This window comes from Tenrec ecaudatus, chromosome 18, assembly GCF_050624435.1.
Source record: "Tenrec ecaudatus isolate mTenEca1 chromosome 18, mTenEca1.hap1, whole genome shotgun sequence".
Taxonomy (NCBI): domain Eukaryota; kingdom Metazoa; phylum Chordata; class Mammalia; order Afrosoricida; family Tenrecidae; genus Tenrec; species Tenrec ecaudatus.
Genome location: NC_134547.1, coordinates 17408400 through 17552578, shown reverse-complemented (window position 1 = coordinate 17552578; position 144179 = coordinate 17408400). Strand labels below are relative to the sequence as shown.

The 144179-nt window shown below is 45.7% G+C and overlaps 1 protein-coding gene and 1 long non-coding RNA gene across 2 annotated transcripts; both read right to left on the bottom strand.

The window, feature by feature from the left end:
• Nucleotides 1-72543: 72543 nt before the first annotated feature.
• On the bottom strand, nt 72544-93869 carry LOC142431387 (cytochrome P450 2B4-like). Its single transcript, XM_075536290.1, has 9 exons — nt 93697-93869; nt 88721-88883; nt 88262-88411; nt 85669-85829; nt 82413-82589; nt 81906-82047; nt 80594-80781; nt 80306-80447; nt 72544-73653 (listed from the first exon to the last, which is right to left on the bottom strand). The coding sequence occupies exons 1-9, from the start codon at nt 93865-93867 to the stop codon at nt 73472-73474; spliced, it is 1476 nt and encodes a 491-aa protein (XP_075392405.1). The 5' UTR covers nt 93868-93869; the 3' UTR covers nt 72544-73471.
• An 11601-nt stretch (nt 93870-105470) lies between these two features.
• LOC142432739 (uncharacterized) lies at nt 105471-140396 on the bottom strand. Its single transcript, XR_012780909.1, has 3 exons — nt 140223-140396; nt 138175-138281; nt 105471-105502 (listed from the first exon to the last, which is right to left on the bottom strand). It is a non-coding gene; the product is annotated as an uncharacterized LOC142432739 (long non-coding RNA).
• Nucleotides 140397-144179: the final 3783 nt, after the last annotated feature.

The window sequence follows — 144179 nt, the reverse complement described above, 5'->3', positions numbered from 1 at the left end:
TCCAGGATCTGGGGGAAAGCTGTGTTCTTCATCGGTACTACCTCACACCCTAATTAACCCATCTCCTCTCCTAAACCCCTCTATGAGGGGATCTCCATTGGCCGACACTTGGGCCTTGGGTCTCCACTCTGCACGTCCCCCTTCATTTAATATGGTATAAATATATATATATACATATACACATATATACACATACATACACACACTTATATCGTTGTTGTTTTTTTGCATGATGCCTTATACCTGGTCCCTTGGCACCTCGTGATCGCACTGGCCAGTGTGCTTCTTCCATGTGGGCTTTTTTACTTCTGAGCTAGATGACCGCTTGTTCACCTTCAAGCCTTTAAGACCCCAGACACTATCTCTTTTGATAGCCGGGCACCATCAGCTTTCTTCACCACATTTGCTTATGCACCCATTTGTCTTCAGCGATCCTATCATGGAGGTGTGCAGTCAATGATATGATTTTTTATTCTTTGATGCCTGGTAACTGATCCCTTTGGGACCACTCGATCATACAGGCTGGTGTGTTCTTCCATGTGGACTTTGTTGCTTCTGAGCTAGATGGCCGCTTGTTTATCTTCAAGCACCAAGTCAATATTTGTCAAGTGTGAGTCTAGCCCACCCAACACCCCTAGACCTCCTCATAACCCAGCATCGAAAGGGTCAATACTTAGGGGTAGAAGGATACAGATAATAGATGTCTAGTCTGATTGTCCAGGTATTAAACAATTGTAATATCAACCCGGCTTAGAGCCATATTTTGATAGTCCTGGAAGGAGGTGTAATTTGCAGCTTAAACTATGGTCAAGTTCACCCAGCAAAGGTATCTTGAAAAGGGCCTAGGGCCTCTTGACAGTACACATTCCTGGGTCCAGGCAAATAAACACCATAGGCAACAAACCCTTAATCTCCTCAGGAATTCCTCTAGAGCCAGGACCTGAGGTCTTTTGATGGGCCCCACCTTCTCTTCAACAGTACTTGGGGCCTGGTGGTCTCTCAAGAGCCCTCTTGGCACAATAGATTAAGTATTAGCCTGCTCACTGAACAGTCAATAGTTCAAACCCACCATCCACTGGGAGAGAGAAAGATGAAGACAAGGATTTATTTACAACCTGAGCAACCCTATGAAAGCATCTATCAGTTCCTGCCAAGGAGGGGAGGGGCCTAGCTTCCAGAAGCTTCCACTAGTCCAGGCTTAGCAATTATTCAGGAGGGTGGCCCCTCAAACTATGTTGCTGTTTTGGGCAAATAGGTGGAGGCCACGGAGCATCGTTTGAGGCGCCACCATCCAGAACAAAACGTTGTAGGTTCAGAACTACCCAGTGGTATTATGGAGTGGTGATGGTGGAAATGGGCTGGTAATTGCCTTCTGAAATAAACAGCCATTGACAGCTGAAGGAACCCTTCTCCACCTGTGAAGGACTCTGTGAATGTCAACTGTCATTCTGTGCGTCTAAGGAACTCTGTCTTAGTCTGTGCGTCTAAGGAACTCTGATGGCTCAGTGGTTACACATGTTGTGGGATAGGATAAACAGACTTTCCCCAGCTTTTTCTCCCCCAAAGTTATGCCAAACATTACAGGCTGTTGGCAAGGACAAGGTGGGAGGTCAGATGCTTAGAGATATTCTTTATGAGGGCATTCAGCCATCAGACTACTGTGTGGTCCATGTAGGTGGGGTTCACTCCCTACTGATAAGCATAGTAATTGTTTCCATGGATAGCCAGAGAAGGGGGTCACACCTGTTCAGTAACACCCAAAGTTAAGCTGCCATCCTGAATCTAGGATCTGTCCATCATGTCACATGTGTACCCCTAATCCCTCCCTTCCTGTTGTGTGTATACTCCTAGAGCGTCCTCCTCTCATTAGGGTATTACTTATAATCGAACCCCACCTGTGACGTATGTCTTTACTGTAATGATGGGGCTTGCACACCCCCAAAAGATATTTAAGCCTTGGTTAGTAATAAATTGCTCTCTCTCCCATTCCCTCGCCCCCAGTTACTCTCTCCCCTCTCCCCTTTCCCCTCTCCCCCTGTCCTCCTTCCCCGCTCCCTCTCCCCTGCCATTCCCACCTTCCATATCCCCACGTGGACCACGTGGGGCTGAGGTGAGCATGCTACCATGAAATGTGACTGACTCCTTCATTTTACCTTCTCTCTTCTATCTCTCTTATCCTCTATGACTTTACTGTAATCTTTACATATATTCGCTGTGCAATTGCACTTGCTGGACCTGTGATGATTTGTTAGAGACTGACTCCCCTGACAATTTGGTTTCAATGAATAGTTTGTATCTCAAATGTAGAGACTCTTGGGACTCCTGACTTTCAGACTGCCATGTAAAGAGATTGAAAAGAGTTCCTCCCTTCCACAGGAAGCTATTTGATCTAATAGCTGGGCACCATCAGATTTCTTCACCACATTTCAATATAGCACCAGTCTCCTCTGTGTTCCCTTCCTGAGGGTGAGTATCGAGCAGGGACATGATGTGAAAACTAATTTTCCTTAAGTTGGAGCTAAGATTTAGTGTAAGCCCAACATCTATTCCTGGACCTATGGAATTTTGTTGTTGTTGTTGTTGTTCTTTAAATTTATTAACACAATGTCATGTCACTGCATCGCTTGATCACATCAAACAGCATTATACCTTCGATTCCATAATCAGTTTCCAAGCATACTATTTCTTCCTGTGTTCCTTGGCACCATCTCCTTTTACTCCTGCCCCCCTGCTGCCACTATATTCAATGAGTAAGGAAGACCACAGTGAATCGGTGCATTTGCATGATGGTGTTGGTGGAGACTATTCAAAGCAGCAGGGCCTGTCAGAAGAATGAACAAATCTGTTTTGAGAGAAGTACAGCCAGGATGCTCCTGAGAAGTGAAGGTGGTGAGACTCCATACTTGGGATATGTTTTCAGGAGCAACCAGACCCCGGAAAAGGACCTCGTGCTTGGTAGAGAGTGAATGGGGATGGGATGTGGGGGAGTGTGAAAATAAAGAATCCCAAGAGATGGAGCAACACAGTGGCTGCAAGAGGGACTCAGGCATAACAGCAATGGTGAGGCTGGCACAGGATCAGACAGAGTTGTATTTGGTGGTACACAGTGTCGTTATGAGTTGGGACCAATTTGATGGCAACTAATAACAACAACATGCCTTCTGGGTTTCCTAACTCTCTGAAGGGGGCAAAGAATATCCAGCACAGGGGCACAGGCTCACTGAAGCCTAACCATAGCAACATAAAAATGGTTTCCTTCTTCCCATGCTTTGTGTAAAAATGGTGCAGAGGCAGCATCAGACCTTCTTTGACTTCACAAGGGGAAAAGAGAATGGAACCGAACATACATCCAAGGCAAGCACCTCCGAGTCAGACGTCAGACATTCCTCCCTGCTGGCCTTCTTGACAAGTTCAGTCACAAATCCATCCTCCCAAGGCATGCTCTACATTTCTGCTGGATCTGGTCATTCATTGCAATGGCCACACTGCAATAACTCACATGTTCACGCTTAGGGAGCTAGATTTCAGGACCAGATGTGTGGTCTCCCCAGTGCCCGCAAGGCCCAATGCCTGGAAAGAAACCAGGAAGCCTGTGGACACCCATGAGGAGAGTCAACTGAGCATGCACAGACGAGGACCCTAAGGCCCAATACCTTGGGCACATCCATCTTAGCTACATCACACAGGTGGGCCTGAACTCAGCCAATAAGGTCAGCCAATACCTTCAACCACGCCTTCCCCATGCAGCGGGTGGGATAGAATAAAGGATGGAAGCACAGTCCTGCACACTGTCTGGACGTCTGCTCTTGGCCTGTTGCCCTCGTTTAACTCTGTCCTTGCTCAGGAGCATGCTGTAAGGAGGGCTCCTAGCCTGCCCCTCAGGGTCCGCTCCAAGACTACTTGGGGCCCACATGCACTTGGGCTCTTAGGCTCCTGCTCAGTTGCTCTCTTGACCTCTTCATCACCGACCTTCCCTAGTTCTGCATGGGTGGGTGTTCTTTTCTTCTTTTAAATGTGGGTGATCTTTCCCTCATGGTTTATGGTGCCCATTTGTGAGCCCCAGACCTGCTTTTCAGAAATAGTGTATACCCCTTGGGACTGCAAACCCTGAAATTGTCCTATCCTTCATGAATCACACGTGCTTTCAGATTATGATGCAAAGACCCTAGGAATTCCCCACTCCAGATCCTAACACAATTATGGGCTTTATTAAACAGTTAACAGATCATAATTCAAGTTCTGAAAAGCTCAGGATACAGTTCGGTGGTCAGGACAAACTCTCTCATTATCGCCTGCAGGGACACCTTTTTCGGGTCCTTAATCTCTCAGCCATGCAGCCCCTTGACCTCTGCCCTACTCCACTGAGGTTACAAAGTTCTGATAAATACTCAAATGGCACTCCACCCTGGCAGGGAGCCTCAATCCAAAGGCAATTAACTCTAAATCCATGGATTGACAAACCTAGCTCCCCCAGGCAAATGCCCAAGAGACACCCTGCTCTGCCAGAATTCCTCTTGCCCAAAGGCACTCAGCTTTGTCGATCTCTGGGACAGAAAGCCCACCATTGTCTCATGTTCTTGGCACTACTGTTTCTGATACCACCTCTTCTCTGGGGTCACAGCTCATGGTCTCCTGGATCACGGACCCTTAGCCCACCAGGATCTCAGCATCCAAAGACCAGCTCCACTCTGAGCTCCTCTTTCTTGATTGTAGTGACATTTTCCCTTTCCACTTCTGAGATAGCTAACTTAACCTAGTAGGATAATACTGACCAATGTGCCCATTAAGGTTCCATATACCCAATTTTCATATTCCTACCCCATAAGGGTGCCTCTACCTTCCTTATATTATTGGCAAGCAATCCAATCCCTTTGTAGGTAGGACACAAACACCTCACATGTACATGGTCCTATACAGTCATTCATGAATCCCTAATGACTTAGTGGGTTGCTCAGAGGGCAGCCAATCCAAAGATCAGAGGTTCAAAAGCTCCAGGCACTCCAAGGGAGAAAGGTGAGACTTTCTACTTCAGTAAACATTTACAGTCTCAAAAACTCACAGGGGAAGTTCTACTCCATCCAACAGAGTCTCTGTGAGTTGGAATTGACTCAGGATTGTTGTTTGTAATCCAGTCTTTCAGTCGGAATTACAAGGGCCATTTCTAGAAGGGTCATATCAAGTAACTCACTGTGTCACTTATCATTATCTTCGTGGGAAGGGCAGAGATGGGGGTGGGGTTGAGCAAGACCAGGGAATTACAAAAGGTAAGAAATGCAAAGTTCAGATCAAAATCTGGAGGAAAACCGAAGCTCACAGAGGAGGAAATGTTAACCTCTGACACAAGAAGAGCAAGGAGTCAACACAGCATGACTCCAGCATCAACCCTCAACCCAGTGCCTTTTATCTCAGTTGCTTCCCCGATACATCATGTTAGACTTTCAACAAAACATGTAAGGCATGCCAAAAGGCCAAAAAGATCCACCGCCACCTCCACCCCCGACAGGCAGAAATACACAGTGTGATGAGAGAGGGCAAGCAGCAGAACCAGACGCAGAGATGGCAGAGATTTGGAAATCATCAGACCAGGAACTTTTCATTCAAGACTCTTGGAAACATGGGTGCTCAAAAGCATGGTTGTTATCTACAGAACCCTTTTGGAGCCAGCCATGCACGGAGCCATTTACACCTGCCATCTTATTGATTACTCTCCCGTGGCCCTTTTCCCAGAGGAGGAAGCCAAAGTGCAGAGCGGGATGTGGTCCCCAGCCAACCTGAGAATGTGGCAAGAGATTTGATTCTAGACATTCCTGACTCCATTCCCTTCCTAGAACTAACCTGAACACCTTTGGCGACAGCATGTGTCACAATATGTCACGCTCCCATGACAGAGCACGCTATGGCTCAGAACTGAGTGTCTCGGCATGTGACACATTGTTTTGCTTGGCCCTTGTTTTCTTAGGCTCAGGGAGTCTACGCCACTTGTCCAAGGCCGCTCAATAAGTAGGTGAGAAGCCTCTCTTTCTCCAAAGTCTATCTTGGAAATGTGGGAACGTCCACCTCACCTACACGGATATTTAGAGATGGAGGAGCTGTGTGTCCGAGAAGGAAAGATATCCTTCCACGCACACGAGCCACGACCAAGGAAAAAGGTAGATGGCTTGCTCACCTTGTGTTTGTGAACATTCCCATGTGTAGTCAGTCCTCTCAAGAAGGACACAAGCTTGGTGCACAAAGCAAGCACCGCACTCAATCTCCTGAGGAATTCTCCTGGGACTGTGCTCCAATAACTCCTCCCCATTCCACCCCCTTTTCTTGCCCAAATATGTACCATCACCTGGGCAGCCCCACAAAACTCAGGTTTTCTTGTTGTTGTTTTTCAATAGTTTCCTCAATTTTAATGTTTTAAAGAAGTACAACTGTAATCATTAATACGGCTATAGTTATATGTATGTGTGTATATATATTTTTTAAGTTCCAAGTCTATATATGATGATCAAGCAATACCAGTACACTATCAAAATATTCCAGCAAATGAAATTAGGTTGCCTTTCTGAGAGGAGAAAGAAAAGACGGTGCACGTTACAGATAAAGACAACTGACATTGTTAGCAACAAGGCACAAATAATTTGTGAAAAACAATTATCTTCCCAAATTAGTGCACATTAGTGAGTTAATGTTATTCTCCCCTCTGGTTCATGATCAATAAAAATACACAGGGTTGCTGTGAGTCGAGACTGAGTCAACACAAACCATGGTCTTTAACCAGATTTAAACTTGTCTGCAAGAGTTCAAGAAGAAAGAAAATGTATCGAAAACGATGATGCCCGCAAGTGTACAATTATGCTTTATCTAATGGAACTTTGGATTGTAGTAACACAGGTAAGAGCCCCTAATAAAATGTTTACTACATAAATAAATAAAAACTTGCCTTAGAGTCCCTGCAGGGTGCAAAGGATGAATGTACTCAGCTGCTACCCAGAAGATGGGAGGTCCCAGTCCACACAGAGGTGGCCTGCTGAGAAAGAAAGGCCCGTGGAGGCATTTGATAAAGGCAGCACCTTGTCTGATAAACACTCTCAGTGTGCCTCTTGCGATCTCAACACATTCACAAGTTCCAGGATTAGAGTGCGTGTTAGGCCAGGTTGACTACAGAAACAAATCCAATGATACTCATATATATATATGTGTGTGTGTAAGAAAAAGTTTTATATCAAGAAATAATTATGGATCTACATATAACCCCCTCCCTGGGGGACAGACAATAGAAAAGTGGGTGAAGTGAGATATCAGACAGTGTAAGATATGCCAAAATAATAATAATTTATAAATTATCAAGTGTTCATGAGGGAGGGGTAGTGGGGAGGGAAGGGGGGAAGTGACGAGCTGATATTAAGGGCTCAAGTAGAAAGCAAATGTTTTGAGAATGATGATGGAAACAAATGTACAAAGGTGCTTGACACAATGGATGGATGTATGTATTGTGATAAGAATTGTACAAGCCCCCAATAAAATGATTTTTTAAAAAAAGTAATTACATATCAAGCAAATATCCCAGCCCGGTCCAGATAAAGTCCATAAATCCAATGGTAGTCCACAAGTCCCTCTTCAGACTCACACAGCCACCTGCAATCATGCAGAATTCAGGAACATCGCTGGCCAGTGGGTGCAAAGTCTTGTGGATTCCGTGGCCAAGCGACATCACGGGGCTCTGGCAGATCCCAGTGTGGCTCTTCAACAGGAAAGTGAAGGGAGAAAGAGAGAGAGAGAGAGAGAGGAAGGCCACGCCTATCATGAAGCACCATCAGGCTGTGATCAGATTGACAGGCTAGACGCAACCTCTACACTTTTCTCTTCAGGATACACACAATTATGTAACTACCACAGAGTGTATATTTAGGGTCCCCCTTTTAGAATTCTACCTACCAGGGTGCTCAATAGCTGTTTAAGAGCATTTTAAAATATTAGAAAGCCATAAAAAAGAACCGTGATTTTCTTCTGACAACACGTCCTTGCCGCTGAGAAGCATTCTGACTCTACTTCTTCTGAGACGGGTGTCTTGGGTCTTTTGGAAGTCCACGGTATTTGCATTATTCTTCACCAGCACCATCATTTAAACACATCCGTTCTTTGGTCTTCTTTCTTCCATGTCCAATTTTCACATGCTTGTGAGATGATTGAAAATACCATGGCCCGGATCAGGCTCGGGTCCTCACAGTAACCTCCTTGCTTTTCAACATTTTTAAAAGGTCTATGTAGCAGATGCATCGCTTGATCTCTTGTCTGCTGCATCATAAGCACTGATTGTGGCTCAAGCAACATGAACTCCTTGATAACGTCGATCTTTGATCATTTCTCATCGTGTTAGGTATTGGTCCAATTGTGAGTATTTTGGTCTTCTTTACATTTGACACGGCACATACTAGATGATCTTAAGTCCACCACGCGTCTGCCAGTCTGTCATATTGTGGGGGCTTGTGTGTGGCTGTGCTGCTGGAAGCCAAGCTGCTGGCATCTCAACTACCAGCAGGATCACCCATAAGGACAGGCTTGGGAGGGGCTTCCAGACCAAGATGGACTAGAAAGACTTCAGTATGCAAAAGAATCACTTATAAATCTTGCTTAATCAGATGAAAGGGGAGGAGGAGAGAGTGGAGCACAGCCTGGCCCACCATGCCGTGAGGATGATGTTCCTGATTGGAGCAGCCAGTCCACAGAGAGGACAACATGGCTGGCCCCACAATGAGAAATGATGCCCCTCAGTGACCCATGGTACTACAGGGAACAGCACCGGAGACACAGTGTGGGAATTGCGCCTGACTTGATCCCACCACACCGAGGCAAATCACTGGGGGCGTGCAGCAGAACAGCAAGGGAATGGAGCAGCAAGGTCCCCAGGGAATGCTGAAAGTGGACATTGGAGCCAGGGCATGGTGCCCCAACAGACTGGACTGGAGAACACTCCTAAAGGCCAACAAGCGATCCTTGAACTAATTACAAGCTTTTCTTTCTTGATGTCTTTTGGTTTGTTCTTTGTCAGTGGTTTGTTGTTGATTTGTTGTACATTGTTGCTTTGTTTTCCTCTGTCTTGTTTCTGTGCATGTTATTATCTCCACAGGTCTGTCTAAATAAGATAGGCTGGATGAACTACCTGGAGGAAAAACAACAGGACCGACAGTTCCGGGGGGACTTGGGATAGAGGGAGGTTGGGGGTAAGAAAGTGGTGCTAACTAACCCAGGGACAAGGGAACAATAAGGGATCCAAATTGGTAGGGAATGATAAAGGGTAAGGCAACGAAGAGGTATATCTGTAACCCAGGTGGAGATGGAGCATGATAGTGGAGCAGGAGGAAAGTCAAGGGAAGTAGAGGAAAGAACTAGGAGGCAAAGGGCATTTATAGAGGTCTACATATGCAAATACATATATGAGGATGGGAAATTGATCTATGTGCCTATATTTATAGGTTTAGTATTAAGGTGGAGGAAGGACCTTGGGCCTCTACTCAAGCATTCCCTCAATGCATGAATACTCTCCTCTATTAAAATGTCATTCTAGGATGCTCACCCTCCCGACACAACCGCTGAAGCCAAAGCAGGTGAACAAGCAAATGTGGTGAAGAAAGTTGATGGGGTACCCAGCTATCAAAAGAGATAGCGTCCGGGGTCTTAATGGCTTGAAGATAAACAAGCAGCCATCTAGCTCAGAAGCAACAAAGCCCACATAGAAGAACACACCAGCCTGTGTGATCACAAGGTTCCAAAGGGATCAGTTATCAGGCATCAAAGAACAAGAAATCATATCATCGTGTGCACACCTCCATGATATGATCGCTGAGGACAGATGGGTGCATAATCAAAAGTGGAAAAGAACGCTGATGGTGCTCAGCTATCAAAAGAGATACTTTCTGGGGTCTTAAAGGCTTGAAGGTGAACTAGCGGCCATCTAGCTCAGAAGCAACAAAGCCCACATGGAAGAAGCACACCAGCCTGTGCGATCATGAGGTGTCGAAGGGATCAGGTATAAGGCATCATCAGAGGGAAAAAAATCTTACCATAGTGAATGAAGGGGGAAGTGCAGAGTGGAGACCCAAAGCCCATTTGTCGGCCACTGGAGATGCCCTCACAGAGGGGTCTAGGGGAGAAGATGAGTCAGTTAGGGACCGATGTAGCACCGATGAAGAATACAGCTTTCCTCCAGTTCCTAAATGCTTCCTCTCCCTCTAACTACCGTGATCCGAATTACACGTTGCAAGTCTGAATAGAGCAGAGGATGTACACCGGTGCCGATAGGAGCTGGAGGCACAGGTAATCCAGGGCGGATGATACCTTCAGGACCAGGGTTGTGAGGGGCAATACGGGGAGGGTAGAGGGTGAGTGGGTTGGAAAGGGAACCAATTGCAAGGATCTACATGCGACCTCCGCCCTGGGGGATGAAAAACAGAAAAGGGGGTGAAGGGAGACACCGGACAGGCCAAGATATGACAAAATAATTATTTATAAATTATCAATGGCTGATGAGGGAGGGGGGAGGGGGGAGGGAGGGGAAAACAGAGGACTTGATGCAAAGGGCTTAAGTGGAGAGCAAATGCTTTGAAAATGATGAGGGCAAAGAATGTACAGATGTGCTTTACAAAATTGATGTATGTATGGATTGTGATAAGAGTTGTATGAGTCCCTAATAAAACGTTTTTTAAAAAAGAAATCTGGCTCAAATATAGAGCACCATTTCATGATTGGGCTGCTAATCACAAGGTCAGAGGTTCAAACCCAACATCCACTCCTGTAATGATTTACAACCTCAAAAACCTGATACAAGGTGATTATGAGTCAGAATCAACTCCATGGCAGTAGGTTGAATTTGGGGTGGAGCTGGAGCGTGGGCAAATCCAGGTAGGATTTCTGGGGCCACCCATGCACTACACATGACTATCAAGGCTGTAGCCCCTTCAACAAATTATATTGATCCATAAACCAGGGGCAACAGGCAATGAGAATGCCGGAATCTAAGAAAATGAACGAGTTTTTTTTGTTTGTGTTTTGTTGTTGTTGTTGCTGTGGCTATTTTTGTAACAGTTCTATTGGCATGTAATTCACCAACTGTACACATCAGTAGTTTGATCACATTCAGAAGAGTTGTATATTCATTACCACCATCAACTACAGAACACTTTCTTCATTCCCAGTGGGAACTCATAACTATAGTGTCTATACTACGTAATAGATATTATAAAATAGATATCCCTTATTTTGTTGGCCTAAAAAAAATTAATCCACCATTTTCAGCCACCTTCCAGTCTGCCTCTGATTCATGGTGACCCCAAACACCATGGCAGAAAACACTGCCTGGCCTTAGGCCATCCCATGATCAGCCTCAGACTGGTAGATTGTTGTTAGGGTCTCGACCAGCGAGACCCTCACGTGGTGACCTGGAGGGGCAATGAACCTGGATGAAAAAAAGACACAGGGACGTGGGGCAAGACAAGTGCTGATCAAGCCCGTTTATTTTACCAAAACTCGGGGTATATATATTACAACAGAGAAGGAAGTGGGAGGCACATATTCCAATGAAGCACACTGTGTAACAACCACACACTGTACAACAACCAATCCGCCACATGTTCCTAATAAGGTACAAAGGGTGCGCAACAGTACTCAAAGACGTCTGTGGTGACGTCTGCATGCAAATTAAGGCTTACCGGGTGAACTTATCACTAGGTTCCTAATATGGTATATCTGCACTTCAATGGGTGCTCAGTACTTTGACTAATGGCAACAAGGTCAGTTATCGCAACTGCCCATGCTACTGAGCACGTAGCTTGAAATGTGGGGGCGAAGTTGGGCAGGAAACAAAGCCTTGCTGTTAGAAAGCGGCCAAGTTTCTGTTACATGTCTGAGGCCAAGGTCTTAATGGCTATTGGCTCCCTACAGATTGTTATGCACAGAGTTTTCAGGGTCTGGTTTTCCAAAGAAGATCAGAAGACCTGTCTTCCCAAATTTTTATCGTCTGGAACCAGAAGAACAAACTCACTTGCCATTGAGTCCGTCCCTTGTAGGACAGAGCAGTACTGTCCCCTGTGGGTTTCCAAGACTTTACATCTTGATAGGAGTAGACAGCTTTCTCTATCTCCCAGAGAGCAGCTGGTGGGTTCGAACCCGTGACCTTGTTATTTGCCGCTCAATGTGTAGCCCAGGACACCACTAGAGCAACGTGAATCCTAATCTGGGGCAGAGGGAACTCACTGACATCAAGTTGATCCTGACTCATAGCAACCCTATAAGAGAGGCTACACTGCCCCTGTGTGTACACTATCCCCCCTAAAGTATAATTAGACCCTTTTAATGAGATAAATGCTTCCTGCCCCTCAAATAGAATCCCCAGACATGGAGTTGGCCACATGGGAAGCAGCACAATCATAAATCAATGCCTAAGTCTGAGTCACTGCTCTGGCATCCTGTCCAGTTGTCTAACCACAGCCTCTGACTAGGTGCACTGCCTCATGCGATGAGCAGCCACACGGAACTTCCGTGGAGCTTACTCATCGACTCATCAGAGGAGCCAAGGATAGGTTTGATAAATCCCTAAGTGGAGAAATGGTAGCCAAGAGAGATAAGCCTGAGCTGAAGACTGAGCTAAAGAAGGAGAGAGATAGAGAGAGAAAGATCTGGAAATAAGAGCACACAGAGTCTGAGCACACAGTCCAGCATGAAACCCAGAAGTTCGATTCTGTGTGCTTGTGTCTGTCCTAAGAATTAGTATGGTGGACATTTGCATATGTCCACAACTGGGTAATCATCATCTGTATTCAGATCTAGAATATAGCTCAGGAAGTGATTCGGGGACACCCTTGGCTGCTAACCAGGACTTTGGAGGTTCTGGTCCACCCAGAGGTGCTTGGATAAAAGCACTGGTCATCTACTTTGGAAAGATCAGTCATGGAAACCCCTCTTGGGTACTGTTGTACTGATACACACAGTGGGGTGCTAGGTCTTAGAATCAGCATGAAGACAACTGGAACATTCCCCCCAGAGCATTCTCTTAAGCCTCTTCCCAATTAATGCCTGCCTGTGGAGATAACCACTCCCTTGGCTTTGAACTCCGTCAATAAGCTTTGCTGATTCGTTCATTATTAGTGGATTCATACTGTATGAACTCTTAGATGTCTTGATCCTTTCACTAAATGGAATGTCTGAGATTCACCCATGCTGTTCTATAAATGTACGGACCTACACAAGGAGCCCTGGAGGAGTTGTGGGTCAGGCACAGGAATCAGCACGATAGCAAACAGATTTGGTTTGTTGGTGTTATGGACATAATCAAAGGGGCTTCAAAGAGTTTACTTTTTAATGCCTCTACCTCTTAATTCCACTTATCCAAGAACTTTTAAAAATACTTGTGATATTGCTGCATAATAATGAATACTCTATATAGTTTATTAATCTATTCTCCTCTTAGGGACTCTCTAAACTAGAAAACATAAATACCACCCGTCTTTATTTATTGTCTTTATTAAAAGATCATTTTCCCAGGGGCTCTTGCAGATCTTATAACAATCCATACATCAGCTTTATCAAGTATGTTGCCATCATTATTTTGTAAATATTAACTTTCTATAGAGCGCTTGGAATCAGCTCCTCTTTTGACACCTCCCTCCCCCCACCCTCGTGACCCCTTGATAAATTATGATTATTTTCATATCTTACACCTACCACTGTTTCCCTTCCCCCGTGGTTTCTGTTGTTCGTTTCCCTGGGGATGGGGTAGGGAGGTTAATGTGGTTACCTGTCAGTCGTGGCAATCGGTTACCACTCATCTTCTAAAAACCTTTCCATTGTCTCCTAGTTTGACTAGACTATAATATCCCAGAAACGAGGGACGAATATTTCTTTCTCCAATGTTGAATTCCTCATTCACTCACTCACTGTCATCAAGTCTATTTCAATTCATGATGAGCCTATAAGACAAAGTAGAACTTCCCCGGGGGGTTGCAGACCCTGTAATTCTTTATGGGAGTGGAAGGCCTTAGCTTTCTCCCAAAGAGCAGCTGGTGGTTTTGAACTGCTGATCTTGAAGATTTCAGCCTAGTGCTTAGCCCCATTGAATTCCTAGTATTAGTTTCCTAACTAGTTCATAACAACTTCAAAAGATATATTTTGATTAGTGGATGAAATAATTTATTCAAAGAAACTATTGAACAAGAGAAGAGCAAAGTAAGACTCATACTCCTAATTTTAAGGCATTTTACACCGCGACAGTAATCAAAACAACCTGGCACTGGTCAATAGACACTAGGCAGTGGAAGAGAGCTGAGAATCCAGAAAAAAATCCTACATCTATAGTCAGTTGATTTTTTTTTTTTTGTCAGTTGACTTTTGACAAAAATTCTAAGTTTTTTGATAAATTGTGTTGGGAACATTGAATTTCCACATGTAGGGAAAAAACAAAACACTCACTTCACTCACACCATACAGAGTAACAAATTTAAAATAAATTTAGAAATTAGGTGTGCAGACTGTTACCACAAAATTCTTAGACCAACCAGGGGCAATGCTGTCAGACTTAGCTTTCAACAGTGGATCTTCTAATATAAAAGCAAAAGTGCACACACACATATACACACACGAAGACTAAATAAATAAATTGGAGACCACATAAAAACGTCACACTTTCATTCACCAAAAGAGTTCAAAGACAATATCTTCAGAAACAATATACCTGACTAGAATCCAAAAATGCATATATGTATATAAAACTTTGTTGACAACAACAAAAAACAATCCAATCTTAAAATGGAAAAAGTACTTGAATTAACATGTCACCAAAAGATTATGTTCAAATGGCCACCAAATAAGTGGATGGAAGTCCAATGCCATTAGTGTCAGAGAAATGCAAATTAAAAGCATAGTGAGCTTCTATGCACATGCACTAGGCTGACTGATCAAAAGAAAGACAGAAAAGAAAAATCCACATAATAAGAAGTGTGTTGACAAAGACATAAGGTCACTGGAACCCTTCTCCAATGCCGGCGGGAATGGCATAGATGTGGAAAACCCTGTGCCAGTTCATCAAGAGACTAAACACAGAACTACCCTCTGACCCACCAGCCCCATGCTAAGCATCTGCCCCCAAGTCTTGAAAGTAGAGATTCAACCACGATGCCTGTCGCTGGTGCTCACTTCAGCACCGTCAGAACAACCAACAGGAGGAAACACCTTAAATACCCATCAATGGACACTAGACAACAGCAGGTGGTATGGACCCAGGCATTGCTGATAACATGCTCTAATATGAACGACGCTTAAAGACTTAATGCTGAGTGAAATAAATCAACCACAAAAGGACAAATACTGGGGGACTTCCGGGAAGATGGCGACGGAGTGACACACACCAGAGGGACTCCGCAGAATCCAGCCCAGGAGAGTTGCTCAGAGTGAAATTCAACGCCACTGGATCGCAGGAGGTGCATCATAAAGATAAGTAGGCACAGATCCACGGGGTTTTGAGGGGTTGGGGGCTTTTGGCTTACCTCAGTGGAAGCCGGCTGGGGCTCGACCCTAGTCCAGTTGCCGGATCTGCCCAAGCCGGGACCATTTGGAGCCTGTAGCAGGGCTTGGTCTCAGCACAGCCACAGTTTTTCCCTATCTGCCTCAGGGCAGGAACAGGACTCTTGCAGCTCCACCGGCAGGGATGGGGTTCATCTACATTGTTACTTCTGTTTGTGTCTCTGCTTTATATTCCCACACAGCCTTGGAGGGCTGCGCAGGGGCTTTTTCAAGGCGCAGCCGCAGCCGCGCCGCGTGGTCTGAGCAGGGAATAAACCCAAACCCCCACAGCTCCATAGGCAGGGATCAAGCTTCAGCTACACGGTGGCGTCTGTTAACATCTCTGCTCTCTGTCCCCCCATTTCTCTGGGGGCGGCTCAGCAGTTTTCTTGCGACCCTTCTTGGGGCTCAGCTGCGAACTACCGCTGGGGCTTAGGGCAGGGAGTAAGCCCTTGTAGATCCACAGGCAGGGAGTGGGACTCAGCTACATAGTTTCTTTTGCTTCCCTCACTTCCCTGTACCCCTGCACAGTCTAGTCTCACTTTTTGATTTTTCTCACCCCCCCTTGTTCCTGCCCTGCTCTCTCACACTCCATTGCGGACTTACGGGGCACTCCCATTGCCCTAGGGCATTTGCGCCTGGGTCACACCCAGCTAGGTGAGCTCCACCCTGCATAGATAGCCCAAGGCTAGGGTAAGGCCTGCTTGCTCTCCAGGGGATACTCCTCAGACTTCTCACCAGGGAGTTCCTGCCTGTGTACCTGGGGACATAAGGCAGCTCAGCCAACACTTATCAATATTCAAACCAATAGCGGGAACTTCAGCCCAGCCTCTGCAACACTGGTGCAGGCAGTCGATCTGCCATCTGGGGCACTCCCCTAATAGGGAAGCCACAGGAAGATAAAGTGGTAGGTTAATCCCATAGCAAAATCAGCTGTAGGCAGATCGAAGAAGAATTCCTATAAGTCTTCCAGAGAGAGACTAGAAAATGGCACCTGGGCCCTCAAAAACAACTCAACGCAAACAGCCATCACCCCCAACCACCTCAACGAAAAAACAGGAGAAACAAAAGGCAAAGGAAGAAGATGTCCTGAACATAACAACATACATAGAAGAAGCAGACATTGAGATGCCATACAAAGAAGCTCTCAGAATGGTGCTTGGAGCGATGCAGAATATGAGGGAAACACTACAGAAAAAGGATGAAATGATAGAGGAGATAAAAGACATATACCAAAGGAAAATACAGGAGCTTGAGAAGCAGGTAACGAAAAACAATAGCAGAATCATGTTCCTGGAGAATCGATTGGAGGAATCAGAGAACCGCATCAGTGGCGTGGAGGACAGCCAAGCAGACTTTAATAAACGTGAACAAAAATCTAATAAGAGCATCAGAGAAGCCGAAGAAAACCTAAGAGCTATGTCTGATGCTATGAAGCGGAACAACATTAGAATTATTGGCCTACCGGAGGAAGACACAACAAAGAAGTCATCTGCAACAATAGCGAGAGAATTCTTGGAGGAAAACTTCCCCAGCCTAATGAATGAAAACCAAGCAACCATCCAGGAGGCTGAAAGAACACCAGCACGACGGGACCCCAAGAAGAAATCACCAAGGCACATAATAGTTAAACTTTCAAACTTTGAGGAAAAGGAGAAAATCATGAGAGCAGCTAGGGAAAAGCAAGCAATCACATATAAAGGTTCCCACATAAGGATATGCTCAGACCTATCAGCAGAAACTATAAAAAAAAGGAGAGAGTGGAGTAACATATTCCAAAAATTGAAAGAAAACAACTCAAATCCAAGAATACTCTACCCAGCCAAATTATCGATCAAGATCGATGGAGAAGTAAAAGTCTTCCCAGACAAGGAAAAACTCAAAAAATACGTTACAACAAACCCAGCATTACAAAAGATCCTCGCCGACTCAGTATGGGCAGAAGAACAACACTCACCAAGCACAAATAAGACACCAGCACATAGAACAACCTCACCCAGAGCACAACAAAGAGAAAACAGACCCCAAGATAGCAATGACTTAAGGATGGAAAGAAGTCAAGAATGATACACACACTAATGAGAAAGGAAAGTAGGAAAACTCCCAACACAAAAAGTATAAAATGGCATCACAGAGTCCGCACATGGAGATAATAACCCTGAATATCAATGGCCTGAACTCAGGCATTAAAAGACTGAGACTAGCAGAATGGCTTAGAAAACACAACCCATCAATTTGCTGCCTACAGGAGACACACCTCAAGGCTACAGACAAAAATAGGCTGAGAATCAAAGGCTGGAGAAGGACCTACCAAGCAAACAGCAACACAAAAAAAGCAGGGGTTGCAATCCTTATCTCGGATAAAATTGACGTCAAAGTGCAAACCATAAAAAGAGATAAGGAGGGACACTATATAATGCTCAAGGGAATGATAGACAATGAACCACTAAGCATTGTAAACATATATTCCCCGAATGAGAGACCAGCTCAATATGTGAACCAAACACTCCAAAAGATTAAGAAAGAAATCACAGACTCGACAATTATAGTGGGTGACTTCAACACACCACTCACTGAGAAAGATAGATCACAGGGAAAGAAACTCAACAAGGAGACTAGAGAGCTAAACTCCACAATTAGACAATTTGACCTAATAGATATTTACAGAGCTTTTCATCCAAATACAAAAAATTTCACATTCTTTTCAAGTCCTCATGGCACATATTCGAAGATAGACCACATGCTGGGGCATAAGGCAAATCTACATAAATTTAAGCACATTGAAATAATACAGACCCCTCTCTCTGACCACTGTGCCATAAGACTAGAAATCAACAAAAGGAAGACAAAGAAAATAAGAGCAAATAATTGGAGGATGAATAACTCTCTACTGCAAAAGGAGTGCATACTGGTGCAGATCCGAGACGAAATCAGGAAATTTCTCAAAACCAACGAAAATGAGCACACGACGTACCAAAACTTATGGGACACAGCAAAGGCAGTCATCAGAGGAAGGTTCATAGCAATACAAGCACACCTGAGAAAGGAAGAAAGACTCATGATGGATACGCTGACACAAAATTTACAAAAACTAGAGCTGAGTCAGCAGGACAACCCTACTAATAGCAAAAGAAAAGAAATTATAAAAATCAGGGCTGAGATTCAGGAGAGGGAAAATAAAAAAACTATGGAAAAAATTAATATCGCTAAAAGTTGGTTCTTTGAAAAGATAAACAGGATCGATAGACCATTGGCAAACCTAACCAAAGAAAGGAGGGAACAAATCTCAATAGCAAGAATAAGGGATGAAAGAGGGGTCATTACAACAGACCCTAATGAAATCAAAAGGATAGTTACACAATACTATGAAGGATTGTACTCCAATGAATTCAACAATTTGGAAGACATGGACAAATTCCTGGAAAACCAATCCCTCCCTAGACTATCCTCGGTGGACATCAAGAATCTCAACAGACCCATCGCAATAGAAGAAATAGAAAAGGTTATCAAGGGATTACCAACAAAAAAATCCCCTGGACCAGATGGATACACTGGAGAATTCTACCAAGCATTCAGGGAAGAACTAATACCAATCCTACACAAACTTTTCCAGAACATAGAAAAAGATGGCAAACTCCCAAACTCCTTCTATGAAGCTAGTATAACTCTGATACCCAAACCGGGCAAGGATCCCACAAGAATTGAGAACTACAGACCGATATCCCTAATGAACATTGATGCAAAAATCCTTAACAAAATACTAGCCAACAGAATACAAAAGTATATAAAACAAATAATTCACCATGACCAAGTGGGATTCATACCAGGGATGCAGGGATGGTTCAACATACGAAAGACCATTAGTATTATTCGTCACATTGACATGAAAAAGTATAAGAATCACATGATAATATCAATAGACGCAGAAAAAGCATTCGACAACATCCAACACCAATTCCTGTTTAAGACACTAGCGAAAATAGGAATGGAAGGAAAGTTCCTCAAGACAATACAAGCTCTATATGAAAAACCAACAGCCAAAGTCATAGTCAATGGAGAAAAGACTAACACAATCCCACTGAAAAAGGGAACCAGACAAGGATGGCCCTTGTCTCCACTCCTATTTAATATCGTGCTGGAGGTTTTAGCTAACAGCATAAGGCAAAGAAGTGACATCAAAGGTATTCGTCTGGGGAAGGAAGAGGTGAAACTATCGTTATTTGCAGATGATATGATTTTATATATGGAAAATCCCAAAAGTTCCACAAGGGGAGTACTAGAAGCAATAGAAGAGTTTGGCAGAGTGGCAGGATACAAGATCAACAAACAGAAGTCCACATCAGATAAGACACATCAGATAAGACCACAGAAGAAGAGATCAAAAAGGTGGTACCCTTCACAATAGCCAAACACAAACTGAAATATCTAGGGATACACTTGACTGAAAAAACAAAAGATCTTTATAGGGAAAACTATAGAACACTATTACAAGAAACCAAGAGTGACCTCAACAAATGGAAGAATATTCCATGCTCTTGGATTGGGAGACTTAATATAGTTAAGATGTCAGTTCTGCCAAAGGCACTATATAAGTTTAATGCTATCCCGATACAATTACCATCATCTTTCTTCAAAGAAATGGAAAAACTGATTACCAACTTCATATGGAGAGGGAAAAAGCCCAGAATTAGCAGAGAACTCCTCAAGAAGAAGGACACCGTGGGAGGGCTTGCTTTACCTGACTTTGGCACATACTATACAGCCACAGTTCTCAAAACTGCATGGTATTGGTACAATGACAGATACTCAGACCAATGGAAAAGAACTGAAAACCCAGAAATAAAAGCATCAGCATACACACAGCTGATCTTTGACAAGGGCCCCAAAAAGATCAAATGGGAAGCAGATGCCCTCTTTAACAAGTGGTGCTGGAAAAAATGGATATCAACATGCAGAAAAATGAAGCAAGACCCTTATCTCACTCCATGCACAAGAATAAACTCAAGGTGGATCACAGACCTTGAAGTTAAACCCCAAACTATTAGGGCCATCAATGAGGGAATTGGGACCAACTTGAGAACTTTGGCGCAGGGAATACACAGGCTATCAGAAATAGGAAAGGACACAAACACAGAGGAGGCACAAATCGACAAATGGGATATACTGAAGATAAAACACTTGTGTACATCTAAAGAATTCACCAGGAGAGTAATAAGAGAGTCCACAGACTGGGAAAACATCTTTAGCAATGACACATCAGACAAAGGCCTTATTACTAAAATCTACAGTACTCTGCTAGCTTCCAAAAAGAAAAAAACCAATAGCCCACTTGAAAGGTGGGCAAAGGACTTAAACAGAAGTTTCACAGGGGCAGAAATCCGAATGGCCAACAAACATATGAGAAAATGTTCCCGATCTTTAGCCATAAGAGAAATGCAAATTAAAACAACAATGAGGTACCACCTGACACCCTCAAAGGTAGCCCAATTCAAAAAATCAGAAAGCAACAAGTGTTGGAGGGGCTGTGGGGAGACAGGAACTCTCATCCACTGCTGGTGGGACTGTAAGTATGTACAGCCACTATGGAAATCAATCTGGCGATACCTAAAACAGATGGAAATAGAGTTACCATATGACCCAGCAATCCCCCTACTGGGCATATACCCAGAAGAGGCAAGAAACAAACCAAGACCAGACATCTGTGCTTCAATGTTCATTGCGGCACAGTTCACAATTGCAAGGAGTTGGAAGCAACCCAAATTTCCATCAACTGACGATTGGATTAAAAAACTGTGGTATATACATACAATGGAATACTACACATCACTAAAAAGCAGTGATGAACGTATGAGGCACATAGCTGCATGGGAAGAACTGGAGGAAATCATGCTAAGCGAAGTAAGTCAGGCACAAAAGGACAAGTACAACATGAGTCCGCTGAGGTAAGAATTTTTAAAAAAATTTTTTTAAAAAAGCAAAAGTGGCATAGGGAAAAAAGCTACTGTATACAAACATTTTAGGGGTGAAGACGGTGTAGTATGGAAGAGACCAGTCCAAAACCAGGGATGTACATGGTAGACAATGGTGGAGGAGGTGGGGAAAGGAAAACAAAAGGATGAATACAAGGAAGAAAAGGGTAGTGGGGTCATGGGACATTAATCCACCCAAGGGGAGGGTTTGTTTATATCTCCACAGGGAAAGTGGGACCAGACTCCAACCCAGTGTCACAAGGTGTGAATGCAATATCCCGGCATGGAGGAGGGAACCGGTGGAGAGGTCTGGGAGGCTGGCCCCAGCACGATAAATTAAGTGGATTCCTGCCCCTCCCCCGAAAAGAATTTGTTCCAAAGGGCGACATTGACTCTGCAGCTCCGGAGATGGACATATTTGATCAGAGCACACGGGAGCAGATGAAGGGGCAGGAGGAGAGAGTGGAGCACAGCCTGGCCCACCAGGCCGTGATGATGATGTTCCTGAGTAGAGCAGCCAGTCCACAGAGAGAACAACATGGCTGGCCCCACTATGAGACATGATGCCCCTCAGTGACTAAGGGCGATACAGGGGACAGCACCGGACACACAGTGTGGGAATTGCACCTGACCTGATCCCACCACACCGAGGCAAATCACTGGGGGATTGCAGCGGAACAGCAAGGGAATGGAGTGGCAAGGTCCCCAGGGAATGCGGAAAGTGGACTTTGGGGCCAGGGCGTGGTGCCCCAACAGACTGGACTGGGAAACGCTCCTAAGGGCCAGCAAACGATCCCTGAACTAACTACAAGCTTTTCTCTTGTGAACTGTTTTGTTCTGTTCTTTGTCAGTGGTTTGTTTTTGTTGTTTTGTTGTCTGGTTGTACACTGTTGCTTTGTTTTCCTCTGTCTAGTTTTCGTGCATGTTAGTGACTCCACAGGTCTGTCTGAATAGGACAGGCTGGATGAACTATCTGGAGGAAAAACAACGGGACCGACAGTTCTGGGGGACTTGGGGTGGGGGTAGGGGGGGTAAGGAAGAGGTGTTAACAAACCCAGGGACAAGGGAAAAACATGGGACCCCAAATGGTAGAGAAGGGGGAGTGACAGGCCTGGTGGGAAATGATCAAGGGTAAGGTTGCTTAGAGAAGAGGTATACTCTAGCCCAGGTGGCGATGAAGCATGGTAGTAGGGCAGGAGGAAAGTCAAGAGAGATGGAGGAAAGAGCTAGGAGTCAAAGGGCATTCATGGAGGTCTAGATAAAGACATGTACATGCAAATATATATAGGAGGATGGAGAAATAGATCTACGTGTCTATATTTATAGGTCAAGTATTAAGGTGGCGGAAGGACCTTGGGCCTCTACTCAAACACTCCCTCAATGCATGAATACCTTCTTTTATTAAATTGGAACTCGATGATGCTCACTCTCCCGACACAACGGCTGGAGCCAAAGTGGGTGAACAAGTAAATGTGGTGAAGAAAGCTGATGGTGCCCGGCTATCAAAAGAGATAGTGACTGGGGTCTTAAAGGCTTGAAGATAAACAAGTGGCCATCTAGCTCAGAAGCAACAAAGTCCACATGGAAGAACACACCAGCCTGTGTGATCGAGTGGTCCCAAAGGGATCAGTTACCAGGCATCAAAGAACAAAAAATCATATCATTGACTGCACACCTCCATGATAGGATCGCTGAAGACAAGTGGGTGCATAAGCAAATGTGGTGAAGAAAGCTGATGGTGCCCGGCTATTAAAAGAGATAGTGTCTGGGGTCTTAAAGGCTTGAAGGTGAACAAGCGGCCATCTAGCTCAGAAGCAAATAAGCCCACATGGAAGAAGCACACCGGCCAGTGCGATCACGAGGTGCCCAAGGGACCAGGTATAAGGCATCATGCAAAAAAAAAAAAAAAGATATAAGTGTGTGTATGTATGTGTATATATGTGTATATGTATATATGTGTATATATATATCATATTAAATGAAGGGGGAAGTGCAGAATGGAGACCCAAGGCCCAAGTGTCGACCAATGGAGATCCCCTCATAGAGGGGTTTAGGAGAGGAGATGGGTTAATTAGGGTGTGAGGTAGTATCGATGAAGAACACAGCTTTCCCCCAGATCCTGGATGCTTCCTCCCCCCAACTACCATGATCCGAATTCTACCTTGCAGGGCTGGATAGGACAGAGGCTGTACACTGGTGCATATGAGGGTTGGAGGTACAGGGAATCCAGGGTGGATGATACCTTCAGGACCAAGGGTGTGAGGGACGATGCTGGGAGAGTGGAGGGTGAGTGGGTTGGAAAGGGGGAACTGATTACAAGGAGCCACATGTGACCTCTTCCCTGGGAGAGGGACAGCAGAGAAGGGGGGAAGGGAGACTCCGGATAGGGCAAGATATGACAAAATAACGATGTATAAATTACCAAGGGCATATGAGGGAGGGGGGAATGGGGAGGGAGGGGGAAAAAAAGAGGACCTGATGCAAGGGGCTTAAGTGGAGAGCAAATGCCTTAAGAATGATTGGGGCAGGGAATGTATGGATGTGCTTTATACAATTGATGTATGTATATGTATGGATTGTGGTAAGAGTTGTATGAGTCCCTAATAAAATGTAAAAGAAGAAAAGAGAAAAAAATGATTAGGGCAAAGACTGTACAGATGTGCTTTATACAATTGATGTATGTATATGTATGAACTGTGAAAAGAATTGTATGAGCCCCAATAAATTGTTAAAAAAAAGAAAAAAAAAGGACAAATACTGTATGAGCTAACTTACAGGGAAAGACAAAAAAGAGCAAGCACAAAGGAACAAAGATTTCTTAGTAATTACCAGGGCTCGCTATAACCAGAAGAGTGCAATGGGAGACAATCGCTAATGGAACATTGAATTTGAGTTCCCAGCAATGAGAACATCACATGTTGATTGTGGTGTGAAAGGTGGGCTATTGGGGATTGATAGACTCCTTTGTCACACCTCATTTTACACCCCCACCTGGTAACCTGTCGGCCTGTGGATAGAACACTCCATCAGCTATTGTTACTTACAACATTGATGCCAGCTCATGATGAACAAGGACAACCAGAGAAAATATTGCTTCCTCCTGTGCCATCTTCACCATCCTCAGTATAATTTAAGTGCATTGATGTGGCAACTGCATGTTGTCAATGTATTCCAACCTAAGGGTTCATCTTCCAGCACTATACTGACCAGTGTTCTGTGATCTGTATGGTTCTCCTGGCAGAGGAAGCCATAGTGTACAGAAGTTGAGTGAGTTATACAAGGTCGCACAGTGGGAATAGAGATCAAAGCTCGAGCTGGAACCTTCTCAGATGCAGAGCTCTAGGAAATACATCCATTGCTCCTTTACGAATGTGGTTAGGGGCCAAAGATCAAATCCTTATGAGAAAAGCCATCATAGTGTCAAAAAGAAAAGTGATCACTTCAGATTAGAAAGTGGAGGAAAGCAACATCAGTCCACAGAGTGGAAGATAACTACATCAAACCATAAAGTGGAAGATGTCTACATCAGACCACAAAGTGGAAGAAGACTATATCAGACCACAATATGGAAGAAGACTACATCAGACAAAGTGGAAGATGACTACCTCACACCACAAAGTGGAAGAAGACTACATCAGACCACAAAGTGCAAGAATGACTACATCTGCTCACAAGCTGCAAAATTACATCATTACATGACTAGAGACAGAAGCCTACCCTGCCTTTCATTAAACTAGACAGAGAGAAAACCAGCTCCTACGTGACTAGAAAACACAGCTACTCAGCACAGGGGCAGCAGCAGTCCCATCCCTTGACCCATCCAGGAGCTGCTGCCCAGCTACTGTGTACCCATGCCAACCAAGACCTGCCAGCCTGGCCTGGCTTGCTGGCTGTCGGGAGTCATCTTCATTGACCAGAAGTGCACAGGAGATGCCATCAATATCATGTCTGAGGTGGCACAGACCTGCTCACCCAGGATGTGCGAGTCTTTTTCCTGAGGGATCGAGAAACCACACTGGCTCTCTGCTGCCTTCCACCATGCAGTTCAGGCCCGGGATCTTATTGTCCCCGGCGCCATGGCCTCCGACCAAGATTTCTGCTGTAAGAAGGAGTGCTGATTTACCCTCAGCACGATGCCAGAGACGAGTGCTGCTCCCAGAGTCCACAGAAGGGCTGACACCAGATGACCTCCCTAGCAGGGCTCAGCATTCCATGCCCAGTTTTCTTAGAAATCTCCACTGATGGCCAGCATGGTGACCTGGAGAAGAGGGGGATAAAGGCCAAGGCCTGGCTGTGAGCTCTTCTCCAGCCTACACTAACTTCCTTCCTACAGCTACCAATCCAGACCAGCCCTCTCCCTTACTTCCACCCTCTTCCCACCTGTCCATCTTTGGGATCTTCAATTTCTGGGTGAATATGGGTACAGCGCCACTCAGTCACTCTTTCCGGAACACCCTCTGCCTCTCTACCTATGTGTCCTCTCCACTCTGACCCTACCTCCTGCCATTTGGTCTGTGGAGCAGCCACCTCCTCCACGGCTCCAGTGGCTCAGCCATCACAAGGTGTGGTCCTAACAGCATCTGTTGACAATTTGAGAGGATTGCGAGTGAAGGGGTGGAGGTCAGCCCGGGGCTTAGCCTGTCAATCAGGTCTCAGCTGGATGACCTCATTTGGAGATGCTAAGGAAAATACATAGCTCACTAGAGGCCGGACACACGCTCACTCCCTGCAAAGTTGACAACCCACATGGAGATAACTGATGGCAACCACAGCCTCGCAAATGGAGAAGCTACGTGGAAACCCCTGCCAGAGCTGAGATGCTTCCACGGCCACTGGATCCACAAGATCTTCCATGGACTTGCCTATGATCATCCTGCACTGGGTGTCATTGGATGGGTTTCTTGAGTCTGAAGAGGAATTTATAGATGGGTATCAGACATAAGGGCTGGATCTGGACTGAGCTGAGATGTTTTCTCAATATTCAGTTACTCTTTATGTAAAGTTCTCTTTCTGTTGTTGTTGAGAATATACACAGAATACATACAGCAATTCAACCATTTCTTACAGTTCAGTGTATAATCACATTTTTTTCAGTATTTTATTAGGGGCTCATACAACTCTTATCACAATCCACATATATACATACATCAATTGTATAAAGCACATCTGTACACTCTTTGCCCTCATCATTTCAAAGCATTTGCTCTCCACTTAAGCCCTTTGCATCAGGTCCTCTTTTCCCCCCTCCCTCCCCCAACCCCCTCCCTCATGAGCCCTTAATAATTTCTAGATTATTATTTTGTCATATCTTACCCTATCCGGCGTCTCCCTTCACCCCCTTCTCTGTTGTCCATCCCCCAGGGAGGAGGTCACATGTAGAACCTTGTAATCGGTTCCCCCTTTCCAACCCACTCACCCTGTACTCTCCCAGTATCGCCCCTCACACCCCTCTTCCTAAAGGTATCATCCACCCTGGATTCCCTGTGCCTCCAGCTCTGATATGCACCAGTGTACAACCTCTGCTCTATCCAGTCCTGCAAGGTAGAATTCGGATCATGGTAGTTGGGGGGGAGGAAGCATCCAGGATCTGGTGGAAAGCTATATTCTTCATCAGTGATACATCGCACGCTGACTGACTCATCTTCTCCCCTAGACCCCTCTGTAAGGGGATCTCCAGTGGCCTACAAATGGGCTTTGGGTCTCTGCTCCGCACTTCCCCCTTCATTCACTATGGTATTTTTTTTTCGATGATGCCTTATTCCTGATCCATTTGGCACCTTGTGATCGCACAGGCTGGTGTTCTTCTTCCATATGGGCTTTGTTTCTTCTGAGCTAGATGGCTGCTTGTTTATCTTCAAGCCTTTAAGACTCCAGGCACTATCTCTTTTGATAGTGCGGGCACCATAGTCTTTCTTCACCACATTTACTTGTTCACCCGCTTTGGCTTCAGCAGTTGTGTCAAGATGGTGCGCTTCATAGAGTGCCAATTTAATAGAAGAAAGTATTTATGCATTCAGGGAGTGCTTGAGTAGAGGTCCAAGGTCCTTCCGCCACCTTAATACTAAACCTATAAATATGGATACATAAATCTATTTCCCCATCCTCATATATATATATGCATGTACATGTCCTTGTCTAGACCTTTATAAATGCCCTTTGCCTCCTAGTTGTTTCCTCTCTTTCCCTTGACTTTCCTCCTGCTCCACTATCATACTCCATCTCCACCTAGGTTAGACTATACTCCTTCGTTGCCTAACCCTTGATCATTCCCTACCAGGTCTGCCACTCCCACCTTACCACCAATTTGGATCCCACGCTGTAAAGCTCTTTCTTATACACCTATGAGTGTCAAAAACTTTTGATTCTCTAGTCCAGCCAGACTAACACACAAATGTAGGGAACACTCCATCCTTCCCTGCAGTCTCTCCCTTTCCGCTCCACATCGGCCAGGGGGGTCCCCCAACCCAAGGGACTGGTCCCCTCCACTTCAAGTCCATGGAGCCAGTGGACTCATCCCATGTGAGCAGGATTCCTCAGTCGGGGCTGGCAGCAGATACTTGAACTGCTCCTGGGACAGCCCCGGGCTCCTCCGAGAATACTCATCTACACCTTCACTCCTGCCCTGCGGAGCCATGGGAGGGCCGGATTCTTCTAACTCAGCAGTCTCGTCCGCACCCATATACAGTGCCTATTCCAGGACACCTACACCCAGTTTAGTCTCTAGACATTTCTCTCTGCTTCCCCTCCCTCCCTCACTCCTGGTACAGTTCTTCTGGGGTTCAGCCCAACATAGCTCAGCCCAACACTGGTCCTGCAGCCCCACACTGCTGAGAAGAACCCCATGGGTGTGGTGGGGGGGGGCGTTGATAGACAGACAGAAGGTGCTGTACCCGCTCCTTCCACTCCCTGGGGAGTTAGGGAAGGCATGGAACCCTGCCTGGAAGGGACAAGAGGGCCTTAAATGTATTTCTCTTTCTTCTGAGCCTTTCCCTCTCCAAGCAGGTTTTCTTTTCTTAAAAAATTCATTTTATTAGGGGCCCATACAACTCTTTTTACAATCCATACATAGATCATTTGTGTCCAGCACATTCGAACATATGTTGCCAACATCTTTCTCAAAACACCTGCTTTCTACTTGAGCCCTTGGTATCAGCTCCTCATTTTCACCAACATCCCTGCTCGCCCCTGCCACTGAACACTTGATAATTTGTAAATAATTATTTTTTAGCATATCTTACATTATTCGACATCTTCTTCAATAAGTTCTTGGCTGTCCATCCTCCAGGGAGGAGGTTGCATTTAGACTTTGGCATCTGTTTCCCCTTTCTCCATCACCCTCCCTCCACCTTCCCGATATCAAAGCCGGGTTCTCATTTACTCGCTGTGGCACTAAGCCCAGTCCAGACCTGGTACCATCATCAGGGAGGTGGGTAGGGAGTCAAAGGAGTGGGTGGGACACAGCTGTGTGTTATTGGTTGTTCTTAATGACCTGGATAACACCAAGAAGGGAGACTGAAGGGAATGGGGAGGAGGCGGCGGGGGAATGACTAGCTCTCACAGACACCCTGTGGCTGTAAAGTGTCAGAAAGATCCTCTTCTGTGGTTAATGAAAGCATGGAGCTGGTCTCTTACTGAGAAAACCTTCTCCTCAAACTCATACACTTAAGAGCCCCCGAGAAAATTATTTTTTTTAATCAAAAACTTTGCTCCCTGAAATTCTGACGGTAAGGTAGAGAGAAGCACCCCACGATTGCCTACAGAATCTTCAGTCACTTAGACACAGAGAAGCAGGTGCCACCGCCTTCATCGCTGGTGATGGCTGCTTGAATTGTCACCAAAAAAGCGATGAAATCCAGGCGACTGGTGGGTTACAAAGGACATTCCTAGAGTCCCCCTTAATCAAAGTGGCTGGGGTTTTCCCTTTACCCTTATACTCCTGCACACTCACACACGCAGGAATGCGCAAGATCAGAAGTGTTGATCATTGACATGTGATGGAGATAACTCCTTATGTGTCTGAAGAGAAAGAAAGAAAGCTAAACAGATTACAGTCTGCGGTCACACAAGAGACGGTCATGTGGAATTAACTAGGACAATGGACTGTTTGGTGGGGGTGGGGGGGATTTGGTTGGTTGTTTGCCTTGTCATGGTTGGTACAAGTATCAGTATTGTCATTTTCACTCAGTTATGTCCTTCAATAAGAGACCCCAGCACCAACACCTTCAGAAAAACTCACCCACAGCAGCGCCAGAGGAGACATCCAAGCTCAGTTTCCTCTGTGGTACATGAACTTCAGTAACTGCATCGTCTCCCCACAGCCCAGCTTCCTTAGCTGTAAATCACAAGTGATTCCCTCAGCTTGTGGATTATGTGGGTTCACAGTAGTCTCGCTCCCTGCACAGTCGCCTCCCTCTCTACTCCTCCACCCTGACATTAGCCTCCCCGCTGGCCCCCGCAATAGAATCATCTACAGGCTCACAGCGCCACCCTGTGGCCTGGAGGATGCTGGGCTGAAGAAGGGTTTTTTTTGTTTTATTAAAAATGAGAACCTGAGGACAGGGTCTTAATTGGAGAGCAAATGTTTTGATAATAATGAGAGCAATGAATGTACAAAAGTGCTTTAGACAATAGATGTATGTATGGATTATGATAAGAGTTGTATAAGCCCCTAATAAAACTATTTTTTAAAAGATTTTAGAATAATGATGATGGCATGCATGCAACAGATGAAGGGAGAGTCTGAAAGGAAAAGTAAAAATAAATAAACAAAAATCATTTGATTGGGGGCTCTTCATATATCAATTGTATCAGGCATATTTGTACATATGTTGGCATCATTGTTTTCTAGACATTTACTTTCTATTGAGTACTTGGTATCAGCTCCACTTTTATCCCTCCTTCCCCCACCCCACACTCATGACCCCTTAATAAATTGTAAATTATTATTTCCACATCTCACACCAACCGCTGTCTCCCTTCCCCAATGGTTTGTTGATCATCCCCCCCGGAGGCAGTTGTGTGATTGCGTGTCAATCATTATGCTTGGCTCCCCTTCCTCCCTTCCTCTCTCCCCATTTGCCCCTACCCTCCTAGTAACACTACTACCATTCCTGCTCCTGGATTCCATGTGTCCTGAGCTCTTATCTTTTATCTGGACCTGTATACATGCTCTGGTCTAGTCCGAAGTGAGAGGCATCACTGGGGTCATGCTAGTGGTGGGTGATGACACCTTAAGGAACCAGAGGAATAGTTGACTCAGTGAATTTTGTTAGTTGATTCACTCAATTCTGTGAACCACCCTGAAAGACAGTAGAACTAACCTATAGAGTTTCCTAGGCTCCTACTATGAGCTGGGCATTAGGCTGGCTGCTAATGGCAAGGTCAACTGTTTGAACACACAAACCACTCTAATGGAAAAAAGATGAGGCTATCTTCTCTGGTAATAATGTATCCACTCCAAAACCCTATACACTATAGGGTCACTATGAGCAAGAATCAACTTGATGACTGTGGGTTAAACGATCTGAGTAGGAATTAACTCGATAACAGTGTTTAATAGTTAAGGGAACAGAACTTAGGGTATTTTCTCCAGTAGAGTGGATGGAAGGTTCAAATGGTTGATCTTTTTCTATGCAGCCCAGGCCTTCCTTAACCATTTGACAAGCAGGACGACTATAGATAGGACCCAAGACGACAACAAAAAAAAGCTACTTCGAAGAATAAACATAGGACTTCCAGAAAAATCGCAACCATGTAACACATAGGAGACTGATTCCACAGAAATCAGCCCAGGAGGGTTACTTAGAGGGAAATTCAACACTGCTGAATCACAGCGGAGCTTAATACAGATAGGTCAGCCCAGATCCATAAGGTTTTCAGGGTCTGGGGGATTTTGACTTGCAGCAGTGGAGGCAAGCTAGGGCTAGGGCTTGGGCCAGGAAAATTTGGAGCCAGCACAGGGGCTTTATCTCAACACAGTCACAGCTTGCCAGCGCCTCAGGGTAGGGACTATACCCTTACAGTCCCAAGGGCAGGTTGCTTCTCAGCTGTATTGTTACTTTTGTTTTCCTCTCTTCTCTCGATACCCCAACACTCTCAGTCAGTTATTTTTTCCTACTCTTTATCTGTTTCCTGATCTCTCACACTCCACTGCCAACCTCCAGACCACTCCCCTTAGCCTAGGGCATTTACAACTATCCAGCACCCAGTTAGGTGAGCTCCACCCTGTGCAGCTAGACTGAGGCTGGGGAAAGCCCTGCCGACCTTGACCAGAGGAAACTCCCACAAATTTCTGCGAGGGGTATTCCTGCCTTTGTTGCTGGAGGAGCTCCTATTTCTCCTCTAGTGTCCCATATGACTGGGGGAACTTCTTCCCGCCTACCTATAGTGCCTCACAAGGCCTAAGGCAGCTCGGCCAACACTTATCAACATTCCAAGCTGCTGCAGAAACCTCTGTTCAACCTCCACAACAACAAAGTAGGCAACCCACCAACCTTCCGGCCCATTCCCCTGAGAGAGAAGCCACAGGAAGGTAAAGTGGTAGGTTAATTCCATAGTTAAATTAGCTGTAGGCAGTTTGAAGAAGCATTCCTACAATCTCCCAGAGAGAGCCAGTGCTCTTCGTCTCCCTGGAAAATTTCACCTGGCTCCTGGAAAACAACGCAATTCAAACAGCCACCAACACTAACAATCTCAAGGAAAAAACAGGAGAAACAAAAGGAAATGGCAGAAAATGCCCTGAACATAACGACATGCATAGAAGAACTAGACATGAATGACCACAGAAAGAAATTTTCAGAATGCTGCTTGAAATCATACAGGATATGAAGTAAATAACAGAGAAAAGGGATAAAATGATAGAGGAGATTAAGTCCATACACAAAGGGAAATACAAGAGCTTAGGGAGGAGATAACAAAAAACAGAAGCAGACACATGGACTTGGAGAATGGACTGGAGGAAGCAGAGAACCACACCAGTGATTTGAAGGACAGCCAAGCAGACTTTAACGAACGTGAACAATCTAATAAGATCATCAGAGAGGCTGAAGAAAACCTAAGAGTTATGTCTGATGCTCTGAAGAGGAACAGCATTAGAATTACTAAATTACCAGATGAAGAAACAACAAAGAAGTCATCTGAAACAATAAAAAGAGAATTCATTGGGGGAAACTTTCCCAGCTTAATGAATGAAAACCAGGCAACCATTCAGGAGGCTGAAAGAACACCAGCTAGAAGTCACCAAGGCACATAATAGTTGAATTATCCAACTTTGAGGAAAAGGAGAAAATCATGAGAGGAGTTAGGGAAAAACAAATAATCACATATAAAGTTTCCCAAATTAGAATATGTTCAGACCTACCAGCAGAAATTATGAAGAAGAGGAGAGTGGAGTAATATATTCTAAAAACGGAAGGAAAATAACACAAACCCAGGAATACCCTATCCAGCCAAATTATTGATCAAGATTGATGGAGAAGAGTAGTCCTAGACAAGGAAAAATGCAAATAATACGGTAGAAGAGACTCAGCCTTAAAAAAGATCCTTGCCTACCCAGTATGGGCAGAACAACACTCAGCAAGCATAAATAAGAAACCCCCACATAGAACAACCTCACCCAGAGGGCAACAAAGACAAAATATACCCAAGATAGCATTGGCTTAAGGATGGAAAGAAGTCAAGAATGATACACACATCATGCACAACACATTGAGAAAGTAAAATAGGAAAACACCCAACACAAAAGGAATAAGATGAGATCACAGAGTCCGCAGATGGAGACAATAACCCTGAATATCAATGTCCTGAACTCAGGCATTAAAACACTGAAGCTAGCACACTGACTTAGAAAACACAACCCATCAATCTGCTGCCTACAGGAGACACATCACAAGGCTACAGACAAAAATAGGTTGAGAATCAAAGGCTAGAGAAAAGCATACCAAGCAAACAGCAATTTAAAAAAAGCAGGGGTTGCAATCCTAATCTCAAATAAAATTGACCTCAAAGTGCAAACCATAAGAAGAGATAAGGAGGGACACTGTATTATGCTCAAGGGAATGGTAGACAAAGAGCCACTAAGCATTGTGAACATATATTTCCTGAACGAGAAACCCGCTGAACTTCAACCAAACACTCCAAAAGATGAAAAATGAAATCACAGCCTTAACTATTATAGTGGATGACTTCAATACACCACACTCTGAGAAAGATCGTTTATAGGGAAAGAAACTCAACGAGTGATCTAAACAATACAATTTGACCTGATTGATATTTAGACCTTTTCATCCAAATAACCAAAAAATTCACATTCTTTTCGAGTCCGCATGGCACATATTCAAAGATAGACCTGCTGGGGCATAAGGAGAATCTACATAATTTAAGCACATTGATACCATACAGACCTCTCCCTCTCTCTCTCTGATCACTGTGCCATAAAGCTAGAAAGCAACAGAAGATGAAGAAAACAAGAGCAAACAATTGGAGGATCAGTAAATCTCTACTGCAAAAGGAGTGTGTACTGGCACAGATCAGAGATGAAATTAGGAAATTCCTGAAAACCAATGAGAATGCGAACACGATATACCAAAACTAATGGAATAAAGTAAAGGTAGGTATCAGAGGAAATTTCATAGCAATACATGCACACCTGTGAAAGTAAGAGAAACTCATGATTAATATGCTGGCACAAAATTTACAACCGGAGCAGAGTCAGCAGGACAATCCTACTAATAGCAAAAGAAAATAAATTATAAAAATAAGGACTGAGATTCAGGAGAGGGAAAACAAGAAAATTATGGAAAAATTAATGCTGCTTAAAGTTGGTTCTTTGAAAGGATGAACAGAATTGAAAGACCGCTGGAAACCTAACCAGAGAAAAGAGGGGACAATTTTCAATAGCTAGAATAAGGGATGAAAACAGGGACATTACAACAGACCCTAATGAAATCAAAAGGATAATTACGCCATGCTATGAAGGATTGTACTACAATGAATTCAACAACTTGGAAGACATGGGCAACTATTTTGAAAAACAATCCCTCCCTAGGCTGTCCCCAAACTGTGTCAAATATCTCAATGGACCCATTCCAATAGAAGAAATAGACAAGGTTATCAAAGTATTACCAACAAAAAAAATCTCCTGGACCAGATATCTTCACTAGAGAATTCTACCAAGCATTTGGGAAAGAGCTAACACAAATCCTCCACAAACTCTTCCAGAACATAGAAAAAGACTGCAAACTCCCGAACTCCTATGATGCTAGTACAAATCTTATACCAAAACTGGGCAAGGATTCCACAAGAATTGAGAACTACAGACCAATCTCCCTAATGAATATCGTTGCAAAAATCCTCAACAAAATACTAGCCCACAGAATACAAAAGCATATAAAACAAATAATTCACCATGACCGAGTGGGATTCCTACCAGGGATGCAGGGATGGTTCAACATACAAAAGACTATTAATATCAATCGCCACATTGGCGTGAAAAACTATCAGAACCACATGATAATATTGATAGAAGCAGAAAAAGCATTCCACAACATCCAACACCAATTCCTGTCTCAGACACGTGAGAAGATAGGAATGAAGGGAAGGTTTCTCAAGACAATACAAGCTATATATGAAAAACTAACAGCAAACGTGATAGTCAAAGAAGAAAAGACTAACACAATCCCATTGGAAAAGAGGACCAGACAAGGATGCCCCTTGTCCTCACTCTTATTTAATATCATGCTGGAGGTTTTAGCTAACAGCCAAAACAAAGAAAAGACACCAAAGGTTTTCGTCTGGGGAAGGAAGAGGTGAAACTGTCATTATTTACAGATGATATGATTTTATATATGTGGAAAATCCCAAAAGTTCCACAAGGGGGCACTGGAAGCAATAGAGGACTTTGTCAGAGTGGCAGGATACAATATCAACAAACAGAAGTCCATCGGAGTGCTATACACATCAGATAAGACCACAGAAGAGATCAAAAAGGTGGTACCCTTCACAATAGCCAAACACAAACTGAAATATCTAGGGATATACCTGAGTAAAAGAACAAAAGATCTATATGAGGAAAACAACAAAGCACTTTTACAGCAAGGGAATGGAGTGGCAAGGTCCCCAGGGAATGCTGAAAGTGGACTTTGGGGCCAGGGCGTGGTGCCCAACAGACTGGACTGGAAAACGCTCCTAAGGGCCAGCAAACGACCCTTGAACTAACTACAAGCTTTTCTTTTGTGAAGTGTTTTGTTTTGTTCTTTGTCAGTGGTTTGTTTTTGTTGTTTTGTTGTCTGGTTGTATGCTGTTGCTTTGTTTTGCTCTGTCTTGTTTTCGTGCATGTTACTGTCTCCACAGGTCTGTCTGAATAGGACAGGCTGGATGAACTATCTGGAGGAAAAACAATGGGACCGACAGTTCCGGGGGGACTTGGGATGGGGGAGGGTAGGGGGGTAAGGAAATGGTGTTAACAAACACAGGGACAAGGGAACAACAAGGGACCCAAAATGGTAGTTAGGGGGGAGTGGCAGGCCTGGTGGGAAATGATCAAGGGTAAGGTTGCGTAGAGAAGACGTATACCTGTAGCCCAGGTGGGGACGGAGCATGGTAGTGGGGCAGGAGGAAGTCACGGGAGATGGAGGAAGGAACTGGGAGTCAAGGGGCATTTATGGAGGTCTAGACAAAGACATGTGCATGCAAATATATATATGAGAATGGGGAAATAGATCTATGTGTCTATATTGATAGGTTTAGTATTAAGGTGGCAGAAGGACCTTGGGCCTCTACTCAAGCACTGCCTCAATGCATGAATACTTTCTTTTATTAAATTTGCACTCTATGATGCTCATTCTCCCGACACAACTGCTGAAGCCAAAGTGGGTGAACAAGTAATTGTGATGAAGAAAGCTGATGGTGCCTGGCTATCAAATGAGATAGTGACTGGGGTCTCAAAAGCTTGAAGATAAACAAGCAGCCATCTAGCTCAGAAGCAACAAAGCCCACATGGAAAAACACACCAGCCTGTGTGATCACGTGGTCCCAAAGGGATCAGTTATCAGGCATCTAAGAACAAAAAATCATATCATTGGCTGCACACCTCCATGATATGATCGCCGAAGACAAACAGGTACATAAGCAAATGTGGCGAAGAAAGCTGATGGTGCCCGGCTATCGAAAGAGATAGTGTCTGGGGTCTTAAAGGCTTGAAGGTGAACAAGCTGCCATCTACCTCAGAAGCAATAAAGCCCACATGGAAGAAGCACACCAGCCAGTGAAATCACGAGGTGCGAAAGGGAACAGGTATAAGGCATCATGCAAAAAAAAAAAGAATAAATATATATGTGTGTGTGTATGATTGATTGATATATATATATATATATATATATATATATATATACCATAGTGACTGAAGGAGGAAGTGCAAAGTGGAGACCTAGGGCCCAAGTGTCGACCACTGGAGATCCCCTCACAGAGGGGTCTAGGAGAGGGGATGGGTCAGTCATGGTGCGATGTAGTACCGATGAAGAAACACAGCTTTCCCCCAGATCCTGGATACTTCCTCCCCCCAACTATCATGATCTGAATTCTACCTTGCAGGACTGGATAGGGCAGAGGTTGTACACTGGTGTATATGGGCGCTGGAGGCACAGGGAATCCAGGGTGGACGATACCTTCAGGACCAGGGCTCTGAGGGGCGAGGCTGGGAGAGTGGAGGGTGAGTGGGTTGGAAAGGGGGAACTGATTAAAAGGATCCACATGTGACCTCCTCCCTGGGAGATGGACGGCAGAGAAGGGGGTGAAGGGAGACTCCAGATAGGGCAAGATATGACAAAACAACAATCTGTGGATTATCAAGGGCTCATGAGGGAAGGGGGAGCAGGGAGGGAGGGGGGAAAAAAGAGGACCTGATGCAGATGCCTTAACTGGAGAGCAAATGCATTGAGAGTGATTAGGGCAAAGAATGTATGGGTGTGCTTTATACAATTAAATGTATATGTGTGGATTGTGATAAGAGTTGTATGCGCCCCTAATAAAATGTAAAATAAGAAAAGAAAATGATTAGGGCAAAGAATGTACAGATGTGCTTTATACAATTGATGTATATGTATGCATGGATTGTGATAAGAGTTGTATGAGCCCCTAATAAAATGTTTCCAAAAAAAAGAAGAGATCAAAAAGGTGATACCTTTCACAATAGCCAAACACAAACTGAAGTATCTAGGGATATACTCGAGTAAAAGAACAAAATATCTATATGAGGAAAGCTACAAAACACTATTACAAGAAACCAAGAGCAACCTCAACAAATGGAAGGAGATCCCATGCTCGTGGATTGCAAGACTCAATATAGTCAAGATGTCAGTTCTCCCAAAGGCACTATATAAATTTAATGCAATCCCAATACAGTTACCCACATCTTTCTTCAAAGAAATGAAAAAACTGATTACCAACTTCATATGGAGAGGGAAGAAGCCCAGAATTAGCAGAGAACTCAAGAAGAAGGACACAGTGGGAGGGCTGCGTTAGCTGACTTTAGCATACACTGTACAGCCACAGTTGTCAAAACTGCATGGTATTGGTGCAATGACAGATACTCAGACCAATGGAAAAGAACAGAAAACCCAGAAGTAAAATCATCAGCATACAGACAACTGATCGTTGATAAGGGCCCCCCAAAAATCCAATGGGAAGCAGATGCCCTCTTTAAGAAGTGGTGCTGGGAAAACATGTATATTTACCTGCAGAAAAATGAAGCAAGACCCTTATCTCACTCCATGCACAAGAATAAACTCCAGGTGGATCACAGACCTTGAAGTTAACCCCCAAACTGTTAGGACCATCAGTGAGGGAATTGGGACCAATGTGAGAACTTTGGCACAGGGATTACATAGGCTATCAGAAATAGGGAAAGACAGAAACACAGAGGAGGCACAAATGGATAAATGGGATATACTGAAGATAAAACACCTGTGTACATCGAAAGACTATACCAAGAGAACAATAAGAGAGTCCAGAAAACATCTTTAGCAATGACACATCAGACAAAGGCCTTATTACTACAATCTATAATACTCTGCTAGCTTCCAAAAAGAAAAAAAAGCTAATTGCCCACTGAGGAGGGGGCAAAGGACCTGAACAGAAGTTTCACAAGGGCAGAAATCTGAATGGCCAACAAACATATGAGAAAATGTTCCCAAACTTTAGTCATAAGACAAATGTAAATTAAAACAATGAGGTACCACCTACAACCATCAAAGGTAACCCAATTCAAAAAAAATCAGAAAGCAACAAGTGTTGGAGGGGCAGTAGGGAGACAGGAACTCTCATCCACAGCTGGTGAACCAGTAAGTATGTACAGCCACTATGGAAATCGATCTGGGGATATCTAAAACAGACGGAAATTGAGTTACCATATGACCCAGCAATCACCCTATTGGTCTTATACCCAGAAGAGGCAAGAAACAAACCAAGGCCAGACATCTGTGCTCCAGTGTTCATTGCAGCACAGTTCACAATTGCAATGAATTGGAAACAACCAAAATTTCCATCAACTGGGGAGTGCAATAAAAAGCTGTGGTACTTACATATAATGCAGTACGATGCATCGCTAAAAAGCAGTGATGTACGTATGAAGCACATCACTGCATGGGAAGAACTGGAGGAAATCATGCTAAGCGATGTAAGCCAAGCACAAAAGGACAAGTAAAACGTGAGTCTTCTGAGGTAAGCTTAAAAAATGCAAAGGGGGCATAGGGAAAAGATACTGTACACAAACATCCCTGGGGTGAGGACCAGGTAGTATGACAGGAACCAGACCAAATACAGGGATACATATGTTAGCCAACTAAAAAGGAGGTAGGGAAATGGGGAAAAAATAAAAATAAATGGCTAGCAGGGGCACAGGGCCCTAAACCACCGAAGGAGACCATATTGTTTATATCTGTACAGGGAAAGCGGGAACAGACTTCAACCCAGTGCTCCAAGATGTGAATTCAGCATGCCAGAGTGGACTACGGAACCAGTGGAGAATTCTGAGGAGCCAGCCCCAATCCCAACTACTACGTGGACACCTGCTCCTCCCCCCAGAAGAATTTATTTCAATAGAGGCACTAGGTCTGCAGCTCCAGTAGAGCGACATATCGCACATAGCAGCAGTTGAAGGGGGAAGAGGAGAGAGTCGAGCACATCCTGGCTACCAGGACTTGAGGACGAGTTCTCAATTAGAGCAGCCAGTCCACAGAGAGGACCACATGGCTGGCCCCACTATGAGACACGACGTCCCTCACTGACCCATAACCCTACAGGGGACAACACTGGAGACACAGTGTGGGAATTGCGCACGATCTGATCCCACCACACCGAGGCAAAACACTAAGGGTGTGCAACAGAACAACAAAGGGAGCAGAACAAGGAAGTCCTGAGGGAGTACCAGAAATAGACTTTGGGGCCAGGGACTGGCACCCCATCAGACTGGACTGGAAAACACTCCTAAAAGCCAACAAATAGTCCTTGAACTAATTACAAGCTTTTCTTTCTTATTGTGTTTTGTTTTATTTTGTCACTGGTTTGTTGTTGTTGTTGTTTTGTTGTATATAGTTGCTTGGTTTTGTTCTGTCTTGATTTTGTGCATCATATTATCTCCTCATGTCTGTCTAAATAAGAGGCTGGATGAACAATCTGGAGGAGAAAAAACTGGACCAACAGTTCCGGGGGGACACGGGAGAGGAGGAAATCGAGGGAAATGTAGTGTTGTTAACAAACCCAGAGACAAGGAAACAACAAGTGATCCAAATCGGAAATGAGCAGGGTTCAGGGGGCCTGGTAGGGCATGATCAAGGTTAATGTAACCAAGAGGAATTACTGAAAGCCAAATGAAGGCTGAGCATGATAGTGGGACAGTAGGAAAGTCAAAGGAAATAGAGGAAAGAGCTAGGAGGCAAAGGACATTTATAGAGGCCTAAATACAGGCATGTACATATGTAAATATATTTATACATGAGGCTGGGGAAATAGATCTATGTGCATATATTTGTAGGTTTAGTATTAAGGTAGTGGAAGGACATTGGGCCTACATCCAAGTGCTCCCTCAATGCAAGAACACTTTCTTCAATTAAATGGGCATTCCATTATGCTCACCTCCCCAACAAAATTGCTCAAGAAAAAACGGGTGAAAAAGTAAATGTGAAGAAAGCTGATGGTGTCAGGCTATTAAAAGATATAGTGTCTGGGGTCCAAAAGGTTTGAAGGTAAACAAGCAGCCATCTAGCTCAGAAGCAACAAAGCCCACATGGAAGCAGCAATCCAGCATGTGCGATCAAGAGATGTTAAAGGGATCAGGTATCAGGCATCATCAGAACAAAATATATCATTGTGAATGAGGCGGGGAGTGCAGAGTGGAGACCCAAAGCCCATGTGTAAGCCACTGGACATCCCCTTACAGAAGGGTAACGGAAAGGAAACAAGCCAGTCAGGGTGCAATGTAGCAATGATGAAACATACAACTTTCCTCTACTTCCTAAATGGTTCCTCCACCTCACCCCACCCCCACTATTATGATTCCAATTCTACCTTACAAATCTGGCTAGACCAGAGGATGTACACTTGTACAGATAGGAACCGGAAACACAGGGAATCCAGGGCAGATGATCCCTTCAGAACCAGTGGTGTGAGTGGTGATACTGGGAGGGTAGAGGGAGGGTGGGTTGGAAAGGGGGAACCAATTACAAGGATCTACATCCATCTCCACATGGACCACCTAGTGGGACTGAGGTGAGCATGCTACCATGAAATGTGTCTGACTCCATTATTTCAATCTCTCTTTTATCTCTCATGCTCTCTATGACTTTATTATAATCTTTATAGGTAGGTAGGTAGATAGATAGATAGATAGATAGATAGATAGATAGATAGATAGATAGATAGATGATAGATGTTTTTTAACCGTAAAATTGCACCTATCTATGGGGGGGAGGTCAGATGCTTATAGGCATCCTCCCTGAAGGCAATCTCTGCCAGACTGCTGTCTTGCCCCACCACAGGGGTGGGCCTGCTCCCTGCTGCTGGGAACAACGGACTATTTCTCCCTGAAGCTTGCAACCATTAGCTTGGTGGGGTTTACACCCGACTGATAATGGTTCCCATGGAGATCCAGAGAACAGGTCAAAGTTATTCCTAAATCTAGGATCCTCCCATCTTGTCACATGCATACCCCCAATCCCTCCTCTTCCTATTGCGTGTATGTCCCTAGACCACCCCCTCTCATTACTGTATAACCTATAGTGAAACCCCTTCCTGTGACGCCTGTCTTTACCTGTAATCAGTGGGTTTGCACGCCCCCAAAGGTCTATACGTCTGGGTTAGCCATACAGATCTCTCACTTACTAGGCTCCTCTCTCCTCAGTTCCTGCTGCCTGGTCCCCTTTCCTTTTGTCCTCCTTCCCTCCACACCCCCCTCCACATGGACCATCAAGCAGGGCTTAGGTGAGCAATGCTACCATGAAATGGGTCTGACTCCAATATTTCAATCTCTCTTCTATCTCTCATGCTCTCTATGATTGTATTATCATCTATATGTTTTAACCATACAATTGCACCTATCGAACCCGCGATTACTTGTGGGGGGCTCGTTCTTCCCCCACATATTTTCATGTATCTTGAAGTGTTTCTTTGTTCTTTTATATGTAGAAAGGCATATTATATGTTTTATACCAGGACAACACCAAAATCGCTGCCAATGAGGAAATTCTGAGTCATTGTGATCATGTAAAACAGGGTAGAATGGCCTGTGTGGGTTTTCAAGACTAACTCTTTACAGCAGTAGAAAGCCTCCTCTTTACCCCAAAGAGCAGATAGTGGTTTTGAACTACTTATCTTGAGTTTAGCAGCCCAACATAGAGGCCCATACACAAGCCCAACTCCTTTCTTAGACCCTGTGTCAAGGATTTCAGCTTGCTGGGATCCACAATCAATGTTGCTAGAAGCAGCACTCAAGAAATCAAATGAAGCATCATTGCATTTGGTAAATCTTTAAAACATTGAAATGAAAGAGGTTACTTTGAGGACTATGTTAGTCTGGGTACTTTAGAGAACCAAATCCACAGAAACTCATGTATAAAAGAGAGTTTTATATAAAAGTTAAGTACACATCAAGAAAACATCCCAACCCACAAGTCCAACATGAACCCTTTTTCTGACACCAATCCACAAAGCTCTCCTCCATCTCACAAAACAGAAGCAATGATGCTGACTGCAGGACAAAAGCTGAGTCAGTGAGGGTGTAAGCATCTCAGCACTGGCAGGGGTCTCCACACAGCTGCTCCAGCATCCAGGGCTGCATCAGGGTAGGTCCATGTGGCTTCTTCTCAGGGACATCTTACGGGAGTGAGCCTTGCTAATTGAAGCAGGGAACTGGCTAAAACAGCTGCAGCCTGGCCAATCACCAGAAATCAAGAGACCCGAGAACTAGAGAGGAGAGGCTCATTCAGCCATTTATCTCTCTGCCCTTCGATTAACGCCACCTGTGTTTATTGGCCAGGTTGGTACAATAAACTAACCACCGCAAGGACTAAGGTGCTCCTGACCCAAGCCATGATTTTTGTCAGGCATCTCATATGCAAATGAGAGTTGGACATTGACTAAGGAAGACCGAAGAAGAATGGATGTATTTGAATGATGGTGCTGGGGAAGACTACGGAAAGGACCAGGGACTGACAAAAGAACAGACAAATCTGTCTTGGAAGAAGTACAGACAGAACGCTCCTTAGAGCAGGGGGAGTGAGACTTGGTCTCACGTGTTTCAGAAATGCTGTCAGCAGAGACCAGTCCCTGAAGAAGGACGCCATGTTTGGTGAAGTAGAGGTTCAGGGGAAAGAGGACGGCCCTCGACAAGATGGATGGCACCGAGGCTGCCACAATGAGGTCAGGCACAAGAACCCGGTGAGGATGGTACAGGACCAGGCGGTGTTTCCGTCTGTGGTACACAGCGTCGCTCTCAGTTGGAAGCAGCACCGATGGCACCAAACAATGGCTAACGGCATCTTCTCTCCATCTCTCTCCTCGGAAAAGCTTTTTCTTACATCTCTTGCTCTCTCCCTGTCTCTGGTCCCTCTCTGTCTTCTTCTTCTCTTTCTTCTTCTTCTTTTTAAAATCATTTTACTGGGGGCTCATACAGCTCTTATCACAATCCATACATATATCCATTATGTCAAGCACATCTGTACAGATGTTGCCATCATCATTTTCAAAACATTTTCTTTCTGTTTGAGCCCTTGGTATCCGCTTCTCATTTTTTGTTGTCCCTGACTCAGGAACCCTTGATAGTTTATGAATTATTTTTTTCATGTCTTACACCCATCGCTGTCTCCCTTCACCCACTTTTCTGTTGTCCATTCCCCTGGCAGGGCGTTATATGTCGACTATTGTGATCGGTTCCCCCTTCCTCCCCTCCCCTTCACCTTACCCTCTGAGTATCTCTACACTCATTATTGGTCCTGAGGGTTTTATCTGTCCTGGATTTCCAGCTCTTATCTGTACCAGTGTACATGCTCTGGTCTAGCCATATTTGTAAAGTAGAATTGGGATGATGATGTGGGGTGGGGTGGGGAAGCATTAAAGAACTAGAGGAAAGTTATATGTTTCATCAGTACTATGATGCACCCTGAGTGACTCCTCCTTTTCTTGTGACCCTTCTGTAAGGGGATGTCCAATTGTATACAGATGGGCTTTGGATCTCCACTCTGCCCTCCCTCTCATTCACATAGATATTTTTTTGGTCTTGTTTTGGGTCTTTGATGCCTGATATGTGATCCCATTGACACCTCATGATCACACAGGCTGGCGTGCTTCTTCCTCTGTCTTTATTTGTGTCTACACTTCTCTGAATGTCTCCCTCCAGCTCTGTCCTTCTGTCTCTTTCCCTGGATGTATCCCTCCCTCTCTGTGTCTCGTGTCCATCTCTGGCCTTCCCCTTGTTTTCGGGATCACAGTTACTCTTTCTCTCCCTGCTGTCACCCTTCATGCCCCACCCTACCCCACCCTGTGCTTATTTTACACCTTGGAGAGGATTCCAAGAAACTCACAGGAACGTTGGACAGAAAGCTCAGAGGGCTCCAGCTCTTATCACAATCCATACATAGGTCTCAAATAGCCTCTCCTTAGTGTTTCCTTTTTCCTTATTATTTTACTTACATTTCTCTTATTACCCCCTGGCTTTCGCTGTTCCTCTTTCTGATGATTAGGGGGCTGTCACTCAGAAGGTCTTGCCTTGCTTTTCCCCAGCCCCCAGTTTTCGTCTGTGTTTGAGAAACGTTTCTCATCTCACCACTTCTCTGTTGCTCGTTTTAGTTAGAAATATTTGCCTTTTTCTGCTCTGGCCAGTTGCCACCTTACACGGCTTCCAGCTTTCACAGGTGGTGTTTGTACCTTGGTTAAGGTTGGTGGCCCTAAGCAGATATGTCTTTATTAGCCATAAGTCTGTAGTTAACATCAGGCGGCAGGCGGGCAGGGGAAAAGGTGCGGGAATGAAGGGTGTGGGTCCCCAAATCCCAGCTAGACCTGTTTGCTTCACCTCCCCACCATCAGTTCCCTGTCTGGACTGCCCATGTTTGGGGACAGGTGTGCTTCTCCCGTTGGCCTGGTGCTCTGGGAGGGGAAGGTTAGGTGCTAGACCGTCTCAGCCTTTGCTGTATCCCCAGCCACGCTGAGAGGCTGCTCCGTCCATAATTATTTTTTTTAATTTTTAATCATTTTATTAGGGACTCATACAACTCTTATCACATTCCATACATACATCAATTGTGTAAAGCAAATCTGTACTCGGGATGTTTTCTTGATGTGCACTTAACCTTTATATAAAACTCTTATATGTGAGTTTCTGTAGATTTGTTTCTCTAAAGTACCCAGAATAACACATTTAGTCTCACTGCTAACCTGGCCAGACCTCTGATTTCCCCACCTCAGCTTTGACTCATGCTCTGCAAACAAAGCCATCTGCAACCTTGACCAGTGGAGTGCAGGCCCTGTTAGCCAGGTGGCCCTGAAGAAGGAGGCTTAAGAGGGAGCGCTGTTGTCTTCGAAATGGTCACCCTGGGCTTGTCCGCCCCCTGTGGGGGAAGTATGGGAACTGCACCACTGACAGTGTTAGATTTCTAGGGTGGGAAATACCTCAGTTCTTGGCTTCACAGGAGAAAGAATTCACGTGGAAGCTTGGTTTGTGATCCAAGTTGGTTTTTATAAAGGATGGAAGAAGTTTCATTTTTTATAGTCACTGAACACGGGCAACCTCATGGGACTGGGCACCCACACATGGTGGCCTGGGGCCAGAGAGAGAGATCAGGGCAGGGAGCCAAAGAGCGAAGAAAAAAGGGGGGAAGGGAGCCAGCGGTGTCCAGGTTCAGCTATTTGAGGCCTCTGTCTGCGAGGCATAGTAGAAGGTATTGGTTGATCCCACTGGCTGAATGAAGCCCACCTGGGCCTAGTTTCGGCCAGCTGGCTCACACTTGAATTGGCACATACTCAGTTAGTCTTCTTGGCTGGCTAAGGGCTCACCTGATCCCTGCAACCTCCTGTAGGGGCCCTTCAGGCATAGAGAGGGACAGCCCGGTCCGTGTTTCTAGCTCCTTAATCACAGGATCTGCCGACGGTTATGCTTCCTCTTTGGCAAAATTCATCCAGGTTCCTCCCAGGCCTCAAGTTCTGGCTGTCCATGAGTTAAGTCAGTCTCTCCTCTCTCATTCTCCTCTGTGTGTCTCCCTCTCCCTTTGCTTCTTTCTCACCTTCCCTCTCTAGACTGTTTGTCTGTCTCTCCCCCACACCTCTACCTTTGTCTCTCTCCCCAACTATCTCCCCACTCTCTTCTCATCATCTCTTTCTGAAGCACCTCTTCGCTCCTCTTTCCTCTCTGTGTCTCCACCTCTTGTCCCTCCTATTTCCATCTTTCTTCTTTGTCTCCTTAACCCGGCCCCTTCTCAACATCGTTTATCATGAATTGGAGGGTGAGGTTGACATTTCAGATCAGGTTGAATTTTGTAGTCAACACTTTAAACTACTTCCCAAACCCTCAATAGCTTGTCCTACCCACATCCTTTGATTTCCCCTCGCACATATGGATCAGTTTTCTCCTTCAGCCAACTTCACACCTGTCCAACCTCTAGCATCATCTTCCCGCCCTTAACCTCTCCCCACCTGGCAACCTCCAAAGTCTGTTCCTTTTTGAATAAAAGTGTTGGTTGTGGGTGGGTGTTGTTTGTTTGTTTTAGTACATTTCTTCACACATAATTCACGGACTGTACAATTCAGCAGGTTGAATACATTCCAAAGAGATGTGCAGTCACCACCACAGTCAGTTTTATAAGGTTTTTGTTCTTTATAACAGTGGTCACATGAAACATTTGCCCTTTTGTGATTGTCGAAATTTACTCAGCGTAATGCTCTCCAGGTATATCCATGCGGTACATTCAGGTACATCCACAGCATTCGGTCCTCCGTGGTTTCATCTTTTTTTTAACTGATCTGTAGTAGTCTGTTGCGTGTGTGTGCGCGCGTGCGTGCGGCAGTTTCTTTATCCATTTGTCAGCTGATGGTCATTTAGCTTCCTTCCATCTACTGGCGACTCTGAACAGCATCTTGATGAACATGGGAGTGCATGTGTCTGTTCATGCTCTGAGAATTACTTCTTTAAGGCATAAACCCAGCACAGGGATTGCAATAGACTGGCATGACAGGGCACTGACAGCTCTCAGGGTCAGGTGGCCCACATAGGGCCACCCCTGGGGTGAGGCAAGAAGGCTAAGGGGCAGACAGAAAGGAGGAGTGTCCAGCATCTCTCTCACATAAAGGTCACGCCTCCCAGGAGGCATCAGGCTGGGACAGGATTGGCAGGTTGGACTTTGCCCCTCCACAAGTGCACTTTGCCACACCATCTAATTGCCACCCCCTTCGATGTTACCCCACACGAGGCTCTGCTTCTCGGATGCTCTCAGTCTTGGGAGCACTGGTTTCTATGACATTTCTGGCCAGTGTTACCCCTCTCGGGTCCATCTGCTGAAGGCTATTGTGGACCGCACTTCAGAGCCGTAGCTTCCAAGGTGCCATGGTCTTCCCATGCTGCTCAGTTGTCCATCTCTTCCCCTTCTTTCTGTTCTCCTCCCAGCTTTTCCTCACATCCATTGGTTTTCTCCTCACTGTCTTGTCTGGTCCTTCCAAACCTGGCTGCTTTGTTTTTTGTCTTTATCCTTCAGTGTTACTTCTTGTCCCTCTGCTCCCTCCTGTCTGCTTCCCGAGCTTCTTTCAGTGGAGTAATGAACTGCTGGAACTCCATTTCTTTCATGGCAGAGTGTGTGCAACATGCACTTAGTGCCTTAAGCTTCCCTTTCACTGTGAAGTTGTTGGCACAAGACGTGGCATACAGCATGAAGACACTGTCAACTTGGGATAGGGGGCTCAGGGTCTCCTTGGAGAGATTGACACCCTCCAGGAGCAACTATCTCCTTGGTGATCCGGGGATGGCCTGGCAGATTTAGGTCCTCTGGCCTCTCTCTACTCCCTACCTTGTGCTTGAAGAGTTTAACCCAATTACGTTTAAAGTAATTATGAATAAAAAATGGGACTTACTACCACCAAATCACCATTTGTGTCCTGCCCTCCCTCTTTTGTCCCTCATAGTCTCTAAAATACCATGGCATGGCATTATTTTCAACCTCCTATGCATGTGAAAATTGGACATTGAGTAAAGAAGACTGAAGAAGAATTGATGCATTTGAATCATGGTCCTGGCCAAGAAAATTGGAAGTAACATGGACTGCCAAAAGAACAAACCAACCTGTCTTGGAAAAAGTTCAGCCCGAATGCCCCTTAAAGGCAAGTAGGATATCATGCTTGTTGGAGTAGAGGGGCAGCCAAACGAGGAAGACCCTCAATAAGATGGATTGACACAATGTCTGTCACAATGCTCTCAACCCTAAGAACAATTGTGAGAACAGTGCAGAACTTGGCAGTGCTTCTGTGTACATAGAGTTGTGTATAAGTTATACATAGGACTATCCATGGGGTCGTACATAGGGTTATACATAGGGTCACTGAGTTGGAGCCAGCTCAACAGAGACCAACAGCAATATCCTGTAATACTTCTTGCTTTTGTATGTGATTGATTTGTTTGTACTAAATCATTTTGATATTTTGTTCCCCTCCTTTTCTTGTCGAAGGCAGCCTGGGGGCATAGTGGCTACCCACTGGGCTGTGACTCGAAAGAACAGCAGTTTGAAGCCACCAGCAGCTCTGGGCGAAGCACATGAGGATTTCCACTCCCTTACGCAGTTCCAGTCTTGGCAACTCCCAGGGGCAGGTCGGCCCTATCTCGTAGCATCACTCGGAGTCAGCATTGACTCAATGGCAGTCAGTTTGGTTTGATTTGGGAGTGCAAGGGGGGGAGGTTGTTTGCATATTTTTTAGATTTGTTGTGTGTGTGGTTACCATTGGTATTATCCTTAAAATTCTAAATTTGTAATCATCGAACTTGAACTGGTACCAACTTACTTTCAACAGTACACCGACACTCTGTTCCTCTACAACTTCCTCCCTACATTTCTGTTGTTGCTCTTACAACTAACATCGTCATGTGTGTTCGATAGCACACGTGTATCATTGTTGCATGCATTTGTGCTTTCTATCACGGTGGACATGTTATCAGGAGGGACTAGTCTTTGGAGAAGAACATCATATTGGTAAAGTAGAGGATCCGGGAAAGAGAGGAAACACTTCGATGGGATGGTGTCACAGAGCAGCTCCAACAATGGGCTCAAACACGGCCACCCTTGTGAGGACCGGGCAGTGTTTTGTTCCGTTGTCCATAGGGTCTCTTCCATCGGAAGTCACTCAACGGACACTAACAACAAAAACACCCAACACGTAGAGTTGTTTACAACAACAACAACAAAAAAGACACAATAAAGTGTGGCTTCATGTTTGCACATAAATTCACCTTTGCCAGTGACCTGACCCTTGGTACACTTCGAAGTGCTTGGTCCATTTCAAAATATTTTCAAATATCCAAATGTTCTGTAAACAGGGAGGAGAGGAGTTCAGCACATTGCTGTATACTCTGTAAACAACAGAGAGTTTTGCTAAGGACAGAGGGTATTTTAAAATGTAGTGTGATGTGTCTACATCTTGTTACAAAGTGCTCTTGAATTGCAAAACACTTTCTCTTTATTTTTAAAGGTAAACGGACCACCCTGTGTTTAGGCAAAGTCCCTTCCACCATGTAAAGGGCGGGATTATGAAGTAACAAAATAATTTATATGTAGTCCTCTGACCTCCAGTTGATTCTGATTCATGGCAGCCCTCGATAGGACAGAGCAGAACTACTCCTTGGGGTTTCGGACATCACAAGGCTTCAGAGGACCAAACATGCTCCCGCAAAGGAGAGTGTGAATCATAGAACTTGTGGTTAGCAGCCTGGTGCTTAACCTGCAGTGCCAGCTGGACTCCTGAGCTCATAACTAGGGTGGTCATGCCATGATAACAGTCTCGTGGAATCCTCGGTGATGGAAATGGGAACACACTCACTGGCCAGGTGCACAATTGCAAAGGAAAAGGAGGGAATGCCGTTGCTCAAGGCTGAAGCGCGGCAGTTTGCTGGGTGAGGTTCCCACCATATCTAAGTCACATCACATCCTGTTTGACAGAACGCATGGTGGACACGCAGGGATGCTCACCTATATTTTCCCACCTGTGGAGCGGTTTCACGTGGCATAGCTCATAAATTCCAGGTCTTGCACTCTTTTTGAAAAGCCAACTCGTTGCTGTCAAATTGATTCTGACTCACAAGGACCCTACAGCAGTGATGGGACTCAAGTCATGTAACAACCTACTTGGCTTAATATGACCCTTTTCAGTAGATTCCAAGGGACATGACAGTGGAGGCTGGCAGAAATGGGGAGCTGACAGCCACGAGGATGAGGAAGAAGACCTGTCCTGGAGTTGGCAGTGTAAGGGCTACACGACTCTGAAGAAGGTGATTGAGCTATTGAACTATATGAAATGTGAATCACATGTTGGTAAGATTGTTTAAAAAATTAATCAATTAAATTTTTTAATGATTTGTAAAAAGTAAAATACCCTTAGTATTGTTTACTTAAGACTATTGTTTTATTGAAGCCATTATTTAGTAAAGTGATTTGCAAATGATGACATGTAGTGAACATCTTTCAGTGGTTTGCCTTTCATTGTCTGCCATACATAAAATGCTTAAAGACTTGGCAGGCTGATGAGTATTTGGAAAAAAATAGTGAATCTTATGTATTCTTTCTGAACTACAAAGTACTTTGTACATGAAACATGTGATTCACAGACGCCAAATGGTTTGCTCAATGATAAAACATTCTGTAATCCACAAAGTGGCTTATAAACACCAAGGCATTTGGAATGTGTTTTGTGAGTGGCAACGTGTTATATGTTGAATCGCTTATTACATTTACACCCCATCTTTTGCTCACCTACCTGAAGTCTCAACACCACTGCATCGGGCACCAAGAAACCCCTTTCTCTGTCATCCCGACCACCTGTACCATAGAGGGGCTTGAAAAAGGAGAGGGATGCTGGTGGTCCCTGCACCCATGAGATGAGCATGAGAGGTTCTGGTGCTGACATTTGCTTCCTGTGATCAGAGTCCCCTAGAAACAGAGGTTCCAGGCTAGTCAGTCAGCCAGGTAATTCCCATACACCCCCTTTCGCCTCTCTCTAGACACTGGTAGGAATTACATATTCCACCCCATCCCAACACACACACATTCAAGTTGGACATAACCATAGACTTGCTTTTGTTAGACAGATAGTCAGGATGGGATGTCCATTGACACATGCCCAGGAGAGCCAGCATAGGACAAAGGCCTGGATTTTTCCCCCAGTGGGCACGGATGGGCATTAACCTGAATCAGCCCACCTGGGCCAGGTGATTGCAATTCAGCCAATGGGATCAACCTGGGGTCATTCACCACACCTCCCCGGGGAATCCCTGAAAAGGCAGGAGCCAGGGGATGAGGGGAGGAGAGAAAAGAGAGGAACTGGGGAAGGAACTGGAGAAAGAACTTGAGAAAGAACTTGAGATAGTCTTTTTTCCGGAGGAAAACTTGGGAGAGAGATCTTTGTGTGACCCCGAGCAGTCTCTGGCAGGCTGCGTGGTCGAAAGGAATCCTATGGGTGCCGTGTAAAACCAGAAGCTTCTTTTAATTCTCATTAAACTCACTTGGATCACGAGCCAGGCTTCGGCGTGAATTCTTTCTCGTGCAGAGCCAAGGACCGAGTTGTAACTCTAGTCCAGAGAGAGAGATCTTACACTTTCGTCAACTCACTATGAGTTGAGGCCATCAAAATCCTGCCTGCAGACACAACAGGGAAGAAACTGCCCTGGCAGAACAACTCTGTCATGTGCTGTTCTCACCTGAATGGTATCTGTTAACTTCCCAAATATGCTCCTTGATCATGAGTCTTGTCTGTGAGGCCGCAGCAACAAACGATGAAACCCAGGCACTGGAGTGGAGTGAGGACAGTTGGTGCCATGGTCGGGTTCAAAGAATAGAGCATTAGCTACACCTGACCTCTGGGGCGGCCATCCACCTTTGGGAAACAGAGGAGCTCCGATGTGACCTTCATGTCATTTTCCTTGCCATGTATCTCCTAAGCATGAATATGCTGTTTCCCAGAAGCGCATGAGGAGTTGAAGACAAGTGGTTTAATGTGAAGACAATGATGATGATGATGATTTCAATGATGATTTCTCCCGGTACCTGCCCCTGACACATCATTACAGGTCCGGTAGGTGCATTTGTACAGCGATAATAAGTAAAGATGGTTGTAAATTCATAGAGCGTGAAAAACAGTAGTGAGACAGAAATAATGGAGTCAAACACATTTCATAGTAGCATGCTCACCTCAGCCTTGCTTGGTGATCCACGTGGAAAGAGAGCTATTTAATGTCAACCAAGGCTTTTATATTATCTGCGGACATGCAAGCCCCCTAATTATAGGTGAAGACATACATCACAGGAAGGGGTTGTGCTATAGGTAATACAGTAATGAGAGGGGTGATCTAGGGGTATCCATGTAATAGGAAGAGGAGGGATTGGGCACATACATGTAGCAAGATGGGCGGATCCTAGATTCAGAATGGCAGCCTAACTTTGGATGTCACAGAGCAGGTTTGACCTGTTCCCTGGCTCAACTGACAGAGACCATTATCAGTAGGGTGTGAACTCCACCTACAGGAACCAAATCCATGACTGCAGGCCTGTCCATTGTCCTTAACAGCAGGGAGCTGGCCTACCTTAGTCTGGTGACTGACTGTCTTCAGGGAGGAAGTTTATAAGCATCTGACCTCCCCACAATTTATTATTATTATTATTATTATTATTTTGGGAATACGAATAGAAGCATGAAACAGTGACACCGTGAAGGGGATGGAGATGATGGCCAGTGCGTTGAAGAGCTCTGAGCATTCACAGGGATTACGTGGCTTGCAAAGTCACACAGCTAATAAACCGCACGGCCAGGATGCAAGCGCAGGCTGCTTGGTTCTAATTCCACACAACAGTGCCTACTAGTGCCCTGAGTGCCCGCTCGAGTGGGAAGGGGAAGGCAAAGAACAAACAATCAGAAATCCCTGTCCTCTTGAGATAGCTTTCCACTGTATCCCTGCACCTAAGCCCCACTGTACACTGCTGCAGGGATCAAATACTACACTCGAGAAGGAGCCCACTGTCCCTCCCCCCCCCCCACTCTGGCCTGCCCTCAACCCACAACCAGGAAGACTGTCAGGAAGCCCCCCTGAGTTTTCTGTTCCATGAACTCCCAGGAAGGCCAGAAGCCAGGCCCCCTGAGAACCAAAGGGGAATGTGAAGGCACGGAGAAAGAGGCGTGGCCACAGACACTAGATGAGAGGTGTTTGGGGGTCTCCTTCCAGGCATACGGTAGGCTCGCATATTCAGAACCTCTCTGAAGTTAGGCCTGTTCATGGAACATACTTTGTCCAATGAAACCTGAGGGGAGGAGCCATGGGCACACATCGCAAGGACCAGTTCTTGATGTGACACATTGGTTTTCTCATGGCCTTGAGATCGTGAAGGTTGCCTGCAGCTGGAAATCACCATACACGTAGGACCCTGAGCAGCAACCACATGCCTGGCTCCCAGGTAACCCACACGGGACATGTCGCGGGAGAGAGATGCAAATGTTTGCTGTCAACAAGCATCTAAGATGCTGACATAATTTGTTACAGCAGTATAACCTAGCCCACCCTCACTTGTCCAGGTTCTGAACTCCAAGGTTCACAGTCTGATCACCCATGGCAACCAAGGATGGGCTTCTTGTGGCCCTCCCACCCTTTCCATTTCTTTAAAGATTTCTCGGTGATATTTTGGACTAGCGAGCAAAGATGTTTCTTGGCATTTCTCTCAATAACAGAGGCCTCTAAAAGCCTGTGAAAAGTGGAGGCATGAGTCAGCAATAGAAGAACAGAGAAACGTGTCACCTGAGTAGACCTTAAGCCAGAGCCCAACCTGGGTCCCCGGGCAGTCAATGTAGTATGTTTGTGTTCTCTCATTGCATAACAAGTCAGCACACACCGAAGCCTCCCACAACATGCATTTCTTACCTGCCAGATCTGTGGGCCTGAAGTCCAGGCATACTGTGACTCGCTGGGTCCTCTGGTCTGCATGCAAACTGAAGTGCAGATATGGGGCCTCAGCTGGAGGCTCTGGGAAGAGTTCACTTCCGCTACTTCCCAGCATCTTCAGGTTGCTGCCAGAAGGTAGGCTGTTGGCTCAGGGTTGCTCCCAGTGCCTAGAGTTTGATCTCTCGTCCTTGACCTGGGGTCTTCCAACTCCAAAGCCAGTGATGGCACCTTAGATGTTCTCTAGTCCAACCCTACATCGCAGACATTAGGACATTACACCCTAAGAAGGAAATCTCCCCACTGCATCACAATGCACCTACATGTATGCCCGCACACACACAGACCCCTGGAATTAAGAATCAAAAGGGGGTATGATATCAGCAACATGGTGACCTGTTGCTCACAGAAATACAGACGGAAGGCAGAAATGGACAGAATCAATGTTGTCAGAACTCTGGAAACTAGTCAGAGGCTTACAGCTATGTAAATGCCAAGGAGTCCTGGTGACATAGTGGGTTAACTACATTAGGCTGTTAACTTCAAGATCAACAGTTCAAACCCACCAACCACTCCATAGGGGGGGAAAAGCACGTTTTCTACTCTTTTTTAAAATCATTTTATTGGGGGCTCGTACAATTCTTATCACAATCCATACATACATCCATTGTGTCAAGAACATATGTACATTTGTTGCCATCATCATTCTCAAAACATTTGCCTTCTGCTTGAGGCCTTAATATCTGCTGCTCACTTTCCCCCTCAGTCCCCACTCCCACCTACCACCTTTCATCATTCATAAATTATTATTATAATTTTTTCATATATTACACTGTCCAACTTCTCCCCACCCCCGCCTTTTCTGCAGTCCCTTCCCCAGGGAGGAGGCTATATGTAGAGTCTTGTAATCAGTTCCCCCTTTCTTCCCCACACTCTCTCCACCCTCCAGGCATTGTCACTCTCACCACTGGTCCTGGAAGAGTCATCGCTCCTGGATGTCCTGTGTTTCCAGTTGCTATCTGTGCCTATGTACATCCTCTGGTCTAGCCAGATTTGTAAGGTAGAATTGGGATCATGATAGTGGGGGGTGGGGGAGGAAGTATTTAAGAACTAGAGGAAAGTTATGGTTCATCATTGCTACCCTGCCTGGTTCATCTCCTCCCCACAACCCTTCAGTAAGGGGTGTCCGGTTGGCTACCATTGGGCTTTGAGTCTCCACTCTGCACTCACCCACATTTTCAATGATATGATTTTATGTTCCTTGATGCTTGATACCTGATCCCTTTGACAGCTCATGGTCACACAGGCTAGTGTGTTTCTTCCATGTGGGTTTTGTTGCTTCTCAGCTATATGGCCACTTGTTTATCTGCGAACCCTTAAGGCCCAAGATGCTATCTCTTTTGATAGCTGGGCACCATCACCTTTCTTTACCACATTTTCTTATGCACACGTTTGTCTTCATTGATCATATCAGGGAGGTGGGCACCCATTGGTATGGTTTTTAGTTCTTTAATGTCTGATAACTGGTCCCTTCTGCACTTTGTGGTCAGACAGGCTGGTTTGCTTCTTCCATGTGGGCTTTGATGCTTCTCAGCTAGATGGCCGCTTGTTTATCTTCAAGCCTTTAAGATCCCAGATGCTATAACTTTTCATAGCCGGGCATGACATTTTCTACTCATAAAAATTTACAATCTCAGAAACCCGTAGGGCCAGTTCTGCTCTGTCCTGTAGGGTCACTATGAGTTCAAATCAAGTCAGTAGTAGTCAGGGATTTATCTTGTTGGTTGGTGGGCTTGTTTTCTTACATTAATCAAGAAAAATACGGCGTCGTGGTGACTAACAGCAACCCTCTAGAACAGGGTACAGCTGCCCCTTGGGTTCCCAAGATTTAAACCCTTCATAAGAGTATAAAGCCTCATCTTTTTCCCCCTGATTAGCAGTTGGTGGTTTCAAACTGCTGACCTTGTGGTTAGCAGCCCAACAGGTAAGTCAGTGCACCACCAATGTAGCACGGACCACCAGAAAAGCAAACAAACCTGTCTTGAAGGAAGTACAGCCAGAAAGTTCCTTAGAAGCAAGGATGGTGAGGCTTTGTCTTTTGACTTCAGGCATGTGGTCAGGAGAGGCCAGGTCCTCAAGAAGCACATCAGACTTGGTCATGTAGGGAGTCCGGGAAAAGAGGAAGGGAGACCTTCTATGAGATGGGGTGTTAGTCCAGATTGACTAGAGAAACAAATTCATAGGCACTCAAATGTGTATAACAAAGAGCTTTATATACAAGAGCAATTGCATATTGATAAAACATCGCAGCCCAGTCCAGATCAAATTCATAAGTCTGATACAAATCTATAAAGTCCTCTTCAGACTCACACAACACAGGCAATCACACCGAATGCAGAAAGATCACAGGCCAGTGGGTGGAGAGTCTTGTGGATCCAGTGGTGGTACAAGCACTGGCATTGGCATGGGCCTCCATGTGGCACCTTCAGCTCCAGGGCTCTAGCATGGCTCCATGTGTCTTCTCAACAGGAATATCTCACAGGTAGTGATAGTGTGTCCCACCTCCAGCGAGCTATTTATCATCTTAGCGCCTTCAAATGAGGTCATCAAGCTGTGACCTGAATGACAGGCTACATGCCACCCCTTCACCCTGAAGTCTCAAATTGACAACAGATTATGTAACAACCACAGATGGATTGACATGGTGGCTACAACAATGAGCTCAAACATAGGATGGTGCAGGACCGGGCAGAGTTTCATTCTGTGTGCATGAGTCTCAACCAACTAAACACCCCCTCACAGCAACAACAAAAAATGTGGGGGAACGTGTGGCAGCACAGAGAGCCATCTCACCCAGAAATAGCAAGATGTTATTTGTAGCTTAGTGTTTTGGGAAGGAAAAAGATAGAGATTCAAGAAAGACTGGAGTCATTCAACACGTGAGTGAGTCAAAGAGTGGAACTAACCTTTTCAACCTGAGGAAGAAGCAGAAAGATGGATGGAGTTGAGGGGAAGGAAAACCCCAGAATGGGAAACAGGGCCCCAGGTTCTGCAGCTGCCTTCCTGCGTGACCCTGGACCTACACTTTCTTTTGAGCCTCAATTCCACTAACTTCCTCGTGATACCATAGGGACGAACACTGGGTTGCTAATCACAGGGTCAGAGGCGGGAGGAGAAAGATGAGGCAATCTACTTCTGTCACCATTAAACTTTGTTGCCTTCTAACACTAACTCACTGCCCTGCAGTTGATTCCTACTCCTAGTGAGTCTGTAGAACAGAGGGGAACTGCCCCAGTGGGTCTCCGACACTGTCAATCTTCACAAGAGCAGAAAGTCTCCCTGTTCTCCTGCAGAGTGGTTTTGAACTGCTGACTCTGCACTAGTAACCACTACACCACCAGGGCTCCCATTTGGAACTCCCAGGAAACCTGATATAAGGTGGAATGGACTCAGTGGCAATGGGTTTTGAGGTTTGTTTGTTTTTGTTTTTTTGTTTTATTTTCTGACTCCCTAACTTCTAGGAGTCATAACAAGACTAAGGCATTTAAATATTACTTGACCCTGAAATCCTGAAATTGTATCCATGGTCAACCTTGAAGACCATCTAGGAATGAATGAAGACTGCAGTAGACCAGATGGCGAAGAGACGACAGAAAGGACTTGCCTCAGGGGAGAGTGAGCTGGGAGGAGGAGCTCAGGAGGCCTCCTCTGATTTATTCCGTGCAGAGTTGGGGGTCAGATGGAAGGACTCTGAGCCCTCTGTGTCTCCTTTCCTCTTTCACAGTGGGGCTGAAAACACAGCTGGTCCACTGGGCACGTTTCCCAGCCCATTCTCCCAGGCTGCAAGACTATATCTTCTGGGCCCTGGAGAAGCGCGAGAAGTTCTGCAGCATCATGGTCAAGAAGAAGACGAGCTCAGAGCCGACCCACAATGCTCTCTCAGGAGTTGTCCTGCAGGTCTCGAGCACAGGTTCCCAGACTCACTTGGACTTCTTCCTCCTTTTCAGAAAGAAAAAAAGAAAAGACTGAGTGTTCCCTGGCCATGAAAAACATTAGTACTCTTGCCCATCATCTGGATAAAGTGTGGATATCTGCTTCTGCAGCCCCACTGGATTCTTCTAATGCCCCCCAGGGGGTTGCATCACCCACTTAGAGAAACTCTGGTCTAGAAGGTGGTGTCTCATTGTGGGGGAGTTTTGGGGGAGCACCCAGTTTCCTCACCCCCTTCACCCCAGGGCATTTGAGTGCTATTTACATGGATTTACTTGTTACCTGCTTCAGAGGTGCCTCAGAATAAAGTCCTGGCGAACTGTATGGATTATATATGTATGTACATATGTATGAATGTATGGATAGAGAGATATCCTGCTGGTGGTGTCAGATAAGCATTGAACTACCAATGACAAGGTCAGCAGTTCAAACCCACCACTCCCTCCAAGACAGAAAGATGAGGCCAACTGCCTCTCAAAGAGTTAAAACCTCAGAAACCCAGTATAGACTCGATGTGAGCAGGAGAGACTCAATGGTGGTGAGTCGTATGTGTTCATATTTGCATGTGGAGAGAGAGAGATGATAAACAAACAACGTTTTGTAGTTGTTGTTTAATGATAGAAAAAGGAAGAGCCCAAGGAGCTGCCTCTTGCATGGTGGCAGGCACATCGCTCAGTGGGTTAAGCAGTTTGCCACATTGAACTTCAATGGGACTTGCTTTGACCAATGAGGGGAAAACACACACACAATAGAGAAAAGGATCTAACTAGTTCCCATCCAGTACAGTCCCACTCATGGCCACCCTGTGTCGGTCAGAGGTGAGCTGTGCCCCATGAGGTTTTCAATGGTTGACCTTCCACAAGGACATTGCCAGCCCTTTCTTCCAAGGCACCTCTAGGTAGACTCCAGCCTCCAACCTTTGGGTCACCAGTTAAAACGTTCACCACAACAAGTGAGGGTGGCATCACTGTGTGTCATGTCTAAGTAGAAAGTGCAACAGGTAGTATGTTCATCTAGGGAGACTAGAGAAACAAATTCATGGAGACTCACATGTGACTAAGAAAGAGGTTTATATACAAGAGCAATTGAATATTGAGCAAACGTCCCAGCCTAGTCCAGATCAAGTCCATGTATCCAATATTAGCCCATATGTCTGATACCAATCTACAAAGTCCTCTTCAGACCCATGAAACACATGCAATTATGCTAAATGCAGGAATATCATAGGTCAGTGGGTTGGAAGTCTTGTGGCTCCAATGGCGTTGTAAGCATCTCAGTGCTGGCTGGGGTCTCTATGTGGCTTCTCCAGTTTCAGAGGTGTGGTTGCATTAGGGTAGGTCTATGTGATGTCGCCAGCTCCCAGGGCCTAGTGTCATATATCTTGTCAGTAGAGCATCTCTCAGGGAGTGAGCGTTATCAGAAGTAGTGGGTCTCCAAGAGAGTAAGCCAAGAGAGAAAGAGAGAGTCGGTCTCCTGCCTCCATGGAGGAAATCCAGGAATTCCCAAAATTCTCAAGAGAAGGCCATGCCCACACCAAGGCCTCATTGGCTATGATCTGATTGACAGATTCCACCCTTTCACCCTTAATCCTCTCAAGTGCCAAATTGACACTAGATTATGTAACTACCACACCTAAGGAGAGGTTGGCTGTGCTGTTCTCCCTCTTTCTGCCACAGTCAGGAGAGCGTCCCATCAGCTTAGGTTTCTAGGCACTGTAGAGAGTGTCAGAACCCTGGTGGTGTAGTAGTTACAAGTTGGGCTGCAATCTGGAAGGTCTGCAGTTCAAAACTATTAGTCACTCTCTGACAGAAACACAGGGCTTTCCAATCCTGTAAAGAATTAGTCTTGGAAACTCACAGGGGCAGTTCTACCCTGTCCTATAGGGCAACAGGGAATCAGCATCAACTTGATGGCAGTGAGCTTGGCTTTTGTGGTGGAGAATGTCATCCTCCTGCTGCCTGAATGGATGTGTTACACGTGCATGAAATAAATAATCCTGTTGGCTTCAAACTCCTGACACACTCAAGTGGTTTGTTTTTTCAACATAGCCTTATTGAACACAGGTTGTGACTCCCTCCGGGGCCTCTAGCAGGTCCCCCTTCTCTGTGACCCTCTCTCATGCCATCTCTAGTGAGGAGTATGGATTCAACACTAAGACGGTATTTTTTTAAACAGGTTCAAGGAGAAAAAAATAGTTTGACTATTTTGAAAAGTTACCTGAGAAAATTCATCACCCAGTCCTGAAGATAATTAAAAGTAAGGGGCTGGAGAGGGGGGGTGGCGAGGAAGCAAAGTAGGGGGGAAAGGAGTAGAAGAGCTTCTCAATGAGGAAGAAAATATCTTCAAATTGAATTAAAACTGAGAGAGAAATCTATCTAAGGACATAGTAGAGCATATTAGGAGGCAACGTTATAAACACTTCTTAGCCACAGCCAATTGCATGAGGAAATGAGTCACTGGCCTTAGGGACCTTCATCTCAGGGGACATCTAGGTCGACTGTCATAATATAGTCCACAAAGACAATGTTCTACATGCTACTATGTAGTGTTTGAGGTTTTAAAAGCTTGAGAGTAGCCAGCCACCTAGCGTAACCCTGTCTCTCCCCATCCAGAGCAAAGGAGAGTGAAGATAATCATGGAGACCTATTAGTCCAAAGAACTAATGGACCGAGTGGTCCCCAGACTCCATGACCTTGAGACGAACAGAGCTAGATTGTAGCCCAGCGGACCAGTCTGATCTGGATCACAATTCTATTACATCCTGAACATGAACCTCCAAAGCAAACTCACTGCCACCAAGTCGAAGCCAACTCATAGCAACCCAATAGGACAGGGTAGAACTGCTGCATGAGTTTCTGAAACTGTCACTCTTTATGGGAGTAGAAAGCCCCATCTTTCTCTCTCAGAGTGGCTAGTAGTTTCCACTGCACCACGAGGGCTTCTGAGTCCTGAGTATGGGGTTGGAAATGTGTGTGTGTGTGTGTGTGTGTGTGTGTGTGTGTGTGTGTGTGTGTGTGTGATGTAGTACAAAATTCAAAATTATATAGAAAGCCAAACTGACTGGTTTGATAGAGATTAGTAGAACCCAGAAGACTGGTCCTTTGACAGCCCTCGAGCCTGGGAACTCAGGGTGACCCCACCCCTGGGTATCCATTCTCCACCCAACAATAGCCAGATCTATACAGTGAATAACACCCAGGAGGCATACACTCAGTATACACCGTACCCTCAACCAAACGAGGCCAAAAGGGTCAAAACGAAGCCCAGAGGGCAGGAAGAGGCAGGGAAGAATGGAAACAGGAAGACAGAAGAAAGTGGTACAAATGCTGTTCTCTTGAGAGGATACAACCAATGTCATGAAACAAAAGGCATATGAATTGTTGAAGGGAAAACAGATTTTCTCTGTAAACATTCGCCCTGTGAAATACAATCAGAAGTCACAAAAAATATGTGGCAGACAATTCAAAACATAAAACTTAACCCTGGGAAGCATCGTCCCACTTCAACACACATGAAGGAGCAACAGTCAGAATGGACTTGGTGATGATTGGGTTAACTGGTGGCCTTTACAAGTCATACAGCCTCTTGGTTTTGTTTCCAGTAGGCTGGATTACAGGATCTCTGCAGTCTTATTTGGCTCTAAGACTCTCTGCTTCTGTGAGAGCTAGTCTTTGCTGTGGCTCTCTGTCCTTTGTTCTCGGTGGGATTTAGCTCTACAATAGGCTTCCAGACAGGCTTCACCGGAGACACATAAAGACACTTTTGTGGTGGCTTCACTTGCAAGACCGGATTCTGCTCCAAATCGTTTCAGCAACTCTGGGGCCCATGTGTGCCCTTGATAGACACCCTGTGGCATTTGTCTACATGACCAGGTCTGACCTCTGAGAAATGATGCCAAATCGCACAAAGGCTTGTCCCTAGGAAACATTGATGGGACGGAGCCAGGCAGCACTTGATAATCCACATGGGAAGTTTCAGTAAGATTGGCAGCGCAGAGGCTGTGCATGCTACACAGAGATACAGATCACAGCAGGCTTCTGGTTTTCCAGAGGGAAGAACTCAAGAGACAGCCTTAAGTCTTTGATAAGGCTAGAAATTAAAACTGGAATGAAAGCCATAAGTAAAACTGGAATTAAGAGCAATAAGTACAATAAGGGAAAACTAAATCTTCTCTTTAATGTGAGGACTGTGGGGCCCTGGTGGTGTAGTGGTTAAGAATTGGGCTGTGATCCATGTGGTCAACAATTCAAAGCTCCTCATGAGAAAGACTGGGCTTTCTACTCCCACAGACAGCTACCGTCTGGGAAACCCACAGGGGGACGCTGTGAGTCACCATTGACTTGATGGCAGAAGCTGTTAGTGTCACTCCTGTGAGGTTCCGCTGGCTCAGTATGTAGAACTTTTATCTGTCACCAGTTTATCTAGATTCTAGAAGGATCAACAGAGACGAGATTGAGGTAGTCAAAGATTCCATTCAGCTTGAATCCACAGTCAGAATGCTCATGGAAACAGCAGTCATGATAACAAATAATAGTAGGTCAATGTGCTTCATGATACTTCTTCAAAGTGTTGAAAAGCAAGAGTGTCCCCTTGAGGATGAAGGTGTGTCTGACTCAAGACATGGTATCTTCGATCTCCTCCAGAAAGCTGGCCACTGAATAAGGAAGAGCAAAGGAAAAAGTATGCATTTGAATTAAGGTGCTGACCAAGTTTATTGGAAGTCCCACAGATTACCCAAAGAAGCAACAAATCTGTCTTGGAGAAGTTCGGCCAGAATGCTCCTTAGAGGTAAGGATGTACTTGGACATGCTAATCAGGAGAGAGCAGTCCTTGGAAAAGGTCATCATTCTTGGCAAAGAGGGGCAGCGAGAAAGAGGAAGAAACCCCTCAACAAGATGGATCGACACTGGCGGCAACAATGGGCTCAAATGTAAGACCAATTGTGAGCACGAGACCCAGTGGTGTTGCGTTGTGTTGTACTCAGGGTCACTAGGAGTCGGAACCAAGGCGACAGCAACAATAACAACAACATCTCCACCAGTTTTGTCTCTTGATTGGTTGGCAGGGCAGGGGTCTCTAACCACCAGTGTCAGGTCCACAAACTTTTCCTTAGGTCTATTAAACCCAAAGCAAACCCATCGTTGCCCAGTCGTTTCTGCCTCCTGATTGTTCTCTGAGGTACAGAAAGTAGCAGCTCCATAGCGTTTCCTTGGATCTGACCTTCACGGAAGACACCCCTGGCCCCACAGCTCTCTTCCATGGTGGACACCACTAGATGATTTGAACCCCCACTGACTGCACTGCCCAGGGACCTTCTAGGGCAGCGGATCTCAACCTGTGGGTGGTGACCACTTTGGGGGGTCCAATCACCCTTTCACAGGGGTTGTCCAGTTCATCACAATAGCAACATGACAATGATGAAGTAGCAATGAAAATAATTTTGTGGGAGAACAACATGGCTGACCCCACTATGAGAAATGATGCCACTCAGTGACTAAGGGCGATACAAGGGACAGCACCGGAGACACAGTGTGGGAATTTCACCTGACCTGATCCCACCCCACCGAGGCAAAGCACTGGGGGAGTGCAGCGAACAGTAAGGGAATGGAGTGGTAAGGCCCCCAGGGAATGCTGAAAGTGGACTTTGGGGCCAGGGCGTAGTGCCCCAACAGACTGGACTGGAAAACGCTCCTAAGGGCCAGCAAATGATCCCTGAACTAACTACAAGCTTTTCTTTTGTGAAGTGTTTTGTTTTGTTCTTCGTCAGTGGTTTGTTTTTGTTGTTTTGTTGTCTGGTTGTATACTGTTGCTTTGTTTTCCTCTTTCTTGTTTTCGTGCATGTTAGTGTCTCCACAGGTCTCTCTGAATAGGACAGGCTGGATGAACTATCTGGAGGAAAAACAACGTGACCGACAGTTCCGGGGGGACTTGAGCTGGGGGGGTCGAGGGTGGGGGTAAGGAAGTGGTGTTAACAAACACAGGGACAAGGGAACAACATGGGACCCAAAATGGTAGAGAGTGGGAAGTGGCAGGCTTGGTGGGGAATGATCAAGGGTAAGGTTGCGTAGAAAAGAGGTATACTCTAGCCCAGGTGGCGACGAAGCATGGTAGTAGGGCAAGAGGAAAGTCAAGGGAGATGGAGGAAAGAGCTAGGAGTCAAAGGGCATTTATGGAGGTCTAGACAAAGACATGTACATGAAAAAATATATGAGGATGGGGAAATACATCTATGTGTCTATATTTATAGGTTAAGTATTAAGGTGGCGGAAGGACCTTGGGCCTCTACTCAAACACTCCCTCAATGCATGAATACTTTCTTTTATTAAATTGGAACTCTATGATGCTCACTCTCCCGAAACAATTGCTGAAGCCAAAGTGGGTGAACAAGTAAATGTGGTGAAGCTGATGGTGCCCAGCTATCAAAAGAGATAGTGACTGGGGTCTTAAAGGCTTGAAGATAAACAAGCGGCTATCTAGCTCAGAAGCAACAAAGTCCACATGGAAGAACACACCAGCCTGTGTGATCAAGTGGTCCCAAAGGGATCAGTTACCAGGCATCAAAGAACAAAAAATCATATCATTGACTGCACACCTCCATGATAGGATCGCTGAAGACAAATGGGTGCATAAGCAAATGTGGTGAAGAAAGCTGATGGTGCCCGGCTATCAAAAGAGATAGTGTCTGGGGTCCTAAAGGCTTGAAGGTGAACAAGCGGCCATCTAGCTCAGAAGCAAATAAGCCCACATGGAAGAAGCACACCGGCCAGTGCGATCACGAGGTGCCCAAGGGACCAGGTATAAGGCATCATGCAAAAAAAAAAAAAGATATGTGTGTGTATGTATGTGTATATATGTGTATATGTATATATGTATGTATATATATGTATATATATATCATATTAAATGAAGGGGGAAGTGCAGAGTGGAGACCCAAGGCCCAAGTGTCGACCAATGGAGATCCCCTCATAGAGGGGTTTAGGAGAGGAGATGGGTTAATTAGGGTGTGAGGTAGTATCGATGAAGAACACAGCTTTCCCCCGGATCCTGGATGCTTCCTCCCCCCAACTACCATGATCCGAATTCTACCTTGCAGGGCTGGATAGGACAGAGGCTGTACACTGGGGCATATGAGGGTTGGAGGTACAGGGAATCCAGGGTGGATGATACCTTCAGGACCAAGGGTGTGAGGGACGATGCTGGGAGAGTGGAGGGTGAGTGGGTTGGAAAGGGGGAACTGATTACAAGGATCCACATGTGACCTCTTCCCTGGGAGAGGGACAGCAGAGAAGGGGGGAAGGGAGACTCCGGATAGGGCAAGATATGACAAAACAACGATGTATAAATTACCAAGGGCATATGAGGGAGGGGGGAATGGAGAGGGAGGAGGGGAAAAAAAAGAGGACCTGATGCAAGGGGCTTAAGTGGAGAGCAAATGCCTTGAGAATGATTGGGGCAGGGAATGTATGGATGTGCTTTATACAATTGATGTATGTATATGTATGGATTGTGGTAAGAGTTGTATGAGTCCCTAATAAAATGTAAAAGAAGAAAAGAGAAAAAAATGATTAGGGCAAAGACTGTACAGATGTGCTTTATACAATTGATGTATGTATATATATGAACTGTGAAAAGAATTGTATGAGCCCCAATAAATTGTTAAAATTAAAAAAAAAAAAAAAAGAAAGCTGATGGTGCCCGGCTATCAAAAGAGATAGTGTCTGGGGTCTTAAAGGCTGGAAGGTGAACAAGCGGCCATCTAGCTCAGAAGCAAAAAAGCCCACATGGAAGAAGCACACCAGCCAGTGCGATCAGGGGTGCCAAAGGGACCAGGTATAAGGCATCATGCAAAAAAAAAAAAAGATATATGTGTGTATATGTATATATGTGTGTGTGTGTATACACATACCATATTGAATGAAGGGGGAAGTGCAGAGTGGAGACCCAAGGCCCAAGTGTCGGCCAATGGAGATCCCCTCATAGAGGGGTTTAGGAGAGGAGATGGGTCAATCAGGGTGCAAGGTAGTACCAATGAAGAACACAGCTTTCCCCCAGATCCTGGATGCTTCCTCCCCCCAACTACCATGATCCGAATTCTACCTTGCAGGGCTGGATAGGGCAGAGGTTGTACACTGGTACATATGAGGGCTGGAGGCACAGAGAATCCAGGGTGGATGATACCTTCAGGACAAGGGTGTGAGGGGCGATGCTGGGAGAGTGGAGGGTGAGTGGGTTGGAAAGGGGGAACTGATTACAAGAATCCACATGTGACCTCCTCCCTGGGAGAGGGACGGCAGAGAAGGGGGGGAGGGGAGACTCTGTATAGGGCAAGATAGGACAAAATAATGATGTAGAAATTACCAAGGGCACATGAGGGAGGGGGGAGCGGGGAGGGAGGGGAAAAAAAGAGGACCTGATGCAAAGGGCTTAAGTGGAGAGCAAATGCTTTGAGAATGATTGGGGCAGGGAATGTATGGATGTGCTTTATACAATTGATATATGTATATGTATGGATTGTGATAAGAGTTGTATGAGTCCCTAATAAAATGTAAAAAAAGAAAAGAGGAGAAAAAAAAGAAAATGATTAGGGCAAAGAATGTACAGATGTGCTTTATACAATTGATGGATGTATTAGTATGGACTGTGATAAGAGTTGTATGAGCCCCTAATAAAATGTTTTTTAAAAATTATTTTCATTTCTACTTCATAACTATAATTTTGCGACTGTTATGAATGATCATGTAAATATATAATATGCATGATATATTTTCATTATTACAAATTGAACATAATTAAAGCATAGTGATTAATCACAAAAACAAAAAAAAGAAAATAATTTTGTGGTTGGGGCTCAGCACCACATGAGAAACTGTATTAAATAGTCACAGCGTGAAGAAGGTTGAGAACTACTGTTCTACGGGGTAGAGATTAATGTAATAAAATAGATGGAAAAGGATCTGAGCTAGCATTAAGCTTAGTAGAAAATAGCAAATTAGTCTCCTTAAAATAAAGGCTATGGAGCCCTGGTGGTGCAGTAGTTACAAATTGGGCTGTGATCCACATGGTCAGCTGTTCAAAAACTCCTCATGAGAAAGACTAGGCTTTCTAATCCCATAGACTGTTACAGTCTATGGGAAAATGACAGGACTCACTGTGAGTCCCCATTGACTCGATGGCTGAAAGTGAAAGCTAGGAACAAGATGAGAGTTCACTCTTACTTGCTATCATTCTGGGAGCGCTCATCAGGACATTAGAGGAAGCTGACAGAAGGACTTCATGAAAAAGGATGATCTAGAATCTGCCCAGTTACAACAGAAATACACAGACGTGCAGCCACCTGAGATATGACAATCGGTCTCCTGGTGTGGAGCAAAGGAAGTGGAGGGACTCAGAGGAGGCTCTTTCAACAAACACTCAACATATGCACAAGAGCAGAGCTGAGAAGCAAGGAGGCTCAGAGAAACCGGAGGGCTGGAAACGAGACAGTTGGGGTGGAGAGTCTGAGAATGCTCCCCCATGCGAGGATTGGAACCAATGGACTGGAACTATTTCTGCATGAATTGCTGGAAGGGAATCAATTTGTGGTGCAATCAATCCACCAGACCAATGACCGATGGGAACCATTGCCTCATGCCTAGACAAGAACTAGATGGGCCCTGGCTTTCACACCTGCCCAGACTGGCCAGGGACACAATGGAAGGTCCTGGTTAGAACAGGAGAAAAAGTGTAACTCAACATTCAAACCATACATGAAATTACTAGACTGAAAGAGACTAGACACACCTATGATATCCTTTTAACTTGGAACTGAAGCCACTCCCAGGAGTCACCTTTCAGACCAATTGGCCCATAAAATAAATAGCAACACCCAGGGAGAATGTGCTTCTTTAAGCAGTCGACGTTTGCACAAAAGCAGGGAGGAGGAGAAAGGAAGGCCAAGAAAATTGGATGGCTGTACATGAGCCAAGTGGGGTGAAAAGTTTGAAAGTCCCCATGCAGGGCTTATGACCAATGGCACACAGCCATTTGCATGTGGATTGCTAAATGGGAATCAACTTGCCATGTAAACAAGTTACTTAAAGCACAATAAAATATTCAATATTAAATATGAAAATGTCAGTGGCTTTCTGATATACTCACTGAACAAAAATTAAGTTAATGTTTAACTAAAATTCAGTTAATGCTTCTCTGTGTGTAAAGACCAGAGTGGGTGACTGTACAGAGACAGTATCTGGATCAGCAGTTCCCTGGGAGTATGGCAGGGAAGATTGGGGGGTGGAGGGAACGGGGAGCTAATAATGATGAGTCCAAGAATGAAGAAAATGTTCTAAAATTGATAGTAGCGATGATTGTACAACTCTTCTTGATGTGATCAAACTATCGAATTAGGTGATGCGCGAATTACATGGCCAAAATATGTTGGGGGGGGAAACAAAGACACATTTAGGAATTAGACAATATATATATATACACACATATATAGATAGATAGATAGATAGATAGATAGATAGATAGATAGATAGATAGATAGATAGATAGATAGATAGATATAGATAGATAAACAGGCATCTCAAGCTTAATAAGTAAATACAATGTTAGAAGGGGTCCTGTAAACAATAGCAACAACTTCCCATGTGTCTTCAAATGACTGTAAGAAGAAATGTGTGAATCCCTGGACAAGATGGATGGACACAGCGGCTGTAATGTGGAGCTCAAAACACGAGAACAATTAGACAGTGGCTCAGGACTGGACTGTGTTTCACTCTGTTGCACGAGGGTCAATATGAGTTGGAACAACAGTAGTTGGAAAAATGAGGAGCCCTGGCTGTACAGGGGTTACATTGCTAGCCAGTCACCCAGTTCCTTTGGTGGGTCCCATGCCTGACGTTTGCATAGTCTTTCCAGTCACTAATTAAGCCCTGGGGCATCATTCGTTGGCCTATTAACCATAAGGCCAGCAGTTCAAAACCACCAAGCCACTGCATGGGAGAAAGAGAAGCCTTTCTGCTCCCATACAGATTTACTGCCTCAGAAATCTACAAGGTTCTACTCTGTCCTCATAGGGTTGCTATGAGTTAAAAATGACTTTGTCAAGGCAGGAAGAGCTGTAAATGTGAACTTGAATATGCCCTTCAGTGACAAGCATTGATTCAATGGAGAAACAATGAGTAATATGAATTGACTCCATGGGGAAGCACATTATCAATTTGTCTGGGACACCTCAAATGTGTAAAGTTGTCAAGGCTATCCAAAAAAATTGACAAATTTTCATAAATCCTAAGAAAATCCCAGTGGGATTTTGAAGAACTTGAAAAATTATTCTAAAGTACAATTGGAGCCCCCTTCTAAACTTCTAAAACGTGTATTAGAAGAGGCATTAAGCTATCTGATACAGGAGAATAATGGAGGGTGTGTTCGTCCAGGTAGACTGGAGAAAGAAAATTCATAGACACTCATGTGTATAAGAAAGAGTTTTATATAAAAGAACAATTGTATATTAAGAAAGCATCCCAGGCCAGTCTAGATCAAGTCCATAAATCTGATATTAGCCCATATGTCTCATACCAATCTATAAATTCCTCTTCAGACTTACACAACACATGCAATGATGCTGAATGCAGGAAGATCACAGGCCAGTGGGTGGGAAGTCTTGTGGATCCAGTGGCGGTGGAAGCATCTTAGCGCTGTCAGGGGTCTCCACATGACTCCTTCAGCTCCAGGCCTCTAGCATAGCCTTCTCAACAGGACAGTCTCACAAGGACTGAGTGTACGTCCCACCTCCAGTCAACTATTTATCTCCTTAGCACCCCAAACTCAGATTGATTGACTTAGCCTGATTGACAGACTAAATTCCACCCCTTCACTCTTAATAGTCTCAAGTTGACCCTAGATTATGTAACTATCACAGAGGGAGACTGAAACAAAGAAACAAAAAACAACTCAATTGCGACCTATCATGACCCTATTTCAGAGAGGAGAACTGCCCCTTTGGGTTTCTGAGAGGATAAATCTTTACGGAAGCAGGCAGCCTCATCTTTCACCTGAGGAGTGGCTAGTGGGTTTAAACAGCTGACTTTGTGGTGAACAGCCCAATGTGGTAACCCACTGCTGCACTGGGACCCCAGAGGGAGAATTTAAAAACACACGGACACACACTAAACTCACTGACATAGATTCCAACTCATATAGACATTATAGGACGGAGTAGAAATGCCCGTGTGAGTTTCAAGAAATGTCCCACGGAGCAACTGGTGCTTTAAACTGCTGACCATGCAGTTAGCAGCCCAATGCATAACCATGACACCCCCAGGACCCCTACAGAGAGAGACTAGCACCTGTAAAATAGGGAAACATCTTATACAGGCAGGGTCATGCTATGACATTACGATAGAGTCAGAAAAGATGCACAGATCCAGGGCTCCACAGAGATCAATCAGAAAATTGAAAAATTCAGCACATGACAAATCTCACACCTGCGGGTACAGGTGAAATGACTTAAGGGATTTGAACAGGGCACCTTCACAACTTTGAGTGAGTGAGTGAGAGAGAGAGAGAGAGAGAGAGAGAGAGAGAGAGAGTGTGTGTGTGTGTGTGTGTGTGTGTGTGTGTGTGTGTGTGTGTGTTTGTGTGTGTAACTGCTTCACCTCACCCGTCCTCCACCTTGGATAGAAACCACTGTCTAAGAGAAAAAATAAGCCAATTAATTTTCCTTTGGTTCCCTCCATTTCCTTTTCTTTTCTCCTTCCAACTTTTCGTCCATCTAGTTTCCTGTCTTCCTACCATCGATTTAACAATGATCTGCCTGTGTGTGTGTGAGCACGCATGATTCATAAAAAGGCGTGTGGAAGGACATTCTCTAAACCAATGGTTTTCAACCTTCCTAATGCAGCGACAATTTCATACAGTTCCTCATTTGGTGCCCCCGGCCCCGCGACCATAAAATTATTTCCGTTGCTACTTAGTAACTGTCATTTTGCTACTGTGATGAATTGTGTAAATATCGGATAGGAAGGATGTATTTTCATTGTTACACATTGAACATCATGATTCATCACAAAAACAATATGCCATTATATATTATGAAATATGTATTTCTAATGACAAATCAATGAAATTTTGTCTTGAAGCATTGTGTAGCATGGCCAACAGTCTTCACGCCTGGTATTCATAGGTGGGCATACCTGCATGTGGGCAGATCTTCCAGGAGACAGAGGAGTGATGTCTCAGATCCTAAGACCATTGGAAATACATGTTTTCTGATGGTCTTACACGACCCTGTGAAAGAGTGGTTTGACCCCCACAGGGGTCTTGACCCACGGGTTGAGAACCACTGATGTAACTATTAAGAGGTCTACATTTGTGCACTGAATCTTGGGTGGTTTTCACTTCCTCTTTCGCTCCATGGGGGAACAAGGGAGCTTCTACTTAGTGGCCTCCACCAACCCTCCCACTCACACGCTTACCCCAAACATTCCCATCTCCCAGATTCCCTCTCAACTTTGAATTGGAAGCATTGCTGAGAGTATCCACACTGGTCCAGCTACTTCGTCCCCTCCTCAGCACTCCAACTCAAAGGCTCGGGTCTACCAGAACTTCCTTCTCCAGGCAACCTACACCCATTGGCATTCCAGAAGCTTTGCTGGTGTGCATCTGGGACCAGGTTGTGGCCCACCCAATGTTTAACTCCCAACTGCCTTGCTGCCTGTGAGCTCTGCTCTCTGTTCACCCACTTCTTCCTCGTCCCCCATCTCACATTCTGGAAGAGCTTGAGAAAGGCCTTGTAGTCTATTTTCAAAATGTTCCCAGGGAGGGTACAGCTGGGGGTTCAGGGAAGAGAGGGCCTCTGGAGGTGGGGTGTCCTCAGACCCAGAGGAGCAAGATGCCCATGATGGTTCTCAATACACCTGCCTTCCATTCTGCTGCCCCCTCTTAAAGCCACGCTGCTTCGTTGGTTGTATTCTTCGTACGTTTCAGAGAGCACATGACCGTAATCCACCTTGGCAGAGCTCCTGGGAATTCTCCAGAGATGACAGGATCCCCAAGGTGGCAGGTGCTGCCAAAGCCAGGAAGTTTGGCATCTCTAGGTTAGGGTCCAAAGGCAGTTTCCCTTTCTCCTGAAGAAAGGGCAGTGATGCCGGCAGTTGGTGGATCGTGTGGAGGCTAGGCTTAGGGGGGTTCCCCCCAGCCAGTTTTGTCAGAGGCTGGCATGAGAAATCAAGCCTAGTGGGCAGGCAGAATAAGGGGCATGCTGTGCCCACTGGAAAATGAGGGTTTATTGAGGAGCATCAGAAGATGTGTGGGGAAGAGGCAGGTCTAATGGGGTGGGTGTCGAGTTCCAATGTGAGATCATAAGGAACTGACTGAGCCATTCATTCCTCAGCACATATTCTGGACTCCCACTCCGGGTATTTAAACTACCGGGGGTAACGAGACAACAACATCAGGTGAGGGAGAGATGGTCTCAGGTCCCTGAGATCTGACAATAATTGAGTCACGCACTGAAGGATACCTGGCGTGGGCACATCAGCTTTGGGTGTTTATTAAAAGGGTGTATCAGAGAGGGTAGGGCACCAGAATCACACGACTCCAGAGGGACATGGGCTCAGGAGAGACCTTCTCACAGACGGAAAAAGCAGGCAGAGCTAGCTAAGAAGGAAGAATATTCAAAAACTGAAAAGGCTTCAGTGGAACGTTGGAATTCTGGCCCCAGACAGACAAGCAGAGGCTGTGGCTCCTCCGCTCACTGGCATTATTCTCCCTTGGACAACCAGTATCATTCCCGGGGGGGGGGCTCTGTTTGCACAGCTGTAAAATGGGCCTGATTGTTGCCCCTGCCACACAGGGTTTTGGAGAGGAGAACTGGACTCAGCGTGCATGGGGAGTCCTTTGAGTTCGGCTCTCCTGGGGCACTGGGCAGGGATAGATGACACTGTGGTTGACCTGAGCCATGGAGGAAGGCGCTCAGCCTGCAGAGACACGGAGGCTGAGAAGTCCTATGCCAGGTGTCCCCTGAGAAGCCCAGTTTCTTGAGGTACAACAAGGAAGGAGTTGGCCTCTCTGAGGTTGCTTCCCACTTCTGGAATTCCTTCCCAGAAGGAATGCAAAAAGGCCTCCTGGTGTCTACAGAAAACTTGCAGTGTGGTGGAAGGAGACGAGATGTTAGAAATGACCCTCAAATTGGGAGCGACAACCAAGACAGGGGAAGGGTCCAGGTCTGCAGCAGGTCTCTCAAACGGGGAGAATGGATGGGCATTAGGGAGCATTCTCATGAGAGTTGGGAACCCCGGAGAACCCCCGGAATCTTTTGGCCCCTAACTCTGCCCCCTCATCGGGGCAGGAAACGGATCTGGTACGTGGGGGGTACTTTGCCCACACCAGACTCCCGGGGCGTGAGGTCAATCTCTTCAGGGGCCACCGTGCCGGCCACAGAGAAGTTCTGGAGGATGGTGGTGAAAAAGATGAACAATTCTGTCCGGGCAATGCCTTCGCCGAGGCAAATTCTCTTCCCTGTGGACGAAGAGAGAGAGGTCACACAAGAGGGCCTGGAACAGGGACAGCACTTTGGGAGTCGTTCATGGCCAGGGCTTTGCATGGAGGTGACCTTTCACCCTCAGCTCAAGGTATGCTTTGGAGGAAGCTCGTGGCGTCTGTCGTGGTGACACGTTATGCTGCTAAGTCTAAACCACCAGCAACTCTGAGGCAGAAAAGAGCGAGGTTCTCAACTCCGGTTCAAAAGTTACAGTCTCTGATGGCAACGCATGTACAAGTTTGCTTGATACAATTGATTCACAGATTGTTCCAATATCTGTATAAAATGATTTACTTTAAAAATTATTTGTTAAAGTTATAGTCTCATTCCTTCCCTATTTACAGGGTATCTACAAACACACCAAACTCACTGCCATCAAGTGGATGCTGATTCATAGACACCCTATGGGGCTGCCCTGTGAGCCTAGAACTCTTTCTTGTTGTTAAATGTATTCTTCATTGGGAGTTAACACATGGACCATACCATTCCATAGCTCAGTCACGTCAAGCAGATTGTACAATTGCTACCACATCAGTTTCCAAACAAGCTTTTCCATCCAGGATTCCTGACATCATCTCTTGTTTAAACCTTCCCCCACCTCACAACACTGTACTCCACCCTGCAAAAAACCCCAAACAAACCTTATTCTTCTTGCTGACCATATAAGTTCATCAATATTGGGGTTGATATTTGGAGCAATGATCTAAATGGCTGTTCATAGACTAATGGGGAGTTAGCCCATGGGTAGTGTAAGGCTGGAGGTTCCTCAGCAGTACCTTGCCAGAAAGGCCTGGATCTACTTCTAACAAGTTGGCCTTTGAAAACTATACTGAACCGATATACTCTGACAAAAGGAAGAAGCACACCAGCGTGTCCCAACTCAAGCGCTGAAGACAAAACGAGTGCATAAGCAAATGTGGTGAAGAAAGCTGATGGTACCTGGCTATGAAAAGATCTACAGGCTGAGGTCCAATAGGCTGGAAGATAAACAAGGGGCCATCTAACTGAGAAACAACAAAGGCCACATGAAAGAAGCACACCAGCCTATGAGATCACAAGGCATCAAAGACCAAAATAACCGTAGCATTGTGAATGAGAAGGGGTGCACAGTGGGGACCCAGGGCCCATCTGTGGGAAATTGGACATCCCCTTGAAGAAGGGTTGCGGGGAGGAGACAAGCCAGTTAGAGTGCAGTGTGGCAATGATTAAAAAATACAACTTTCCTCTAGTTCTTTAATGCTTCCTCCCCCCATTATCATGATCCCAATTCTACCTTACAAATCAGGCTAGACCAGAGGATGTACACTGGTACAGATAGGAACTGGAAACACAGGGAATCCAGGACAGATGATTCAATACCTTCAGGACTAGTGGGGACAGTGGCGACACCAGGAGTTTGGAGGGAAGGTGGGGGACAAAGGGGAACCGATTCCAAGGATCTACATATAACCTCCTCCCTGGGGGAGGGAGAATGGAGAAGTGGGTGAAGGGTGATGTTGGATGGTGTAAGCTATGACAAAATAATAATAATTTATAAATTATCAAGCGTTCACAGGGGCGTGTGGGAGAGGGAGGGGGGGAATGAGAAGCTGATACCAAGGGCTCAAGTACAAAGCAAATGTTTTGAGAATGATGAGGGAAACAAATGTACAGATGTGCTTGACAGAATGGATTGAGATAAGAGTTGTACGAGCCCCCAATAAAATGATTTTGAAAAAAAAAAGTGATGTCACTAAATGTCTGCTGGAGGCATTTGTCTGTTGTGTTTTGAGTCAATAAGAAATGTCCTCTTGTTTTTTAAGGAATTCAAGTGCTGGCATCGTCCAGACAATCCTCACAGGTTTGTTGATAAGTGTGATGAAGTTGAACTGCTGGAACATTTGGGCGTGCATCAGTGCGAGAGGCCCCCCCACCTGCATTAAAAATTCACACCCAACTGGGAAAATAAAGGTGACCTTCTGAGAAAGCCCTGGGGCAGTTCTCCCTGCCTTGAACGGTCGCCCTGAGTCGCATGGACAACATGAGAGGGAGCGTGAGCCCTTTGAAACTGGAGTCGAATCTTCATGTGACTCTGCCCTGAACATCATTCCAAGAGAAAGTCTGTAACCTTTATAAGATCATCCCCAAAGAAGTCAGGCACCACAGAGAGGGTAAGGACCCAGTTCTCTCTCTCTCTCTCTCTCTCTCTCTCTCTCTCTCTCTCTCTCTCTCTCTCTCTCTCTCTCTCTCTCTCTCTCTCTCTGTGTGTGTGTGTCCTCCACCTGTGTCAATGTCTGCATTCTTCTGACTTCACAGTTTGAACGTTCATCATACAAAACCAACCCACTCACCACTATCGAGTCACTCCAGGCTCAGCGTGACCCCGGAGGACAGGGTGGGACTGGCCCTGTGGATTTCCAACACCGGAACTCTTGATGGGGCTCGAAAGCCTCGTCCTCCTACCGCAGAGCTGCTGGTGGTTCAGAACTGCTGACCTTTACTTTAGCAGCTCGGCCAATAACCCCCCACATCACCAGTAGCGGTAAAGAAATCGTGTTTTCTACTTCACAGGCTCGTTGTGGGAATGAAGGAGTGAATATTGTTAAACTACCTGAGAATCACACTTGAGCCATAGTAAAATCTACTATACCTTTGTGGGTGCTTCAGGGGGTGTGCAGGGTGGGGTGGGGAGGGGGTGTCTCTGGCATTATGTGTGTACCTGTCCCTGATTTCCTGCCTCAGCCTGAGGCCCATGGATTTCAAGGCTTCTGCGGGGGGAAACCCTGAATGGTATACAAACTGTGGGGTACATGGGGAGTGATGGACATGAGGAAGGGGTGCATGGCTGCCCCCCCCACAAAGAACAAACCCACTGCCATGAAGTCAATGCTGACTCAGAGCGACCCGCTGTGGTCTTCCCAGACTTTAAGGGTTTCAAAGAATAGAATGCCCCGTCCCTCCGGCAAAGCTACTGGTGAGCTTGCAGAGACATGAGACCACGGAGCCAGAAAAGGAAGGCAGGGACACGGGGCCTCTCTCTCTTTTACATCAGGGATGGTTCATTGGCCATAATTCGCAAGGCAGTCACATTCCCAGCCTGGCATCTAAGGGAAGTTCCAGATCTTTTGGGCAGATCCTTAGAGAAGACAGGAGCCTCTATGGGCTCAGGGGAATGCCTGGACTGGTTCTTCTCCTATAACTGGTTCTGTGGCCCAGGTCTTCCTTGGATAGACCCATAGATGAATGCCTGCTGCCTCCTTCCCAAGGCACCCTTCCCTTTCACAGACGTAGGGCTGTCTGCTTGGCATCATCTGAACACCCACTGTGCCCAGGTGTTTTTCTTTCTGCCCGCACACATCTGACTCAGCCTTTCCTTGCCCATACTTGTGCTTGTCTCTGTTTCTCTTCTCTATGTCTGCTTTCTTCTTGCATCTTCTTGCACTCTCTGCTTCTATCTGGTGCTTTTTCTCTCTCCCTCTCTAAAGGTCTCCTGTCTCTTATGCCCTCTCTGTTTCTCTCTCCACTAGGTCATTCTCTTGTATCTTTCTGGCTTTCATTCTGTTTCTCTTTCTATTCTCCCACTTCTACCCTCCCCATGTGCTCTCTCTCTCTCTCTCTCTCTCTCTCTCTCTCTCTCTCTCTCTCTCTCTCTCTCTCTCTCTCTCTCTGTCTTTCATTCTTCATCTCTCTATAAGTCTATTGTCTCTTGTTCATTCTTCCCATTTGTCCCCCTCTGTTTCTCATTTTCCTGATCACGTCATTTATACATTGGGCTGCTAATCTCAAGGCCAGCAGTGTGAGCCCAACAACTACTCAGAGAGAGAGAGAGATGAGGCTATCTCTTCCCATGAAGATTTACAGCCCCATCAACCTTAGCACCCAGTTCTCCTCTACCCTATAGAGTTGCTATGAGTCAGAATTGACATGATGGCAGTCGGTTTAACCTATCTTGATCTTGATCTCTACACATCTCTACCTCAATCTAAACTTCAGGGCTTTCAGGTAGAGAGGGTAATGTCATCCCACTGCCCCCGGGTGTTTACCAACTCTCATTTAAGATGGCATGAGAGATGAGGCCATTGCCGCTTAGCAGAAGCGCAAGATTTGGGACCTCTCTCTGAGATCCTCCTTTCTCCCAAAGGAGACAGAATCAAGGGAATTAAGTGTTTCTCTGCATGGGGTCAAAGGGAGGAACCTTAACTTCTCATTCCTCCTGCGGCTTTCAAGAGCCTGCCCAGCTGAGCTTTCTACCCTTATCCCCTTCTTCAATCTGAACCCCAGATAAAAAGAATCCTTTGCACTTTCTCCAACACATGATGCTATGATAACATCTCTACCTTCAGGCCCTTGCTGCTCTCTCTACTTGGAATATTCTTTTTGTGGTTGACAAAAATTCACCATCTGGTCTTGGTTTAGAAACCTACCTATCCCCACCCCCCACCACACCTCCAGGAACATGACCAACAGAAACCATGGGGGAAAGGAGACAGCAGTTGGTGTGAGATATAAAAATAATAATTATAATTTATCAAGGGGGCATGAGGGTGGGAGCGGGCAAGGGAGGGCAAAAAGAGGAGCTGGTACCAAGGGCTGTTATAGAAAGAAAAATGTTTAGAAAAGAATGTTGGCAACATATGTACAAATATGCTTGGTACAATTGATGTGTGGATTGTTATAAGAGATGTAAGAGCTCCCAATAAAATGATCATTTTAAAAAAGGAAGAAAGAGTGGGGACACCTATTCCTTAGGTAATTTTTTCTTATTAAAAACTCGCTTCAAAAAAAGAAAAGGAAAAAAAAGAAAAGAAAATGATTAGGGCAAAGAATGTACAGATGTACTTTATACAATTGATGTATGTATATGTATGGATTGTGATAAGAGTTGCATGAGCCCCTAATAAAACGTTTAAAAAAAAACTCGCTGCAATGAAGTTGATTTTGACTCATCATGGCTCCAAGGACAGGGCGTAACTGGCCCCCTGGGTTTCTGAGAATGAAATTCTCTACAGGAGGAGGATGCCTCATCTTTCTCCTGCAGTGCAGCTGGTGGTTTCAAACTGCTGACCTTGTGGTTAGCCACCCAATGTGTAACCGACTCTGCCATCAGGGATCCTGATTTCCCTTGTAGGTTCCCACAATGAGTCAATATATTCTGCTGTGTGTTTCCAAATCCTTCAGCTACACTGTGATTTTCCTGGTGTGAGGCTGTGTGGCTCTGTGTGACTTACTCATGCCTTACATTCAGTCCCTAATAGAGCACTGGGTTCAAAATAGTATTCAATTTTTTTTAGGTAAATGAATATAGGGGTCTTTCAGAAAACAATTTCAGTCAAGTTGGTTCCAATTCATGCATATCACAGTAAAACAGTGCCTGATAGGGTTTTCAGTGGAAGCTTTTTCAGAATTAGATCTCCAGGTCTTTTATCTGGGTGGACTTGAACTTCCAACTATTTTGTTAGCAGTCAAATCACCATGATTATTGCCCAGAAAGAGATGAAAATATTTTCCCAAGGTCCTCCTTACCAAGATGTGTCTTGGAGAAAAGCAGGTGAATAAGCAAATGTGGTGAAGAAAGCTGATGGTGCCTGACTATCAAAAGATATAGTGTCTGGGATCTTAAAGGCTTGAAGATAAACAAGCATCCATCTAGCTGAGAAGAAACAAAGCCCACATGGAAGAAGCACACCAGCCTGTGTGATCACAAGGTGTAGATGGAATCAGGCATCACAAAACAAAAAATCATATCATTGTGAATGAGGGGGGTAGTGTGGAGTGGAGACCCAAATCCCATCTGTAGGCAACTGGACATCCCCTTACAGAAGGGTCGCAGTGAGGTGATGAGCCAGTCAGGGTGTAGTGTAGCAATGATGAACTATGCAACTTTCCTATAGTTCTGTAATGCTTCCTCCCCCGCCCCCCATCATGATCCCAATTCTATGTTACAAATCTGGCTAGACCAGAGGATGTACTCTGGTACAGATAGGAACTGGAAACACAGGGAACCCAGGGCGGTTGATCCCTTCAGAACCAGTGGTGAGAGTGGCAATACCGGGAGGGTGGAGGAAAGGTGGGATAGAAAGGGGAACCGATCACAAGGATCCACATATAACCCCCTCCCTGGGGGATGGACAACAGAAGAGTGGGTGAAGGGATATGTCGGACAATGTAAGACATAACGAAATAATAATAAGTTATAAATTATAAAGGGTTCGTGAAGGAGGGGTGTGCGAGGAGAGAGGGGGGAAATTAGCTGATACCAAGGGCTCAAGCAGAAATACAATATTTTGAGAATAATGATGGCAACAAATGTACAAGTGTGATTGGCACAATGGATGGATGGATTGTGATAAGAGTTGTATGAGCCCCCAATAAAATGAGTTCAAAACATTAAATGAATTTTTTAAAAGAATTGGATGAGCACCCAATAAAATGTTTTGTTGGGTTTTTTTAAAAAGGTGTGTCTTAGAGATACATCTCATATCTCAAGACTCCTCTCAGGTAGCAAAGGAGGGTAATGGAATGAGATCATGCAGGGAAAATCGAAGGGCATCTAATAATTACTCAATAAACGGGGCCTCTCCTAGTTTGCCTAGAGGAGAGACTGAAACCTCACTCTGGCATCTGCAAAAAAGGAGTGTAGCTCCAACTCACCCACGCAGAAAGGCATAAAAGCATCACTCTTCCTCAGTGTCCCTTTGGCATCGAGAAAATGGTCCGGGTTGAAGTCATCTGGTTTTTCAAAGTAATGTGGGTCGTGGAGGGCAGAGCTCAAGATGGGGAACACCTCAGTGTCCTGGGGGAGGGGTACACGAAACAGATCGATATAGTGCACCATCTCCCCGCCTCCACCCAAGAAGAAGCAAAGAGGTCATGTTTGCTGTTGAAGGAAATGCAGGATGCCCATACTCTTAAGAGATGCAGGGGCCCATCGGGCCTTACCTTGGGGATGATGTACCCTCGGAAGTTCGTGTCTTTGGTAACCACACGGGGCACACCAATGGGCAGGAGGTCCCCGAATCGCTGGATCTCATGAATGACCGCATCGGTGTATGGCATTTTGACTCGGTCATCCAGAGCTGGAGCTCGATGGGAGCCGATCACCTGGTCAATCTCCTTGTGGACTTTCTCTGCACACGAGAAGGGGGCCCGTGCACCTCTGATTCACTTCATTGAAGCAAACAGTGCCAAGAGACCTTTCAGTGGGGGGATACGCTTTCTAGGAGTCAACAAGTCAGGAAACATCTACAGTGAAGGTTAGACCGTGAACACCGCTCACAGCAACTAATTGGAGAGGGGAGATGATGAACGAAGCCACAAGGATTCGACCCCTCTGAAATGCTGTCACTTCTCTCCCCACACGGACAAGCAGAAACACACAAATGCACACACACAGCTTCTCCAACCTTAAAGGAAACCGTGTTGGACGTTCCCTTATGGGTTGATATTCTTATGGAGTCAAGAAAATCCGTAGGATAGCTTTTTCTTTTTCAGAATTCTCTCTCCAATATTAGTAGTCCTTGTGTGTGTGTTATATGTAAACTTCACATCCTCATGTATAACGAAGTCCTCAGGAATATGACAGTGAAATTGAGCAATAGATTATTTCATGACCAACTAAATGAATAAGTGAATCAATGCACCCATCAAAAAATTGATGATTGAATCCAGGACTGGAAAGGTTAATTAATGAACAAATCAATGAATTAATTCTGTATTCGGGTATCTCTCAATAAGTAGATCAACTGGTAAATCATTGATCAATAAATGATCCATAGATAAATAAATCGATGAATGAATAAAACAGATGGATGAATGAATGGGTGAAAGAATAGCTCCATGGAAGGAGGAATAAATGGATTGGTGAAAGAAAGAGCATACAAAAAAAAATCAACGATTGTTAGATTGAATAAAGACTTATAAAGTAGAAAATTCTTAAGCAAATAAATAACTTATTCCGTAGGCAAATGAAATCATTAATGAAAGGATGAATCAAAAGAAGGCTTGAGGGATGGAAAGATGACAGATAAATCAATCTGTGAGTGGTTAAAGATGAAACCTTGAGACAAGAGCTCTTCGAATGGCCCAGCCATCCTAAGGGCTGGGTTAGTTGGGAATTACCCCAAGACCTGTAGAGCCACTGAGGCCGAAAGCCAGAGCCTCCTCTCTGCCACACAGGACCCATAATTCCACTTCTGCAAGTCAAAGCGGGGTCAGGAGATCCCTCCTGGTGGTCTGTCCCTGCCCCACCCACCTGTGATGTGGGGGTATTTGAGCATGAGCAGGAACCCATAGCGGAGACTGGTACTGGTGGTCTCAGTGCCAGCGAAGAAGAGCGACAACACAGTGAGGATGAGGTTCCGCTGGTGGAACTCGGTGTCCTTATTGGACTTCTCCTGGGTGGGGAGGACAAGGCTGGGTTGAGGAAGGCCGGGGCCTGGCACACACATGCACCCCTCTGGGCACCCACCTGTTCCCCAGCCTCAGTCACATCCGTCTTTCCTGCTTTGTCTTCCATTGCCCACCCTCTTCACTCCTGTCATTCCCCAAGCTCATCTCTCTCCGTCTTGCTTTGCTTCCATCTTCCCATCTTTCTGGTCCATTGGTCTTTGTCTCCCAGCTACCTTCTTCCGGTTCGATCTCAGTCCTCCCTCAACATCTTCCAAACGCCTCTTTCTGCTTTCTCTTGCCCCCCTCCCCTCCATGGCCTCTGTTCCAGTCTCCCCCTCCCTTCTTCCCCCTCCACCCCTCCTCTACCCACTTTGTCCATGCGGAGCAGGAAGGTATCAATGAAGTCCCGGGGTGTGTTGGGGTCCAGGGTTGCTCGGTGCTGCTCCACGCTGCGGGCAATGAAGGTGTTGACTTCTAACAAGTTTTTGTAGATTTGTTGGTGTGTGCCGGGAAAGTGCTTCAGGACATTCGAGAAGAGCTCAAACACCTGAAAGACAGAAGAGGCCAGGAGATGAGGCCTGCCTGGGGCTGGTGGGGAGGGGAGGCTGAAAGAGCTCCACCCTGCTATGTCCTAGCGGGGCTCAAGGTTTTGACGTGGACTCCTACAAGTTGACATCTCTCCCTCTCTGCCCTGCTGAATCTGTTGGTTTGTGTGGGGGTTTTTTTTTCAGTCTGCCATCTCTAAGTCTCTATGTCTTTGCCGCTTATACCGACTCTCACGCTATCTCTGTCACTTTATATTTCCTTCTGTGTGTCTTTCTCTCTTTGATTTTCTCTCTCCCTGACAACGTGTTTCTTTATCCCCATTTCTACTGTTTGATCACTTCATAGATCCAAGCGCCTCACTCTGACTCTGTGATTCCATTGGGCTATTAGCTCCTGCCTCTCCTTCTGTGTCTTCCTCCTTTATCAACGTGTCCTTCCGTTTGCCTCCACCTCCTTGCATTATTGCTCCGTTACCACCTTTTTCTCTGTGTCTGTCTGGGTTGCACCTGTGTGTGTGTGTGTGTGTACGTGTGTGTATGTGTGTGTGCGCGCGTGTGTGTGCGTGTGTGTGTGCGTGTGTGTGCATGCATGCATGTGTGTGTGCGTGCGTGCATGTGTGTGTGCGTGCGTGTGCGTGTGCATGTGTGTGTGTGTGCGTGTGCGTGTGTGTGTGTGTGCGTGTGTGTGCGTGTGTGTGTGTGCGCGTGCGTGTGCATGTGTGCGTGTGTGTGCGTGCATGTGTGCATGTGTGCGTGCGTGCGTGCGTGTGTGTGTGTGTGTGATTACCACCTCAGCCTGTTCTCATTCTTCCCCTTGCCTCTCTCAGTCTCTCTGCATCTCCCTTGTACCGATGCACAAAATGAGCTGCTGCTAACCACTTGGGCCTTTTATTTATTTTGGAGCATACTCATTTTTCTACTGCTTTATCTGGGGATAAAAGCAATTGTAGCAATTTTCCCCAGATGCAAAAATGTGTACAGTAAGGTGTGAAGGTCATCTTTGATATCTCCATTTAGAGCTCATCAATGTTAACTATTTGGTATGTCTCCTTCCAGACGTGTGTGTGTGTGTGTGTGTGTGTGTGTGTGTGTCTGTTCTCAGCACCAGGGATCATTTGTTGGACTTGTCTTAGATACTCCCCCTGGACCTCATCCTAGATCAGAACCCTCAATAAGAGGTCCTGGGCACCTGTATTTGTGGCAACCCCATATGTGAATCTAATATCTGTAGCTATGACAGAGAGAGTACAATACTTGTCAATCCAACATTTGTCATTCAGACAATTCAATAAAGCCTGTTTTATCAATCCTGTCATACGACCATCACCAATATCAACTGCCATATTTCACACCCCATAAAGGCTGACTAAATGATTTCACTCAAAAAATACAATGGATGTATAGGCAGGTTAGTCAAAAAAGAGAAATGTTGCAGGTGTTTTGTTTAAGTGGAACCTTTTTGTTATCATCTGGGGGTGGCTGCTTTAAAAAGCAACAACAGAGAGAAAAGAAAATGGGGAAGAAAATGGAGAAATAGGGTTTCATATTTTCACATGTCCATGTCTTCAGATGAGGGAGAGACTTTGCCAAAGACTGACAAAGATGCAAAGGCAGATGGGGTTAGAAGAGTAGAGACTGAGAGTCTGATTCATTCTATTATCTTCTCAACTTTGTCTTTCAAGAGCCCTTTCTCTTCGCTTCTTTGTCTTCTTTAGCTTGTTTTCTCTCTAGCTCCTCTCATTTCTCCTTCTCTTCTCTCCTCCAAACCCTCTGATGTTTTTTTTAGGTCTCTCCCCCTGCCTCTCGTGGCCCCTGATCAGTGGGAACAGTTTGGCTACTAACCAAAAAGTGAGTGTTCGAGTGCCCCCTGAGGTGTCTCAGAAGAAAGGCGTGATGCGTTCATTACTTCTGAAAAATCAACCACTGGAAACTCCATACAACACAGTCAGTCTGGGGAGTCTGGGGAGACTGGGGAGTCCCTAGGTGATGCAAATGCTTTAGAAGCTTGGCTGCTGATCAAAAAGATGGAAGTTCAAATCCACTCAAAGATGCCTCCCAGAAAGGCCTAGTGATCCACTTCTAAAGAGTTCAAAGAATAAAAACCCTATGGAGCTCGTCTTGAGAGACGCCGACATCTACTGGCTCAACCGAGTTCACAAAGACAACGGTCTACATTTGACTTGGCTGGGATCTTAAAAGGTGATGAGCAGCTCTCTCAGGTGTGACCGTTGGTCTCTCCCCGGCCAGAAGGAAGAAGAGTGATGAGAATAGAAATGCACATAAAATCACCCAGTCCACAACCCTGGAACCCATAGTAGATGGTGCCCTGCTATCACTGCCATCAGATCCCCAAAGGATCCTGTTAAGCGGTCCTAGGTAGAGTACGTGAAAACATGGTGGGGGCGGGGGCTAAAAAACATAAAGTAGAACAGGCTGATTGCTTGGATGGGACAGGTGGAACCTTGAAGATTAAGGCCTTTTGTCAGCCTTCAGGTCTGGAACTGAACTCACCATCACGTTAGAAAAATCCACTGTCTATGATTCAAAGGGGCGTTGACCCAATGACCGAGCTCAGAGGGTTAGGAAGGCGAGAGGAGCGGAAGGGGGAAGTGGGAGCTGGTACTTGCATTGGATGCCTTGGAACAAACTATGTGTGAACGTAAGACGAATGAGCTGCTCTGTAAACCGTCACTTCATTCACAGTAAAACAAAACGCTTTCAAAAGCTAATTGCCATCTATTTCCAACTAAATAATAATCAAACAAAAACAGTATGCAGCACAGTTCTACCCTGACACGCATGGTCACCATGAGTAGCAGTTGATTGACTCCACAGCACATTTTGTTTTGTTTCTCCCTGACTCTCCCTCTGTCTCTTGCGACCTCACCACCACACCCTTTTCGTTCTCATAGTCTCTCACTCCCCGCCTCTGGGACCCTGTGTCTCCCATCTCTGTGTGGTGTCAGCTCTTCTCCCCAACCGTAAGCTACATGGCTGCGCCCAAAAGATAGACCACGCCTCTCCCTGCCCTTAAATGCTGGCCCCCGCTTCCCTACCTGCCCCCCTCCCTCACTCTCTCACCTGGCTGGAGAAAGAGCTGATCAATGCAAAGGACTGATAGAAAATATCCAGCAGCTTCAGGAATTCTGGGTCTTTGTAGGCGAAGCGTTCTCCAAAGACAATGGAGCAGATGATGTTGGCTGTGATGGCGTGGAAGAAGAAGGTGGGGTCCAGTAGGGATCCTAGAAGGAGAAGTGGGCAGGTCAGGGGACAGGAAGTCAGGAGGAGAAGGATTAGCCTGCTGCCTCATCTCGGTCTGACTATCCTCCACTGCTCGGGAGTCATCGCAGGAACAGTAGCATCTAACTGGCTGTCTCTTACAATAGATACCCGAGGCCCCATTCTAAGTATGTCACCTGTGGTGCCATTTGCTTCTCACCACAGCTCTGTGACTAATCAATCACTCAGTTTTCTAAATGGGCAGGCAGAAAGATGAAATCATTCGAACAATCTCATCACAGCTACTAATTGCTGAGGGAGCCAGCATTCAGACCTAGACAACCTGGTGACAGAATCATAGCTGTTGATCCTTATGCTACATCTTCTGGGGACCTCAGCTCTGTGAGCCTCTGCTGAACTCTGTGAACAAGTCCCCGGGCAGTTGGTGACACAGAGCAGGTGATCAGTTTATGCACACTGAAAAGGTTTGATCCTGCCAATCCCTGTCACTCTCCCTTCATCACCTCTCTTCCCTCTAATTCTCTGGCTTTCACTTGTCTATCAATGCCTATATGAATATGATCTAGGTTTTCCCCCGTTCCTGATTGAAGGAGGTGGTTGTGGGCTGCGAGCTCAAGGACATCCAGTTGGTTTTGCCTCTCTCTCTTTGAGTTATACTTTGTCTGTCTTCCCTTGTTTCTATTGGTAACTCTGCCTGTCTGTAAGTCTGTCTGTCTAATTTGTGAGCGTGTGAACCAATCATTTGCCATTTCGATGTTTTTCATAAACACAGTTAAGTGGCTCACTGGGTTGTTCGGCCATCATCCAAAACTGTTCTCTAATTATTTGTAGCACCCTCAAACAGATGCTCGGAGTCCCCTAAACCTTAAGATCTCCTTTCCCCCTCCCTCTGCCTGCTGACCACTAATCAACAGAGTCTCCACACCAGTGGTTCTCAACCTGTGGATCACGACTCCTGTGGGGGGTCAAACGGCACTTTCACAGTGGTCGCCCAATTCATAACAGTAGCAAATGACAGTGATGAAGTATCAACAAAAATAATTTTATGGTTGGGGGGGTCACCACACAAGAGGAACTGAATTAAAGGGTCACCGCAATAGGAAGGTTGAGAACCACTGCTCTACACACTTGTAGACACTAGGTATTTCATATAAGAGGGATCATTCAGTTGTGGTCCCATCACCTCCTACCCACTAGGATGGCTGGGGTTGTTTTGTTTCCTTTTTTAAAACAAAAACCAAAAAAGAATAGACAAGAATGTTTGTTGGTGAGGCTCTGGAGACAGGGGAGCCCTCGCCTGTGGCTGGGGGAACTGTAATGTCTGTGAAAATAGTTTGACAGGCTTGAAACCACTCATTTAGTTATGTGGCTTGAAAATTTAAGTGCATTCCTCTCTAATTTCCTGTCTCCTCATAGCCCCACCTTTCTTGTCTTCTGCCTCTTGAGTCTCTTCCACCATGAATTTTGATCTCTATTTGTCTCTCTCCTTTCTTTCTTATTTTTCTTGCTCCTCCATCTCTATCTTTGTCTCCTTCCCTGCCTCTTTGTCCTTGTCACTCTGTTTGTCTCCTGCCTTTCGATCCCAGCTCGCTCTGCCTCTATGTCTGGATGGCTCCCTTTGTCTCCTCCTCCCTTGTCCGGTCTCTACAGATATGTTCCAGGGTATTTTCAGAGAGAGTTTAATGAAGAAAGTGGTAAAGTTTGAAAATAAAGGAGATGGAGATGATCACAGAGTTGTAGTCCCCTCGCTGTCCTCACTGTCCCCACTGAACCCCCGAGCTCTTCTGCAGAATCCAGAAATAGCCAAAAGCAATTCCTTCAGGGTCCTTCCACTGCCCAACTGGCTCTGCTCCCAGCCAGCTCATCAGCCGCTCAGCCAAGGAAAGGAAAGTTCGATTGACTCTGCCCAACACATCTGTCCATTTTTTCTTTACTCCTTGCTTTCCTGATATTCATACTATAACATTCTATACCATGTGATATCATAGCGAGCCCTGGGAGTGCCAATGGTGCAGCGGTCAGCGGCTAATGCAAAGGCTGGCCACTGAACCAACCAAGCAAGCCGATGAGACTGGAACCTGGCAACCCATTTCCAGACAGCCTGACCCATGGGGAAGCCCTTCTCTGCCACATGCAGTTGCTATGGGTTGGAATCTACTGGATGGCACTTCCCAGCAGTTATTGTATTGCAGTGCATCCTGTTCCTCCATTCACTGCTTCCCTGGAAAACAAGCTAAGAGCTTACGTCTTCCAGTTATTCTCTGGCATCCTATAGACTTCCTACCTTTCGCCAGCTCTGTGCTTTCCTCCTATCCATCTCTGTTGAATCCCTAGCCCCATATTTCTCCCTCTAAACCCTTGAGAGTCTCTCAATCTCCATCTTTCTCTCTCTCTCTCTCTCTCTCCCCTCTCCTTCCCTCTCTCCAAAGCTCACCCTTGGATTTCCGAAGCTCTTCTACCAGACACTGAGCCTCTTCTTGGATCCGCTCCTCCACGCTCCGCTTGCCCATCCCGAAGTCCCTCATGGTGGCCAGAGAAAATCGCCGGAGGGTCTTCCAGCGCTCTCCGTTGGCAAAAATGACACCTGGGGAGGAGGGGGGTTGGAAGTGAGAGAGGAAAGGGGGGTGGGGGGATGAAGCACAAGTTGTAGAAGGGGTTGAAAGGTGACCCAGAGCCCCTCTCTACATCCCCTGTCTTCCTTGACCCCCTTTATCCTCTCAAGCCCACCCTCCCTCGTGCCTCGGGAGCAGTCTGCAGTTCTGCCTCCGCGAAGCGGTCCAGCCTCAGAAATTCACAGGGCAGTTCTGCTCTGTCCTACAGCCATGCTATGGGTCACAATTGACTTCACCGCAATGCGTGTGCGTCTCACATCCTGCCGCTTTCAGGCTCTTACCATATCCTTGGAAAGTTTTGTCAACGGCAGCAATTTTCCCCCGGCCCGAGAAGGCGTCAGCTTGGTCCACCAGGGCTTCCCGTATGGCCTCCGTCCCACACAGCATGACCACCGGCCTGGGCCCCAGGTACACCGTGAACACATCCCCGTATTTCTCTCGGAGCTGCCAAGCATAGCCCCACCCAAGACAGCGAATGAGTCAGTGTGCCCCTCTGTAGCCATTAAAAAACAAACAGTCTCAAGATCATACCTATATTACATAGAAAAATATATACTATCACCATTGCTGTAATGGAAAACAAAGATTTATGCACCAATAGGCAAGACTTTGAGGAGGCCAGGGGGAGGGTGAGAACAGGAGGATGAGAGCAAATAGGGGGGTGGCAGTAATGGCGGGTTTAGCAGGATAGAATCATTGATTTCATTTCGTGAGACCAGCTTTCTAATATATATATAATATTTATATATGGACTTGGAGTCTAAATTAGCAAACAGAGTAATCTAAACAATTAATAATAGTTGATTGTGACGCTGTAACATGGCCCCGTGGACTCAAACTTCGAACCTTCCAGTTAGCAGCCAAGACTGTTTACATGACCCCTGGGACTCCTAACCCAGCAAACAAGTGTATATAGATTGGTAATTAATCACTACCCATGATACTCCACCCTGGATGGCTCCTCCCACATCTCGGGACCCAGCAACTAAAGGGTTAGCCCTGGATGCAGACAAGGTCACCTGTGGTTGCTTGATGCCTGGAGAAATAGGGGTGGTGAACTATTTTGAAATACTTCTGATATCACCCTCCCATACCCTTGGGCCTCACCGTATCTTCCTGGCATCACCAAATCTTGATTTCTATCTTTCCTGAGACTCACCCTGCTGCTGACAATTCCCAAGGAGACAACCCTGAAGCACCCACTCTGAAGACGATCTGAGAAAGTAACAGCCCTCTGCTCACGGTCGTGAAATATATAAAATACCGGCAGGGCCAATTGGGAAACTGCTTGAACAGTTCTACTGAAGCCAAGCAGTGTGGAGAATACTCAGCCACCCCCCCGTTTCCTGCCTAGATGCATCCCCACTGGAAATGTGTACATGCGCTCACCCCAAATATATCCAGGACAGGTGGATCTTCAGAGACAGTAACTAGATAGGGACATGCAGGAGAGGGTGGGGGCGGGGTAGAGGAGTATGAGGAGCTAACAGCAATGAGCATGAGAAGAAAATGTTCGGAAGTAGATTGTGATGAGGATTGCACAAATCGTCTAATATGATTAATTAAATTGTATGGTATGTGAGGGAAAACTATGGTGAGTTCATCATCTTTTGTTTGTTTGGGGTTTGGGAGTTTGCTTTTTTTATTTATTTTTACTGGATATTGTGCTGTACACAAAATCCAGGATAGGTAAGTGTATAGAGACAGTAACTGGATTACTAGTTTCTTGGACTTGGGGGGAAATGGGGAGTAAGTAACCAATACAAGTAAGAAGAAACTGTTCTAAACTTATTACAGTGATGAAGGGATAACCCTTTTCAATATGCTTAAATATGTCACTATGTCAATAAAAGTGTTATTTTTTAATGAACAAGTACAGTCGAGGGAGCCTTATTATTAAAATTCTCATCCAATAGGTAAGGAATCCATGCATCGTAAAATACTCATGCAAGGGAATACTATACAGCAAAGAAAAAGAACAAACTGTCCCTGTACACAAAGACAATTCACGGACATAATGCTGAGTGGAAACAATTAAGATGCAACTCCATCTATTTATACCGAGTTCAGAAAGAGGCAAAACTAACCTAGAGTTCAGGATAGTGTAGAGTGCAGTGATGGGAAGGAGTGAGCAGGCTTGCTCTACATGCCAATGTCATGGGTGTGAATATCTGTTGAGCTGGGCACATGAGAGTTGTGCCATGTTTGAGATGATGTCAAGCTCCAATGAAAATGTACTTAAAATCAGAAATAGGGCTCCACCAACTTCAGAATCTCTCACCTGGGTCTCTGCTGACCCTCCTCCTTGGGCTCCTACAATCATCTCACTCTCTGAGGCCAGAGTGATCTTATTGAAATATCAATTCACTCCTGTCCCTAGCATGCCGTATTCCTTCCAATGCTTCTACATACTAAAACAAATCTGAGGTCTTTGTCGTGGTGCACACAACCCCATGTGGCCTGGCCCCATAATCCCACTGACTTTTCCTCCTCCGCCCCGCTCTTGGACTTGAAAACCAGCCTCGGTTGTTTCTCCTGACATGCAGGGCTGGTTCCCGATTCAGAGTTCCTGCAATGACCCTGGCCTTGCGCTGGTGTCCAGGACAAGGTCTCGGGATCACAGCACAAGTGAGTCTGTCTGTCTGTCTGTCTTTCCCTGATGACTCGATTTTCTCACTCCTTTCTAGAAGATCACCCCCATTTTATGTTCATCGCAGTTCTTATTGGATATTTCCTGACTTGTTTATTTCTCTTTAGGTCTTTCCAGTATGCTCGTGAGCATAACAAAAGCGTGTGCCGTATCCCAAGTTGTGAAATCAATGCCAAGAATATTTCCTGGCACACAGATGGTGTGCAGAAAAGTAGTACAGAGTAAATACCGAGGTGGATCAAAAGAGCATTCATCTAAAAAGCTCCAAGGAGCCCTGGTGGTGTTCTGGGATAAGCTTGGGACTGCTAACTGCAAGGTTGATAGCTCAAATCCTCCAGCTGCTCTGAAGAAGAGAGTGAGGCTGGCTGCTGTCTTAAAGAGTTACAGTCCTGGGAGCCCTGTGTAGGGTCACGAAGAGTCAGACTCACCTCGATGCCCGTGGAACATTTGGGGGTACTGTACACCAAACTCTACACACTCCCCAGTTTAACTTCACAGTAGCTTTGTGGGGCACACATGCTTTGTGTCATCAACCCAAAATCAAAAGGGGGAAACTCAGACTCCGTAGTTGAATATGAAAGTGGAGTCTATGGCGCCCAGTATAAAAGGATTCAGGAACTGGGAATCAGTTAGGAATCAGGGAGTGAAGGGAGGATAGTTCTGCCATCCTCGCTTCATTTTATGCTCTCCCTCTTTCTCCTCCTCCCTCCCTCACTCGCTCTCTTTCTCCTGCAACACACTGATAATGAAGGCTTGTGGGCATCTAGAGGGTCCTTGGAAGACCCTCAGTGCAATCTGTGACCCCCCTAAATTATATGCACAAATGTGTGCACCTATTTAAGGAGGATGCCCAGCTTTAATAAAACGCTCGAAGGATTTATTTATGCCAAAATGTTTAAACATCTTTAATCACTGGAGATGAAGATAAGGACATGGGAAACACAGATCTCCCTAATGGGTCCTAGGATCCACGAGCTGTGGAAACAGTTGTGCACCCTTACTCCTAACCTGTGAATCATTCTAGCCCACAGGGTCATTGTCAATTATGCCTGGTGAACTCCTGAGAACATGCAAACCGATCCTAGGCACATAACTCTGAAAGACTAAACGCAAGAGGACATATGGCAGCAGAACACTCTTTTGATACATCGAAAAGGACTAACTCTAAATAACCCTTGAAATACTCACCTCTCTGCTAAAGTATTCTCTCCAAAAAGAAAGTAAGGAAGCAAACAATGAAAATTAGACTGGAGATGGAGGAAATAGAGAGGGGAGAGATAATTTAAAAGAAAGAAAGAAACCATAGAGAAAAACAGCAAAGCCAAAAGTGTGTTCTCTGAAAACATCGATAGTATGGACGAACGTTTAGCTAGACCAGCAAGTTCAAAGGAGGAAGAGAAAAGATACAAATAACCTACAAGCAGAAACTAATGAGGGAAAATTACTACAGGTCCTACAGAAATAGAAGGATTTATGATACAATACTGAGAAAACTGTCAACCAACAAAGTATGGCATCTAGATGAAATAGACCAACCCCTAGAAACACACAAATTACCTAAATTGATTCCAGACGAGACGGAAACTCTCACTAGACCTGTAACAAGTAAAGAGATCAAGCCAGGAACCCAAACCCTCCCAACAAAGAAGAGTCAGGGTCAAATGACTTTACTGGGTAATTATACCAAACATATAAAGAGTTAAAAAAAATTTTAAATAGAGGGTTGATGGGTCCAAAATTCAGGAAAGTGGAAGCGGTCATAGAGACACAAATAACCTCAAGCTGTTCTCAAGTCATGGAAGGATGGGTCTTGCATGAGTCAATTGCATTGTTAATAAATAGATGCATAATTAAAATGCAATCATGCCTAGACAGCCGTGATTGAGAGCTGACTAAATGACCCACACGTGGCAGACACACTTCTAGCGCATTAAGTTCCTTACTGTAGCCCTGGTGTTACAGTGGTTATGCACGGCTCAGATCACAGGGTCCAGAGATTAAAACCACCAGCTGCTCCACAGGAGGTAGATGAGATTTTCTACTTGGTCATTGATTACCGTCTCAGAAGCTCACAGCGGGCAGTTCCATCCTGTTCCATGGAGTCACGATGAGTCAGGCATCAACTCGATGGCAGGGAGTTTGGAGAAGGACCTCATTAATGAGGAGTCCATTCCAAGTCTCCCAGAATCCATCCCTTCCCTTGCTGCTCTCCCTCCCTCTCCACCACTGCCCTGGCTTGGATTCCAGCCAGTGTGTAGTGCCTCCACCTCTTTTTCTCTCTGCTAGTGGCAGCTGGCATCTAGGGACTGTATCAAGGGAAGCTGGAAGAGTAAAATTCTACACCTGTGCCCCATACGCACCACACCTCTTCATAGCCATCTTCCCCCTCCTAGGACAATGCCTGTGTCCTTTCAATTGAGCAGGAAGGATTGGGACAACCTGACCACAATCCGCCAGGCTTCAGCTCCATGCACCTTACCTACCGAACCAAGGATGCACTCCATCCCTGAGCCGGGATACCCAACTCTTTCTTAGGGATCCTTGAGTGCTCCCCAAGTACTAAGGTAGGGACCAGCCACCCTCTGACCCTGCCCTTCAGGCTCTCACCCTCAGGAAGGATTTGAGTAGACCTCTTCTGTCCATCTGCAGAAGGTTCCCCAAAAAAGGCAGAGGACGGGGACCTGGAGGGAGGTGGCTGTGGGTCTTTGGGTGGCCCCTGGCCAGGAGAAGTAAAAATCCTGTGAAAACAGCGAGGAGGAGGAGGATGCTGAGCTCCATGGCTCTAGTCTGCGTTTCTTCCACCCCAGTGCAGCCCTGCAGGTTGGAGCTGGGATTTTATCTGAACCTGCCTCCTCATTCGGTTATGTAACACCATCAGTCCCGCCTCCCCTTGCATCACTGTCCCTGAGCGTGACCTTAGAAAAGGTGCCAAGGGATTCATACTTCCTCCTCTGGAGGCCCAGCAACTGCTTCTTCCCTCTTCCTTCACCCCTCCCTAGGGCTGGCACGGCCTCTGAGGCAGACACTGAGGTTCATGTAGAAGTGTGCGTGTGTTGTCAGTGGGTTTTCTGGTGGTTGTTTTGTGTGTGTGTGTGTCTGTGTGTGTGTTGTGGGGTTTTTTGTTTTGTTTTGGGGTTTATTTTTCTTTTGTTTTTGGGATACAGATGAGCATACACCTGCCCGCCTGTGGCTGATATGTATGCACTGTTCCATGTTCATTTGCCTCGCTGTGATCGTACGATTTTTGTATGTGAAAGGCTCTCAGTGGGTGGGGGAGACCAAAAAACATGGAGGACTTAACAGGATATTATTGTTTATTTCACTTCTTGACATGGGCTATGTAATTTCTATATATAATGTATTTCTTTTTTTTTAATCCCTCCAGAGATGAACAGGCAGGGTGCAGGGTAGAAACGATGAAACATATAACTTTCCTCTAGTTCTTAAATACTTCCTCCCCACCACTATCATGATCCCAATTCTACCTTGCAAATCTGGCTAGACCAGAGGATGTACATAGGCACAGATAGCAACGGGAAACACAGGGAATCCAGGACAGATGACTCCTCCAGAACCAGTGATGAGAGTAGTGATGCCTGGAGGGTGGAGAGAATATGGGGTAGAAAGCGGGAACTGATTAAAGGAATCTACGTATAGCCTCCTCCCTGGGGGAGGGACAGCAGAGAAGAGGGCAGGGGGAGATATCAGACAGTTTAATATAGCAAAAAATAACAACAATATATGAATGATGAAGGGTTCACGAGGTAGGGGGAATGGGGAGGGAGAGGGGAAATGAGCAGCAGATATTAAGGGCTCACGTTGAAGGCAAATGTTTTGAGAATGATGATGGCAACAAATGTACATATGTTCTTAACACAATGCATGGATGTATGGATTGTAATAAGAATTGTATGAGCCCCCAATAAAATGATTTTTTTAATCCCTCCAGAGTCCTGATCCCTCAGACCTAAAGAGTGGTTTGAATGGTTGGTTGGTTGGTTGGTTGGTTGGTTGGTTGGTTGGTTGGTTTAAAGAGGAGGAAAAGCAACCTTGAAATGGACTTGGACTCTTTAGCAACAAACAAGTTCATCCCAAACAAACAAACAAAAAACAGGGGGCATGGAGAGGATGTTGGCATTTATTGCAACCGTGAAGATGTGTGCTTCTGTGTGGAGTCTGGGCACGCTCACACGTGAGCTCTTGTATGACCTATGGACTCACATATATTTATTTCATAGTTGTAGATGAAAATGTGTGCCTGCATTTGGAGGGCCGTGTGACTTTCTGAGGGCAAACCTAGAGGTGCATGTGTGTGCTTGTGTGTGTGTTTGTTGTGTGTGTGCCTACTTGTGTCTGTGTGCCTGCTTATATACACTTGCCCAGTTTTATATGGGCAGGTGTGTTTGTATGTGCATAATGGTAATGGTGTATGTCCCTGTATGTGAGTCTGCATGTGAGGGTGTATATGTGCATGTGCGCTGCATGCATATGTGTATGCATCTCCAGGTCCTTGTGTTTGAACAGCCTGTAGTCGCTCAGAGATGATCTCTCTCATCTCCCCCCAAAAGTCACAGCCAGAAAGACGGGAGAACCCAAGGGAGGGCCGGGAGGTACAAGATTGGGAAGACAAAGATGGAGGAGTCCGATGGAGAGAGACAGAGCCCTGGCAGGACAAGTGATCGGGTGCCTCTTGATATCTTTGATTGCTTGGGCCAGCTTTGGATAGGCACCTCCCTGCCACTGGTTCTGTCTTCACAGTACAAGACAGCTTCTCTGACCCTCCCTCCGTGTGTGTGTGTGTGTGTGTGTGTGTGTGTGTGTGTGTGTGTCTTGCTATCACTTGCTCCCTCTCACCATCTCAGTGTCTGTGCTCCGGGGATGCAAGGACTGAGTCCTTTTCACTTGATTGTCCACTCTGCTTCGGTCTGTCCCCATCATCACTGATCAGTCACCTGGCCAGTTCCTGGCAGGGGTAAGTCCAAGCCCATACGTGATGACTTGTGAATGAGTGTGGCCGTGTCGCCCTGCCTTGGCCTCCAATTGTCCCTGCTCTAGAGAGCAGGGAAGAGGCGGGCAGGCTTTTTCTTACAATACTTGTTGGACCCAGGACCCTGAACCTGGCTGCTGACTCACCCCGTCATTGTACTACTTTGACCTGAGGAGAAGAGGACCTGTGATCTCAGTCCCTTGAGAGGGAGCAGTTTGTCCTTTGCTCACCTTGGTGAGGTGCCACCATGGACTTTTCTGACCCCAGGACCTGGTTCTCTGTGCCCTGTGACGGGGGCCGATTCAGGACCTCTCTCCAGCCTGAGACTCACTGAGGGGAAGCATGAGGTGCTTTACATAGAGCATCCCACTTTATCCTTGCCCGTTGAAGTAGGACCCACTGGCGTCCCCTCATTAGAGATGCAGAAAGTGAAGCACAGAGATGTTGAGCATTTTACCCAAGGTCGCACAGCAAGTTGGGGCTGTGCAGTCCCACATGGGAGCCACCTGCGATGAATCGTCGGCTACCGTGAAACGTGGCAAATGCAACTAGCTCAAAATTTAATTTGAATAAAATTTCACGCAAACGTGGCTACTGGATTTGCTTATCGGAAAGTGCTTTTGTACATTCGGAATGACTCGTGTCTCTGAGTCAATTTTTTCAGTGATAAGTTTTATGAAGAGCACATCTTTCCCAAGAAAATTTAACATCCCAATGAACACATGCTCTATGTGTCCAAGGAACGCCGTGGCATAGTTGGTTACGCAGTGGGCTGCAAGGTCAGCAGTTTGAAACCATCAGCTGCTCCGAGGGACAATGACAAGGGGGCTTCCAACTCAACAGGTACCGTCTCTGGGAGCTCCCAGGGGGAGAGTGTACCCTGCCCTGCAGAGACAGTCACTATGAGCCAGAATCGTTTCCCTGGCTGTGAGTTTGAGTTTTTGAGTGTAAAGGTCAAGACCTGGTGGACTGCTTCCAGGAGGGTTTTTCTCAGAGTTATTATGTCATTGGGGGTCACCCTCTTGAATTTGTGTTGTAAGTTTTCCTGTTTTTTGGTAGATGAAACCCAGGATTGATTAACCTATAGGGACAGCAAGTAGAATAAGGATTGGGGGTGGGGTGGATAGTACAATGGGGTTTTAGGAGCACCAATGGGAGGGAGATATCAAGGAATCCAGGGAGGAAAAGAATTCTGGATACTGGTTGTGGTAGCAATCATACAATATTGCTTGATTTGAGTAGCTGTATTAACTCCCAATTTTTTTAATTAAAAATAAATAATATCTCGGCCAATGGAGAGCCCCTCATAGAAGCGTTTAGGAGAGGAGATGGGTTAATTAGGGTGCGAGGTAGTATCAATGAAGAACACAGCTTTCCCCCAGATCCTGGATGCTTCCTCCCCCCAACTACCATGATCCGAATTCTACCTTGCAGGCCTGGATAGGACAGAGGCTGTACACTGGTGCATATGAGGGCTGGAGGTACAGGGAATCCAGGGTGGATGATACCTTCAGGACCAAGGGTGTGAGGGACGATGCTGGGAGAGTGGAGGGTGAGTGTGTTGGAAGGGGGGAACTGATTGCAAGGATCCACATGTGACCTCTTCCCTGGGAGAGGGACAGCAGAGAAGGGGGGAAGGGAGACTCCTGATAGGGCAAGATATGACAAAATAACGAGGTATAAATTACCAAGGACACATGAGGGAGGGGGGAAAGGGGAGAGAGGGGGAAAAAAAAGAGGACCTGATGCAAGGGGCTTAAGTGGAGAGCAAATGCTTTGAGAATGATTGGGGCAGGGAATGTATGGATGTGCTTTATACAATTGATGTATGTATATGTATGGATGGTGATAAGAGTTGTATGGGTCCCTAATAAAATGTAAAAAAAGAAAAGAGGAGAAAAAAATGATTAGGGCAGGGACTGTACAGATGTGCTTTATACAATTGATGTATGTATATGTATGAACTGTGATAAGAATTGTATGAGCCCCTAATAAATTGTTAAAATTTTAAAAAAAATTAAAAAAAATAAATAATATCAAAGGACAAAAAAACAAGTATAGCCCACTGTTGTCTCAACCCTACTTCCTGTCTGGGGATTCGGCTGTTTCTCAGGTGGCTCCCACTGGATTCACTCAAGGTCCAAGGAGCAAGAAGAGGGCAGCTTCACATGGGATCCCTGGACGTGTGCTTCATAAAGGACTTGCTTACAAAGTAGGTGGGGGTAAGGAAACCAAGAGGAGGTGCGACAGCACCCCAGGGTGGGCAACAGTGGAGAGTTAGGACCACCCCTAGTCCTGAAAGACAAAGTAATAGGAGTAGTTCCCTGGAGGGGGGCAGTAGTTCCCTGAAGGAGGTACAATCTGGGATTTGGGGACACAGCCAGTCCCAGGTGACCTCACAGAGAAGGAATTTTTTTTTAATGTTGTGTTGATTCCATCTCATGGCAACTGCACATGTGTCAGAGCAGACCTGCGCCTCCTAGGGTTGACACTCCTGTGGTTAATCAGGTGATGTTTCAGAAGCAGAGCACCAGGCCAAGGGAGCTCCTTGTGGAGTTGAACCTCCAACCTTTTGGTTAGCGGTCCAGTGTGCTAACCACTGTAGTTTACTGCCAAGGGTATGATATGAATTGGAGCCAGCTCGTTACAGTCAATGTACAACCCTCATGATGTGGCAACATGGTTACGCATTGGGTGGATAACCACAAGGTTAGCAGTTGAAAGCCACCCGCTGCTCCACAGGGAAAAGACGAGGCTTTCTACTCCCGTCAACAGTTACAGCGCTGGGAACCCCTGGGGCAGTTCTACCCTGTCCTATAGGATCACTAGGCGCTGGCATGGGCTCAGTGGCAGTGAGTGACTTTTAAGTGTAAAATGAAGTCTCTGGAGGCACCTCAGAGGAAAGACTTGGTCAGTAGTTCCGGGAAAATGATGACGCACGGCTCTGCACACAGAGCATCACCATCCATTGGGATCAACTCAACAGCGGCTCATTTCCCGTTGGCAGAAGAGGAAAAGAGCAGATGGTAAAGGCTTCTTGCTGTGTAGGTGCTGCTGCGTCGGTTCCAACTCATAGCACCCCCTATGGGCAACTGAATGAAACAGTGCCTTGTCCTGTGCCAGCCTCACAATTGCTCTTATGTCTGAACGCCTCAAGGTAGCCACAGTGTCAGTCCATCTCATGGAGGGCCTTCCCCTTCTTGACCGCCCTCCACTTCACCAAGCATGAAGTCCTTCTACGGGGACTGGTTTCTCTTGACAACATGTCTCAAGGATGTAAAATGGAGTCTCACCTCCTTGCCCTCATGGGCATCCCAGGTGTACTTCTCCCAAGACAGATGTGTTTGTCTTTTTTAAAGACTTGGTATTTGTGAGGGAAAAACATGATTCGAGCTGGAGGTGAAATGGGAAGAAACCCAGAGATTGGGGTCAAGCCAAGAGACAGGTAAGAGTCTAGAGTATAGAGAGGGAGGTCAAGAAAGGGAAGGGACAAGAGCGAACAGGAGATTGAGAGGGTGAAGCAGAGACCCAAAGAGACAGGAGAGAGGAGTGTGCAGAGGCTCAAGCTGCCACCTTGTCCCCACAGCTGAGCGACCAGTCTTGTCCTGTTGCTAAAAGGCAGTGCAGAGAGCACACCCTGTGCTGGCGGATAAAAGCTGATGGGTTTGTTTGTTTGTTTGTTTGTTTGTTTGTTTGTTTGTTTGTTTGTCTGTTTGTCTGTTTGTTTATGTGAAAAGTTTCCACCGGAGAAAGAAGTGGTTGCCTCCTCTCATCAAGAATCATAGTCTCAGAAACCCCCAGGAGTTTCTACTCTGTCCTAGAGAGTCTCTAAGAGCCAGGATTGAGCAGATACCACTGGTTTTGGTTTGGTTTGGTTTTTGGTAAATAGAAACTCAGTACCTGTTAAGTAATGCCTCCTACACAGGAAACTCTTTTGAATGTGGGTTGTGGGTTGAGCTGATAAGAACAAGGTCAGCAGTTCTAAGCCTGGGAGAAAGAGAGCTATTTCTACTACCATAAGATGTGCAGTCCCAGAAACCCATAGGAGCAGTTCCTCTCTGTCTTGTAGGGTCAATGAGCTCACTGACAGTTAGCCTCCATTAGCAGGATGATTTACTATTCAGATCCTTAAAATAGAGGAAAGCAATCTTAGTAGAGAGAGAGAGAGAAATATGAGAGAGAAAGACAGAAAGAAATCTGGGCAAATAACATCTGATTTTAAAAATATATTTGATTGCATTTTCCATGAACATTTACACAGCCAATTAGGTTCCCATTTAACAATTGCTACACGAATTGACTAGTGACTTTGTTTATGTGTATCATAATGTGTCCACAGTCTCATTCATCCTGCTCTGGTTTATTTCATTCCCAGTCATCTCATTTATCTTGCTCTCTTCTTTACCCTTATATCTTGGTGCAGAGCAATGGTTGCCCATCTGGTCTCATGCAGATGATTTTTTTTTAAGATGTGCAATCCTCATGAATTGTATCCTTTATTTAGTGAGCCAACCTGTTATGCTAGCTAAAAAGTAGCCTCCCGGGTATTTTCAATTTAAGGTTTTTAGCATCTGCTTTCACTTAGTAGAAATGTACAGAGCTCTTGCAAACACCTTTATTCATATGTACGCTGCAGTGTAGTGAATTTATTAATATAGCTCTTCTACACACAGTCTCATAGTCCATTCTCAGCTCAGAAACTTGAATCAGATTGATGACACCATGGGACGAGATCATGGAGACACTCAAATTCAGCAGCCAAAACAAAGCCAGAGGCTGACTGTGGAGCAGTCCATCAATTGCTCATAAGTAAATTCAAGTTGAAGTTGAAGAAATTTCCACAAATCCACAGAGTCAAAATACAACCTTGAGTATATGAGCGGGTACAAAAAAAAACTGGGGGATGGAAAAAAATCTCTGCTGGGAGGAGCTTTCTTAGTCTGTATTTTTCCCATTAGGTGAGCATCCAGCAACTCACCCTGAGTTAGCGCACCCAGTGACATCGCCTGGGAAGGTTCTCTAGGGTCACAGGGAATTTTTTTGTAAAAGCAGTTTCGCACCAACCTTGATTTTTGTGATGGCTATAGTAAAGAACAACACGTAACTGAAAATTTCTTTCCTGCTTAGAAAAAAATGGTGCAGAAAATATTACAAAGACAGCACTATGGGGAAAATTCAAGTGTGTGAGTAGTTGTCTCTTTTCAAAACAGGTAAAATGTCAATTGGTGACAAACTTCATTTTAGACATCCATCAACTTCCCAAACAGACGAAAATGTCAAATCATGGAGCATTAGGAATTCGTTCCACCAGGTCGAACTGTTAATCAAGCTTTCTATTTAGAGGTTCTGAAGAGATTGTGTAACAGTGTGCGACACAAAAGGACCAATTTGTGGCAGACAGGGGATTGGTTTTGCCATCAATACATTACACCTGCTCACAAAGCTACCTCTGTATGTCAGTTTTTAGCAAAAAAACACCTGGCCTCTCTTGCCCCATGCACCTTACTCACCTGACCTCACTCTGTGCAATTTCTTTTCATTCCATGAATGAAGAGCTACATGAAAGACAGCATTATGATGATGTAGAAAAGATGAAGAACAAAATTAAGGAGGTGCTGTCAGCCATCCAAACAGATGAGTTTGAAACATGTTTCCACGAATGGAATCACAGACCTGACAAATGCATTAAGTGCAATGGAAAGTACTTTGAAGATGATAAGGTTGCTTTGTAAAAAAAAATTAATACATAGCTTTGATTTTTTCCCACTGTTTTGGAGGTACCCCCTCATATATCACTTGAATTTCAAGAACTTCTCAAAGACAGATTTTACTCATTGAACCCTAATGAAAGAAGACAAGTGCAAGCTGAAAGACACTGGTGAAGATTATAGCCCAGGATCACAAGTCTAATACAGCACTAAGGATTATCAGAGCCTTCCCCTCCGCACACCATACCACCACGTTAGCAATGCCCCTGTACAGATAGTTCAATGAGAATAGCGTAGGAAGTACTGCCAGGCTAAAACTCTATTCATGAAAGAGTTCTCTAGAACACCCAAAGACAAAGGGAAAGAAAACAAGAGTATTAAAGGAAATTTTAGTCTCTACAGCTAGAGCAGCCAATAAACACTAACTCCTGGGCAGATAAACATAAAAGCTTACCTGAAAGGACTATTACATCACTTCCTCTGAGGATGTGGACAGACCTTGGGTCTCTGCTCTAGTCCTCCCACAATGCAAGAACACTTTGTTCTAACAGCATGGTGTTCTGTAATGCTCACCCTCCCAACACGATTGCTGAAGACAATGCGGGGGCATAAGCAAATGTGGTGAAGAAAGCTGATGGTGCCTGGCTATCAAAAAATATACCATCTGGGGTCATAAAGGTTTGAAGTTAAACAAGTGGCCATCTAGCAGAGAAGCAACAAGCCCACATGGAAGAAGCACACCAACCTGTGTGATCATGGGGTGTCAACAGGATCAGGAAACATGCATCAGAAGACCCAACCCAAACAAACAAACATATTGTTAAGAACTAGGGAGGTTGGAGCAGAAGACCCAAAACCCCTCTGTAAGCAGTGGGACATCCCCTCACAGAAGGGTCACAACGAAGGGATGAATCAAACAAAAGGGTATATAGCACCAATGTAACACACAATATTCCTCTGGTTCCTTGAGGCTTCCTCACCCCCACTATCATGACCCCAATCCTGGCTTCACTGAAGGCTAGGCCAGAGCATGTACACAGTACAGATAAAAGCTCACACACATGGAATCTAGGTGAAAAACAAAACCTCAGCAATAGAAATGGGAGTAGCGATACAAGGAGGGTAGGGAGAAGGTGGGGAGAGGAGGAGAAAGAAACGATGGTGGAAGGGAGAATAGCAGTTGGTGCAAGATATGAAAATAATAATAATTTATAATTTATCAAGGGGTTACGAGGGAGGAGGGGGAAGGGAGGTTAAAAAGAGGAGCTGATGCCAAAGGCTCAAATAGAAAGTAAATGTTTCGAAAATAATGATGGCAACATATGTACAAATATGCTTGATACAATTGATTTCTGGATTGTTATAAGAGTTGTAAGAGCACCCAATAAAATTATCTTTAAAATATAATAGTAATTATTGTTAAAAAGATAAAAATAAAATAATTATAGGAGTCTAATGGAAAAAAATAGACAGAATGCAAGAATAGATGAATCATGTAAACAGAGAAATGGAAATTCTAAGGAATCAAGAACTGTTGTTAGAAACCAAAAGCATGGAAAGAGAAATGAAGAATCCTTCCATGGAGTTAAATAATCTTGTGTCACCTTGAGGATAGTAAGAGTAAAGGGGTGGAGTCGAGTCTTTCAATCAGCTCACAGACAAATGATACCTCCTTGATGGCATGGCCTTCTCATGAGGATTCTGGGAACTTCCTCTCTTTCTCCCTTGGGGTGGGACACACACTCTTTCTGCTTCCCTTCCTGATGAGGAGCCACGCTCGGAGAGCTGGAGGAGTCACATGGAGGCCCACACCAGCACTGAGATGCTTCTATCACCACTGGATCCACAAGAATTTTCACCCACCTGCCTGTGATCTTCCTGCATTCAGCATCATGCATGAGTCTGAAGAGGAATTTATAGGCTAGTATCAGATATATGGACTAATATAGAATTTATGGACTTGACCTGGACTGGACTAGGATGTTTTTTCAATATACAATTGCACTTTGATATAAAGCTCTTTCATATATATATATATATATATATATATATATATGGATTTGTTTGTCTAGTCAACCCAGCCTAAGACAGTGTCTAATGGATTTATCAGTTGACTAAAAACAGCTAAAGAAAGAATCTGTGAGCTTAAGGACATATCAATGTAAACCACCCAAAAGTGAAAACTAAGAGGAAAAAGAATTAAAGGAGGAGGGAATGAAGTATCAAAGAACTATGGGACAATTACAAAAGCTGCAATATGTACAGCTCTCAAATACCAAAAGGAGAAGAAAAAAAAGGTGGGGGGGGCAGGTGGAGACAGGAACAGGAGAAGCATTTGAAGTGATAATGGCTGAGAATTTCCAAAATTAATGCTAGGTGCCAAACCACAGATCCAGTAAGTCCACAAATACCAAGCACAAAAAAAATTTTTTAAACAAACAAGCCACACCTGAGTATTTCTTATGTAAGCTGAGTGGAGGAAAAACAAAAAATTCTTGAAAGAAGCCAGGTGACTCAAACACTGTATCTGTAGAGCAAAAGTGGAGGGGCAGTGAAAGACAGGAAGGGCCTCCACACGAGAAATGGACACAGAGGTGCAACAATGGGCTCCAACATAGCAACAATGGTGAGGATGGAGCAGGACTGGGCCATGTTTCCTTCTGTTGTGCACGGGGCCCCTTTGAATCGGAACCAATTCCACAGCACCTAACAACAACACCAACATGAACAGAAAGGGGTGAGAGTTATTCAAACGTCCCTTTAAAGAAATAGTAAAATATTTCAATGTTAAGGACAGAAAAAAACAACAACCTGGAATTATGTACCTGTTGAAATGATACTTGAAAGTAACAGAGACACAATCCATTCTGTGTCATGGTCTGCATGTCTGAGTCCATAGTGGTGCAAAACTGTTTTGAATCCTATAGCTTTATAGTATGTTTTCAAAAGAAAAAAAATTTACTCTTTTCAAAATTCATTTGGCTATTTGAGGTTCCTTTGAAATTCCGTATTAACAATTTGAATAGGTTTTTCTATTTCTGCAAAATGTACATTGCATTGAACATTGGGTCTATCACTTTGGGTAGTGTGATCATAAATATCCCAATTCATAAACACGAGTTATCTTTCTAATGATTTGGGTCTATAGTTTATTTCAGAAATAATTTGTCATTTTCAACAGACAGGTCTTTCTTTTTTCTTATTTTGGCCTCCTTGGTTAAACCTTTTTTATTTTAATAAATCCTTATTTTGGGGTCTCTTAAAGGTCTTATGACAATGCATACATCAATTGTGTCGAGTACATTTGTATATTTGTTGCCATCGTCATTCTCAAAACATTTTCTTTCTATTTGAACCCTTGGTATCAGCTCCTGATTTATCTGGGTTTAGTATCAAGGTCATGCTGGCCTCAAAGAATGAGTTATAGAGTGTTCTTTCCTGTTTCACTTTTTGTTTTTATTGTTAGATGCTATCAAATTGGGTCCAACTTTTAGCAGCCCTTTGTTAACAGAATGAAACACTGCCTGGTCCTGTGTGGTCAGAGGAATCAAACCAGCCAAAAACCAAAGGGCCAGAAGGCACAAATGCACAGCAATAATATATATAAATCATATTAAAGTCATAGAGAATAGCAAAGTTAGGAGAGAGAATACAATAAAGGAATCACACATTTATGGCACGAGGCTCACCTCTGCTCCTCTTGATGGTCCACGTGGAACTGGGAGAAGTCAAAGAGAACCATTAGTATCTTGGAACATTTATAGGTAACCTTAAGACATGCATATTCAGCAGTTACATGTGTTACAAGGTGGGCAGTATCTACCTAAAGGTTCCTGAACCTACAGGTGAGAAAACCTAATACCTGCATTGGGGGAAGGTATGTATTACTGTGGGTAGACTAGAGAAACAAATTCATAGACACTCATCTGTATATAAGAAAGAGCTTTATATATAAGAGCAGTTGAATATTGAGAAAATATCCCAGCCCACTCCAGATCAAGTCCATAAATCTGAAATTAGCTGATATGTCCCATACCAATCTATAAAGTTCTCTGCAGAATCATGAAACATGTGCAATAACATCAAATACAGGAAGATCACAGGCCAGTGGGTAGGAAGTATTCTGGATCCAGTGGCATTGTAAGCATCTCAGTGCTGGCAGGGGTCTCCATGGGGCTTCTCCAGCTCAGAGCACTAGTGTAGTTCCATGTGTGTTGTCAGCTATGACTCCCAGAGTGTGAGCAGAAAGAGAGAGTGTCTCTCACCTCCAAGGAGGAAAATACGGGAGTTCCCAGAATCCTCAGGAGAAGGCTATGCCCACACAGTGGTCTCATTGGCTGTGACCCCTTGATAAACTAGACTCCACCCCTTCGCTCTTAATCCTCTAAAGTCCCAAAGTAACACCAGATTATGTAACTACCACAAGGTACAAGGGCGGGGGGGGGGGTGTCACTGTGGGAAGAGAGACCAAAAAGATCATGTCTGCTTCTATAGGGAGATTAAATCAACCAGGTGCTCACTTTAAGGCAGCATGGCTGTTAGGGGAGAATCTGTGGGAATATTTAAAGCAGGATCATGGACTTGGACTTTACCTCTAACTTACCACAGTGGAGGCTTTCCTACCGTGGAAGACCAGCTTTCCAGATTCCCTCTGTGATACGTTAAGGACGAGAGTCCTTGACCTATTTCCCTTGGTGTTTGTTTCCCACACTGTGCTGTCTTAACAGTTGTTGTGTCTAAGTCAAAGGTTGCAGCCACTGTGTCTATTCATCTGGAGGGGGGTCTTCCTCTGTTATTCTGTCCCTCCACTTTACCAGGCATGATGTCCTTCTGCAGGGATGGGTCTCTCCTAAAAACAATGGGCCAAAACCTTGTCCTTCTCACTTTTTTTTTTTTTTACATTTTATTAGGGGCTCATACAACTCTTATCACAATCCATACATATACATACATCAATTGTATAAAGCACATCTGTACATTATTTGCCCTAATCATTTTCAAAGCATTTGCTCTCCACTTAAGCCCTTTGCATTAGGTCCTCTTTTTTTTTCCCCTTCCTCCTCGCTACCCCCTCCCTCATGAGCCCTTGATAACTTATAGATTATTATTTTGTCATATCTTGCCCTATTCGGCGTCTTCCTTCACCCCCTTCTCTGTTGTCCGTCCCCCAGGGAGGAAGTCACATGTAGATCCTTGTAATCGGTTCCCCCTTTCCAACTCACTCACCCTCTACTCTCCCAGTATTGCCCCTCACACCCCTGGTCCTGAAGGTATCATCCGCCCTGGATTCCCTGTGCCTCCAGCTCCTATATGCACCATTGTACAACCTCTGCTCTATCCAGTCTTGTAAGGTAGTATTCGGATCATGATAGTTGCAGGGGAGGAAGTATCCAGGATCTTGGGGAAAGCTGTATTCTTCATCGGTACTACCTCGCACCCTAACTGACTCATCTCCTCCCCTAGACCCCTCTGTGAGGGGATTGCCCTTCTCACTTCTCAGGAGCATTCTGGCTGTACTTCTTCCAAGACAGATTTCTTGGTTACATTTGTATTGTGGTAAAATATATATTATTCCTTGGATAGGCATGCAGGTTGAACAGGTATGGGAAGGTCAGCGGGAGTTACCCATGAAAATATAGAGAGATTTAACAGAAGATATTTTCACACTTGTACTTACTTTTGCTACAAATACATCCATGAATGTGGTAGAGCATACAGGGGACACAGGTATGGAAACTTCTTAGACATTACCAAGCACTCTGCGACAGTGAGTCCTTGAGGCTGAGAGCTTAGGATCATGTGGGGTGATGCTCACAGACATGTATTTGGTTCAAGTAGGTGGGGTTTACACCCTACTGATAATGCTTCCTATGGAGATCTAGGGAATAGGTCAAAGTTAAGCCACCATCCTAAACCTAGGATCTGCCCATCTTGTCACATGTATAACCCCAATCCCTCCCATTCCTATTGTGTGTATGTCCCTAGACCACCCCCCTCTTATTACTGTATTACCCACAGGACAGCCCCTTCCAGTGACGTATGTCCTTACCTGTAATTAGGGGGCTTGCACGTCCCCAGAGAAGATAAAAGCCTGGGCTAGCATTAGAGCTCTCTCGGTCTCTCCCTCCACGTGGACTATCGAGCGGGGCTGAGGTGAGCATGCACCATGAATCGTGTCTGATTCCATTTATTTCAATACTGCTATCTCTCATGCTCTCAATAACTTTCCTACGATCTTTACTTATTATCGCTGTACAGTTGCGCCTACCGGACCCAAAATGATGTGTTAGGGGCTGGCTTCCCCTGCCAGGATCATAGCCTTTGTGGACGCCAAGTTCAACTGCCATGGCATAGTTCACAAAGAGAGTGTACTGCATCCTACTTTGATAAAAAGTAACTGGGGTCTGAAAGGCTTATGAGTAGCCATCTAAGGGACACATAATGGTTTGTCCCCATCTGATGAAAAGAGTGAGAAAAACTGAAAGACATGTAGAGACAATTAGTCCAATGGATTAGTGATCTACACAAACCTCAGTCTCCACACAGCTGAGCCAGAAGAATGAGATGGTGCACAGCTGCCTCTACTAATTGCTCTGAAAAGGGTCCCATTAGAAAGTCCTGATAGAAAGAGCGAGAAAATGTGGAACAAAACTCAAACTCATAACCAATCGCAGCGCTTTTGGTGAGATAGAAACTTGTGAGACCCCCACACCCTAGACAGGGGACTTTGTTCTGAGACTGCACTCACCCCTGCGGTAGGATAATCTACAATTTAAGATGAAAGGGGCAACAGTTACTGAAGGGCAAAGTTCAGAGGGCTAGGAAAGAAGAGGGAAGAGAAACAGATAACAGAGAGAAAGCAGAGTGGGTGATGGTACTTTGAGAGGATTGCAGTGGATGAGTTAAAATAAAACATGTGTGAAGTGTTCAGTGTGAGACTAATGATCTGCTCGGTAAACCTTCATCGAATCACAAGAAAACATTTAGGTTAAAAATGGCCACTTCAACATTTTTAAATGTACGATTTAGGGGCATTAATTAACATTCATTACAGTGTGCAATCATCACCTCTATCAGTTTCTGGGGTTTCCACCATCCTGAACAGGGAATCGGTGGCCCAGAAGCAATGAGTCCTACGTTTCCCCCTACCTGCCACCCCTGCATTCCACGTTGACCTCTAGACATTTCCCAACTCGATCTATTTCATAGGTGAGATCATATCATGCTTGTCCTCTTATTTGACGCACCATAATGGTTCCAAGGTGCATCCCTATTTAGCATGCATTGGAACTTTATTTCTCTTTTTGCCCAAGTGTGTTACTTTGGGATGACTAGAGAAACAAATCCAGAGACACTCATGTGTGTATAAGAAAGAGCTTTATATATGAGAGGAATTGACGATTGAGAAAACATCCCAGCCAAGTCCAGATCAAGTTCATAAGTCTGATATTAGGCCATATGTCCCATACCAGTCTATAAGTCTGTCTTCAGACTCAGCCAACATATGCAATGATGCTGAGTGCAGGGAGATCACAGGCCAGTGGGTGGAAAGTCTTGTAGATCCAGTGGTGATGGAAGCATCTTAACACTGGCATGGGTCTCCACATGGCTTCTCCAGCTCCAAGGCTCTGGCTCCATCAGTGTGCCTTCATGTGGCTTGTGGACAGTAATGTCTCGCAAGGAGTAATGGGTGTCCCGTCTCCAATGAGCTGTTGACCTCCTTAGTCCCTCCAAATGAGGTCATCAAGCTGCCACCTGATTGACAGACTAAACTGCACCCCTTCACCCTTACGTCTCCAATTGACAACAGATTATGTAACTACCACACCAAGTGATATTCCGTTGTCTGTATATAACATGCTTTGTTTCCTCATTCACCTGTTGATGCACATTGGAATTGTTTCTATCTTTTGGCTTTTGTAACTAATGCTGCAATGGACACTGTACACAAGGGTGTGACTGTATCTGTTTGAGTCCTTGTGTTTGATTCTTTTTGGTATCTACCTCGAAGGGAAATTGCTGGGTCAGATAGATGAGCCCCTCAGGACCAGTGGTGACAGTGGCAATAGGAGGAGGGTAGAAGGAAGGTGAGGTAGAAAGGGAGAACCAATCACAAGGATCTACATATAACCCCCTCCCTTGGGGACTGACAACAGAAAAGTGGGTGAAAGTAGATGTCAGATAGTGTAAGACATGACAAAATAATAATAATTTATAAATTATCAAGGGTTCATGAGGGAGGAGGTACAGGGAAGGAGGGGAAAATGAGAAGCTGATATCAAGGGCTCAAGTAGAAAGCAAATGTTTTGAGAATGATGATGGCAACAAATGTACAAATGTGCTTGACATAATGGATAGATGGATGGATTGTGATAAGACTTGTATGAGTCCCCAATAAAATGATTTTTTTAAAGAAATTGCTGTGTCAGATGATAGCTCTTGTTTAACTCTTTCAGGACTCACCAAACCCTTCCATAGCTGGATTTTCTTTTAACTGCCTGACTGAGATACAACTAGTATACAATAACCGGCACATATTTAACATGTACAGTTTGATAGGTTTGACATATTACACACCTGTGAGATATCACTGGTATTGGGATCGTAAACTGTGCATCTCACTCAAAAGTCTCCTCATGCCCTTTACTAATTCCTATTCCCACCCCACCCCCACCCCACCCTGCCACCAATCTAACCGCCACCCTGGGCAACCGGGATCGGCTCTGTGTGTCTAGAGATTAGGTTGCATTTTCTGGAGTTTCATTTAAATGGAATCATAAAGCATGTACTCTCTTTTGTCTGTCCTTTTTCACTCAGCATAATGATGTTGACGCTTGTAGTAAGCTGAATAATGGCCTCTCAAAGATGTCCAAGTCCTAATCCCTAGAGCCTTGACTGGGTTACCTTGCATAGCAAAAGGGGCTTTGCAGATGAGATTAAGTTATTAGGATCTGCAGATGAGAAAATTATCCTGTATCCAGGGCTGCACAAAGACAAGGCTCTTCATCATGGGGATGCAGGAGCAGCAAAGCAAGCAAGCAGGAGGTTGACACAGTACAGAGAAAGGGACAGGAGCTCCTCACCCCCATCCCCACCCCCGAAACCTTCAGAAGAAATGCATCCGTCACAAATAATTTGGGTCTTTTCATCTCCAGAAGCCATGCTACTTTAAGCCATTCAGCTTGTGGTGATCGATTACACCAGCAATGACAAGCCAAAGCTACGTTAAGCCATGTTGTGGGTGTGTATCCACCATTTGGTGTTTTTAGTTGCTGAGAAGAATCCACTGTATGGCTACTCCATGGTGTGTGGCCCAGCCATCGCCATGGAGGGAAATTTGGGTTGTTTCCTACTTGGGGCCATTGTAATTAGAGGTGTTCTGAGCACTTGTGTGCAGGTCATCTGCTTTCATTGCTCTGGAACAAATATGGAAGAGTGGAATGGTTGAGTCACATAGTAGTTATGAGTCTAACATTTTTTAATACCCTCATAACTTCCTGTCTTTATAGTGATTGTACAAGTTCACATTCCCACCCATCGTCTGTGAGATCATCCATTGCTTTATCTCCTTCCCAACATGCAGGTGAATGGTAGCCATGCTGACAGATGTGCAGTGGTAACCCCTTGTGGCTTTAATTTGCATCTCTGTGGTGACTGATGTGGCTGTGAGCCCTACCCCAAGGTGTTGGCTTCACTGGCACCCATGAAAACTCCACTTTGGAGAAAACTGCAATTTGGCCTGTCGTCTTTTGTTCCTGCTCTTTGCCAGAAAATTGAGCCTCTTGCAAAAGTCTAACTGTTATAACTCAAGAAGAGGCCAGGGTGAGAGTTTAGCCTGTACTGTGATGGTTTGTGGGGTTTTATTGGGGTTTGGTTGGTTGTTGGTTTGGGGGGGTGGGATGTTTGCCTTCCTCTTCCCTCAATGCACATGTGTCTATCCTCTAGTTAGAGATGTCTCCTCCTGTCCCGACCACCCCAGGGAGGCATCAAAGGTTATTGGTGTTCGTGTGGAAACCTTTTCTAGACTTCTGACTTCAGTGGCCTTCTACAATTATTTGTCTTTGGGTGATGGACGTAGTTCACTGAGCATAACGTCCCCCAGGTTCAGCTGCGTTATGCGGTGTCCCACAGACCCATCGCTGTTCTTGAACAGTGCATCCCGTTCTCCCGTGTGCATGTACTGCAGTTTGTTTACACGCTTTCATGGATGGACATTTGGGTCCCTTCCATCGTTTTGCTAGTGTGAATAGTGCAGTGATGAACATGGGCATATACATGTCTATTTGCTAAGTTCCTGGATTGAGGTACCTCCATACTTGTTTTGTGGCGCGGGAAGAATTCACATGGCAGAAGCACGTCTGTAATCCAAGCGACTTTTATGAGGGAAAGGGAAGTGTCAGGTTTTACAGTCTCAAAAGCACACGCTGTTTTAGGAAAACATACAAGACTGCGAAGAAAGCACTGTGCAGGGCTTCACCACTGTAAAACCATGTGGAAAGTGTACAGGAATTGGAGCCTGAAACCACACTTGCAGCCATAAGAAATCCCAGGGGCGAAGAGGGAGAGAGAGTGCCAGGCTTCTCCACCTGCTCTTTTTCCCTCCTGCCCCACTGGCTGGGGGAGGTGTGATTCAGGGCATTGGCTAATCCTACTGACTGTATTTAGGCCCGCCTGTGTGATGTCATGGGGCTGGGTCTAGTCTGTGCACCCAGGTGGAACTCCTACTTGAGCCTAGGGGGCTTGTGTCTGAGCATGCTCAGTTTGGGTCTTCTCATAGGTGTCTAATGGGTGCCTAATTTCTTTCCAACCCCTCTGCCGTGGCCCTATACAGACATTGAGGAGACAACCCCCCTTTTTAGACCCTCTTCTCTCTACCTAACACATTCATGTCATGACTCTTATTTTTCTAGGACTGATACCAAATAGAGCGACTGCTGGATCTTACCCTACTGACTTGTTAAGGAGGGGCCAGAGTGTGCAGAACATCCTAACGGAATTTTAACCATTGTAAAAGAAACCCAACGCACGGCCTCACCCATGGACTTTCTCAATCCCGGATGACACCCATCCTCTGACACCTCTTCCTCCTTTACATTCTTTGATGATTAAAAATGTCCTCCATGTGACATGGACAGCACCTAACACCAACGTGTCATCTAGTTTCTCTTTTGCTGTTTGTGTGTTTTCAGCCATGTTTGATAGTGTGGCTATGTCGCATATTGTGGCTGTTATTGTTGGGTGCTGTCTAGTCATTCCAACTCATACTGATATAGGGCAAATCAATATGACAACTGCAGAATAATTTAAGATTTCATTTGTTAAAACTTCAAAATGTACCAGTCCCCTCCTGTATGGTAAAAATTCCATTTAAGCTTAATCTGCAGGGATACTTCACCTTGGGAAGGAGGCTACCAAGGTCAGTAAGAAAAGTAGCCAGACAGGAACCATCACCCTAATTTGGATAAACAAGGGCCCATGAAGCTTCAGAGGATGGTGGCTTAATGGATCATGGAGAAATGTAGGTATAAATCATTTCCTAATAATCGTTGTAGAAGCTGTCTTCTTGTATCCTGTGACATTGTAAAAGCCTGCTAATAATCCCCTCATCAGTGTAAGAACCTGCTAATAATCCATCAGCATTGTGAGAACCTAATAATAATCCCATCATCAGTGTACGAACCTGCTAATAATCCCATCATCAAAAAAAAAGTAAAAGAAATAATCCCATCATCATTGTAAAAACCTGGCTTTTGTGCATTAACGTGTGGGGTCAAGACAGAACTCTGAAAGCACTCAGGAGAAACGTGGCTAGTTCCCTCGGCCAGCGCTTGCAGGAGCGAACTTCGAATGTCTCCAGCCAACCCTCTGTCTGCCTGCGGCTACAGTGACAGGCTCTCCTGGAGCCCCTCGAAGTCCAACAACAAGAAGAACAGAACAAGACGCTGCCCGCTCCTGACCCATCCTCACAATCGTGCCTGTGCCTGAGCCCACCGACATCGCCACGATGTCCTCCATCCTGTCAAGGGGCTTCATCTTTTGTGCTGAGATTCTGCTGTGCCCAATGATGCCCTTCTCCAGGGACGAATCTCTCCTGACAACACTCCCAGAGTATGAGACAAAGTCTCTCCATGCTTTCATCTAAGGAGCCTTCTGATGGTACTCTCTCCAAGACAGGAGTGGTTTGCTCTTCTGGCAGACCACGGTACTGTCAATATCTCCACCAGCACCTGAATTCAAATGCGTCCATTCTTCTCAGGTGTGTCTTATTGACGGTCCTCTCTGAACAGGCATTTGAGGCCTTTGACAAACAGCAAGGCTAGTCAGGCTCACCTTCGTCATCAAAGTGACACTTGGCAGCTCCCCATCTTGTCCCTCATGGTCTTTACAGTTTTAGGCTTTACTTTTGGGCCTTTGATCTCTCTTGCATTTGGTGGGGGAGGCGGAGTTGTGTTAGTTTTTGTTTGGAGCAGATGATGGGTGGAGCTATCAGCCCTGTTTCAATCATCTGCAAATGGATATCTAGATTTTCACAGCACTGGTTGCTAAATAGATAGTGTCCTCCCCCATCTAATGCACTTTGACACTTTGTCAATGACCCACTGTCCCGAGGTGGATCGATTGACTTCTTGACTTCTGGGTTCTCGATTGCTAGGTGCTACCAGGAATGGGTGTTGGATTTTTGCCAAATGCCTTTGTCTGAATCCTTCGACACAATCATGTGGTTTTTTTGGCCCTTCTTTTCTTATGTGGTTGTGAGGTTGATTGTCTAATGTTGCGCCCTCTTGCACACCTGGAACATTTGCAATACAGTTGTAACTGTTGTGATAACCTTATCTGCAAATTCTAGCATCTAGTTCAGATGGGGTTTGATTTAGATGGATTTTTTCCCCTCCTCATTAGGGGTCTTATTTTCTTTACCTTTTCAGACATTGTCATTTTTACCTTGTGAGTATTGGATACGTGTGTTCCTGTGAAGATTCCTGGGTTATGTTGTGGGACATCTGTTCCTTTGTGGTTGTTCTAGGCTGAAGTTGTTTTATCTTTTAGGTCTTGGGTTGAAGGTTTGCTCAGTGGGTCAAGAGCAGTGATGAGTCGAGAGCTCATTTTCCCAGCTTCTGAAGCAAGACTTTCTTGAGTCTCAGTGGGCAGGGGATTAGGACCTTTGTTTTCCATCTGATTGTTGAAAGTGGGCACTGTTCCGAGCCCTGCACAAGTAAGTACATGATTTCCTTAAATTCTCTTGTTAGGGAGCTAGAGACAGGGAAAGAGGGAAATCGGTGACCAGACGTCCCACTTTTGGCAGGACAGTCCCAATTTTTAACAATTTGTCCTGTGTCCTGCAGCGTTTTTAAAAAGTCCCCATTTTTTAAAGAATAAACGACGAGCTAGGGTATATGGTTTTCAGCTGCCATGTGGCTATTTAGCCAGGATACGAGTTTTATCGACGGTGTCCTACTTTACCAAGGTTAAAGTATGGTCACCTTTATCCTAGAGGGGGGTTGAGAAGGAATCAGGCAACCATTAGCCACCCATGAAGACCCTCGAATGGGGCATAAGCCAATTCAGGTCCCCGGAGCCAGGTGGGCAGGGCGGTACACCTTTGTGGAACAAACTAGGCCCAGGTGGGCTTGATTCAGCCAATGGGGTCTGTGGGGGCAGCCAGCCCCCACCCACAACTAATCCCGCATTCAATAGGTGCAAATGTACAGTTAAGACATAGAAAGATCATAGTAAAGTCCTAGAGAAATGAGAGAGAGGAGAGATGGGAGAGAGAGCATAAAATAAAGAAGTCAGACACATTTCATGGTAGCATGTTCACTTCAGCTCCTCTTGATGGTCCCCGTGGAGGTGGGGGATGAGAGGGTAGGACAGAGGTTGCGTGAGGTTTTATTTCTAACCAAAGCTTATATGTCTTTTGGGGCATGCAAGCCTCTGACTACAGAGAACAATCTACTTCCTAGGAAGCAGTTGTAACATAAGCAATACAAGCAATAGGCCGGGGGGGAAGGGGCAGGGAGGGGTGACTTAGAGGTGTACACGCAATAGTCAAGGGAGGGCATAGGGGTACATATGTGGCGAGATGGGTGGACCCTAGACTCAACATAGTAGCCCAAATTTAGTCATCAATGAGTGGTCCCGGGCTTGCCTTCGGACGCTCCTTCAAGGAATCAATATCAGAAGGAATTGGGTCCTACGTAGGGTGGGTCAGACTATACAGTCTGGTTGCTCTAGATGGCTGAAACCCTTAAAGAGAATAACCTCTGACCAACTTTCATTGATCTCCGAGTGTACAGGTGTAGCAAGCAACGTCTTGACTTTGGCATATATTTGGGGAGACAACTTGGGAGAAATCATTGTTTCCCACAGGGGTCGATCAATACCTTCAATCACGCCTCCCTAGCCAGAGGTTTCAAATACCCTGGCGGCGGGAAGGCCACCCTCTTTTTATTCTGCTCCTGGTTGGAGGCAGGAAGCACACGTGCACCTGCTCCAGGCCTATTCAGGAGTCCACAGCCTCTCTTCCCACTTCCTCTCTTTTTACCCTGCTCCCAGCCAGTGGCAGGGCGGAGGGGACTCTCTCTCCTCTCTTTGACTGGCCTCAGTTCCGCACGTGTGCGTGCCCTGTTCCACACAGCGGCTCGTGTCCAGTTGTGAACTGCCAGGAGGCTCGGCACACTTCCCTGAAAGAGCGGGTACTGTATGGAGACCATGAACCTGAAACTTCTCCCATCCTTCATAAAAACCCACCTGGTGACAGAACAGGCTTTGATGTGAATTCTTTCTCCTGTGAAGCCAAGAGTCGAGGTATTCCCCACCCGAGGAACCTCACACTCTTAGCTTGTCCCTTCTCCATCCGTGCGGATTTTTCTTCCCACACGCACTGAGCAGGACTCAGAATTCTCAAGGGGAAATCTGCAGATCTCCACTATTCCCTGTCCAGGTAGCTCCCTCCGAACCTGCCATCCTGTGAATTCGGTCTCCTTAGTCTCTCAACTCCGTCTCCTCAACTCCAGATGCCCAGAACACCCTGTGGGTGTCCCCATCCTTGCCATGCAGCATGGAAGCTCTTATAAAACGGGGACTATGACAGAGCGCCCCACCACCTTCAGTTCTCACCTCTCAGGTACCACTGTCCGTCATTGCCTTCTGCCCTGTGTCTCCAAAACTGGTCCTTCACATACATTCTCCATTACCTGGGATGAGGCTCCGCATCTGAAGCCTCTGCGCTCTTCAGTTCTTATCCCATTCCCAAGAAAGAGATCAGGTGAGGGACAAACGTCAGACCAGTGTCAGAGAAAAGTTTGGACCAGAGTGAGTTTATTGAAGAGGATACATTGGAAAAGAAGTCCACAAGACCTTTAGCTGGGCTAAGACACCAAGCACATTGTAGAGCCAAACTTCACATTGTGCTAATGGACGACCCCCATAGGCTGGCTTCCTAGTGGGTCTTCTGCTATTGGCTGGTCCTCTGTAGTGTCCCTCCTCTTCCCAGGTAGGTGCATCCCAGTGCTCCAGACTTTATACCACACCCTTGTCTGAGACCCACAACCCAAGAGTCTACCTTTTCAATCACTGAGGGAGGGGCGGAGGGGGAGGGAATGTGAATATCTTGTCTCTCTCCACCCAGCAGGCACTGTTGCTGGTCGCCTCCATTGATAGGACACGTGTCTTACCTGCCCTTCACCTTCCTTTATGCTTCAGAGGTAAGCTGGGAAAACTGTCTCCACCTCTCCTTTGGGTTGGAAAGATATGTAGAGGGAAACGGGACACCAGCCTCCTTGCTTACAATTTCTTCCAGATCCGTGCCCTCACCACCTCTTCTACATTGGCCAGTCTCTTTCTACTAAAGCTTCTAAGGGGAGGGTTGATCTGATCCCTGTTACTTCACCTTGGCCATTAATGGAAGTTGTGTATTTGCATTTGTTAGATAGTGTTGATGGACGTCCTTATGAATGTGTGTGTGTGTGTGTGTTGGTGCATATCTTGATCCTTGTCTTCGTATGGTACTCAATGTCTGTCTCTTTTTTTATTTTAATCATCTTATTGGGGACTCTTACCGCTCTTATCACAATCCACACATCCATCCATTGTGTCAAGCACATCGGTACCTATGTTGCCATCATCATTTTCAAAACAGTTTCTTTCTACTTGAGCCCTTGGTATCAGCTCATGTGGTAGTTTCATAATCTGGTGTTGATTTGAGGATTGTGAGTGAAGGAGTGGAGTCTAGTTTGTCAATCATTGTATAGCTAATAAAGCCTCTGTATGGGTATGGCCTTCTCCTGAGAATTCTGGGAAATCCTGATTTCCTCCTTGGAGGCAAGAGACTCTCTGCTGACTCCCTGTTAGTTATCCCTGTGGAGAAGCCATATGGACCTACCCTGATGCAGCCCTGGAAGTTGGAGAAGCCACATGCCAGCACTGAGATGCTTACAACACCACTGGATCCAAAGACTTTCTCCCCACTGGCTTGTGATAATCCTGCATTCAGCGTCATTGCATGTGTTTGTGAGTCAGAAGAGGACTTTATAGACTGGTATTGGACATATGGTCTAACATCAGACTTATGGACTTGGACTGGACTGGGTTGGGATGCTTTCTCTATGTTCAATTGCTGTTGTATATAAAGCTTTTTCTTATATACATATGAATTTCTATGGATTATTTCTCCAGCGTACCCAGACTAACACAACTCATTTACCCCCTGTCCCAAAATCCCTCCCTCATGAACCCTTGATAATTTATTTAAGTTTCTATTTACAAGTCTTGTACCAACTGCTGTCTCCCTTCACCCACTTTTCTGTTATTCCTCACCCTGGGAGGGGGTTTACGTTGATCATGGGGATTGGTTCCTCCTTTCTCCCCTCACCTTCTTTTTCTAGGCCTCTTCCACGCTCTCACTCTCTGTGGCAGCCACCAAGACAAAGCTGATGGGCGAGAAAGACCCCGTCTGGGTTGCACGGCTGAGAAACAGAGACTGCATGAAAGGGAACGAGGAGACCTTTACTCTGATTGGTCAAGCAAGGGTCATGGAAAAACTAGAGTCACACAGGCCAGCTCCCCCACCCCCAAAAAAGGTTTTGCAGAGTAACGCCGGTACACCAGAAGTGCACTGATGAGGATTTTAAACACCTGATACATTTCAGCCACAGTCACGAGTGTGTGTGGCAGCAGAATGGTGGCTCTTGGCAGGATTAGGCTTCTCTGACCTCTCACTTTCAAAGGGCTCCCAAGTTAGTCTGGGAACGTCTTTCCAGAGACGTTTGGTGCCTTGATGCAAGTACGTTAGCTTCCAAAGGTTGTGACTGTCCTTTCTGCACATGTTTGGCAGGCCAGGTCGGTCATCAACTGACACTGGCTGGCTTTGATGGGATCCTTTCCGGAGAGGAAAGGGTCTCAAAAGAGAAGGGTTATCATGAAGGGCAGTAGAAGGTAATTCTGGGCAATCTATGGGATCGATATCTCCCAACATTCCTGTGATGACACCTCCTGTCCTATGGGTGGGCTCCTTGGACAAGCAGTGGAATTTACATCACCCAGGGCCCAGCAGGAGGGAGAGGGGTCTCAGAAAGACAGAGGAAGTGGGAAAGACAGACCTAGTGGGACCCTGGTGGAGCAAAGTAGAGAGACTAAGAAGACCTGGAGGCACAAGGACATAGGCAGCCTGCCTCTCTAGGACTCTCTGCCATCCAGTCGCTAAGCTGTTCTCTTCTTGTCTGTCTCTCACTGGGTGCATGTCTTTTTCTGACCTTTGTGAAACCCTCTCATGATATCCTTTCCAACCATGTGTCCAGAGATTGGGTCCAGCTGGCTTGATGTCTACTGGGCTCAGGGAGGACACCATCACAGCTGTGACCCTGCATGCCCCCTGGCCGTAGCAGATGTCCGTCCGTGTTTGTGTAATGTGTGGCTGGAGGTGTCCAAATCTGCCTAGCTCTGCCTAGCTAGTGGTCTCTCTTTCATCCACTTTTTAAAGTCTTGCTTGCAAAGGCACATAAGGAGAGACGAGGCCAGAATCAGAAAGTTGGGCCAAGCCTAACTCATTTCTCCACTGATCCAGAAGGAAATGGGCAGCCCTAACCTTTCAATGGGGAGGAATCTGCACTTTCCTAACCTTGGAGAGGCGCCACCATGGACTCTCCTCACCCCAGGCAGGACCTGGCTTGCGCCTTGTTGTGCAATCTGGCACTGAACTTGGATCCTTCGTCCCGCCCCGGGACGGATGGATGGATGGATCATGTAGATAAGCAGGCGCTGAACTGCTCAGCAAAGGCCAGTCACTGGAACCCCTCAGGTGCTCTGTGGGACAAAGAGGTGGCACCTCAGTGCTTGAAAAGCTTGCAGCTTGGCAGCCCTACTAGACAGAACTGGGTTTGGGTTGGGTTTGTACTAAGGAGAAACGAGGTCCTTTGTGTGGGCTTTTGCCTTGGTTCTTGGAAAAGACGGCTCAGACTTTTCCCCTTACACTCTGAGAAGCTACCTTTTCCCTTATTCTCCACCCTAGAGGTCACGTCAATTCTGTGCAGGTGGATGGACACTTGCTGGCAAGCTGTAAAGAACTTGGCTATCTCTGCAGCTTTGTCTGATCCTTGGCTCTCTGCATCCGGGCCTCGTGGTCTGCCAGAGGCCCATCTCTTCTCCCTCCTTGTTTCCCTCCTGCTAGACTTCACCCTCCGGAGCTAGGGTCCCACTGCAGAGATGCTCACAGCTAATATCCCATCCCATTGAATTATTTCGGTCTACCTCCTGTTAACTGTTTACTCCTCCCTCTGACCCATGCATGCTGTAGTATGAGCTCCACAAGGATAATGAGTTTTTCTGTTCTCTTCCCTGTTGTACCGCTAAGGCCTACCACAGCGCCTGGAAGTAGCAGGTGCTTGATAAGGTGTTTGTTGACTGAAGACCAGCAATGGGGATAATGTCCGCCAACCTCTGATGTCATGGAGGACAGCACCTGCATACATTACTTAGGCCACCCTGTCCCCTGGGCTGAGCCACCGCTCTGGCCCTGCCACATGGTCAGTCTCTGCTGTATGATTTCTGCTCCATCCAGAAAACATAGGATTGACTGTGTGGGTATTTCTGCGTTTTCCCTCAGCCCCTCTGTCTGTCGCTCTCATGTCTCTCTTCTAGTCTCTTTGTCTCTATCTCTTGCTTGGTCTCTATTGTGGGTTCCTCCATGATTCTTCGTCTGAACATTTCTGAGTAGAAAACAGCCTGGAGTCTCTCAGTTCTCTCCACCTCTGCCTGCCCTTGCCTACGCCCTCGCCATGACCTGCATCCAAGGAGAGGGTGGCAGGGTGGGCTGGGCTCCCACAGCTCTGAGCCCTACCCCATGGCTTCCTCCGGATGGAGGCTGGAGTGCGAAGATGCTAAAAACAAAAATCTATGAAAAATACCATCAGAGTGGGATCATCAGGGAAGCGCTCCCTGAGAAGACTGTTTACATGGCAACTGGGACACATGGGATTTCTTCACACAGACATCTGGAGGAAATGAGTTGTTCCCAGTAGAGGGAACAAAGGCCCTGACGCAGGAGAGTGCCTGCAATTTGGATGAGATTCTGAGTCTCTTGGAACCGTGTAGGATGAGTGATGGGGCAAGTGGTGGGGAAGAAGAGGAGAGTGGACATGGGGCTTCTACCCTTAGGGAGACTGGACCTGGAGAGGGTTTTGAGCAGACGAGGGGTGTCATCTAATCTGTTTTAAAGGCTTCCTCCAATGACACACCTGTGTACCCAAGGAAACAGACATAGCCCGAGGTCCTATCCTCCATCCCCAGCAGGAGCAGGAGTTCGGGGCTGGATGTTCGTCCACACCCTTGTCGCTGAGCCATGGAATCTCTGTTGGTGGAAGGAACTATGTGTTTTCACCCGCCTTTGTGGAACTCTTGGTCCTTGAGAAAAGCCAGTTATGCAAAGGGTATTTGCTCAGAGTTGGAACCAAGAAACTTATTTTGTAACCTCACCCCCAGGGCTGGAGCAGTGCTATCCCCTTGTAAAGTTGTGATTAGAATTCAGAATCCGCCCAAGATAGTTTGGTTAACGCCTCCTATCCTGGCTTAATTATTAATAGGGTCCTCTTTCATTCTCAAAACAGCCCTGCTGTGTGTGGCTAGTAATTCTATGGTCCTTAGTTTTAATGCACTTTGATTTTACAACCCAGTTTTGATGGGGGGGTTTGATTTAAGAGCTTCCAAGAATAAACCGTGAGCGTCATTTGTAGATTGAATGCTAGAATGAAGGACTCTAAACACAACGAAGATTGCCGGCCTTTATTAGCCACTTACTGTGTGCTGTACATGTTGTAGTTATGAACTCCATTGGTCCTCCCACAAGTTGTCACAGATGTGGAAATGGAGGCAGAGGGGTTACCAGCTTGATGTGGGGGAGCAGAGATTCATCATGAACAAGGCTAAGCTATCTAGGATAGAGTTCTGAGAACTTAGAATTGTGTGTGCCTCATACTCACAACAATAGCAATTAGTATTTCTTGAGTGGTGACGGGTCAAGACAATCTATTCCTGAGATTACAACCAAGATCGATTGAGGCAGTTCTCCTTGGTCACGTGGGTTGACGTCCACCCCATGGCTCCTAACAGTCCCAGCTGAGTCCAGAGGCCTCCACTGTGGACCATCTACTTGAAGCTAGGTAACAACCCTTTGGGGTGGTATTTATGCTCATTTTCAGTTGTAGTCACTCATTGTTTACTCACTCACTGGCAATTATCCACAATGATCAATGGCTAGAATGGCACAACAGGTAACAACGCCATCTCTCCCATTTCAATCATCTTCCCATGTATAGTTCATTGACCTTGAGTATATTTCTCATGGGATTGAATCTTCACCATCGTTCACCCCTGGTTTTCCAGTCACCCTTACCAGAAGCTCACTGTGCCCGGAGCCTTGTGCTTTCCCGCCCCTTTCTGTCCACATTTTGTCACTTATTTTTCAGCAGTTAGAGTGCCAGGTACAGAGTAGGCACCAAATCAAGTGTGAGTCTAACCCACCCAACACCCCCAGAACTCCTCAGAACCCAGCATCGAAAGGGTCAACACTTAGGGGTAGAAGGATACAGATAATAGATGTCTAGTCTGATTGTCCAGGTATTAGACATTTGTAATAGCAACCTGCTTAAAGCCAAATTATGACACTCCTGGAAGGAGGTGGAATTTGAAGCTTCAACTATGGTCAAGTTCACCCAGCAAAGGTATCTTGAGAAGGGCCAAGGGCCTCTTGGCAGTACACATGCCTGGGCCTGGGCAAATAAACACCGTAGGCAACAAACCCTTAATCTCCTGAGGAATTCCTCTGGGAGCCAGGACCTGAGGTCTTATGATGGGCCGCACCCTCTCTTCAGCATTACTTGGGGCCTGCTGGTCTCTCAAGAGCCCTCTTGGAACAATAGGTTAAGTATTAGGCTGCTCACTGAACAGTGAACAGTTCAAACCCACCATCCACTGGGAGAGAGAAAGGTGAAGACAAAGATTTATGTACAACCTGAGCAATCCTGTGAAAGCAGTTATCCATTACTGCCATGGAGGGGAGGGGCCTCACTTCCAGACCTACTTAGCCTGGCTGGCCTTGATCGCCAAACTCCCCTCTGAGTATCAGTTTCCCCGTCTGTAGGGTGAGGCAGAAATTGCTAATAATAACTAACACCTTCGCTTCTCTCCTTCCCGGACCTTCAGCTACACAACAGTTCCCAGCCTCCTTTGCAGTTGACTTTAACCACGTGACTCAGGTCTGGCCAATGGATGTGAGAAATGGTTTTTCTCTGTCACTTCCAGGCCTGGCCTCCTGCAAATCCTGTCAGTTCTCTTTCTACCTCCAGTTGCTGGCCACGTGGCAAGGGCTCTGTGAACACGGTCTGAAGAGACAGGCCAAATATCAGATTCAGATACGGCAGACATTAGGGGATTCTCAGGCAAGGAATTTAGAATTAGAGATTCTTAGAACTTTCTCAGCTCGCTGCCATCCAGTCGATGCTGACTCATGGCAACCTTATAGGACAAGGTAGAACTGCCCCGTGAATTTCCACAGTTGTAATTCTTTATAGGACTAGAAAGCTCTGCTGTTCTCGTACCATGTGGCTGGTGGTTTCCAATTACTGACTTGGCATCAAAAGAGCCCAACAATTCACGGTGAGGTTCCAAGACTCAGTGTTGGAGTGGAGACGTGTGCTTCCTAAAGCTTCCACCAGTCTAGGTTTAGCAATTGTTCTGGAGGGTGGCCCCTCAAACGGTGCTGCTGTTTCGGGCAAATAGGTGGAGGCCACGGAGCATCGTTTGATGCGCCACCATCCAGAACAAAACGTTGTAAGTTCAGAACTACCCAGTGGTATTGTGGGGTGGTGGTGGAAATGCGCTGGTAATTGCCTTCTGAAAAAAACAGCCATTGACAACTAATGGAACCCTTCTCCACCTGTGAAGGACTCTGTGAATGTCAACTGTCATCAGTCTGTGCGTCTAAGGAGCCCTGATGGCTCGGTGGTTACACATGGTGTGGGATATAAACAAACTTTCCCCAGCTTTGTCTCCCCCAAAGTTATGCCAAACATTACAGGCTGTCTACCAGCACATGGTGGGAGGTCAGATGCTTAGAGATATTCGTTATGAGGGCATTCAGCCACCAGACTACTGTGTGGTCCATGTAGGTGGGGCTCACTCCCTACTGATAAGCATAGTAATTATTTTCATGGAGAGCCAGAGAAGGAGTCAAACCTGCTCAGTAACATCTGAAGTTAAGCTCCCGTCCTGAATCTAGGATCTGCCCATCATGTCACATGTATACCCCTAATCCCTCCCCTTCCTATTGCGTATACACCCCTAGATCATCCCCCTCTAATTACTGTATTACCTATAGTCCAACCCCTCCTGTGACGTGTGTCTTTACCTGTACTGATGGGGCTTGCACGCCCCCAAAAGATATTTAAGCCTTGGTTAGTAATAAATTGCTCTCTCTCCCATTCCCTCTCCCCCAGTTACTTTCTCTCCTGTCTCCTCTCCCCTCTCCCCCTGTCCTTCCCCGCTCCCTCTTCCCTGCCTTTCCCACCTTCCATATCCCCACGTAGACTACTAAGTGGGGCTGAAGTGAGCATGCTATCATGAAATGTCTGACTCCTTCATTTTACTTTCTCTCTATCTCTCTTATGCTCTATGACTTTACTGTAATCTTTACATATCATCGCTGTACAATTGCGCCTGCCGGGCCTGTGATGACTTGTTAGAGGCTGGCTCCCCTGACAACGTGGTTACAATGAATTGTTTGTATCTCAAATGTAGAGACTCTTGGGACTTCTGACTTTCAGACTGCTATGTAAAGGGTTTGAAAAGAGTTTCTTCCTCCCACAAAGGAAAACACCCCAAAGTCAACAAATCTTCTTAGATCTGCCCAATGGGTTGACCCTAACAACACTTGTGAGTATGGTGCAGGACTGGGCAGTGCGTCTGTCTGTTTTGCACAGGGCAGCTATGAGGAGGAGCCAACTTGACTGCACCTGAGGACAGTCTCCTCGAACATTCCAAAACAGGGAAGGGAAATATCTGATTCTATGTCCTTTTGATCTATCTCTCTAGAGTGTTGAAGGCTAAGGATGTGACTGGGAGGCCAAAGATGCACCTGATCCAAGGCATGCTATTTTCTTTCTTTCTTTTTATTTATTTATTTATTATTAAGTGGGGATGAACAAATTAATCATGTCGTTGCATAGGTCATTCTTGTCCAGCAGAATTGTACATTGGCTACCACAGTTTCCAAACATTCCTTTTGTACATGGAGTTTTTGACATTGTCGCCCCTTCACCCGCCCCACCATCACTGTACCCACCTCCCCTCTAAACCCTTATTCTACTTGCTCTATAGATAGGCCCATCAATCCTGGGTTTCATATACCGAACAACAAAAGAATACATAACTTCCAGATGGTGATGCCAGTGACCTAACACCCCTGAGATACACCCTCATATATACAAACAGAGCAATAAAAACCAAAAATGCAGAAAATTCAGCAAACCAGATAAGGTCCAGCATGCATTATTGGGGGGAATCTGCTGACAAAGTTTTAACCGTTCGAGTGAAATTTATACTTTGATCGTCCATACTCAACTCTCTAATGTGCTCCATTTAATTACCACTCTCTTCCTGTCATTCAATTGCGGATGGAGGGAGTTCTCCGCAGGCTCATTTCCCGTGCAGTTCCATAAATGAATCGTGGGCTCCCAGTGTCATCCGTTGCCTTCTGCAAACCAGAGTCTCACACTTGAGACTCTGATGCTAATCCCTCCTTCGGCTTCGCATTAGATGGTTCCCAATCCTTCTGTAACTGATGATGGTCTGCTTCCTCCACGTGCACCTCATTAATAACTCATGGGCGCAGATGTCTGAAGCTATTTGATCTAACAGCTGGGCACCATCGGATTTCTTCACCACATTTCTCTATAGCACCCATCTCCTCTGTGTTCCCTCCCTGAGGCTGAGTATCAAGCAGGGACATGATGTAAAAATTAATTGTCCTTAAGTTGGAGCTAGGATTTAGTGTAAGCCCAACATCCATTGCTGGACCTATGGGACTTTGTTGTTGTTGTTGTTGTTCTTTAAATGTATTAGCACAATGTCATGTCACTGCATCGCTCAATCACATCAAGCAGCATTGTGCCTTTGCTTCCATAATCAGTTTCCAAGCAAACTATTTCTTCCTGTGTTCCTTGAATCATCTCCTTTTACTCCTGTCCCCCCCACCCCCCGCTGCCATGACATTTTCACCCGCCTCATGTGCATCTGGAACTTGGACAACGAGTAAGGAAGACCACGGTGAATCCATGCATTTGCGTGACGGTGTTGGTGGAGACTATTGAAAGTAGCAGGGACTGTCGGAAGAATGAACAAATCTGTCTTGAGAGAAGTACAGCCAGGATGCTCCTGAGAAGCGAAGGTGGTGAGACTCCATACGTGGGATATGTTATCAGGAGCAACCAGCCCCCAGAAAAGGGCCTCGTGCTTGGTAAAGGTAGGGGTGGGGGTGGAGGAATGTGGAAAGGAAGACTCCCAAGAGATGGTGCGACATAGTTGCTGTTAGAGGGACTCAGGCATAACAGCGATGGTGAGGCTGGCATAGGATCAGACAGGGTTGTATTTGGTTGTACACAGGGTCATTATGAGTTGGGACCAAAGTGATGGCATCTAATAACAACAACATGCCTTCTGGATTTCCTAACTCTCTGAAGGGGGCAAAGGATGCCCAGCACAAGGACACAGGCTCACTGCAGCCTAACCATAGCAGCGTAAAAAGGTTTGCCCTCTTCCTATCCTTTCTGTAAAAATGGTGCAGAGGCAGCATTGGACCTTCTTTGGCTTCACAAGGGGAAAAGAAAATGGAAACAAACATACATCCAAGGCCAGTACCTCCAAGGCAGAGGTCAGACATGCCTCCCCCACCGGCCTTGACACCAATCCATCGTGCCAAGGCATGCTCTACATTTCCGCTGTATTTGGTCGTTCATTTCAATGGGCACACTGCAAGAACTCACAGACCATGTTCACGGTTAGGGAGCTAGATTTCGGGACCAGTGGGGTAGTCTCCCCCGTGCCTGCAAGGCCCAATGCCTGGAAAGAAACCAGGCAGCCTGTGGACACCCATGAGAAGACCCAACTGAGCATGCACAGACGAGGACCCTCTAGGCCCAATACCTTGGGCACATCCATCTTAGCTACATCACACAGGTGGGCCTGAACTCAGCCAATGAGGTCAGCCAATACCTTCAACCACGCCTTCCCCATGCAGCGGGTGGGATAGAATAAAGGATGGAAGCACAGCCCTGCACACTCTCTGGACGTCTGCTCTTGGCCTGTTGCCATTTTGGCTCTGTCCTTGCTCAGGAGCATGCTGTAAGGAGGGCCCCTACCCTGCCCCTCAGGGTCTGCTCCAAGACTACTTGGGGCCCACATGCACTTGGGCTCTTAGGCTCCTGCTCCGTTGCTCTCTTGGTCTCTTGACTTCTTCATCACCGGCCTTCCCTAGTTCTCCATGGGTGGGTGTTCTTTTCTTCTGTTAAATATGGGAGACCTTCCCCCCATGGTTTATGGTGCCCAGTTGTGAGCCCCAGCCCTGCTTTCCATAGATAGTGTGTACCCCTTGGAGACTGCAAACACTGACACTTGTCCTGTCCTTCATAAAACTCACTTGGATCACACGTGCATTGAGCTTACGAAGCAAAGACCCAAGGTATTCCCCACTCCTGAAACCTAACTCAATTATGGGCTTTATGAAGGAGTTAACAGATTATAATTCAGGATCAGAAAAGCTCTGGATAGAGTTCTGTGGTCAGGACAAACTCTCTCATTATCGCCTGCGGGGACACCTTTTTCTGGTCCTTGACCTCTCAGCCATGCAGCCCCTTGACCTCTGCCCTACTCCACTGAGGTTACAAAGTTCTGATAAATGCTCAAATGGCACTCCACCCTGCCAGTCAGTCCCAATCCAAAGGCACTTAACTCTGAATCCATGGGTTGGCAAACCTAGCTCCCCCAGGCAAATGCCCAAGAGACACCCTGCTCTGCCAGAAATCCTCTTGCCCAAAGGCACTCAGCTTTGTCGATCTTGGGGACAGAAAACCCACCATTGTCTCATGTTCTTGGCACTACTGTTTCTGATACCACTACTTCTCTTGGATCACAGCTCATGGTCTCCTGGATCATGGACCTTTAGCACACCAGGATCTCAACATCCAAAATACCAGCTCCACTCTGAGCTCCTCTTTCTTGCCTGTAGTGAGATTTTCCCTTTCTGCTTCTGAGACAGCTAACTTAACCTAGTAGAATGATAATACTGACCAATGTCCCCATTAAGGTTCCATATACCTTATTTGCATATTGCTACCCCATAAGGATACCCTCTACCTTATTTATATTATTGGCAAGCAATCCAATCCTTCTGGAAGGCCGCAAACACCTCACATGTACACAGTCCTATACAGTCATTCAGAAGCCCCAATGACTTAGTGGGTTGCTCAGAGGGCAGCCAATCCAAAGATCAGAGGTTCAAAAGCTCCAGGCACTCCAAGGGAGAAAGATGAGACTTTCTACTTCAGTAAACATTTACAGTCTCAAAAACTCACAGGGGAAGTTAAACTCTGTCCAACTGGGTGTCTGTGAGTTGGAATTGACTCAGGGTTGTTGTTTTTAATCCAGTCTTTCAGTCTGAATAACAAGGGCCATTTCTAGAAGGGTCATATCAAGTAACTCACTGTGTCACTTATCATTATCATCGTGGGAAGGGCAGGGATGGGAGTGGGGCTGATCAAGACCTGGGGAATACAAAAGGTAAGAAAGGCAAGGTTCAGATTGAAATCTGGAGGAAAAACCAAATCTCACAGAGGAGGAAATGTTAACCTCTGACACAAGAAGAGCAAGGAGTCAACTCAGCGTGACTCCAGCATCAACCCTCAACCCAGTGCCTTTTATCTCAGTTGCTTCCCCGATACATCATGTTAGACTTTCAACAAAACATGTAAGGCATGCCAAAAGGCCAAAAAGACCCCCCAACAGGCAGAAATATACAGTCTGATAAGAGAGGGCAAGCATCAGGCCAGACGTAGGGATGGCAGAGATTTGGAAATTATCAGATCAGGAATTTTTCATTCAAGACTCTTGGAAACATGGGTGTTTAAAAGCATAGATAATCATGGTTGCTATTTACAGAACCATTTTTGGTGCCAGCCATGCACTGAGCCATTTACACCTGTCATCTTATTGATAACTCTCCCGTGGCCTTCTGAGTCCGATTTCCCCCTTCTCCGGAGGAGGAAGCCAAAGTGCAGAGTGGGATATGGTCCCCAGCCAACCTGAGAATGTGGCAGAGAGATTTAATTCCAGACATTCCTGACTCCATTCCCTTCCTAGCAGTAACCTGAACACCTTTGGCGACAGCATGTGTCACAAGATGTCACGCTGCCATTACAGAGCACACTCTGGCTCAGAACTGACTGTCTCAACATGTGACACATTCTTTCACTTGGCCCTGATTTTGTTAGGCTCTGGGAGTCTACGCCACTTGTCCAAGGCCACTCAACAAGTAGGTGAGAAAACTGTCTGTCTCCAAAGTCTATCTTGGAACTGTGGGAAGGTCCACCTCGTGTACATGGACATTTAGAGATGGAGGAGCTGTGTGTCCGAGAAGGAAAGATCTCTTTCCACGCACACGAGCCACAACCAAGGAAAGACGTAGATGGCTTGCTGAGCTCTGTGTTTGTGAACATTCCCATGTGTGGTCCTCTCAAGAAGGACAAAGTAAGCACTGCCCCCCATATCCTGAGGAATTCTCCTGGGACTGTGCTCCAATACCTCCTCCCCATTCAATCCGTTTTCCTGCCCATTGTGTGCCTTTCCCTGGGCAGCCCCCCAAAATCCAGGTTTTGTTGTTGTTGTTTTTCAATAGTTTCCTCAAATTTAATGTTTAAAAGAAATACAACTGTAATCATTAATACGGCTATAGTTATATGTGTATATATATTTTTTTAAGTTCCAAGTCTATAGATGATGATCAAGCAATACCAGTACACATTCCTATCATAATATTCCAGCAAATTAAATTAGGTTGCTTTTCTGAGAGGAGAAAGAAAAGATAGTGCACGTTACAGACAAAGACAAAGGACATTGTTAGTAACAAGGCACAAATAATTTGTGAAAACCTATTATCTTCCCAAATTAGTGTGCATTAGTGAGTTAATGTTATTCTCCCCTCTGGTTCATGATCAGTAAAAATGCACAGGGTGTCTGTGAGTCGGAACTGAGACAACACAAACCACGATCTTTAACCGGATTGAAACTTGTCTGGGCGGAGTTCAAGAAGAAAGAAAATGTATCAAAAATGATGATGCCCGCAAGTGTACAATTCTGTTTGATCTAGTGGAACTTTGGATTTTAATAACACAGGTAAGAGCCCCTAATAAAATGCTTACAGCATAAATAAATAAAAACTTGCTTAGAGTCCCTGCAGGGTGCAAAGGATGAATGTACTTAGCTGCTACCCAGAAGATTGGAGGTCCCATTCCACACAGAGGTGGCACACTGAGAAAGAAAGACCCATGAGGCATTTGATAAAGGCAGTACCTTGTCTGATAAACACTATCAGTGCAGCCTCTTGCGATCTCAACACATTCACAAGTTCCAGGATTAGAGTATACGTTAGGCCAGGTTGACTACAGAAACAAATCCAATGATACTTATATATATGTGTAAAAAAAGTTTTATATTAAGAAGTAATTATGGATCTACATATATCCCCCTCCCTGGGGGACGGACAACAGAAAAGTGGGTAAAGTCGGACAGTTTAAGATATGACAAAATAATCATAATTTATAAATTATCAAGGGTTCATGAGGGAGGGGGAGTGGGGCGGGAAAGGGAAAACTGAAGAGCTGATATTAAGGGCTCATGTAGAAAGCAATATTTTGAGAATGATGATGGCAATAAATGTACAAAGGTGCTTGACACAATGGATGGATGGATGGATTGTGATAAGAATTGTACAAGCCCCCAATAAAATGATTTTTTAAAAGAAGTAATTATGTTATCACGCAAATAACCCAGCCCAGTCCAGAAGTCGAATACTAGTCCATAAGTCCCTCTTCAGACTCACTCAGCCACTTGCAATCATGCAGAATGCAGCAACATCGTGGCTTGGTGGGTGCAAAGTCTTGTGGATCCCGTGGCCATGGCGGCATCACAGGGCTCTGGCAGATCCCAGTGTGGCTCTTCAATAGACAAATGAAGGGAGAGAGAGAGAGCGAGAGAAAGGAAGTTCCCAGGATCCTCCTTATAAGAAGGCCACCCCTACCAGGAAGCATCATCAGGCTGTGGCCAAATTGACAAGCTAGACACCACCCCTACACTTTTCTCTTTAAGATGACGCACAATTACGTAACTACCACAGAGTGTATATTTAGGGTCCCCTTTTAGAATTCTACCTACCAGGGTGCTCAATAGCTGTTTAAGAGCATTTTAAAATATTAGAATGCCATAAAAAAGAACCATGTTTTTCTTCTGACAACACGTCCTTGCTGCTGAGAAGCATTCTGACTCTACTTCTGAGACGGGCGTCTTGGTTCTTTTGGAAGTCCACAGTACTTGCATTACTCCAGCACTGTCATTTAAACACATCCGTTCTTTGGTCTTCTTTCTTCCATGTCCAATTTTCACATGCTTGTGAGCCGAATGAAAATACCCTAGACTGGATCAGGCTTGGGTCCTCACAGTAACCTCCTTACTTTTCAGCATTTTTAAAAGTTCTGTGTAGCAGATGCATCGCTTGATCTCTTGACTGCTGCATCATAAGCACTGATTGCGGCTCAAGCAAGACGAACTCCTTGATAACGTCGATCTTTGATCATTTCTCATCGTGTGAGGTATTAGTCCGATTGTGAGTGTTTTTGTCTTCTTTACATTTGAGACGCCACATACTAGATGATCCTGAACAAGTTCACCACGCGTCTGCCAGTCTGTCATATTGTGGGGGCTTGTGTGTGGCTGTGCTGCTGGAAGACAAGCTGCTGGCATCTCAACTACCAGCAGGGTCACCCATAAGGACAGGCTTGGGAGGGGCTTCCAGACTAAGACAGACGAGAAAGACTTCAGTGTGCAAAAGAATCACTTAGAAATCTTGCTCAACTATAGAGCACCATCCCGTGATTGGGCTGCTAATCACAAGGTCAGAGGTTCAAACCCAACATCCACTCCTGTAATGATTAACCGCGTCAAAAACCCGATACAGGGTGATTATGCGTCAGAATCAACTCCATGACAGTAGGTTGAGTTTGGGGTGGAGCTGGAGCGTGGGCATATCCAGGTAGGATTTCTGGGGCCACCCATGCACCACACATGAGTATCAAGGCTGTAGCCCCTTCAACAAATTATACTGATCCTACGTAAACCAGGGACAACAGGCAATGAGAATGCCGGAATCTAAGAAAATGAAGGGGTTTCTTTTGTTTGGGTTTTGTTGTTGTTGTTGTTGTTGTTGTTGTGGCTATTGCTCTAACAGTTCTATTGGCATGTAACTCACCAACTGTACACTTCAATAGTTCAATCACATTGAGAAGAGTTGTATATTCATCACCACCATCAACTTCAGAACACTTTCTTCATTCCCAGTGGGAACTCATAACTATAGTGTCTATATTACGTAATAGATATTATAAAATAGATATCCCTTCTTTTGTTGGCCTAAATAAAATTAAGCCACCATTGTCAGCCACCTTCCAGTCTGCCTCTGATTCATGGTGACCCCAAACACCATGGCAGAAAGCACTGCCTAGTCTTAGGCCATCCCATGATCAGCCTCAGACTGATAGATTGTTATGCACAGAGTTTTCAGGGTCTGGTTTTCCAAAGATCAGAAGACCTGTCTTCCCAATGGCTTGTCGTCTGGAACAGAAAAACAACCTCACTTGCCATTCAGTCCGTCCCTTGTAGGACAGAGCAGAACTGTCCCCTGTGGGTTTCCCAGAATTGACATCTTGACAGGAGTAGACAGCTTTCTCTTGCTCCCACAGAGCAGCTGATGGGTTCGAACCCTACCTTGTCGTTAGTCACTCAATGTGTAGCCCAGGACACCACTAGCGCAATGTGAATCTTAATCTGGGTGGCGGGGGGGGGACTCACTGCCATCGACTTGATCCTGACTCATAGCAACCCTATAAGACAGGCTACACTGCCCCTGTGTGTTTCCGAGACTGTACTTCTTTACGGGAGGAGAAAGCCCAATCCTGCTCCACAAGGCTCCACTGGCTGCCCATGAGATGGCCATTGATCCACAATGGAGCCTGGGTCTCCCACAGGAAGGGTGAGAACGACTGAACCAACACTATCCCCCCCTAAAGGATAATTAGACCCTTTTAATGAGATAAATGCTTCCTGCCCCTCAAATAGAATCCCCAGACATGGAGCTGGCCACATGGGAAGCAGCACAATCATAAATCAACGCTTAAGTCCGAGTCACTGCTCTGGCATCCTGCTCGGTTGTCTAACCACAGCCTATGACTATGGGCAGCTGCCTCGTGCGATGAGCAGCCACACGGACCTTCCGTGGAGCTTACTCATCGACTCATCAGAGGAGCCAAGGATAGGTTTGATAAATCCCCAAGTGGAGAAACGGTAGCCAAGAGATATAGAGCCTGAGCTCAAGACTGAGCTAAAGAAGGAGAGAGATAGAGAGAGAAAGATCTGGAAATAAGAGCACACAGAGTCTGAGCACACAGTCCAGCATGAAACCCAGAAGTTCGATTCTGTGTGCTTGTGTCTGTCCTAAGAATTAGTTTGGTGGACATTTGCATATGTCCACAACTGGGTAATCATCATCTGTATTCAGATCTAGAATATAGCTCAGGAAGTGATTCGGGGACACCCTTGGCTGCTAACCAGGACTTTGGAGGTTCTGGTCCACCCAGAGGTGCTTGGATAAAAGCACTGATCATCTACTTTGGAAAGATCAGTCATGGAAACCCCTCTTGGGTACTGTTCTACTGAGACACACAGGGGGGTGCTCCGTCTTAGAATCAGCATGTAGACAACTGGAGCATCCCCCCAGAGCATTCTCTTAAGGCTCTTCCCAATTAATGCCTGCCTGTGGAGATAACCACTCCCGTGGCTTTGAACTCCGTCAATAAGCTTTGCTGATTCGTTCATTATTAGTGGATTCATACTGTATGAACTCTTAGATGTCTTGATCCTTTCACTAAATGGAATGTCTGAGATTCACCCATGCTGTTCTATAAATGTACGGACCTACACAAGGAGCCCTGGAGGAGTTGTGGGTCAGGCACAGGAATCAGCACGATAGCAAACAGATTTGGTTTGTTGGTGTTGTGGACATAATCAAAGGGGCTTCAAAGAGTTTACTTGTTAATGCCTCTACCTCTTAATTCCATTTATCCAAGAACTTTTAAAAATACTTGTGATATTGCTGCATATAATGAACATGGTACAGTTTATTAATCTATTGTTAGGGACTCTCTAAACTAGAAAACACACATATAATACCACTCATCATTATTTATTTGCTTTTATTAAAAGATCACTTTATCGGGGGCTCTTACAGCTCTTATAACAATCCATACATCAATTTTATCAAGCAGGTTGCCATCATTATTTTCTAAATGTTTACTTTCTATTGAGCCCTTGGTTTAGCTCTTCTTTTTATACCACCCTCCCCCGGCCCTCGTGACCCCTTGATAAATTATGATTATTTTCATATCTTACACCTACCACTGTCTCCCTTCCCCCATGATTTCTGTTGTTCATTCCCTTGGAGGGGGGAGGGGGGGTGTGATTAGGTGTCAACCATGGTGATCGGTTACCGCTCATCTTTTAAAACCTTACCATTGCCTCCTAGTTTGACTAGACTATAATATCCCAGAAACGAGGGATGAAGATTTCTTTCTCCCATGGTGAATTCATCATTCACTCACTCATTGTCACCAAGTCTATTCCAATTCATGATGAGCCTATAAGACAAAGCAGAACTTCCCTGGTGGGTTAAAGACACTGTGATTCTTTATGGGAGTGGAAGGCTTCAGCATTCTCCCAAAGAGCAGCTGGTGGTTTTGAACTGCTGATCTTGAAGATTGCAGCCTAGTGCTTAGCCCCATTGAATTCCTAGTATTAGTTTCCTAACTAGTTCTTAACAACTTCAAAAGATATATTTTGATTAGTGGATGAAATAATTTATTCAAAGAAACTATTGAACAAGAGAAGAGCAAAGTAAGACTCACACTCCTAATTTTAAGGCATTTTACAGAGCAACAGTAATCAAAACACCCTGGCACTGGTCAATAGACACACAGGCAGTGGAAGAGAGCTGAGAAATAAATCCTACATCTATGGTCAGTCGATTTTTTTTTTTTTGGTCAGTTGATTTTTGACAAAAATGCTAAGTTTCTTTGATAAATTGTGTTGGGAACATTGAGTTTTCACATGCAGAGTAAAAACAAAACACTCGCTGCACTCACACCATACAGAGAAACAAATTTAAAATTAATTTAGAAATTAAATGTGCAGACTGTAACCACAAAATTCTTAGACCAACCAGGGGTAGTGCTATCAGGCTTAGCTTTCAACAGTGAATTATCTAAAATAATAGCAAAAGTGCACACACACACACAAAGACTAAATAAATAAATTGGAGACCACATAAAAACGTCACACTTCCATTCACCAAAAGAGTTCAAAGACAATATCTTCAGAAACAATATACCTGACTGGAATCCAAAAATGCATATATGTATATATAACTTTGTTGACAACAACAAAAAATAATCCAATCATAAAATGGAAAAAGTACTTGAATGAACATGTCACCAAAAGATGATGTTCAAATGGCCGCCAAATAAGTGGACGGAAGTCCAATGCCATTAGTGTCAGAGAAATGCAAATCAAAAGCATAGTGAGCGTTTGTGCACCTCCACTAGGCTGACTGATCAAAAGAAAGACTGAAAAGAAAAATCCACAGAATAAGAAGTGTGTTGGCAAAGACATAAGGTCACTGGAACCCTTCTCCAATGCCGGCGGGAATGCCAAAGATGTGGAAAACCCTGTGCCAGTTCATCAACAGACTAAACACAGAACTACCCTCTGACCCACCAACCCCATGCTAAGCATCTGCCCCAAGTCTTGAAAGTAGAGACTCAACCACGGTGTCTGTGCCCCAGTGCTCACGTCAGCACCGTCAGAACAACCAACAGGAGGAAACACCTTAAATACCCATCAATGGACACTAGACAACAGCAGGTGGTATGAACCCAGGCATTGCTGATAACATGCTCTAATACGAACGACGCTTAAAGACTTAATGCTGAGTGAAATAAATCAACCACAAAAGGACAAATACTGTATGAGCTAACTTACAGGGAAAGACAAAAAAGAGCAAGCACAAAGGAACAAAGATGTCTTAGTAATTACCAGGGCTCGCTATAACCAGAAGAGTGCAATGGGAGACAATCGCTAATGGAACATTGAATTTGAGTTTCCAGCAATGGGAACATCACATGTTGAATGTGGTGTGAAGGATGGGCTATTGGGGATTGATAGACTCCTTTGTCACACCTCATTTTACACCCCCACCTGGTAACCTGTCAGCCTGTGTATGGAACACTCATCAGCGCCATGCTATGGTTACTTACAGCATTGATGCCAGCTCATCATGACCAAAGACAACCAGAGCAAGCATTGCTTCTTCCTGTGCCACCTTCACCATCATTGGTATACTTTAAGTCGATTGATGTGAGTGTATTTCAACATAAGGGTTTCATCTTCCAGCACAATACTGACCAGTGTTCTGTGATTCGTATGGTCCTCCTGGCAGAGGAAGCCACAGTGAACAGAAGTTAAGTGAGTTATCCAAGGTCGCACAGTGGGGATAGGGATCAGAGCTGAGCTAGAGCCTTCTCAGATGCAGAGCTCTAGTAAATACATCCATTCCTCCTTTAAGAACATGGTTAGGGGCCAAAGATCAAATCTTTATGAGAAAAGCCATCATAGTGTGAAAACACAGGATGATCACTTCAGAACAGAAAATGTAGGATAACTACATCAGACCACAAAGTGGAAGAAGACTACATCAGACCACAAAGTGCAAGAATGACTACATCTACTCACAAGCTGCCAAATTACATCATTACATGACTAGAGACAGAAGCCTACCCTGCCTTTCATTAAACTAGACAGCGAGAAAACCAGCTCCTAGACTCGAAAACACAGCTACTCAGCACAGCGGCAACAGCAGTCCCAATCCCTTGACCCATTCAGGAGCTGCTGCCCAGCCACCATGTGCCAATGCCAACCAAAGCTGCCAGCCTGACCTGGCCTGTTGGCCGTCGGGAGTCATTTTCATTGACCAGAAGCGCACAGGAGATGCCATCAATATCATGTCTGAGGTGGCACAGACTTGATCACCCAGGATGTGCGAGTCTTTTCCTGAGGGATCGAGAAAGCACACTGGCTCTCTGCTGCCTTCCACCATGCAGTTCAGGCCCGGGATCCTATTGTCCCCGGCGCCATGGCCTCTGACCAAGATTTCTGCTGTAGAAAGGAGTGCTGATTCACCCCCGGGGCGATGCCAGGGACGAGTGCCGCTCCCAGGGCCCACAGAAGGGTGACAGCAGGTGACCTCCCTGATAGGGTTCAGCACTCCAGGGGGTAAAGGGGATAGGAATGATGGCCTAGACCTGGCTGTGAGCTCCCCTCCACCTTTGCTTCCCACAGCTACCAACCCAGCCCGGCCCTCTCCCTTACTTCCCCCCTCTTCCCATCTGTCCATCTTTGGGATTTCAACTTCTGGGTGAATGTGGTACAGCGTCGCTCCCTCCCTCTTCCCACCCTCCCCTCTGCCTCTCTCACCTCTGTGCGCTGTCCATTCTCCACCTCCTGCTATCTGGTCTGCAGAGCAGCCGCCTGCTCCCCATCTCCAGTCGCTCAGCCTTCACAAGGTGTGGTCCTAACAGCATCTGTTGACAATTTGAGAGGATTGCGAGTGAAGGGGTGGAGGTCAGCCTGGCGCTTAGCCTGTCAATCAGGTCCCAGCTGGATGAGCTTATTTGGAGATGCTGACAATACATAGCTCGCTGGAGGCTGGACACATGCTCACTCCCTGCAAAGTTGACAAGCCACATGGATATAACTGATGGCAGCCAGAGCCTCGGAGTTGGAGAAGCCATGTGGAAACCCCTGCCAGAGCTGAGATGCTTCCACAGCCACTGGATCCACAAGATCGTCATTGGATGTGTTTCTTGAGTCTGAAGAGGAATTTATAGATTGGTATCAGACATATGGGCTTGATCTGGACTGGGCTGAGATGTTTTTTCAATATTCAGTTAATCTTTATATAAAACTCTTTCTTATACACATCTGAGTGTCTATAGCTTTTGTTTCTCTAGTCCACCCAGACTAACAGACAAGGGAAGGGAACACTCCATCCTGCCTCACGGTCTCCTCTCCCTTTCCGCTCCACATTGGCCAAGGGAGTCCCCCACCCCACGGGACTGGTCCCCTCCACTGCAAGTCCACAGAGCCAGTGGACGCATTCCGTGTGAGCAGGATACCTCAGTCGGGGCTGGCAGCAGATACTTGAACTGCTCCTGGGACAGCCCCGGGCTCCTCCGATAATACTCATCTGCACCTTCACTCCTGCCCTGCGGAGCCATGGGAGGGCTGAATTCTTCTAACTCAGCAGTCTCGTCCGCACCCATATACCGTGCCTATTCCAGGACACCTACACCCAGTTTAGTCTCTACACATTTCTCTCTGCTTCCCCTCCCTCCCCCACTCCTGGTACAGTTCTTCTGGGGTTCAGCCCCACCCAGCTCAGCCCCGCCCAGGTCCTGCAGCCCCACAGTGCTGAGAAGAACCCTGCGGGGGTTGGGAGGGGGAGGCAGACAGTAGGTGATGTGCCCACTCCATTCCACTCCCTAGGGATTTAGGGAAGGCACGGAACCCTGCCTGGAAGGGAGAAGAGGACCTTTAATGTATTTCTCTTTCTTCTGAGCCTCTCCCTCTCCAAGCCGGCTTCTCATTTACTCACTGTGGCACTAAGCCCATCCCAGACCTGGTGCCTTCATCAGGGAGGTGGGTAGGGAATCAAAGGAGCGGGTGGGACACAGCTGTGTGTGATTGGTTGTTCTTAATGACCTGGATAACACCAAGAAGGGAGAATAAAGGGAGGGGGGAGGGGGGGGAATGACTAACTCTCAGAGACACCCTGTCATTGAAAAGTGTCAGAAAGATCCTCTTCTGTGGTTAATGAAAGCACGGAGCTGGTCTCTTACTGAGAAAAACTTCTCCTCAAAATCATAGACTTAAGAGCCCCTGAGAAAATGATTTTTTTTAATCAAAAACTTTGCTCCCTGAAATTCTAACGGTAAGGTAGAGAGAAGCACCCCACGATTACCTACAGAATCTTCAGTCACTTAGACACAGAGAAGCAGCTGCCACCGCCTTCATCGCCGGTGATGGCTGCTTGAATTGTCACCAGAAAAGCGATGAAATCCAGGTGACCGGTTGGTTACAAAGGACATTCCTAGAGTTCCCCTTAATCAAAGTGGCTGGGGTTTTCCCTTTACCCTTACACTCCTGCACACTCACACACGCAGGAATGCGCAAGATCAGAAGTTTTGATCATTGAAATGTGATGGAGATAACTCCTTATGTGTCTGAAGAGAAAGAAAGAAAGCTCAACAGATCACAGTCTGCGGTCAAACAACAGATGGTCATGTGGAATTGACTAGGACAATGGGCTGTTTGGCGGGGGTGGGGGAGAGTGGGGGTAGGGTGGAGTTATTTGGTTGGTTGTTTGCCTTGTCGTGGTTGTTACAAGTAACAGTATTGTCATTTTCACTCATTCATGTCCTTCAGTGAGAGCCCCCAGCACCACCACCTCCACAAAAACTCACCCACAGCAGCGCCAGAGGAGACATCCGAGCTCAGTTTCCTCTGTGGTACGTGAACTTCAGTAACTGCACCGTCTCCCCATGGTCCAGCTTCCTTAGCTGTGACGTAAGAGTCACAAGTGTTTCCCTCAGGTTGAGGATTAAGCGGGATTACATTAGTCTCGCTCCCTGCACCCTCTCCTCCCTCTCTACTCCTCCACCCCGACGTTAGTCCCCACAGCAAGACTCATCTACAGGCTCACAGCGCCACCCTGTGGCCTGGAGGATGCTGGGGCTGGAGCAGGGGATTTTTGTTTTGTTTTATGAAAAGATCATTTTATTGGGGGCTCTTCATACATCAATTGTATGCGGCATATTTGTACATATGTTGCCATCCTTATTTTCTAGATATTTGCTTTCTAATAAACCCTTGGTATCAGCTCGTCTTTTGTCCCTCCCTCCCCTCAGCCACCCTCGTGACCCCTTGATAAATTGTAATTATTATTATTATTTTCATACCTTACACCCAGCACTGTCTCCCTTCCCCCATGGTTTCTGTTGTTCGTCCCCATGGAGGGGGCTGTGATTGTGTGTCAATCATTATGCTCGGTTCCCCCTTTCTCCCCTCCTCTCCCTCACCTTCCCTTCTACCCTCCTGGTATTGCTACTCCCATTCCTGCTCCTAGATTCCGTATGGCATGAGCTCTTAGCTCTTATCTGGATCTGTGTATATGTTCCGATCTAGTCCGAAGTGAGTAGCAGCACTGGGGTCATGCTAGTGGGGGGTGAGGAAGCCTCAAGGAACCAGAGGAATGCTGTGTGTTTCATCGGTACTTTACTGCAGCCCTGGTTGACTCGTTGATTTTTGTTAGCTGTTTCACTTAATTCTGTGAGCCACCCTAAAAGACAGTAGAAGAACCCTATAGGGTTTCCTAGGTTCCTGCTCTGGACTGAGCATTAGGCTAGCTGCTAATGGCAAGGTCAACAGTTCAAACCCACCAGCCGCTCTGAGGGAGAAAGATGAGGCTGTCTGCTCTGGCAACGATTTATCCACTTCGAAACCCTACACACTGTAGGGTCACTATGAGCAGGAATCAACTCGATGGCTGTGGTTAGAGGATCTGAGTCGGAATTAATTCCATAACAGTGATGACAGTGTTTAATCGTTCAGGGAGCAGAGCTCGGGGTCTTTGCTCCAGCAGAGCGGATGGCAGCTTCGAATGGCTGATCTTTCAGTTTGCAGCCCAGCCCTTCCTTAACCATTTCGGCACCAGGGGGCGCCTGTAGAGAGGACTCAAGACAACAACATGAAAAAGCTCGTTCCTCTCAAGTTGATTCCAACCCCAGCTTCAGAGGGAGCCCTGGTGGTGTAACAGTTCCTTGCTGGGCTGTGATCAGCAAAGTCAGCAGGTCAAAACCACCAGCAGCTCCTTGGGAGAGATGCTTACAGTCTTGGAAACCCACAGGGTGTTGCTATGAGTCAGTATTGACTAGATGGCAGAGAGGGTGTTGTTTGTTTTGTTTTGTTTTGTTTTTAAATAATCTTTCCAAAGAAGATAGACATATCTTTCTTCTGGGTGGCTTCAAACCTCCAACCTTTCAGTAGCCAAATCCTACAATGCCACTCCTTGGAGGGGGTCAGAGAGGCCTGGAACCTTATCTGTTATCTCGGTGGGAGAGTTGAGGAGCAGTTAAGAGACTCTGTGTGTTAGAAAGGAGCCCTGGGGTCGACATAGGGGTTCCGAGTTAGACTGCTCACACAGGATCAGCAGGTCCAAAGCACGAGCCGCTCCGCTGAAGAGAGGGACTTTCTACACCTACAGACTTCCAAACTCATAAAGCAGTCTTACCCTGCCTCAGAGGGTCAGCATCCACTCGATGGCAGTGAGGTGTTGTTTGTTTCAGACGTGCGACAGAAGCAGCCCTCTCTGATGGCCTAGTCACTAGGCCCTAGTGGATTATGAATAAGGCTGCCAGTCACAAGATCCGTGTTTCTAACTCACCAGTCGCTCCACAGGAGAAAGAAAAGACCGTCTGTTACTGTAAAGATTGAAAGTCACAGAAACCCCCAAGGGACTCTTCTACCCTGTCATATACAGTCATTATGAGTCAGATGGCAATGGGTGTGAGTGTGTGTGTGTGTGTGTGTGTGTGTGTGTGTTGTATCTCAGCTTCAATAGATGAGGCCTGTGAACGTATTAAAGGGTAGCTGAAAGGCTGAGGTAGTTGGAATCTGCCTCATCTGGGTGCTTCTGTGGATGAAAGATGAGGTGTGCATAAGTCTCTCCAAGAGGATATCAAGAGTACACTGGTACGTCAAAAAAACTGCTAAAAAAATTATGGGAAGCCTTATTCCAGTGTGAAGTCAATGTTTCTAGACAGCTACCCCATGTGAGGGTTACGTAAGTTCATGTCTACTTGAAGAGACCTAAAGGTGTAGAAATGATATTCAATCTGTCCATCAGGATGATGGTGCTCCTTGTGGGCGTGGCCTTCTCATAAAGGAGAGTTCAGGGAACCCCTCCCACTGCCTGCCTTGGCTCCCTGCTTGCCGACCCTGAGAGCTGTCACAACCCTGCCATGTTCCACCGACATCAGATCCACCCACTGACCTGTGATCTTCTGCATTCTATATCATTACATGTGACTGTATGAGTCTGAAGAGGGACTTATGGATTAATATTGGACTTACAGACTTGAGTTGGATGGGGCTGGGATGTTTTCTTGATAGATAATTATTTCTTGATATAAAGCCCTTTCCTACACATATGTGAGTGGCACTGGTTTTTTCTGTGGTCCACTGGGCCAGACACACTCCATCCAGTTCTAGACACTTCTTAACGTGGAGATTTCATCTCTCTAAGCCTTTCCAGAAGAACTCAGTTTATACTGCACCCAAAATGGCAGCCTGGGCATCCTTAAATCATGTTCCTCCTCAATGCTCTTTGAGTTCAGGGCACAAAAAGAGGTCTGAGGGGCAAAATTGGGGATATAATATTGTAGGAAAGAAAGGGTAGGATAAGGTTTCCCAACAAAATGGTCAGAGGACAGCCCCTGTTAGCCTTGAAGAATAAGCAGGTCCATTGTGGTGACAGGGGAGGGAAATCCTCCGTACAACTTCTCTGACCCTTTTTTATTTTTCTCATCGAAGCAGTTTTCAATTTTTTTAACTTCTTCCTAATAAGTCCCTATGATAATCCTTTGTCCTTCAAGAAAATCTACCAAGACTACTCTTTGGAATGTTTATGAAAAAAAAATCACTAGAACCTTCTGAGCTGACCTCTCTGCCTTGAACTTAATTGGCCTGGTAGATTTCCTCAGACATCACTGCTCTGACTTGACCCTTTGTTGAAGGAGAATGCTAACGAGACTGTTGTCGTTAGGCGCTGCCGAGTCATAGCAACCTGACTCATAGCAACCTGATGTACAACAGAACGAAACACTACCCGGTCCTGCACCATCCTCACAATTGTTCTTACGTTTGAGTCCACTGGTGCCGCCAGTGTGTCCGTCCCTCTTGGCATGGGACTTTCTCTTTTTCGCTGCCCCTCTATTTTACCAAGCAGAGTGGCTTCTCCAGGGACTGGTCTCTCCTAACGACATGTCAAAGTCCATGAGACAATGTTTTGCCATCCTTGCCTCTAAGGAGCATTCTGGCTATAGTTCTTCCAAGACAGATGTGTTTGTTCTCTTGGCAGCCCATGGTATTTTCAATACCAGCACCAGAGTCTTCCTTGTTCAGTATCCAACTTTCACATCCACAAGAGGCATTGAAAAATGCCATGGTTAGGGCAGGCTCACCTTAAGCCTCAAAGTAACATCCTTGCTTTTCAACCCTGTCAAGGAGTCTGGTGAACCAGATGTACCCAATGTAAAGCATCATGTGATGTCTTGACTGCTGCTTCCATGAACAGTGATTGTGGCTCCAAGCAAGACAAAATCCTTGACAACTTCAATCTGTTCTTCCTTTATCGTGATATT

Coding starts and splice junctions, on each gene's coding strand:
- LOC142431387 (XM_075536290.1), bottom strand. CDS start 93,867: ATGGAGCTCAGCATCCTCCTCCTCCTCGCTGTTTTCACAGGATTTTTA. Junction 85,830..88,261: donor AGAGCTTCGGAAATCCAAGG/GTGAGCTTTGGA, acceptor TTCTCCTTCTAG/GATCCCTACTGGACCCCACC. Junction 82,590..85,668: donor TCAGCTCTTTCTCCAGCCAG/GTGAGAGAGTGA, acceptor TCTGTCTTTCAG/GTGTTTGAGCTCTTCTCGAA.